At 42.6% G+C, this 115,608-nt stretch overlaps 3 protein-coding genes across 6 annotated transcripts; 1 reads left to right on the forward strand and 2 right to left on the reverse strand.

Annotated features, from left to right (window-relative positions):
• Window positions 1-9,394: 9,394 nt before the first annotated feature.
• Window positions 9,395-13,753, reverse strand: si:ch1073-398f15.1 (uncharacterized). Of its 3 annotated transcripts, none has more exons than XM_021602132.3 (4): window positions 13,025-13,753; window positions 11,857-12,230; window positions 11,488-11,759; window positions 9,395-11,361 (listed from the first exon to the last, which is right to left on the reverse strand). In XM_021602132.3, exons 1-4 carry the CDS (start codon window positions 13,150-13,152, stop codon window positions 9,520-9,522), a joined length of 2,616 nt encoding a protein of 871 aa, XP_021457807.2. In that variant the 5' UTR covers window positions 13,153-13,753; the 3' UTR covers window positions 9,395-9,519. The 3 variants fall into 3 exon arrangements, with proteins under 3 accessions (XP_021457807.2, XP_090090327.1, XP_090090326.1); XM_090234201.1 differs by having other exon boundaries at window positions 11,869-12,230; window positions 13,025-13,737; XM_090234200.1 differs by having other exon boundaries at window positions 11,488-11,754; window positions 11,852-12,230; window positions 13,025-13,737.
• A 6,833-nt stretch (window positions 13,754-20,586) lies between these two features.
• LOC110523445 (homer protein homolog 1) lies at window positions 20,587-51,463 on the forward strand. Of its 2 annotated transcripts, XM_090234204.1 has the most exons (10): window positions 20,606-22,067; window positions 38,349-38,505; window positions 42,435-42,566; window positions 42,673-42,765; window positions 43,204-43,275; window positions 43,901-44,049; window positions 45,208-45,367; window positions 46,789-46,899; window positions 46,987-47,067; window positions 49,509-51,463. In XM_090234204.1, the coding sequence occupies exons 1-10, from the start codon at window positions 22,063-22,065 to the stop codon at window positions 49,701-49,703; spliced, it is 1,155 nt and encodes a 384-aa protein (XP_090090330.1). In that variant the 5' UTR covers window positions 20,606-22,062; the 3' UTR covers window positions 49,704-51,463. The 2 variants fall into 2 exon arrangements, with proteins under 2 accessions (XP_036832959.1, XP_090090330.1); XM_036977064.2 differs by lacking the exon at window positions 43,204-43,275 and having other exon boundaries at window positions 20,587-22,067.
• A 466-nt stretch (window positions 51,464-51,929) lies between these two features.
• jmy (junction mediating and regulatory protein, p53 cofactor) lies at window positions 51,930-113,776 on the reverse strand. Its single transcript, XM_090234202.1, has 10 exons — window positions 112,183-113,776; window positions 80,146-80,319; window positions 60,064-60,214; window positions 58,319-58,488; window positions 57,587-57,752; window positions 56,908-57,095; window positions 56,679-56,762; window positions 54,934-55,029; window positions 54,316-54,823; window positions 51,930-54,214 (listed from the first exon to the last, which is right to left on the reverse strand). Exons 1-10 carry the CDS (start codon window positions 113,083-113,085, stop codon window positions 53,898-53,900), a joined length of 2,757 nt encoding a protein of 918 aa, XP_090090328.1. The 5' UTR covers window positions 113,086-113,776; the 3' UTR covers window positions 51,930-53,897.
• Window positions 113,777-115,608: the final 1,832 nt, after the last annotated feature.

Consider the following 115,608-nt stretch of genomic DNA (forward strand, 5'->3'; position numbering starts at 1 on the left):
TGGCATAGCAGTTAATTTCACATCCAAAATGCACTAAAACTACCAAAATACTTCATACATGTCTCAAATCATCTCATTCTTCCACACTACCAAAGGTTGTCACCCAACAAGCACACTTTGTCACTTATAAAACAATGACCTAAAAAGCTCTAACACTAAAAACAATGTTTTTTTTTGTTAAATTTCTTTGCTGTTTAGAATTCACTGCAGTATATATGTTACGTGTACGAATAAGATATGATGCAATATGCTTCAATATGTTTTGTCATTTTTGGTCATTTTCTTATGTCAGACTGTTGGTAACAATGATTCGGAAGACAGGCTCAGGAATGAGAAATAGTTTAAAAAAAAAAATGATACCCCAAATTACGAAGACCAAACAAACACTTACACAAAACACAGGGTTGAAACCCAAACAAAAGAGTGAGGAGTACCTCAAATAAATACACATGCGCACAATAATTAACACACGGGACGAGACCCATAGTCATCTGCGCAATCCACAAGGGCACGAAAGCCCAAAACATTCAGCACAGGTACTCATGCACACCAAGGGACATTGTAACAATAATGGACAGCACCAAGGTAAACAAAGGGCACATATACAGTGCCTTGCGAAAGTATTCGGCCCCCTTGAACTTTGCGACCTTTTGCCACATTTCAGGCTTCAAACATAAAGATATAAAACTGTATTTTTTTGTGAAGAATCAACAACAAGTGGGACACAATCATGAAGTGGAACAACATTTATTGGATATTTCAAACTTTTTTAACAAATCAAAAACTGAAAAATTGGGCGTGCAAAATTATTCAGCCCCCTTAAGTTAATACTTTGTAGCGCCACCTTTTGCTGCGATTACAGCTGTAAGTCGCTTGGGGTATGTCTCTATCAGTTTTGCACATCAAGAGACTGACATTATTTGCTATTCCTCCTTGCAAAACAGCTCGAGCTCAGTGAGGTTGGATGGAGAGCATTTGTGAACAGCAGTTTTCAGTTCTTTCCACAGATTCTCGATTGGATTCAGGTCTGGACTTTGACTTGGCCATTCTAACACCTGGATATGTTTATTTTTGAACCATTCCATTGTAGATTTTGCTTTATGTTTTGGATCATTGTCTTGTTGGAAGACAAATCTCCGTCCCAGTCTCAGGTCTTTTGCAGACTCCATCAGGTTTTCTTCCAGAATGGTCTTGTATTTGGCTCCATCCATCTTCCCATCAATTTTAACCATCTTCCCTGTCCCTGCTGAAGAAAAGCAGGCCGAAACCATGATGCTGCCACCACCATGTTTTACAGTGGGGATGGTGTGTTCAGCTGTGTTGCTTTTACGCCAAACATAACGTTTTGCATTGTTGCCAAAAAGTTCAATTTTGGTTTCATCTGACCAGAGCACCTTCTTCCACATGTTTGGTGTGTCTCCCAGGTGGCTTGTGGCAAACTTTAAACAACACTTTTTATGGATATCTTTAAGAAATGGCTTTCTTCTTGCCACTCTTCCATAAAGGCCAGATTTGTGCAATATACGACTGATTGTTGTCCTATGGACAGAGTCTCCCACCTCAGCTGTAGATCTCTGCAGTTCATCCAGAGTGATCATGGGCCTCTTGGCTGCATCTCTTATCAGTCTTCTCCTTGTATGAGCTGAAAGTTTAGAGGGACGGCCAAGTCTTGGTAGATTTGCAGTGGTCTGATACTCCTTCCATTTCAATATTATGGCTTGCACAGTGCTCCTTGGGATGTTTAAAGCTTGGGAAATCTTTTTTTTATCCAAATCCGGCTTTAAACTTCTTCACAACAGTATCTCGGACCTGCCTGGTGTGTTCCTTGTTCTTCATGATGCTCTCTGCGCTTTTAACGGACCTCTGAGACTATCACAGTGCAGGTGCATTTATACGGAGACTTGATTACAAACAGGTGGATTGTATTTATCATCATTAGTCATTTAGGTCAACATTGGATCATTCAGAGATCCTCACTGAACTTCTGGAGAGAGTTTGCTGCACTGAAAGTAAAGGGGCTGAATAATTTTGCACGCCCAATTTTTCAGTTTTTGATTTGTTAAAAAAGTTTGAAATATCCAATAAATGTCGTTCCACTTCATGATTGTGTCCCACTTGTTGTTGATTCTTCACAAAAAAATACAGTTTTATATCTTTATGTTTGAAGCTTGAAATGTGGCAAAAGGTCGCAAAGTTCAAGGGGGCCGAATACTTTCGCAAGGCACTGTATACAAATACAAACAGTGGGAATAGGGGCCAGGTGTGCGTAATGAAAGTTCTGGAGCGATCCGTGACAGTTCTGTATATTATAGTCATCTTACCTGGACATATTGGTTCCTGCGTTGCTTGACTCGTGGGTTTGGAGGCTTTGCTCAATTTACTTCTGTAATGTGCAGTTCAGAAAGATGCCCTTGCAGAATGTACATATTACCTGTTGTTTTGCCGGAAATGTCTTACAATAGATGCCACTGTTGAGCGTTGCAGATTCGGCTGCACTCTCAGACCAGCCTCTCTCATTGATAGACCATGATTTATTACATGATCAATTATAGTAGCCCTAATCTCATCTGAGACTACAGCTCTGGATCTTCCTCTCAGTCGTCTTCCACCACTGGTATACTCCTCTCCGTCTCCCAGCCACTCTTCTTCCTCTGTCAGCCACTTCTCTATCTCTGGCTGGGTTCATGTTTATATTACAGTACAGCATTACTCCTAAGAGGTCCCCTTTTGTAAAGACGGTAATGCAATTGAAAGACTAACACCTGGGTAGGTGTTAGGCTACACTTGTTTTGATAGTAAGTTTCTAATTAGCTAAAGTTGTCCAACCTTTGGGTTGCTAGATTTTTGCGTTATAAGACCACCCATCCACCCCAACCAACTGCCATACTAAGTAACCATTTGTCTTATGTAACCATACCAAACATAACATATCATATCATTAGAGTATTGGATTTACATTTACTATGTCACATCTAGTCTATGAGACCAGGCTGGCCTCGGTAACGGCACCTACTCTGAGGCTATGAGGTCAGTGAACTCATGTTGAGTCTAAATCATACTTCTGCACTTTTGTAGTCACTTTAACTCTCTGCTGACTCACACATTCAGGACTATATCTAAATGACAATGCAGACTTTACACATTAAATCAGCCCAAAGTCAGCCTTGCCTGACAAAACATGCATCAGGTCAAGCGTTTTGGCTAGACATATATATATATATATTATCAGTATCGTTACTGGCATATCTGTATGTAAATGTACTAAATTATCCGAATGATGATGAGCAGGCTGCAGACTTTAGACATTTAAATCAGCCCAAGGGCAGCCTTACCTGCTGTCATGACTGTCCTGTAAGGATCTGAGTGGGTCAGATCAGGTTTGCAATGAATAACTCAACCAGACCCCCTTTCACCCACAGAGAGGGGAAGGAGAGAACTGGGCCAGGTTGACAGCTCATGCCCAGTTGTAAAATTAAAGGAGAAGAAGACTCTCTCTCCATTAACAGATTTTTTCCTGACGAAACGAATACTGAAACAATTTTTCTAAAATAAGAAAATGTTATAAAGGAAATAATGTAACTTGGAAAGTATATCCCCTTTATCTGTCAAATCTCCATCCTCTACATTGTATATGAGTAATGAAAAATGATGTTAAGATAGGAATGTGATTTTAGGAACCATAAGAGAATCTATCTCCTATAAACTGTGCCAGGTAAGTAGCCATGCCCCAAGTGTGGCCAGAGAGCGTGTCAGACTGACGGAACCGTCCCTTTCGGCCAGAGTGCATAAAAGGACTGGTATGGAAATTAACATTAGACCAGAAAAGCATTTGAAATGGTTGGCACTTTGAACCTCAACACGAGGTGAAGAAAATAAACCCACCTCCCAGACCAGAGAGGCGTGTAGAGTCCAGAGGGGTTTGAACCTTGAATATCAACATGAGGAAGCAGCGAAAAGCTCACCTTCAGACAATCACTGGTATGGCTGATTATCTAGAAAAGCGAATTTAAGTGCGACCATCCTACTACTCTTCTCAAATCACCGTATTCTACTACTCTCATAACCAATAGGAACCGTCGACACGGCTGGCTGGCTATCTTCCAAGGAGCATCTTCCTGAGTGAACAACAGTAGCAGGCGGGAAAGGGGAGACCCATTTCGGACAATCAGAGCCACACAAGCGTGCCGCTGAAAGGCCAACAACCTTCCTAAGTAGGGCTGGTTCCAACAGCGATAAATGGTAAACGAAGGCAGTCACACGTAAATACATTCATGATTTCTTACTTTGTGTGCAAAGTATATGATTACTGTGAGAATAGTTTCTAAAATGGATCAACAATAAGTGTCTTTCTTTTTCTCTCTCTCTCTCCCTCTCCATGTCATTGTGTAAAAAGCCACCATATTGTGTCAGTCTGCTAGGAACCTTTTTCTCATGTATTAAGTGTGTATGTTTATTCTGTGTTATTATTTAGTTAGCTAGAGAATAAATAATGAAACCAATTTGTGTAGCACTGAATCATAAGTAAGGCTGGGGTTTTTGCAGATCCAAGAAGGTTAGGACTGTTCAGAATGATGATACGATACGAGGTCATGATTTAATACGTTGACTGTTGGATGTGATAGGTCAAGACCTTTAGAGTTTAATTCGGGAGATGGTAACGCTTTAAACAACCGCTCTCAAGGTGCCCCAAATTCCTAATGAGTTAATTGTTACATGATTAATTTAATCGGGTAACAATTAAACATAGTTATTTGATTCGATAAAGAACAGTCATCAGATTAATGAAAGTAAAGCCACAACACTGCCAAAACATGCATTAGGTCAAGCGTTTTTTTTAGACAAATAAAATATAATTTTTTGAAGCTGTGTTCATGCTGCTGGTTAGTATCACCACAATTATGCCTGTAGTCTATCAATGGTTATCACGGAGGTTAACAGCACTTTTCTTCAACCAACCCTAGTCGCAATTCATCAAAAGGTTTGTATCTTGGACTTGGGTTTTTGGATTGAAAGTAGCAGGGATGTGGGTTCTGGTTTTTGTGATTGTGTGACATATTGTTGCCTCGTAAAATAGCTAGGTGCTCACCAGGAAAAGGTAGATTCTAGTGAGTTGGCAGGACCCTGGTTTTGTGGACATACAATCAATTGTTTTGCCTGTACAGTGCAATATTTGTTTCTTATAGTGTCCAGTAGTCCCCTTTTAAGCTGTTTGACCACAGTAAATGTCCAGCAACACTTTCTATGATCTAGCTTTTTCTTCAAACTCACCTGATTTGTATTCTAGGGACTCTCATAAGTAGACTGGACCCGGGTTCTATGGACACACTATCGATAATTTTGCCTGTACAGTGCTATATTTGTACCGTATAGTGTGCAGGCGTTCCATTTTAAGATGTTTGACCACAGTAAAAGTCCTGTAACACATGCTATGTCCTTGCTTTTTGTTCAAACTAGACCCTGGTTTTATGGACACACAATCGATCCTTTTCCCTCTACAGTTCAGTTTGTTTGTGCAATAGAACTAAAATACAGAAATACTTTTTTTAAAACATTACATTTCAAAATATAATCCTTGAACGATAGCACCAATAAATTAACAAGAATCATACAATCAAAATAATTATATATTTTTTACAATTGTTTTTGAATATACTTTCTACCAGTAGGCCATTATTGTTATTTACTATACTTAAGCTCCAACCATTTTTCAATGTGCTTCACCTTATAATATTATTTATCTTATATATAGTAATTATCTTTAGTTTAGATTTTCTCCCATGTAATTATATATTTTGTACATAATTTTTACATTACGCGCTATGCAAAGCTGCAATTTTGGGGGGGGATTTGTATCATCCACACAGCGTTTTACCATGGACTTTTATTTTGAAGGCAAAATACGAAAACCGGAAGTCTTAATGCTGCTGCTAGGACTATAATGTTGCTTTTCAAAAAAATATATATATTATTGTAACATTTCAAATTACAATACAACAAAAAAACATAAGACATCACTGCACGTATATTTTCTCTGAAAAACATAAAATAATATTAAAAGTAGAAAAATTTAATAACAAGAACTGAGTTTCATAAATTAAAGTAAAATAAATACAATAAAGTACAGGGGTTACAGTAGTACAAACCTATGATAGAGTTGTAAGAATATATTAGTCAATAGAAGAAAAAAAAAAAAAGAAGAAAAAAAAAAACAAATGTAAATTATTGACTAATTCTAGATATTTTATTAAATATTGGATTTCAAGTAAAAATATATTTTAAATATGTGTTTTTGTGTATATACAATTTACCAGAGAGAATAATGAAATTAACGACTAATTCGATAGTTTTGTTTTCATTTGATTTGAAAATGTTGCTGCCTTGACATTTGGAATTTCCTGGTGTTAAACTGCAGTTTAGTATTTATTCGTAACTACAGTCATAAACCTCTCCTATTTCTACAATGTATTTTTAAACCTAACCTTAATCTTAACCACACTGCCAACCGTATGCCTAACCCTAACCTAAATTAAGATCAAAAATATATTTTTTTCTCATAAAATTTGGATAATTTTGACTTTGTGTTTGTGGTAACTAGCGCACACCGCACAGTTGGTGCATTACCGTTTCCTGCCGTTCTGGTGCGGGAAAGACCGTACGATTTTCCATTTGGCCAGAAGATGGCACTAAAGCCTTTCAACAAAATGTTAACAAAACGTTACAATCTCACCTGAAACTAAAAATGAAATAAAACACGCTGATGGTGATGTGAATGTGTTATCAAAATCTCTGTTATAGCCCCATATAACACAATACAATGCAAAACCCTTTGAAAACCAGTGAAAAGCACATCAACTCTTCACAGGGGAAGATACACACGATGAATAGGAGAATGACGAGGAATACTGCATGAATACAAGAAAGGGAGCAGGTATGCAGATCTACTTCAGTTCCTCAGATTGAGTTGGCAGCTGCTTCAGTCTTCAGTTAGAGCATCCACAACAACAAGCTGACACACAGGGAACACTTGGATAAACGTGTAAACTTATATTTAATTACCATCCATACTTCACGTGGAATAAGAAACCTGAACATACAGTACATATCCCACTATGTGTTTATGCTGCAAGGTTCTTTGCAGTGGGAGCCAATCCAAGAAGATGGTTACTAGACCAATCTGAGAAGAGAACAGGGTTACAGAGACTCGGTGTCAAGATGGGGGTTGTCAGGCTCAGGCCAAGGATGGTTATTTATAACCCTTTACAGTGAGTGGAGGCAAGGGGTGCACTTAAGACAACACACACACACTCCCTTCCTATAAGGTCATCAATGTGTATAAGAGGCTACTCATTTGACAAACCCCACCTCTCCAATTCCCCCCTCCCCTTCCGTGATTCATACCTCCTATTTCTAACACACACACACAGGTTTTTTTCAACTGGTCACCATCCATCAACACAGAGGAGATTGGATGATCTGGAGCAGCGGCTATACGGTACACTCCTCTCTCTTAGATACAAAAGGAGAGGAACATTTTATTTTACAGTTCAGAAATGATCAGATATTTATTTAGAAATGAAATGGTTAAATGGTAATAACCTAACAATTACCTATGAGTCTGACTGACTGCTTAATAGAGAATCTCAGTTGAAAGTGTTTAGGCTGGGCCCGGGAAACCAGACCAAAAAGTGCTACTGTGCTACGGTTTAAAAATGGTAAAATAAGCAAGGACAATGCCTTGTGAAAGTATTCGGCCCTCTTGAACTTTGCGACCTTTTGCCACATTTCAGGCTTCAAACATAAAGATATAAAACTGTATTTTTTTGTGAAGAATCAACAACAAGTGGGACACAATCATGAAGTGGAACGACATTTATTGGATATTTCAAACTTTTTTAACAAATCAAAAACTGAAAAATTGGGCGTGCAAAATTATTCAGCCCCCTTAAGTTAATACTTTGTAGCGCCACCTTTTGCTGCGATTACAGCTGTAAGTCACTTGGGGTATGTCTCTATCAGTTTTGCACATCGAGAGACTGACATTTTTTCCCATTCCTCCTTGCAAAACAGCTCGAGCTCAGTGAGGTTGGATGGAGAGCATTTGTGAACGGCAGTTTTTAGTTCTTTCCACAGATTCTCGATTGGATTCAGGTCTGGACTTTGACTTGGCCATTCTAACACCTGGATATGTTTATATTTGAACCATTCCATTGTAGATTTTGCTTTATGTTTTGGATCATTGTCTTGTTGGAAGACAAATCTCCGTCCCAGTCTCAGGTCTTTTGCAGACTCCATCAGGTTTTCTTCCAGAATGGTCCTGTATTTGGCTCCATCCATCTTCCCATCAATTTTAACCATCTTCCCTGTCCCTGCTAAAGAAAAGCAGGCCCAAACCATGATGCTGCCACCACCATGTTTGACAGTGGGGATGGTGTGTTCAGTGTAATGAGCTGTGTTGCTTTTACGCCAAACATAACGTTTTGCATTGTTGCCAAACAATGGATATCTTTAAGAAATGGCTTTCTTCTTGCCACTCTTCCATAAAGGCCAGATTTGTGCAATATACGGACTGATTGTTGTCCTATGGACAGAGTCTCCCACCTCAGCTGTAGATCTTTGCAGTTCATCCAGAGTGATCATGGGCCTCTTGGCTGAATCTCTGATCAGTCTTCTCCTTGTATGAGCTGAAAGTTTAGAGGGACGGCCAGGTCTTGGTAGATTTGCAGTGGTCTGATACTCCTTCCATTTCAATATTATCGCTTGCACAGTGCTCCTTGGGATGTTTAAAGCCTGGGAAATCTTTTTGTATCCAAATCCGGCTTTAAACTTCTTCACAACAGTATCTCGGACCTGCCTGGTGTGTTCCTTGTTCTTCATGATGCTCTCTGCGCTTTTAACGGACCTCTGAGACTATCACAGTGCAGGTGCATTTATACGGAGACTTGATTACACACAGGTGGATTGTATTTATCATCATTAGTCATTTAGGTCAACATTGGATCATTCAGAGATCCTCACTGAACTTCTGGAGAGAGTTTGCTGCACTGAAAGTAAAGGGGCTGAATAATTTTGCACGCCCAATTTTTCAGTTTTTGATTTGTTAAAAAAGTTTGAAATATCCAATAAATGTCGTTCCACTTCATGATTGTGTCCCACTTGTTGTTGATTCGTCATAAAAAATACAGTTTTATATCTTTATGTTTGAAGCCTGAAATGTGGCAAAAGGTCGCAAAGTTCAAGGGGGCCGAATACTTTCGCAAGGCACTGTATAATACAAATTGTAATTTGTAACATATCATCCACAAATTAATACATACCATGTGACCCTTAACATATCATACTAAATGCAGTGTTTCGGATTTATGTACAGAATAGTACGAAATACTCTGAGACCAGGTTGAGAAAAAAAGATGAAGTTCTGTAATTTTTACTTCAATTCACCATTTGACCTCTCAATTTCAAATTGCTGCAGCATAAAGCCAATAAGTCTAAAAAGGACATAGTATTTTCCCCCTAATAAGGCTAAAGGATGATGCATCCGCCGCCAACTCTGGCTGGGTCATTCACTGGGGCAGGAACGGAAGGAGTGGTCTGGCTAGGTCCTGTTGTAGGTTCAACTTCTAGCTTGGCTGACTCAGCTGGTTCAGCCTCTCCTTTAGCTGGTTCTGTTTTACTGTCCTGTCCTGTCAATACCAGGTCAGCCTCTGGCTTGGGGCTGTCACTCTCCTCAGCCTGAGGTGGTTCTGTGTTTCCTTCAGCCAATTCAGTCTTTTTATCCTCTGCTTTTACTGGTTCAGTAGCTATACTTGAGAGCAGCGTAATCTGGGATTGGTAAAATGAGGATGAGCCGTCAACTGGTGTTGTCATATCTTTCTCCTCCTCCCTCTGTCCTGTCTCTCCATCCCCCTCTCCTTCATCAGCAGTCTCAGCTGGTGAAGCCTTCTCTTTCTCCTCCTCCCTCTCTTCCTTCCCTCTATCTCCTCCTCCCTCTAGGATCTCAACTGGGGTCTGGGCTCGAGCCAGTGGCGCTAGTTTCAGAGAGCTCTTGTGAGGTGCAGCTGGCTTCCTTCTAGGGGGGGCTACTGGCTTTGGAGCTTCCTGATTTGTGCCACTGTCACTCAGAGGTGGGAGTTTTTGTAGTTCCACTGTGGGAGCATCATGTTTGTATGAGAGGTCTTTATCTGTGGGGGGCTCAGTGACACTCCCCCCACCAGCCCTCTCAGAGAAAGACTCTGGGTCAGAAAGTGGTGGATCATTTAAATCTGTGACAACGCCCTGACTCTTGTTCTCCTCCTCTGTAGTTTTCACTTCTTTAAACACTTGAAGCTGAGGTGCTTCCTGCACCGTCTTTAAAACATTGTCTGCCTTAACATGTTTGTCCTCCTTCACAGGTTCTGCATGGTTCTTTTCTTTATCCAGTGATGGGATGTACCGATCATCAGATGGAGAGGAACTGGCGTTCGTCCGGAAAAAATCTGTCATGTCATGCTCAGACTCCTGGATCTCCCCTTCTATCTCTCTATCATCAGGCTGGGATAGAAAGCTGTCCAGCGTGTACAGTTCCTGTGCCCAAGTTCTGAAGCCTTCCTCTACTGCCGGTTCCCCTTCCAGCTCCACCATGGGAGTCTCGTCCTTCAGGACAAACTTCTCCAGGTACCCCCTGGCCTCCCGGTCTGAGTGTCTGCTGTGGAAGGACCTTTCAGAGGTCATACTCTCAGTGTCTTCCTCCTTCACTCCTTCCCTGCTGCCCACCGCCTCTTCATACAGGTCTGTGTAAAGGAAGGCCATGGCCGTAGGCTCTTCTAGCAGAGTGGGGTTGATGATTTTGGGGGGTCCCGAGGGGAGGAAGATGGGGGTGAGGATGGTTTCCTCGCTGCCGAAGAGGGCCGATCCACTCTCCTTGAGGGGGGACTTGGGTGACTTGTCTACTGTGCCCTCCTCTACTTCCAGATAGTTCTTAGAAGGCATATTGTCCATACCGCCGTAGAACACCTCATCTAGATGGTCACTGGAGATTTCTTCTCCGCTAACGCCTGTGTTGGAACCTCCCAGGTCTTCGGTCACAGGTGCGGTATCTTGGAGCTGTTCCGGCTCCTCACTCACCTGCTGGTTTTCCTCTCCACAGTCTGCTTCCTCCTCCTTCTGTCCTTCTTCAATCATGGTGGGGCCTCCTGGAGCAGGCTCATCCATCTTAGTAAATGTCTCAAAGTAGTCCATGTCACTGGTGGCTCCTCGTCTGGGCTGCTTTGCCACCGGAGCCCCAGGAGGGTCAGTCTGATCAGGCCTGGTGAGTTTGGAGGAGTCAGTGTGTTCCACCGTTTGATCTCCACCCCCCACTGATGGTGTGGTGTCCTCCTCAAACACCTGAATGAATGGATCAGTGAATGAATAAACAAACAAGTGAATGAGCAAATAAATTAATGAATGACTGAATGGATGGATGGATACACAGAGTAAGGTCTACAGATCTAATTATATTGTGTTTGTCACCTCTTCTATGATTTCGTTACTGGGTTTGGTGAAGGTGGATTCCTCCAGGTAAGACAGGTTGTCCACCATGACTTGGCTCTCCTCCTCGTCTATGCTCACCAGCCTGGGAGGAACCATGATGTTCAGGATCTCTGAGCCTTCTGACACCAGGCGGAACAAACTCTGCTTCTTCTCCTCTTTGGGATCTGTCGTTTCCTCCTCCTCCCCATCTCCCTCTGCCCTCACATTGGGCAGGGAGACCTCCACTAGCTCTGGCTTCTCAACCAACTCACCTGAGGAAGGAAAAATATGCAAAAATGTGTCTCAATAGATTACAGTTTGAGCATATCAGAGTTTGAGGCATTACCTAATTTCTTTCAGTGACCTCACCTAAGTCATCACCTGTGGACAGAGGAGTCTGTCCCCGTCTGTCAGCCCGGCTCCTGCGTCCTCCTCCACAACTTATTTTCATCCTTGGCCTCCTCACCATCATTGCCTCATCCATGACAAAGGTTATTTTACCTGCTGTTCCAGATCCTAATCCAGGTGAAACAGACCTTTCATTAATGGGAAAGCAGAATTCCGAGGCGATGGTAGGGGTGGGTTCGGCTTCGGAACCCCAAGGGGTGGAGCAGCGGCTGGAGCTGGTCTCCCATTGGATGCCGCTGTCCTCGCCCTGCACGGTAACCATGGAGAAGGAGGGGTCCATCATTAAGCACTGCATCTTGGGACGCACCGCCTCATCCTGAACCGCCAACCGCAAACTGGAAGAGATGGGATAATACAGATAACATGGTGAGGTACTGGGGCAAATGTACATTTTCCCATTTTGAGGCACATCAAGAAATTATAATAAACAATGACTTGAAATAAAAGCCTTATGTATGTGACGATCCCTCTACCCCTGTCTGTCCGTCCGTCCGTCCGTCCGTCCGTCCGTCCGTCCGTCTCTGTTCGTCTCTGTCCGTCTCTGTCCGTCTCTGTCTGTCTGTCTGTCTCTGTCTGTCTGTCTCTGTCTGTCTGTCTCTGTCTGTCTGTCCATCTGTCTCACTAGGAATGTGAACAAGACATGATTACTATGGAATGAACTCTGATTTATCTCGACAAAGTGGAATTCTCAGAGACAGCAATCATTTATCAAATGATTTAATTATCTCCTTAACTATTCATCCACACTAATGTGATCTCGACGAAGGAGGGGCTAAGGTTTTTTGCGAATGTACACTGCCGGTCAAAAGTTTTAGAACACCTACTCATTCAAGAGTGTGCAAAGCTGTCATCAAGGCAAAGGGTGACCATTTGAAGAATCTAACATCTAAAATATATTTAGATTTGTTTAACACTTCTTTGGTTACTAAATGATTCCATATGTGCTATTTCATAGTTTTGATGTCTTCAGTATTATTCTACAATGTAGAAAATAGTAGAAATAAAGAAGAACCCTTGAATGAGTAGGTGTTCTAAAACTGACCGCCAGTGTACTTTGGAAAAAGACTCAGATTTCACTTCTAGTAGGCTGTACAGAATGTCAGAAATGATGTAGGATACAGGCTGCTACCTGTTGCGGAGATCCTCAACCTCGTCATTGATTTGGCAGACTCCCTCTGTGATGTCCACGTCATCCTCTAGCATTGTCAGAGTATCTGGATCTATCCTGATACATTCCACCGTTTCCATTGTATCCATTGTAGCAGGTTCTTCTCATCTATTTTCAATGGCTTCTTATCGGCACTCCGCAGAGCAACGTTGATGACATTCCAAGTTGGAGAACTTGCTCAGAGATTTTGTGCTCAGCGTAATCTTGAAATAGAAAGAACGGCATCCAGGGTTTCAAAATGTGTCATCCCTTGACAGTTGACACTAATGTTGAAGTACAGGACCAATAACTATAGCTGTAAAACTATTTTTCGTGGGGGAAAAGTGTATCCTGACCCAGGGTGTGTAGGCTACCTATAGACGTCATATTCAGTTGCAGCAGTATCAGCAGAAAAGACGCCCACTTCTTTTTAAATATTTTTTTGGGCAGGTCTAAAAATAATACTTGTCACCAGCCTGCATCCATTGGCACGGTGCTGTCTGCCAGTCTGACGCAACAAGGGTAGATAAGAAGGATTGAAATTGACACATGTAGAATGTCATTTAGCGGTGCATAATTAACAAGGGAGTATCATGCTTATTATCAATTTTCTCAAAGTCCAGCACCATGGACAGCACCAGTGGTCAGAGCCTCTCTCTCTTTCTCTTTCTCTTCTCAGTGTGCAAGAGTAGAGTGAGCCTGTAGTCATGCAAGCCAATCAAATTCAATACATTTATTTCACATTAAAATTAGGATCATATTTCTGCCTACAGGGTCTCTCTCAGGTCTTGGTGAGACTTGAATGTCAAAGTGTCATCTGCTAATGTCCTTCCATTCGCAATGTGAAACAGATACTGGACAGGGAATATAAGACTCAAGGAGAGGGGTGGGGGTTGCTGTTGGAGCACATGACAGGGGTTCTTTCTCAGATATAGTCTCCTACTACAACCGTTAACAATGTACAAACATATCTAGGAAAAGATTACTGTCCTAAAATCCAAACTGTGAAGGCAGGTAGCCTAGTGGTTAGAGTGTTGGGTCAGTAACTTAAAGGTTGCTGGATCAAATCCCAGAGCTGACAAGGTAAAAATCTGTGGTTCTGCTCCTGTGCAAGGCAGTTAACCCACTGTTCCCTGGGTGCTGTGGAGGTTGATTAAAGGCAGCCCCCTGCACCTCTATGATTCAGAGGGGTTGGGTTAAAAGCACAAGACACATTTCAGTTGAATGCATTCAGTTGTAAAAATGACTAGGTATCTCCCTTTCCCAATGCAGATGTTTTTATATCAAATCATTTGGATAACAATTAAGTACTTCATTGTAATATTTTTAATATTAGCTTTTAAAATAATTGTACTATGACTGTCTGAGAGTGGTCTGAGTTGGGGGGAGAAAACTTAAATCTTGCTGTTATTGGCAGAGTTTTGGAACTCTCTTTGTTATTGGTCTATTAACCAATTTACCGCCTGGTGATATCATCAGGGAAGCCGAAACTCCCGCTCATGCAAACAGGCTGATTAGAAGTTCCTGAATTTTAACTGCACTGGGCCTCTAACAATTAGGGGAGGAAACACAAAACTGAACTTAGATCAGTGTCTACGGGTAACTTCATCCTACCCTTTTAAGACCCCTGTGGGTTATGGTTGTAATATTCTCAGTCGCCTAGGAGCATACCAGTTTAGGGAATGTGGGGAAAGGGAGTGTGAAGTATTATGTGAGGGTTTCACCAACTGGGGTGAGGGTTACGGAACACATCAGGCAGGCGTGGTGGTGTTGGAGGCTAAAAACAGACAGGCACTTTTGGCCTGTCCTACAGCGTTCTCAGTTTTGACTCTTCTGAGAGGAAACAGGAGAGGAGAGGAGGTATCTATCTAGTCAGAAGAACCCTATAATGCTATGTCAACATGTTTTGGAACAGTGGAATAATCAAGGGGGGAGGAAGGATAGGAAAGGAAAGGAGGAGAGGAGTAGGAGAAGATGAGAGAAGGGTTGGGATTCTGTGACTCCACTGTGCTGACGGTAGTGATGTCCCTGCCATCCAAACCTTGGCTGTGTGCTAATTCTACACTTAATGAGTGTACAAAACACTACGAACAGCTGCCCTTTCCAGGACATAGACTGATCAGGTGAAAGCTATGATCCCTTATTGATGTAACTTGTAAAATCCTGTGGATCGCTTTCAACACCTTATATAGTCCATGTCCTGGTGGAGTGGGCAGGGCAACTCAATATTAGGAAGATCAGGGTATATCAATGTTCCCTGCTCCCTCTCTTGTCGGGTGGTCAATCAGATGTGAGGGACAGGGCAAGAGGATCTTATGTTTCAGTGAAATACCACCCCCAATATCTGTGATTTATGTGAAGCCATGAACAGCCCAGGAAAATGTAATAACAGTATTTGATAATTAGCATTAACACTGAAAGATTCAACCATTTAAGATTTCAGTTATTGACCTGAGTTGCGTTTTTGACACTGTTAGTCACGCCATGTCCATGCTATCCTCAAAGCTCAAGTCAACACTCCACCTGTATTATATAATGTATTATATAAGATCCACAGTGCATTCTGAAAGTATTCAGACCCCTTCCCTTTTTCCACATTTTGTTATGTTACAGCCTTATTCTAAAATGGATTAAATTATTTTTTCCCTCATCAATCTACACACAAATACCCCATAATGACAAATCAAAAAGAGGTTTTTAGAAATGTTTGCTAATTTATAAAAAACAGAAATACCTTATTTGCATAAGTATTCAGACCCTTTGCTATGGAGACTCGAAATTGAGCTCAGGTGCATCCTGTTTCGATTGATCATCCTTGAGATGTTTCTACAACTTGATTGGAGTCCACCTGTGGTAAATTCAATTGATTGGACATGATTTGGAATGGCACACACCTGTCTATATAAAGTCCCACAGTTGACAGTGCATGTCAGAGCAAAAACCAAGCCATGAGGTCGAAGGAATTGTCCGTAGAGCTCCGAGACAGGATTTTGTCGAGGCACAGATCTAGGAAAGGGTACCAAAACATCTCTGCACCATTGAAGGTCCCCAATAACACCGTGGCCTCCATCATTCTTAAATGGAAGAAGTTTGGAACCTCGCCGCCTGGCCAAACTGAGCAATCTTTGGAGAATAGCCTTGGTCAGGGAGGTGACCAAGAACCCGATGGTCACTCTGACAAAGCTCCAGAGTTCCTCTGTGGAGATGGGAGAACCTTCCAGAAGGACAACCATCTCTGCAGCACTCCAAAAATCAGGCCTTTATGGTAGAGTGGCCAGACAGAAGCCACTCCTCAGTAAAGGGCACATGACAGCCCGCTTGGAGTTTGCACCTGAAGGACTCTCAAACCATGGCAGCATCATGCTGTGGGGATGTTTTTCAGCGGCAGGAACTGAGAGACTAGTCAGGATCGAGGGAAAGATGAACGGAGCAAAGTACAGAGAGATCCTTCCAACAGGACAACGACCCTAAGAGCACAGCCAAGACAACGCAGGTCTGGCTTCAGGACAAGTCTCTGAATGTCCTTGAGTAGCCCAGCCAGAGCCCAGACTTGAACCCGATCGAACATCTCTGGAGAGATCTGAAAATAGCTGTGCAGCGAAGCTCCCCATCCATCCTGACAGAGCTTGAGAGCATTTGCAGAGAAGAATGGGAAAAACTCAGTTCCCTCCTGTACTCCCTATTCACCCACGACTGCGTGGCCAGGCCCGACTCCAACACCATCATTAAGTTTGCAGATGACACAACAAATCATTAAAATCCAGACAGAAAATATTTACACAAGAAGCAATCTAATATCACACAGTCAAACTCTCAGTCGTTTAGTAAGTTCACCATTCTGCGATTCTCGCTGTTAATAACAGTCTGATCACCGACAACGACGAGACAACCTATAGGGAGGAGGTCAGAGACCTGGCCGGGTGGTGCCAGAATAACAACCTATCCCTCAACGTAATCAAAACAAAGGAGATGATTGTGGACGACAGGAAAAAGAGGACCGAGCATGCCCCCATTCTCATCGACGGGGCTGTAGTGGAGCAGGTGAGAGCTTCAAGTTCCTTGGTGTCCACATCACCAACAAACTAGAATGGTCCAAACACACCAAGACAGTCGTGAAGAGGGCACGACAAAGCCTATTCCCCATCAGGAAACTAAAAAGATTTGGCCTGGGTCCTCAGATCCTCAAAAGGTTCAACAGCTGCAACATCGAGAGCATCGCTGCCTGGTATGGCAACTGCTCGGCCTCCGACTGCAAGGCACTACAGAGGGTAGTGCGTACAGGGCAGTACATCACTGGGGATAAGCTGCGTGCCATCCAGGACCTCTACACCAGGCGGTGTCAGAGAAAGGCCCTAAAAATGGTCAAAGACCCCAGCCCCCCCAGTCATAGACTGTTCTCTCTACTACCGCATGGCAAGCGGTACCGTAGCGCCAAGTCTAGGACCAAAAGGCTTCTCAACAGTTTTACCCCCAAGCCATAAGACTCCTGAACAGGTAATCAAATGGCTACCCGGACTATTTGTATTGTGTCCCGCCCCAACCCCTCTTTTACGCTGCTGCTACTCTCTGTTTATCATCTATGCATAGTCACTTTAACTATACCTGCATGTACTGTACATATTACCTCAATTAGCTCAAATAACCGGTGCCAAGCACATTGGCTACCCGGACTATCTGTATTGTGTCCCGCCACCCCCCACCTGCTACTCTCTGTTTATCATTTATGCATAGTCACTTTAACTATACCTACATGTACATATTGTGTCACGACTTCTGCCGAAGTCGGTTCCTCTCATTGTTCGGGCAGTGTTCGGCGGACGACGTCACCGTTCTTCTAGCCATCGCTGATCCATTTTTCATTTTCCATTTGTTTTTCCCACACACCTGGTTTTCATTCCCTCATTACGTGTTGTGTATTTAACCTTCTGTTCCCCCCCATGTCTTTGTGTGGTATTGTTTGTTTGTAAGTGCTTGTGCACATGTTGACTGGTGCGCGTCGGGGTTTGTACCCAAGTTGTTATTTTCTTGATGCTGTTGGTTTTGGAATTAAACTGCTCCGGCAGTTCTGCTCTCCAGCGTCTGACTTCCCTGCCACCAGTTACGCACCCCTTACATATTCCCTCAATTAGCCCGACTAACCGGTGCCTGTATATAGCCTTGCTACTGTTATAGCCCTACTACTGTATATAACCTCCCTAATGTTATTTCCACTCTCTTTTTACTGTTGTTCAGGCTGTAACGTAACAAAATGTGGGAAAAGTCAAGGAGTCTGAATACTTTCCGAATGCACTGTATGAATGCACAATCTCAACTCTGGTCCTGGAAGCCAGTTCCACTGAATTTTTTTCATTGTTCCCCTCTAATCAGGGACTGATTTGGGCTCCCGAGTGGCGCATCTCAGTGCTAGGGTCATCACTACAGACCCTGGATCGATTCCAGGCTGTATCACATTGGGAGTCCCATAGGGCGGCGCACAATTGGCCCAGCACTGTGTCCAGGTTAGGGTTTGGCCGGGGTAGGCCGTCATTGTAAATAAGAATTTGTTCTTAACTGACTTGCCTAGTTAAATAAAGGTTAAATAAAAATGTAACACCAGGTGGGTGCAATTACTGTAATTTATCAGGTAGAACAAAAAACCAGCAGGCTCCGGACTTCGTAGGATAAGAGTTGAATACCTTTCAAGTAGATAGTATCTGAAAACACTGTGCATGTAAAAAGGATCTGCTTTGATGCCAAAGAGAGAATGGCAATCCCCTCCTTGCTAAATAGTATACATTGTATCCCCCTCATCATTGAGTTTATAACATGTCTATCTCAAGCATAGAACAATCCATTAACATATGGGCCCTGATCAAAACTAAATGCCAATATGTCTCTGTTGTCCTGTTTAAAAGAAAACTAGTTGGAGGGCTGGAAAAGGATTTTGATAACAGTAGACCCCATTAACCGCCACATTTGGCACTGTCATCCAATGTCCACAAGGTGGCCACCATCAGTTGCACAATAATGCAACTTGAACAAATCAATGTGTACACTACATCCATTATCATTCTGTGTATGCTTTTAATTTCTAGAAGGTAAATAAATGTTTCCCATTAGAAAAAAACACAGTAGTAGAGTAGTAATAGTGTAGTAATATAGCAGCTATCCATAAACTGGACCTCTAGGTGAATCATAAATATAAAGTTCTAATTATATGAAATACTACACTGAACAAAAATATAAAAGCAACATGCAACAATTTCAAGTATTTTACTGAGTTACAGTTCATATGAGGAAATCAGTCAATAGAAATAAATGCATTAGGCCCTAATCTATGGATTTCACATGACACAGCCATGGGTGGCCTGGGAGTTTACTTTTATTTTTAACTAGGCAAGTCAGTTAAGAACAAATTATTATTTACAATGAATGCCTACCCCAGCCACACCTGGACTATGCTGGGCCAATTGTGCGCCGCCCTATGGGACTCCTAATCACATCCGGATGTGATGCAGCCAGGATTCAAACCAGGAACTACAGTGACGCCTTGTGCACTGAGATGCAGTGCCTTACACCGCTGCGCCACACAGCATTCGCTCACCAACTGGGGATCCAGGCCCACCTACTGGGGAGCCAGGCCCAACCAATCAGAATGAGTTTTTCCTCACTAAAGGGCTTCATTACAGACAGAAATACTCCTCAGTTTCACCAGATGTCCGGGTGGCTGGTCTCAGACGATCCCGCAGGTGAAGAAGCCGGATGTGGATGTCCTGGGCTGGCGTGGTAACACGTGGTCTGCGCTTGTGAGGCTGGTTGGACGTACTGCCAAATTCTCAAAAACAATGTTGGAGGCAGCTTATAGTAGAGAAATTAACAATTCATTTTCTGGCAACAGCTCTGGTGGACATCTCTGCATTCAGCATGCCAATTGCACGCTCCCTCAAAACAGGACACATCTGTGGCATTGTGTAGTGTGACAATCTGCACATATTAGAGTGATCTTTAATTGTCCCCAGCACAAGGTGCACCTGTCTAATGATTATGCTGTTTAATCTTATCTTGGCAACGGAGAAATGCTCATTAACAGGCATGTGCATATAGGATCTCTGTATTTCAGCTGGTAGAGCTGGCAGAGCATGTCTTTTGCAGTTCAAGGATAATGGGTTCAATTCCCGGGACCAGACAGATGTTTAAGTCGCTTTGGATAAAATAGTCTGCTAAATAGCATATAGATAGCTATCTTTTATTTCAGCTCATGAAACATAGGACCAAGACTTTACATGTTGCATTTATATTTTTGTTCAGTATAATTCTAAGGAAATAAAGATCTGTGCAGTGGGCTGAATTAGTACTCTTTTGAAAATCTCATGTCAGCATTTTCATGCGATTCACTCTATCTTCAAAAAACATACCACAGTAAAAGACTTGAATGGAATACTGCATTTCATGTTTATTACAGGTTTATTATGGGTTACATAATAAACTGCAGGTTGGTAGGTGTTGCTACACTATTTGACAGTTGCTAACCGGAAGTGACGGACATATTTATCGCGCATTACGTCAGATTTCGAAGGATACGGTGACTTCTGTGCGAGGACGGCGTGATGACGTAGGCCAATTTAATGCTTGAGGATGGGTAGAGATGGTGCTTTCAGGACAACTTGGAATTCGGAATAAACGGGTCAAATCATGACGTCAGTGGTCTTCAGGTCGAAAAGTCACAGCTCGAGAAAGATACCCGAGTTCCCGACTTAAAATTCTAAGTTGGATGACCGTTGAAAACGATTTTTCCCAGATGGAGCTCGATTTTTTCCGAGTTCCCAGATGTCTTGAACGCACTGAAGTCTGAGATTTACGAGTTCCCATATGTTTTGAACGCGACAAGAGCTGTGATGAATGGGATGAGAGGAGAAATCAGAGACTACACAAACAGACGGCTGAAGAAGGGAGCCGTTCGATGGAGCGAAAAGAGGTCGTGATTTGACATTTGAGATCTCTGTCTGATAAATAATATCAACGAACTGGCAATCGTTCATATTTAAACATAATTTACCATAGCATTTCATATTCGCCCGGCATCTTAGATGCTAGCTGCTTGTCTGATCTGGTACTAGAGATGGTGGAGCCATGAGAATGCACCAAGTCTTTCCGCGAAAACAGATGGGAGATGAAGCCTACTCGACAAAAAAACACATTCCTCTGTAGCTAAAAATGAGTTTATTATTGTTGCAGATGTATTTATGATGTTAGTGCCATGCAATGATGCGTTTGATAAGCTGTAGTAGAATAGCTGCTGGAGGAATTTTGATGGCACTTACGACGCCAGGGAAAGAGGCAACGAGTAAATTGTGCTATTTTGAACAGTCGGGCCTTACAAAGTGACATGCAGGAATGAATGTTCAGCATTTTTCTCGCCCGAGGATAACTGTATGCGGTGCAGGCAGCTGGTCACATTGAAAGCGGCGGTGTCTTTGGAGAGTAGCGAAATACAAGGCAGCGGAGAGGAGCGCCGAGCTGTAATACCTAAGTCCGTCTAGAACCAAGTGGATATTTTAAGATTATTTTAGCAGCCAAGATAAGATTTTGTTCTGCCAATATTAATGCAAGCGGTCCCTATTTACCTGCCTTATAAGTGTAAAATGAGGTTCGCGCTACATGGGAATTAAAAACAGTCTGTCAATCATGTATGTGGTCCTTGGTAGCCAACATTAGCTTAGCTGCTATCGTCGTTGAGCATGATTGAAAAGTGCATATCATTTATCTAACGTCAACACCGATGTTTTCGATCCCCATGCATGCACCGACACGTTTGTTTGGGAGAGCTTTCAACCAACACCCACAGCGTAAAACAGACGAACAGGCTATGTCGGCGTGAAGGGAACCACACTGACTATCTCGAGTACCTCCTCAAGCCATAGCCGTCAACAGCGTTGTGAAGAACCGATTATTGGAGAGGAAAACACAGTAGCTTGTTCATTCCCGCGTTGGAGCCCTCGGCGACCACGGCCTGAATCCCTTCGATTAACCGACCAAGCAAAATGGGGTACGTATCGCGCAATGTAGTGCCATTTTTATCCTGTACTAAAGAATGGTGTTCATGGGAGTTGTTATGATTCATATGAAGCCTGGTTTGTTTCAAGATAAATACGTGTGGGTAGAAGGTTGAGAGCAATATGCTGGCAGGCTACATGGGTTTACCTGAAGTTGGCTTGCATTACTATGCCAGGCTCACCATTAGTCCATGGCCTGAGCTATAGCTTCCAAATGCCTACTGAACAATTTATCAAACACTGGTGAATAGGCTATTCCTCCGTTATTCTAAGATAGGCCACCTAAAGCATGTTATCGGTTTTTATTTCAATACATTAGAGTACGTCAGATGGGTTTAGTATGTGGTGTCATTGGAAAACTATAATCTCGTCCAGTACTGGAGGGATGGCCTTGTGATGGGGTTGCACTGTCTACGTGAACATGTATCAATTATTTCACAAGTTTGTTTAAGATTTGTTCCAGTGCCTAAACAAAAGCTATAATATCTACCATAGAAGTAGATCATACTGTGGCATAATATGCCTGTCATACATTCTGAAGAAATACTGACACCAGAAAGGAACCCAGAAGTCATTAAGTGTATTTACAGTTCAGACTAAACACCTTAATATGGAACCCCCTTCCCAGAGGATCCTGTTATCTTTTCAAGCCTTTGCCTGGCAATCCGACTGTGATACCGCTGGTTGCAGTCTGAGAGTAGTGCCATACATTTGTTTGGGAAGCCAGAAATTGGAATATAATAATAATCTTAAACTTCCTCGACCTGTAGTCTCAGCAGTTTGTTGTTTTGTGGTTGGGAATTTGAGAAAACATATGTACAGGAAAGAATTATTACACAGATGTTTCCAAACGCTGGTACTGCAGTCACCTGGCACATACGCAAAACAATGTAAACCCCTGCAAGACTTGGGTTAGTATGCATGTCCTTCTGTCTTGTGCACATTCTTCAGGTGGTGAGCAAACAAATGGTGATAGCCACACACCGAGAAGTCGGTTTAATTATACATCCCTGTGGATGTTTTGTCTAAAATTTCTGGCCACAAAAGTACTAAATCAGAGGACAACCGGTGAAGTTCAAATATAATTTTATTCAACATTTGCGACAGACGGGGGACATATAGGTTTTTGTCAATACCAACCCCAGCCGATGGGTCTCACCTGATGCTTAGGCATACACCTATACCTACACAACAAACTCACTTTGTTGTTGAATATGGACTAAACCTGACTTTAGACCATCTGAGATTAAATGAGAAGAAAGTTTATTTCGGGGGTGAACGGCGGTGTTAAGCCATACAGCACCTCACTAACCTTAAATTCCTAGTCTATGATCCAGTTAGGACTCCATATCTCGGACAAAAAAATTAGAAGAATGCATCTTTCTTCAAAGTGTGCCCTTATCTTAAATGAAGCCTCTCAGTGTGTTGGCTGTTAAAGTGTTTTAGTGCAGGGATTCTGTTCTGCATAATGTATTAATGTAAACCAGGCTGAAACTTGGCACCTCAGCAGCCTACAGTACTCTCAGGACGTGTCATAAACAGTCTGATATATTGGGCTAATAATCATTAGTGTAGATGGATTGAAATAGGGAGGTTTCAAGAGTGTGTTAGAATAAATGTTATTTGGCATCATTTTAAAACTATTCCCAGGGTTAAATGTTGCACAAATGATTTCACAAATTATGATTAATCTCCCATCAACTGAACCAACTCATTGTCTGCCCTTATCTGGTTCAACAACTTTAACCACAACCTTGACTAGCCTATGTGGTGCATTTACGCTGAAACGCATCCGTTTTTAAAGCGGCAATCTGCAGTTAAAACAACAAAGCCCCACCCGTTTCAGTAAAAAGCTGAGGGATGGGACTGGAAAAATGTAACCACTCAAATTCATGAACAGCACTATGGATGAAAATACTGATCATCTATGATATAAAAATGATAGTTTTAACCACGTTTCGAGGCTATATAGTGTTTGGTTACAGTACATTTACTTTGTTTACAAATATTGGAGTAAAACAGGCTTATATTTTGGGTTCTGATGGAGTACGACAGCTGAACTAAGCTCATGAGGCATAAGTTCTATTCTTCAAGAACCAATGGGTACATATCATTAATTCACAAGTCCAAAAATGGATGAAGCTACTGCAGATTGCAGTAGATTGCTCCTTTAAGGACTGCCTGTCCTGCGCCAACCTTTAAAACTTCCCTCCCTGTCCTCAGACTGAGTAGAAATGATCTTCACAATCATACGAGGTGCCAGTGTTGGACAAGGAAGTTACTGTGAGACTAAAGTGGATGGTCAAAGTCAGGAGCACTTTTGTTTTGGAAGCATCATTGCTGTGTCCTGACTCAAAACCAGACTCTGACTTACCAGAGTCACAGTAGCCCTGCCCTGTTTCAATCTTACTCATGTCTAATGGCAGTGGGAAGCTGAGAATGCAGAATGGTAGCTTATGCACTGGGCATTTCCATCATAAAAGGACCCATGAGCAGTGAGCACCAACATGTGAAGTTCCAAAATGTAGGGATACATAAAGGCTTTGATTTCTGTATGATTTTCTGTGGAATTGCCCCACTTTTAAAACATAAAGTACAGTTTCATTGAGGAAACACGAAAAGATTGCAGTGTGAAGGTATTAAGAAGAACCTACTAGCAGATCCCTCCTGAGTTCTACCCATGGCAGTGTCCCCAGAGTGTCCCCCCTACTCTCTAGTCTGAGTGGATGGACCCAGTAGAACCCCCAACCTGAGAGAGATGGAGCCAGAGAGTTAGCAAGACCGAGGGCGTGGGGAGAGATGGAGAGTGAGGGAAAGAGAAATAAAGAAGGGCATATGGAGAGGTAGAGAGAGTGGGCGATGGCCAGCCCAGTGAGATCCAGAGAGCCAGGAAGAGAGAGGAAGAAGTGGGGGAGTGTGTGTGAAAGAGTGAGAGGTTGGGCTGCTGTGGCCAATGCAGTTAGTAGGGGAAAGCCAGACATCTTCACTGGGCTCCAGCTGTCAATACTTCCCTGGACCCTGAGTTAACAACAGGAGCAATGGAGAGAGAGACGAGGAGAGAGAGAAGTCTATGACAAGAGAGCGAGAGATTTCTCCTTTCTCTAATCACATTACTACTATTCCATTTTTTACAGTTGTTATTATCATTATCTCAATTTGCTTTAGCAAAAGGGGCCTTGTCATTAATGCTAATAAAGCTGATCTGAATCTGAGAGGGGTCAGAAGAGTCCACGCAAACCACAAACCACCCTCCATATGTGTGTCACCAGAACACAAACCAGGCCCTAGCAGATGGGCATTTTAAGCCAGAGGTTGCACCAATAGTCCTGTGTGTATCCACAGACCAGGCCTTAGCCTAGCATATGGGTATTTTAAACCTCAGGCAGCGCCAGGCAAAGACCACACACTCCCTCTGTGAGTAGGTTTAACCCGTATGGGACACGCTGCCTTGTGATTGGCTTAGAGAGCCTGTGGGAGGGAGAGAGGGGGTTAGAGGATGCTCACAGATCCTGACCGGCCCTGAGTCACATGGGTGTTGCCTTGGCAACCAGGCAGCAGCTAAGTTTGTAATGCAGGCAAGCAGGTTTTTTTTATTTTGTGAGTGGTGGCGTTCCAACCTGTCTTTTACACAGTCAATCTGCACTAGGCAGTGTATCACATCTCACAATGCCTGTAGAAGTGTTTTAACAACATCTCAGGAACCACAATCATATTATATAGTAATCGTTTAAACATTATAGTAAAACCTTTCTGAAAACAACTTGGTTCTTAGCCTTCATCTCTATGAAGACTGACTGTGAAAGGGATCCCAGACAGACTGACAGACATGTCAGGTGAGGATGAAAAGGACCTAAGCACAGGTTGGCTCCTCTTGAAGGCTTCTCAATATTCCCTCTAGTCTGGGAAGCAGAGGAATACGAGGAGGAGCACTGTCCTGGAGAGAGAGGTTACTTGAACATGAGTGTTTACTGACCACACACACACACACACACACACACACCGATAAAGGTCCGTAATTGGAGTCTGCACCAGGGTGCTTTCCCCTTTGGCCACAGACAGTACCTGCCTTTGATAACCTCTATGCAAACAGAAATCTCTGTGTATGTGTGGTGGTAAGTGGAGAACTGCTGATTTGATAACATCTGCGATCGGATTCCTCTGGCATAGCACTCGTCATTGAGCCCCGCATGCCACACAACTGTCCATTGTGGGAGGGATTAGAGGCTAACAAACAAACACACACACACACACACACACACCTGGCCACTGATGTACTGATAACAGAGAAACTTTGCTTTAATTAAGCAAATGTTGCTCCAGGAGGAAGTGGGTATAATGGCATTTGATGCCAGTAAGATTAGTCTGAATGAAAATCAGATTGATAGATTGCAGAACTGTCATGTTATTGCAGATGTGTCATGTTACAGGGAGAGACTCCCTAAATGAACAAACCCTCATTTCAACACAACAAGCAGTGGACTTGGAGAGCGTTCAGTGAGGTGAAATTAGGAATAGCGAGAGACATGGTAATGGAAGACTACAAGGAAGGACATGGGTTAGTAAACTCAGCAAAAAAAAGAAACATCCGTTTTTCAGAACTCTGTCTTTCAAAGATAATTTGTAAAAATCCAAATAACTTCAGATCTTCATTGTAAATGGTTTAAACACTGTTTCTCATGCTTGTTCAATGAACCATGAACATGCACCTGTGGAACGGTCGTTAAGACACTAACAGCTTACAGACGGTAAGCAATTAAGGTCACAGTTATGAAAACGCAGGACACTAAAGAGGCCTTTCTACTGACTCTGAAAAACACCAAAGAAAGATGCCCAGGGTCCCTGCTCTTCTGCGTGAACGTGCCTTAGGCATGCTGCAACGAGGCATGAGGACTGCAGATGTGGCCAGGGCAATAAATTGCAATGTCCGTACTGTGAGACGCCTAAGACAGCGCTACAGGGAGACAGGACGGACAGCTGATCGTCCTCGCAGTGGCAGACCACGTGTAACAACACCTGCACAGGATCGGTACATCCGAACATCACATTTGCGGGACTGGTACAGGATGGCAACAACAACTCCCTGAGTTACACCAGGAACACACAATCCCTCCATCAGTGCTCAGACTGTCCACAATAGGCTGAGAGAGGCTGGACAGAGGGCTTGTAGACCTGTTGTAAGGCTTGTAGACCTGTTGCAACAACGTCACCTATGGGCCCAAACCCACCGTCGCTGGACCTGGTAAAAAGTGCTCTTCACTGATGAGTCACGGTTTTGTCTCACAAACAGGGGTGATGGTCGGATTTGCGTTTATCGTCGATGGAATGAGCGTTACACCGAGGTCTGGAGCAGGATCGATTTGGAGGTGGAGGGTCCGTCATGGTCTGGGGCGTTGTGTCACAGCATCATCAGACTGCGCTTGTTGTCATTGTAGGCAATCTCAACGCTGTGCGTTACAGGGAAGACGTCCTCCTCCCTCATGTGGTACCCTTCCTGCAGGCTCATCCTGACATGACCCTCCAGCATGACAATGCCACCAGCCATAGTGCCACGAGCCCGGATCTCAGTCCCGTTGAGCATGTCTGGGACCTGTTGGATCAGAGGGCTAGGGCCATTCCCCCCAGAAATGTCCGGTAACTTGCAGGAACATCTCACCGCAAGAACTGGCAAATCTGGTGCCGTCCATGAGGATGAGATGCACTGCAGTACTTAATGCAGCTGGTGGCCACACCAGATACTGACTGACTTTTGATTTTGACCCCCCCCCTTTTGTTCAGGGACACATGTGACGAACAGAACTGGAATAATGTCTGTGGAACTTGTTCAGTTTATGTCCCAATTGTTGAATCTTGTTATGTTCATACAAATATTTACACACGTTAAGTTTGCTGAAAATAAACACAGTTGACAGTGAGAGGACGTTTCTTTTTTTGCTGAGTTTAGTAGGGATGCACCGATATGACATTTTTGGCCGATACTGATATCCAATATTTTCCCTGCCAAAAAACAAGATACCTATAAACTATATTTAACATTTTAGCTGCCTTTTTAAGAATTCTAGTACAGTTAAATAGTTAGAAACACACACACTGACCAAAAAGCAATAAATGTTGGCATTTACGTATGTCCCAATTACCAGTAAAACACAATCAAATCTTATTTCTTTCACTTACTTGCTGTGCTGTTTCTTTGTTCATTTGTTCAATCGTTTCATTCTCAACCAGGATTTCATCATACATGTCAAGCAGTGAAGTTTCAGCTCTGTCTGTCCGTGGCCTCTCCTCTCGCGGGGCCTCTTCAGTGCGCACTGTCACTGTGTCAGTTTCCATCTTGTCCAGCTGTCTGTCTGTCCGTGGCCTCTCCTCTCGCAGGGCCTCTTCAGTGCGCACTGTCACTGTGTCAGTTTCCATCTTGTCCAGCTCTGTCTGTCCGTGGTCTCTCCTCTCGCGGGGCCTCTTCAGTGCGCACTGTCACTGTGTCAGTTTCCATCTTGTCCAGCTCTGTCTGTCCGTGGTCTCTCTTCCTCGGAGCGCACGGTCACTGTGTCAGTTTCCATCTTGTCCAGCTGTCTGTCTGTCCGTGGCCTCTCCTCTCGCGGGGCCTCTTCAGTGAGCACTGTCACTGTGTCAGTTTCCATCTTGTCCAGCTCTGTCTGTCCGTGGCCTCTCTTCCTCGGAGCGCACTGTCACTGTGTCAGTTTCTATCTTGTCCAGCTGTCTGTCTGTCTGTGGCCTCTCTTCCTCGGAGCGCACTGTCACTGTGTCAGTTTCCATCTTGTCCAGCTCTGTCTGTCCGTGGCCTCTCTTCCTCGGAGCGCACTGTCACTGTGTCAGTTTCCATCTTGTCCAGCTGTCTGTCCGTGGCCTCTCTTCCTCGGAGCGCACGGTCACTGTGTCCATTTCTAGCTTGTCCAGCTCTGTCTGTCCGTGGCCTCTCTTCCTCGGAGCGCACGGTCACTGTGTCCATTTCTAGCTTGTCCAGCTGTCTGTCTGTCTGTGGCCTCTCTTCCTCGGAGCGCACGGTCACTGTGTCCATTTCTAGCTTGTCCAGCTGTCTGTCTGTCTGTGGCCTCTCTTCCTCGGAGCGCACGGTCACTGTGTCCATTTCTAGCTTGTCCAGCTGTCTGTCCGTGGCCTCTCTTCCTCGGAGCGCACTGTCACTGTGTCAGTTTCCATCTTGTCCAGCTCTGTCTGTCCGTGGCCGCTCTTCCTCGGAGCGCACGGTCACTGTGTCAGTTTCCATCTTGTCCAGCTCTGTCTGTCCGTGGCCTCTCTTCCTCGGAGCGCACTGTCACTGTGTCCATTTCGATCTTGTCCAGCTCTGTCTGTCCGTGGCCTCTCTTCCTCGGAGCGCACGGTCACTGTGTCAGTTTCCATCTTGTCCAGCTCTGTCTGTCCGTGGCCTTTCTTCCTCGGAGCGCACGGTCACTGTGTCAGTTTCCATCTTGTCCATCTCTGTCTGTCCGTGGCCTTTCTTCCTCGGAGCACACTGTCACTGTGTCAGTTTCCATCTTGTCCAGCTGTGTCTGTCCGTGGCCTCTCTTCCTCGGAGCGCACGGTCACTGTGTCCATTTCTATCTTGTCCAGTTGTGTATGTAACATTTCACATAAACCCCGTTTCTTGTCTGCATCGAAGTAGCGGTCCTTGTACTTAGCATCGAGCATGGTGGCAACTCAGTAAAGAGGCTCCGGGAGAATGCCGCCGAATCGCTTGTTCACTGCCTCTTGTAGAGTACTTTTGTAAGTTTTAACCCCACGGTCTGTGTCGGCAGTTTTGTTGAGCAGGCGTTTCAATGCCATGACAGAGGGTATCACGTCTGCTGCAGACGCAGTTGATGAGCTTATTTCTCCAGTCAGTTGTTCAAATGGAGCTAGGAGTGTTTCCAAGTTTCTAACATGTTCTCAAATGCAATTGAAATGGCAGCAGCAGTATGAGAATCAGCACATTGTTGAGCAATACGGCTTTCCTCAGTACGAAACGTTTGTCCCCCCACAATGCTGTTAGACTCAGCATGCTCATGGGGCTGATATCGCTGGTCCAAATGTCAGTCGTGAAGCTAATAGCAGTGACGCCCATAGACAGTAGCTCATAGATGTGCTTTTCAACAAACTGTCTCCAGTAGGGCAACATCTGAAAAATAGTGCCTACTTGGTAGTGTGTGCCGGGTGAAAGCCAACATCATCCACGACAGAGGACATTTGTTTGTCAAGGGCAATGAATTCCATTATCTTGGCATTGATTTCGCCTTTGAGTTGTCTCACTGAAATGTTCTTACTCAACTTGAACTTGTTTAGTTGTTGGAATGGGCACTTAGTTATTCTTCTGCTTTTGTTCTGTGTAGTGCTGTATTTGTCATGGCGTCATTACGTAATCTACCTAATCTACCTATGTTTATACAGTGCCTTGCGAAAGTATTCGGCCCCCTTGAACTTTGCAACCTTTTGCCACATTTCAGGCTTCAAACATAAAGATATAAAACTGTATTTTTTGGTGAAGAATCAACAACAAGTGGGACACAATCATGAATTGGAACGACATTTATTGAATATTTCAAACATTTTTAACAAATCAAAAACTGAAAAATTGGGCGTGCAAAATTATTCAGCCCCTTTACTTTCAGTGCAGCAAACTCTCTCCAGAAGTTCAGTGAGGATCTCTGAATGATCCAATGTTGACCTAAATGACTAATGATGATAAATACAATCCACCTGTGTGTAATCAAGTCTCCGTATAAATGCACCTGCACTGTGATAGTCTCAGAGGTCCGTTAAAAGCGCAGAGAGCATCATGAAGAACAAGGAACACACCAGGCAGGTCCGAGATACTGTTGTGAAGAAGTTTAAAGCCGGATTTGGATACAAAAAGATTTCCCAAGCTTTAAACATCCCAAGAAGCACTGTGCAAGCGATAATATTGAAATGGAAGGAGTATCAGACCACTGCAAATCTACCAAGACCTGGCCGCCCCTCTAAACTTTCAGCTCATACAAGGAGAAGACTGATCAGAGATGCAGCCAAGAGGCCCATGATCACTCTGGATGAACTGCAGAGATCTACAGCTGAGGTGGGAGACTCTGTCCATAGGACAACAATCAGTCGTATATTGCACAAATCTGACCTTTATGGAAGAGTGGCAAGAAGAAAGCCATTTCTTAAAGATATCCATAAAAAGTGTTGTTTGAAGTTTGCCACAAGCCACCTGGGAGACACACCAAACATGTGGAAGAAGGTGTTCTGGTCAGATGAAACCAAAATTGAACTTTTTGGCAACAATGCAAAACGTTATGTTTGTAGTAAAAGCAACACAGCTGAACACACCATCCCCACTGTCAAACATGATGGTGGCAGCATCATGGTTTGGGCCTGCTTTTCTTCAGCGGGGACAGGGAAGATGGTTAAAATTGATGGGAAGATGGATGGAGCCAAATACAGGACCATTCTGGAAGAAAACCTGATGGAGTCTGCAAAAGACCTGAGACTGGGACGGAGATTTGTCTTCCAACAAGACAATGATCCAACACTTAAAGCAAAATCTACAATGGAATGGTTCACAAATAAACATATCCAGGTGTTAGAATGGCCAAGTCAAAGTCCAGACCTGAATCCAATCGAGAATCTGTGGAAAGAACTGAAAACTGCTTTTCACAAATGCTCTCCATCCAACCTCACTGAGCTCGAGCTGTTTTGCAAGGAGGATTGGGAAAAAATTTCAGTCTCTCGATGTGCAAAACTGATAGAGACATACCCCAAGTGACTTACAGCTGTAATCGCAGCAAAGTATTAAAGTATTAATACTTACAAAGTATTAACTTAAGGGGGCTGAATAATTTTGCACGCCCAATTTTTCAGTTTTTGATTTGTTAAAAAAGTTTGAAATATCCAATAAATGTCGTTCCACTTCATGATTGTGTCCCACTTGTTGTTGATTCTTCACAAAAAAATACAGTTTTCTATCTTTATGTTTGAAGCCTGAAATGTGGCAAAAGGTCGCAAAGTTCAAGGGGGCTGAATACTTTCGCAAGGCACTGTGTGTGTGTATGTGTATATATATATATATATATATATATATATATATATATATATATATATATATATATATATATATATATATATATATATATTGTGCATCCCTAGTTAGTAGTGTACTGTATAGCACATAACTATTTCCTTTGGCTCTACATTACAGCTCACAACCCCTCATACAGTCTGATTCTACAGTAACTATTATCTGCAGTCAGACAGTCTGTCAATTCTGGTGTGAACCGTACAGTTGCAGTCCACCTTCCCACCTCATCACCACCCTCATCACTCTGACGACACCAGTCTACACTGAGTATACTGAACCCCCCCCAGGGCATGGACTCTACAAGGTGTTGAAAGAGTTCCACAGGGATGTTTTATGTTTTACTCCAATGCTTCCCAGTTAAGTTAGCTGGATGTCCTTTGGGTGTTGGACCATTCCTGATACAAACAGGAAACTTTTGAGCGTGAAAACCTCAGTGTTGCAGTTCTTGCCACAAACCAGTGCGCCTGGGTCACGTCCCAGCTCAAAGCTCATAACAAAAAGGGAGGCGACGTCGAGATAGCGAAGAACCGAAGTAACCTACAATGGTGTAAGTGAGTGGTTGCATGCATAGATGTGATAATGAGGGTTGCTGAAAGGTGCCCAAACAAAAATGCCAATACCAAAATCCAACATTGTCTGCATGGAGAGAGTCTCTTCAATGAATGGGGAAGATGTGTGTTTATCCCGGAACACACCCGGAACCAGGTGTGTCCCATTTGTCTGGCCCATTCACCCTCTGAATGTCACTCCTACACAATCCATTTCTCAATTATCTCAAGCCTTAACAATCCTTCTTTAACCTGTCTCCTCCTCTTCATCTACACTGACTGAAGTGGATTTAAGAAGTGACGTCAATAAAAGATAATTGCTTTCAACTGGATTCACCTGGTCAGTCTGTCATGGAAAGAGCAGGTGTTAATGTTTTTTACCCTCAGTGTATGTGTTAAATAATACCTAGCAAGGCCCCAGACCCACCACTCCACTATGCTAACTTAATTAACTGGTTAAGACCGGGAGGTACTGAAGAAGAATCACAGTAGTAAGAATGAAATGAAACCAGCTCTGAGCCACCGCTGAGCAATTAACTGTGTTTTCCCTTGTGGATCCCTGTCAGAGCCCCGCAGATCGACATCTAGGGACTGAATCTCCATCAAATGAGATCCGTTTAAAGGCACAACACTTGGCTGCCATACTGCAGGCTGCTGTTGTGGGCTTTTTAATGCTGAGGGCAGAAGAATCAGCTATAATAGTGTTTATCTTTGAGGGACCACTGGCTGGATGGTGAGGCCGATCTGTGGGAGAGTTCTGGAGGGGAGCTCACTCTGGCCAGGCCAGAGCCGCACCCCAAGGGCCCGCTCACTCCTGGTTCAGTTAACCCAGTCCAACCAGGGTTTTGTAATGCCAAGTATGTTTTTAATGGCAGTTTCCATTACAGAGGTGTATAACGGAAAAGATAATGATGTTGAGATGGAAACCACAGCCCAACACTCTGAAACCCATCATCTTGTGGTTTTCAATCTCTGGTTTGTGAACCTGCACTAGTCCCTCTAATTGTTGTCTGACACTATGTAGTTATGTCTAATGTCAGCGGGTCTCCAAGAAGAAGAATCATGGCTTTGACGTGACAGTCCAGGCTAATGTGTTGAGTAGCCTACAGTTAAGACTGGCAGATATGGTAAACGGTTTGAGTTACGCTGAGGATGTAGGGATGTCAGTTACTCCACCAGGAAGAGGAAGTGTTTCTGCTTTGTGTTTTGGGATCTTCATCAGCGGGTATCCTAGATGGTAACCAAAGCATGCTGGGACATAACATCATGCCATAAGGACACACAGACCCTGCCCTGGCGTTTCCTGTTATAGTAGGTTGGCAACCAATGAGCTGTTAGCCTGTCAGTAACTTAACATAGCAGGTGTAAATTATTATTATTTAAACCCTGAGCAGGATGCCCACATTCTGGTCCTGATCCCGGGAGGTTTTCTTCTGCACTGTTCAACCAATCCAGTACATGTGGTGGAGGAGTTAAGATAGAGTGTTGTCTTGTTAACGTCCAAAAGCAGAAGACAGAGGCTGTCTTCTATTACCCTGAAAACCAAATGTGCCCTGCCCAAGAAAGTTATGGGCCCACTTAGTTAATGCTAAACTGCTATGGTTCTTTACAGTTCACATCTGTCTTGTTTTTGGTTTAGTGATTTACTTAGTGTTTACTTGGAAAATTACCCACAAATACATCTAACCTAAATGCAATGTTAGCATATGGGCAATTTCACAGTATTGGATTTTTCATTTAAAAGGTATGCCAAACCAAAAACATTAATTTCAAAGTTTAACAAACCACACAACTCTATGCACAATGCACAAAAAACACATTTACTAGTAGAGCTGTTCAGATGCAAATTTTGGTAACAGAATTTCTGTCAAATCTTCCTCAGGTTTTTATTTGATCTTTTATGTGTCCACATTTTCCAAAAACTCTTAAATATCTGTTCTGAATTAAGATTCAAAGATGTCTGCAGAAAGAATGGTGTCAGCTATGACATGACACATTGACTCTGAACCTCATTCTCTTCATGGGGATGTGTCCTGAATAGCTAAAGCTATACTTATGCAATATCCTTCTTTGCATATTTGGGTATTATTCTACACACTGGCCTCATACGAGGGAGCGAAATGTGAAAATATATTTTAAGATATATTGGTTTTTGGTCATGTAATTACAAGGCAATGTTTCTTAAACTTACAGAAGGCAAGTCATTTCTCCAAAACTAAGTAGTGTTAGTATTAGTTGGCAGCAGAGTTGGGGTCAATTCTATTTCAATTCCAGTTGGTTTAGAAAATAGAAAATAATTTCTTCATAGAAAAGCATTACACGATCATTTGGGTTGAAATGTCATTGTATTTCCTGAATTGAAATGGGGTTGACCCCAACCCTGAAGGGGTCTTCAACGTCATTGTATTTCCTGAATTGAAATGGGGTTGACCCCAACCCTGAAGGGGTCTTCAATGTCATTGTATTTCCTGAATTGAAATGGGGTTGACCCCAACCCTGAAGGGGTCTTCAACGTCATTGTATTTCCTGAATTGAAATGGGGTTGACCCCAACCCTGAAGGGGTCTTCAACGTCATTGTATTTCCTGAATTGAAATGGGGTTGACCCCAACCCTGAAGGGGTCTTCAACGTCATTGTGTTTTGATGTATTTATAATACCTTTTATTAAGACTTTCTGGGCAACGTTTTCTAAGACCCCTTTTTCATCTGTTTGACCAGAAATCAAAGCCTTGGTTTATTCCAAAGTTTTTAGATGGAACATGGTTGAAAAATGTATATTTGCCTTAATTTAAAACAATGATACACTCTTAGCTTTTTATTTGGCACGCTCCTTTGAACTTTACATGTTGGTGCTTACGTGCCCTTTTACATGTGTGTGTAGCTGTGGAAATGTGTCCAAATTCATGCTTTCTGAATGGGGCTCCTGCTCCTCCCTGCCATCTCCTATCAGGAAGAATATATTCAAATGGCTTGTGATTGAGGGGCAAATTGCTGTCATAATAACATGTGATTCATAAAAAGCAAAGTAAGCGCTCTACTTCTCCTAACAGAACCAGTTATGAGAACAATGTGCTTGTTCATGTCCTGAGCTTTTCCCCCTAGTTTTATACAGGGGTCTCAAAGAGTGTAGGCACATTATCTAAGGCACTGTTGCTCACGGGTAAATTATCACTCCTCTCCCTCTGTCTCTCTCTCCCCCTGTCTGTCTCTCTGTCTCCCTCTCTGTCTCCCTCTCTGTCTCCCTCTCTGTCTCCCTCTCTGTCTCCCTCTCTGTCTCCCTCTCTGTCTCCCTCTCTGTCTCCCTCTCTGTCTCCCTCTCTGTCTCTCTGTCTCTGTCTCTCTCTTTCTGTCTCTCTCTCTCTGTCTCGCTCTGTCTCTCTCTCTGTCTCTCTGTCTCCATCACACTCAATATATTAAGCCTACACTTATTTATGATATATGGATTTTGAGGAAGTATGAGACATTTAGCAAATTCCCGACAGGAAGACTTCTACCCACCGCTTGTTGTTGAAGATGTGAAGAGGCTTCTAGCCCAGTCAGTCCCAGCCATAGATATGCCGCTGGCTATGCTATTAGCTTGCAGTACTATGTATGCCTTTAATCCAAGACCTTACCTGAGCGCTGCTTTCCTCCATAGTTATGTTTGGAAGCTGGGCCAGGACAGTTGTCTGATCTGTGTATGTGGACCCAGCCCAGGTACTACCAGGTCACCTTTGGCTCATCTGATACAGCACTGCTACTGCAGCCTGACTCTCATGGACATCTGCCCCCTGCTGGACTGTTGGTATAACCACATTCACTCATTTTCTTGGGAAAGATTTAAGAGTTGGTTTGGTAAACCATGCTTGTGTGATTAGTAACCTTGCCTGTCCTGAGGACTTGCATTAGCACCCAGGCCTAATGCCTAGGCTTTAGCTCACCTTGCTAACACTGTCATGCGAGATTCAAACCCAGTTGATCACATACAGTACATTAATGGACTGTATTCTGGATTGTGTACTTTCTCTGTGTAAAAGCTTAGCTCCACTTTCCTTTTAACTTTTACAGAATCAGTGCGCAGTTTTCAAACCTTATTGTTCCTATTTCCCCCTGACTCCTGTGTGTGACATAATGGGTGGATAATGGATATAATGTGTGTGTGCAGGGTTGGGGCTCTCATTGTTCAGCTCTTTGGTGGAAAATTTGCATATCTGCCCTTCCTACTGCTGCTTTTAAAACTCACACTCACACGCAGGCAGGGCGGTTGAAGTTAGACCCACTTCTCTCCAGCTAATTCTCTCTCACTCTAACACACATGCTCTTTCTCTCTCCCATCCTCACCTCCAGCACTTATTCCATCAGTTCCTTTCATTCTTTTATCCCATTTTCCTTTTTTCAAACCTATATTGCCTGACTACCCAGACTCCTTGCTGCGGCCAAATGCTACGCCACGCTCACAGACGTTAGTTTCTTCTCTGCAATGAGTCTGGATCGGAGTACCTCCTTGACCCTTCACTGAATGTGAACACTTTCGGGGCCGTCTGATTGGTCCAGAAAACGATAGGTTGGGCCAGAGCCAGTCACTGATGATTTTGTTTTGTACAACAGCCCTCGTCACCAGAAACCACTTCAGTAATGGCAGTCTCAGACTAAAGTATGTAGCGAACGACATTACAAGAATGTAGTGAGTCGTCAGGCAAATATCACTACTCTCCTATTATCTCCCAAGTAGCACAGTATAGGTTGGCTACTTTAATGCTACCAACCTATACATTGTCAAATAAAATTATGTTGAAGAACCACTTCCTTTTATTTAACCTTTATATAACTAGGCAAGTCAGTTAAGAACAAATTCTTATTTACAATGACGGCCTACACCGGCCAAACCCGGACGATGCTGGGCCAATTGTGCGCCACCCTATGGGACTCCCAATCACTGCCGGTTGCGATACAGCCTGGAATCGAATCAAGGTGTCTGTAGTGACACTTCTAGCACTGAGATGCAGTGCCTTAGACCGCTGCACCACTCGGGAGCCCATACTTTAATATTTTATTAAATTTATCAGGCAGCCCTAACAGTTTAAACGTGCCCTGTGCTGGGGATGCATCATCTTTAATGAACCTCCTCTCTATTGTCTTAGCTAAGGCACGTTAACTGTAATTAATTAATGGACTAGTAGAAAATCGTTTATCCCTGTTGCTCCTGTTTTAGTACCTTAATGTACCCAGCCAGTCAATTTGATTAACTTCAACATTACATCCATTCATTTCTAGTAAGTGATTTCTGTCTGTGGCTAAGTAATGTTTGTCTTTCTAGTGCTGGTATTAAAAATCCTTGTTAATGTTAATGGGCTCCATCTGGATTGAAGATATCACACACAAATACTGGAACTGAAGAGTGTGTGTGTGTGTGTGTGTGTGTGTGTGTGTGCGTGTGTTTCCCCCTCCCAGTCATGGCCAGTGCTGTGTGCTGCAGGTGACAGTGAAGAATGGATGTGTGTAGCAATCTCTGGGAGGCTGTGTGTGTTACCTACCACACACACTCCACACTCTTACCTCAGCCCTCACACACTCCCAGTACTTTTTTTTCCCATGGCGCAGCTGTGCGAACCAACAACTGGGTGGTGAGTTTAATTCCTATATATATGTATATATATACTGACCCCTCCCTGTCTCCCCTACAGAGAGCAGCCCATCTTCAGTACGAGGGCACATGTCTTCCAGATCGACCCCACCACCAAGAAGAACTGGGTTCCCACTAGTAAACACGCCGTCACAGTCTCCTACTTCTACGACAGCACGCGCAACGTCTACCGCATCATCAGTCTGGACGGCTCTAAGGTGTGTGTGTGTGTGTGTGTGTGTGTGTGTGTTTTGGTGTGCGTGTGTGCGCAGCAAAGTTGTGTAAAAGGAGAGGGAAGATATACAGTGTCTTCAGAAAGTCTTCACATCCCTTGACTTTTCCCACATTTTGTTGTATTACAGCCTAAATAAAAAATGATGCTAAAGTGGAATTATGTTTTTCAAAATGTTTACCAATTTAATGAAAAGCTGACATTTATTGAGTCAATAAGAATTCAAGCCTAAAGTTCAGGAGTAAAATTTGGCTTAACAAGTCAAATAGAATGGACTTTGAGTGCAATAATAGTGTTTTACATCATTTTTGAATGACTACCTCGTCCTTGTACCCCAAACATACAATTATCTGTAAGGTCCCTCAGTTGAGAAGTACATTTCAAACACAGACTCGACCACAAAGACCAGGGAGGTTTTCCAATGCATAGCAAAGAAGGGCACCTATTGGATAAAGAAGGGCAGACATTGAAATCCCTTTGAGCTTGGTGAAGTTATTAACTACACTTTGGATGGTGTATCAATACACCCAGTCACTACAAAGATACAGGCCTCCTTCCTTTTTTATTTCATTTATTTCCTTTATTTAACCAGGTGGCCAGTTGAGAACAAGTTCTCATTTACAACTGCGACCTGGCCAAGATAAAGCAAAGCAGTGCGACACAAACAACAACACAGAGTTACACATGGAATAAACAAAACATACTGTCAATAATACAATAGAAAAAGTCTATATACAGTGTGTGCAAATGAGGTAAGTTAAGGAAATAAATAGGCCATGGTGGCGAACTAATTACAATATAGCAATTAAACACTGGAACGGTAGATCGGCAGAAGATGAATGTGCAGGTAGAGATACTGGGGTGCAAAGGAGCAAAATAAATAAATACCAGTATGGGGATGAGGTAGGTAGATAGATGGCTGTTTACAGATAGGCTAAGAACAGGGGTAATGATCTGTAAACTGCTCTGACAGCTGGTGCTTAAAGATAGTGAGGGAGATGTGAGTCTCCAGCTTCAGAGATTTTTGCAATTTGTTCCAGTCATAGGCAGCAGAGAACTGGAAGGAAAGATGAGCAAAGGAGGAATTGGCTTTGGGGGTGACCAATGAGATATATCTGCTGGAGCGCGTGCTACGAGTGGATGCTGCTATGGTGACCAGTGAGCTGAGATAAGGTGGGGCTTTACCTAGCAGAGAGTTGCCAGAGAGGAAGGAAACCACTCAAGGATTTCACCAAAACATTCTAATAATTTAGCAGACGTTCTTATCCAGGACTTACAGGAGCAATTATGGTTAAGTGCCTTGCTCAAGGGCACATCAACAGATTTTTTTTCTCCTAGTTGGCTCAAGGATTTGTTCCAACAACCTTTCAGTTACTGGCCCAATGCTCTTAACCGCTAGGCTACCTGTTGCCCTAAATCTACACTGGAGTTGCTAAACCAAGAAGACCGGTAAATGTTCCTGAGAGGCTGAGTTACAGTTTTGAATTAAATCTACTTGAAAATCTGGCAAGACCTGAAAATGGTTGTCTAGCAATGATCACCAACCAATGTGACAGAGCTTGAAGAATTTAGAAAATAATAATGGGCAAATGTTGCAAAATCCAGGTGTGGGAAGCTCTTAGAGACTTACCCAGAAAGACTCACAGCAGTAATCGCTGCCAAAGATACTTCTACAAAGTATTGACTCAGGGGTGTGAATACTTATGCAAATTAGATGTCTGTATTTCATTTTCAAGAAATATTAGCACATTTTTCTGAAAACATGTTTTTACTTGGTTATTATAGGGTATTGTGTGTAGAATTTGAATTCAGGCTGTAACACACCAAAATGTGCAAGAAGTCAAGGGGTATGAATACTTTCTGAAGGCACTGTATACAGTGCCTGGTTCCCCCTCAGCAAGGGGAATAGGAGTGGCAACAGGAAGGCTCCCTCAGGCTCAGGGCACGCCATGCTATACATCCCTTAGAATCAATCATGGATTGATGTACACAGACTACATACAGCACGTGAAACACACATCTGTACTTGTGTACAGTATTCCCTCTCTTTCCCACAGGCAGACTTGACACATTTGACCGTCCCTACAGACACGGACAGACAGAACCAAAGATTGAAGGAAGTTGTAGTTTCACTCAACACACACACACTACATTTCCCACATGTGTGTGTGTTTCCATGGCCAATGGTAGTAGCAGAGCCCATGGTTGGTAGTGGCATGGGGGCGTTGTGGCCTGTTCTGTCGTAACAAAAATGATTTTAGTCTTCAGAGGGGTGCAGGGGAGGAGCTATTTTAGTACCGCAACGATATGTAAAGCTCTCCACACACACACACACACACTCTCTACACTGCTTTGCATGTGACCCTTGGTGCTGTAAAGCTAGCGAATAGGTGAACTCAACTGTGGTTACTGCTACTGTGCTGAGCTGGAAATAGCAGGGAGAGGGTGGGCTGTGGTGAGGTGCTGCCTGCCTGCCACTCTAGGATACACTCGTCATCAACATCCACACAGCCCGAAGTAACTAAACTCAGCAAAAATAAACCTTTTTCAGGACCCTGTCTTTCAAAGATAATTAGTTAAAATCCCAATAATTTCACAGATCTTCATTGTAAAGGGTTTAAACACTGTTTCCCATGCCTGTTCAATGAACCATGAACAATTAATGAACATGCACCTGTGGAACGGTCATTAAGAGACTAACAGCTTGCAAACAGGTAGGCAATTAAGGTCACAGTTATGAAAACGCAGGACACTAAAGAGGCCTTTCTACTGACTCTGATAAACACCAAAGAAAGATGCCCAGGGTCCCTGCTCATCTGCGTGAACGTGCCTTAGGCATGCTGCAAGGAGGCATGAGGACTGCAGATGTGGCCAGGGCAATAAATTGCAATGTCCATACTGTGAGATGCCTATGACAGCGCTACAGGGAGACGGTGGTGTTTAACAGCATCATCGGACTGAGCTTGTTGTCATTGCAGGCAATCTCAATGCTGTACGTTACAGGGAAGACGTCCTCCTCCCTCATGTGGTACCCTTCCTGCAGGCTCATCTTGACATGACCCTCCAGCATTACAATGCCACCACGCACAAAACGAGCAGTATGGCTGATTTCCTGCAAGACAGGAATGTCAGTGTTCTGCCATGGACAGCGAAGAGCCCGGATCTCAATCCCGTTGAGCACGTCTGGGAGCTGTTGGATTGGAGGGTGAGCGCTAGGGCCATTCCTCCCAGGAATGTCCGAGTACTTGTAGGTGCTTTGGTGGAAGAGTAGGGTAACATCTCACCGCAAGAACTGGCAAATCTGGTGCAGTCCATGAGGAGGAGATGCACTGCAGTACTTAATGCAGCTGGTGGCCACACCAGATACTGACTGTTACTTTTGATTTTGACCCCCCCTTTGTTTAGGGACACATTATTCCAGTTCTGTTAGTCACATGTCTGTGGAACTTGTTCAGTTTATGTCTCAGTTGTTGAATCTTGTTATGTTCATACAAATATTTACACATGTTAAGTTTGCTGAAAATAAACGTAGTTGACAGTGAGAAGACATTTTTTTATAGACACACAGAACTTTACATAGAACTAACAGGCCAACAGTGTGCCTCGCCCACCTTCCTCTCTCCCTCACCCACTGTGGTCGATGCCAGTAGAGTCAATCAGCCTCACTGGGGCCTCTCCTCTCATTGACGGCTTCCTGTTTAATAATCAATAGGGGTGTATCGTGCACACACACAAACACACACATGCATGCGCACACACACACACACACACTTTTCGTCTGACACAAACACAGATAGATAACACAGTTATTGTTGCTGAAGGAAACCGTTCAGAAAACAACAAGCCCACTCATCTTTTAGGCAAATGGGTCAGCATTGCTTTTGTGATTCATACAACTCCTCTCTCCTTCCCCAGGCAATCATCAACAGCACCATCACCCCCAACATGACCTTCACCAAGACCTCCCAGAAGTTTGGCCAGTGGGCTGACAGCCGAGCCAACACCGTCTATGGCCTGGGCTTCTCCTCAGAGAACCACCTGCTCAAGGTACACACACACATCGCCAAAGTTGAGCTCACAAACACACCACATACACACACACACACAAACTAGTTTAGTCAGTGTTGTCTGTGTCATTGTGGTTCTTTCTCAGTTTGCAGAGAAGTTTGCAGAGTTTAAAGAGGCGGCCCGATTAGCCAAGGAGAAATCCCAGGAGAAGATGGAACTCACCAGCACCCCCTCTCAGGTAGTCCCAACAACACACACCCCTACCTCAGATGGGATAGTTCACCAACACCTACTTACTCACCTTAATTAAAAATAAACCTGTTTCCTCACATTAAATGTAGCTTTTGGACCGGTATAGACTGCAAAGCACCTGGTGTTTTTGTACACAACCCACCACTAACATGAACATTCTGTTACCAGAAAACAATGGGAGTGAATGGACCCCAAGTGATTTAGGTATCACAGGAAGTGATTGGAAACACTACCTGCAAAGCACTACTCATGGATGAGATGTTAAACTAATTCCTAATGGGAGTGTCTGAAGCCAGTACTCTCATGGCAAGACTATAGTGTGTTAACTCCACTGTCCTGGCTAAACTCTCAACCTGGCTTAACCATCCCCAGGTTTCAATTGGCTCATTCAACCCATCTCTTCTCCCCTGCAACTCTTCCCCAGGTCACTGCACTAAAAAAGAATGTGCTCTCAGTACCTCACAAAGTACCTCCCAGAGTACCTCTCAGAGTACCTGTAAAAAAGAAGGTAAAATGGAATCCAAATCATTGTCATCTGACCCCAGTCTCCGATAACCCTCCTGCTTTGCCCTCTTACTCCAGTCCAGTGTTGAAATCCCCAACTACCCCAGGCTAACACTCCAGCCCTTCAGGTGGTCTCCCCACAATGTTGTCACTGCTGTAGAAAAATGGACCAAACAATGTCCATTATACAGTATAGTGTATATTTACCCTAGAATTGAGGTGTTGAATGGCACTGTTCCACTCTTTGGGGAGAACCCTGCCCTCCATGGATTAACCAATTTCTCCCTCTCTCCCCCATCCTAATATCAGATTAACACACAGATTAATGAATCCCTTCTCAGTCTCAGATGAACTCTGATCTCCCAGTGTCAGCTATGCTCCCATAAAGCGATGTTTCTTTTTTCAAGTGAGAAAACAACAAGCTCACTTGAAAACACATAGGCCTACTCACTTGAGAGAAACAAAAACTCACTTGAAACATCACTTTCTGTGGAGTGTAACTCATTGTGCAGGTATTCTCTCCACATTACATCAATATTTTATTTACTCAGCAGTTGAGAACATACAGTTCAACTGGTATTTCTGGTCCTTTAACCTTATTGTTTACATCATGCCAGGAGTCGGCCACCGGTGACCTGCAGTCACCTTTGACCCCGGAGAGCATCAACGGCACTGATGACGAGAGGGGCACCACCCCTGAAATGCCGCAGCACCCACCCGAGCCCCGTCCCGAGCCGTCTCAGAACCAGCTGCCCTTCTCCCACAGGTAAGAACAAGGCTCTGAAGCCAAGGGCTGGAGTAGGGTGTCAAGCACAAAGATAGTTCACCTCAGTGGGCAAGGCATGGTTGGTCAGTGGGCAAGGCATGGTTGGTCAGTGGGCGAAGGCATGGTCGGTCAGTGGGCGAAGGCATGGTCGGTCAGTGGGCGAAGGCATGGTCGGTCAGTGGGCGAAGGCATGGTCGGTCAGTGGGCGAAGGCATGGTCGGTCAGTGGGCGAAGGCATGGTCGGTCAGTGGGCGAAGGCATGGTCGGTCAGTGGGCGAAGGCATGGTCGGTCAGTGGGCGAAGGCATGGTCGGTCAGTGGGCGAAGGCATGGTCGGTCAGTGGGCGAAGGCATGGTCGGTCAGTGGGCGAAGGCATGGTCGGTCAGTGGGCGAAGGCATGGTCGGTCAGTGGGCGAAGGCTGAATAAATGAGCACATTCAGTTCTCTTTGGAAATGGTAAGATAATACCAATTGATACAAAACTATCTTCCAATTCCTTCCTTTAAAACTCTCATCTTCCCTTGTACAAGCTGAACATCCACAGTACTCCACTGTGTTCCCATGTTCAGTCTGGTATTGGTGGGGTTTAGCTGTTCACTGGGACCTCTTATTTAAAAGGAAAATGGCACAGCAGCAGCACCGCGTGTGCGTGGTCTGCTCGCACCTGGACGTGTCGAGTCATCCATCTTTTATTCATGTGGTCCCAGAACCCTGGACAGCAGTTAGGCATTATATCAAAACACTGTGTAGTGCTGATTTGAATTATTAATGACTAAATAAATGGAGAATGTATTTCACTCCCCCACCCCTTCGTATTCCCCATACACGGTTCCCACATGAGTTCCACTCTAGCCTCTGAGGTCAGTAATGCTGATGAACATGAAGTCGAACATGTATTTTTACATTGGTGCTGGAATGGTTCAGTCTTTAGTCAAATGACAGCATTGTTATTTTTTGCAATAAACTCAGGAAAACAATGATTGAGTTTATATCAGAGATGGAGTCTTGATCTTGCAGTCTTAAGACCAGTCGTGACCACAAAAAAGCAGTCTTGGTCAGTTGGTCTTGTCATGTCTCAAATACACTGGGTCTGGGTCTTGGCACCTATGTCTGGGTCATGGTCACTGAAACTCTGCTGAAGTGTCTGTCTGTCTCCAGTTCGTCCAGTATTAACAAGCACTGGGAGGCCGAGCTGGCAGCCCTGAAGGGCAACAATGCCAAGCTGACAGCAGCTCTGCTGGAGTCCACAGCCAACGTCAAACAGTGGAAACAACAACTGGCTGCTTACCAGGAGGAGGCTGAGAGACTACACAAACGGGTAAGACTGACTGACTTCATAAAGGGATACTAGAGAGACTACACAAACGGGTAAGACTGACTTTATAAAGGGATACTAGAGAGAGACTACACAAACGGGTAAGACTGACTGACTTTATAAAGGGATACTAGAGAGACTACACAAACAGGTAAGACTGACTTTATAAAGGGATACTAGAGAGAGACTACACAAACAGGTAATACTGACTTTATAAAGGGATACTAGAGAGAGACTACACAAACGGGTAAGACTAACTTTATAAAGGGATACTGGAGAGAGACTATACAAACGGGTAAGACTGACTGACTTTATAAAGGGATACTAGAGAGAGACTACACAAACGGGTAAGACTGACTGACTTTATAAAGGGATACTAGAGAGAGACTACACAAACGGGTAAGACTGACTGACTTTATAAAGGGATACTAGAGAGAGACTATACAAACGGTTAAGACTGACTGACTTTATAAAGGGATACTAGAGAGAGACTACACAAACGGGTAAGACTGACTGACTTTATAAAGGGGTACTAGAGAGAGACTATACAAACGGTTAAGACTGACTGACTTTATAAAGGGATACTAGAGAGAGACTACACAAACGGGTAAGACTGACTTTATAAAGGGATACTAGAGAGAGACTACACAAACGGGTAAGACTGACTGACTTTATAAAGGGATACTAGAGAGACTACACAAACGGGTAAGACTGACTGACTTTATAAAGGGATACTAGAGAGACTACACAAACGGGTAAGACTGACTGACTTCATAAAGGGATACTAGAGAGAGACTACACAAACGGGTAAGACTGACTGACTTTATAAAGGGATACTAGAGAGACTACACAAACGGGTAAGACTGACTTTATAAAGGGATACTAGAGAGAGACTACACAAACGGGTAAGACTGACTGACTTTATAAAGGGGTACTAGAGAGAGACTATACAAACGGTTAAGACTGACTGACTTTATAAAGGGATACTAGAGAGAGACTACACAAACGGGTAAGACTGACTGACTTTATAAAGGGATACTAGAGAGAGACTACACAAACGGGTAAGACTGACTTTATAAAGGGATACTAGAGAGAGACTACACAAACGGGTAAGACTGACTTTATAAAGGGATACTAGAGAGAGACTACACAAACGGGTAAGACTGACTGACTTTATAAAGGGATACTAGAGAGAGACTACACAAATGGGTAAGACTGACTGACTTTATAAAGGGATACTAGAGAGAGACTATACAAACGGGTAAGACTGACTTTATAAAGGGATACGAGAGAGAGACTACACAAACAGGTAAGACTGACTGACTTTATAAAGGGATACTAGAGAGAGGCTACACAAACAGATCAGAATTGTTACACAAAGAACATAAAAACGATATGATTACCAACACTGTGTATGTCCTCAGGTGACAGAGCTGGAGTGTGTTAGTGGTCAGACGCCAGTCATCAAATCCCAGAAGACTGAGCTCAACCAGACGATAGAAGAACTGGAGTCAGCATTAAAAGCCAAGGAGGAGGTGTGTGTGTGTGTGTGTGTGTGTGGGGGGGGGGGGGGGGGGGAATGTAATGTGAGCCCTGTGATTGTATATTTTCCCTCCCTGCAGGAACTAGAGAGGTTGAAAGAGGAAGTGGAGAGTGGTAATGACTTCCAGACTCAGAAGGAGTCGCTAACACATAAACTACAGGTGAGACTAATGAACAACACTACTGTATTGCACTGCACATGACACTGGGCCTCAGATATCTGTTTTCACTGCAGTGTGTACGTTTGTGTTTGTTGGTTTGTGTGTGTTTGTGTTTATAAGTGTGGGTGTGTGTTTTGTCTTTGTGTTTGTCTTTACAGTGCCTTGCAAAGGTATTCAGACCCTTTGGAGTTCTTCATTTTATTGTGTTACAAAGTGGGATTAAAATTATTTTAATTGTCTTTTTTTTGTCAGCAATCTACTCAAAATATTATAATGACAAAGTGGAAGAAAAACTATGTTTAAGATTTATACAAATTTGATTACTTAAGTATAGTCATTGCATAAGTATTAAACCATTTTGATCAGGGAAGTCTAATTTAGTAAAGGAGTAAAAAATCAAATAAGTTACATGGACTCACTCTGTGTGAAATAATAGGGCTTGACATGATTTTTGAATGACTACCTCTTCCTCTGTACCCCATACAACATATGTAAGGTCCCTCAGTCAAGTGTTGAATTGAGGGACCTTACAGTATTGAATTGAGGGACATGTGCTTGAAAGTCAAACCATCTCAATTGGGTTGAGGCCAGGTCATCTGATGCAGCACTCATCACTGTCCTTCTTGGTCACATAGCCCTTACACAGCCTGGAGGTGTGGTGGGTCACTGTCCTGTTGAAAAACAAATGATAGTCCCACTAAGTGCAAACCAGATGGGATGGTGTATCTCTGCAGAATGCTGTGGTAGCCATGCTGGTTAAGTGAGCCTTGAATTCTAAATAAATCACAGACAGTGGCACCAGCAAAAACACCCCCACACCATCGCACCACCTCCTCCATGCTTCACGGTGGGAACCTCACATGCAGAGATCTTTTGTTCACCTACTCTGCGTCTCACAAAGACACTGCGGTTGGAACCAAAAATCTCAAATTTGGACTCATCAGACCAAAGGACAGATCTAATGTCCATCGGTCGTGTTTCTTGGCCCAAGCAAGTCTCTTCTTATTGGTGTCCTTCAGTAGTGGTTTCTTTGCAGCAATTTGACCATGAAGGCCTGATTCCCGCAGTCTCCTCTGAACAGTTGATATTGAGATGTGTCTGTTACTTGAACTGTGTGACACATTTATTTGGGCTGCAATCTGAGGTGCAGTTAACTCTAATGAACTTATCCTCTGCAGCAGAGCTACCTCTGGGTCTTCCTTTCCTGTGGCGGTCCTCATGAGAGACAGTTTCATCATAGCGCTGGATGGTTTTTGCGACTGCACTTGAAGAAACATTCAAATTCAAATTCAAAATGTCCCGCTTTGACTGACCTTCATGTCTTAAAGTAGTGATGGACTGTCATTTCTCTTTGCTTATTTGAGCTGTTCTTGCCATAATATGGACCTCGTCTTTTACCAAATAGGGCTATCTTCTGTATACCACCCTTACCTAGTCATAACACAACTGATTGGCTCACATGCATTAAGAAAGACATTCCACTATTTAACTTATGACAAGGCACACCTGTTAAGTGAAATGCATTCCAGGTGACCTCATGAAGCTGGTTGAGAGAATGCCAAGAGTGTGCAAAGCTGTCATCAAGGCAGAGGGTGGCTGCTTTGAAGAATCTCAATTATATAATATATTTAGATTTATTTAACACTTTTTTTTGGTTACTACATGATTCCATATGTGTTATTTCATAGTTTTGATGTCTTCACTATTTTTATACAATGTAGAAAATAGTCAAAATAAAGAAAAATGAGTGAGTAGTACTTGAATGAGTAGGTGTGTTCAAACTTTTGACTGGTACTGGATATCTCTGAATAAAAATAAAGATTGTGCACTGGGCCTTTAATAGTCCTGTATTAGTGGACTGATATAGCCCTTTAGTGCAGGAAAAACATCTGCAGCCCCAAAAATACTTCTGGCAGCTTGATTTAAAAAATTTAAGAATAATAATGTTAGGACAGACACTTTAACCTTGTTTCTTAGGATTTCAATTTTGGTTGTACTTTTTGCCATTTATGAATGTTAGTCAATGTGTTTCTATGGGCTTTAGAAAATCTATATTTTACCAAGTAACTGATACTTAAAGGGGTCCTACAATTCGAAATCAAATAGCTAAATTATCCATAGTACGACCATTTGAAAACAATTCCATATGTCAGTTTAGGACCCCCCCCCCCCCCCCCCAACGTCTTAGAACGTCTTATCCAGAGCGACATAGTAGTGAGTGAATACATTTGTTATTTGTACTGGTCCCCATGGGAATCCAACCCACAACCGTGACTTTGCAAGCACCATGCTCTCTACCATCTGAGCCACACAGGACCTTTTTAATCACACTTTTTAAGTGAAGATTCCAAGGGGTATGAATATTTTTTCGAGCCACTGTATGAGTATGTTTGCTGTGTGCACACGTTAAAACATCCCCCCCTCCTCTACCCCACCCCCAGGAGACTGAGGAGAGGAACCAGACGTTGGAGGCCCAGCTGGGGCAGTTGGAGCTGCATCTGGAGGGCAGTCAGCTAGAGAGCGAGGCCTTCAGGAAGAGTCTGCGGTCCCTGCTGGAGCTGCTGGACGGGAAGATCTTTGAGCTGACAGAGCTCCGAGACAGCCTAGCCAGACTCATCGAGGACAGCAGCAGCTAGAAGAGACGAGAAGTGCTACGACAGAGCCCCCAAGTGGAGCACCATCGCCACCATAATAACATAGTGACTGGAAAATGAATTGTAGTCAGTGCACGAGGGCACTGTATGAAAATATTCACACACTGCTATTAGTACATACACAGTCATTATTCTTCACTAACATGCACATAATCAAGCATGTGTTGATTATGCCACATGCTTGAACATAATTGTAAATAGATAGACTTGCTCGCTTGGATTCTCTAGTTTTGGCTAATGTTCACTACATATTGCTGGTACACATGTATACTATATGAACATACTCACACACTTTATACACACACACACACTTCAGAGGTCCTGTCGAGGCTTTGCTTGGGCCCTGCCTTCCATCTCTTTGCTCTCCCTGTGGGATGTTCTTTACACATTACAGACTACAAGCTGCTCAAATATCTATTTTCTCTCTGCTTTTTTTTGCCAAGTCTGGCTAGCATTCCATAGGAGAGGATGTTGAATAGGGTGGGTTATTTTGCTTTGGGTTTTTCTTCCATTACAGACACTATTAACAGAAATAGGAAGCCCTCATTTTCTATATTTATTTGGTGCAAAGTTCAGATTAGTTGCTGGTGGATGTTTTTGTTTAATCTTTGCTGTTGTCCGTCATGGGTTCAGGTCTGTTTTCTAACTATTCTGCATATACCACTTTATTATTCAGTTATTACTACAGTACTATTATTGCTCTGGTTGCTATGGAGATATCATTGTCAGCCAAATGGACAGTCCGATTAGATGAGGTCATGGAGATGTAGACAGTTGTACTCACTGATCCTTACAGCGTTTCACTGGACTCTACGGCCGTTTGCTCTGAGGCCCCATCTAACACTGGGCTAGGACTAAGGGTCAGAGGTCAGACAGATGACCTCCCAGTGACCTTTGTTTTTAAATGCTCCTAATGTCCTCCTATCACAACATTTCCATGGAGATTAAAGAAGAATGTGGCATCTTGTCCAAGATTGAGGACCGATCTGGGACAACCTTCTATACTAAATGAGCAATATAAAGAGAGAGCGTCAAGAGTAAAAATACACATTTCAGTCTCGCTTTCAGGTATTTTCCTCCTCTTCTGGGAAATGTAAGGAGAGACGAGGTGGAAACAACGCCAACCCAAGGCCAGAAGCTGGGGTTTGGGTCAGCAGTTACTACAAGTCTTTCCTTTCTATAAACTTTTTTATTACAAATACTAATATAACACATTTATAGTGCACTTGTGAAAATGGAATTGAATGTTTGGGTGAATCCAAAACTATTTTTCTTTATTTTCATTCTCCTTGTTTCTGTTACAACTTGAAGTGCAGTGATTGATTGGTTCCTATGTTTTCCCTTAATTTATTATTCCAGATATATTATAACCACAGATTGAGAATTTTATGAAACAAATTTTTGTTTGAACTTAATGATTTTCATGTCTGGTATGTGGGTGTCAAGGTAGATTTATTATTTTCTTGGTGTAAAAAAAAAAGAAAAACGGGCAATATTTTTGAACTACTTAAAAAGGAAATGGATTTACAGAGACCCTTGTGCATAGCATGTGTGGTTTGCAGAGACATTATTTCCTTTTGCCAAATGTTTTCCTGTACAGAATATGAATTTTGCTGACATTGCCTTTGGTACAAAGATGCATCAATGGTAGCTAACTACGGATCTTTTGTCGGGTTTACTATTGCCAAAAATCTGTGATAATGTATAAAAAATAAAACTATATGTATACCTGAAGAACACTATTTAAGGGCTTGTTGGTTCTGGTATCTTTGAGAGATTTGAATGTGGTTTCTGGGCTGGTTGGCGTTTTCAATTATGATCTGTACTACAATTTGAAAGGGAATAATGTTTGAGTAATAATTTTAAATGATTATACCACATGCTTAAACAATTGTAATTGAGTTTATAGTAAAATGTAAAAAAAAAAAAATGAAGTGTTGTCATTTTTCACTATCTGAATGTTCCTCGTTTTCTCTAATCTGCACTCACTTCAGTTCCTGTCCTGATGCTTCTTGTATAACATCACATCCACTCGCTGCCTTAAAGGAGATTGTTTGGCTGTTTTTTTTTATGAAATACTATTTGTGGTTGACCTCATGTGGATGTGCATGATGTACTAGACCCAACAAAAGGCTGTCTGGTTTGGCCAAAGGCTGAGTTGAGTTCTAATGGCTCTGATGCCAAGTCAAAGAACAGGACAGGAAGACATTTCGGGACTTGGTTTTATTTTGAAGGGAAAAAATATAACTGGGATATATAAAGCAGTTAGGAATGCAATAACAGTAAGACGAGAGTAAAAGGCAAAAGAAAAGATTTAAGCACATATACATTTTGTATGGTATTGCTTTATAAATTCTTACTCCATTTCTTAAATCATGAAGTGTTTTACTCAATAAATACTTAGGATGTTTTTAAGCATGCCAATGTATTCTCAGGATGTACATTACATTATATATTACATTTCAGTTTAATATAATAATATTGCACTTATCTTGTGACGGACTCATCTTCAAATCGGACCAGGCCAGCCACATGCATAAGGTCATACAAGTCAAAGGTTATAGGTCAAACTGTAGTGTTAGCTAAAGACAGAAGAGATGGAAATGAATAATACAAAAGATTTTGCCAATCACGTATAAAATAAACAAAATACATAAAGATCCCAAATACAATGAAGAAAAGTGACAAAAATGAAAGTGATTTTCCAACAGACAGGTTTGTACTGTATATGGACAGGACTAGGAAGGGGGCATCTCAATATAACTAAAATGGCTGCCTCTACACTCCTAAACTTCTCTCCATCCGCACTAAAAAAATATCTGTACAGTGAAAAGCTAATTCCTCTGAGTCAATATACTGTGTTGCTGTCACCTACACACCGTTTATAGATTCAGTGCAGATAAAGGAGAAGAAGTCAGAGATATGCGGACGCTGCAGAAAGTCACATGATTGGGTTTTAACCACTTGCCATGAAGACACAGCATGAAGAATGAGCCCCATATGCTCAGCCTACTGACTCACTGTGGTTAGTTACCAGTACCATACCACTGGTGGATTCAGTGAGGTAAACACAGATAGAAATATAATGAATAGAGCTGACAAGGTCCCTGTTCTACATGACCGACAATCATATCAGTTCTGCACCATACATTTCTATCTGAGCGTTTTTCAAGACCGGAAAAATACAGTACTACCACCTTTGACCTGGCCAAATGTCAACTTGGACAGCAGTTGTACACACAGTCCTTCAGTTCCAAACAGTACATTTTCTCTTCAACATGTCCTTCATACTCAGTGCATGATTTATTACAGTAAACAGAGATTGTTCCTATAGAAATAGTTTCAGTTTTGACAGCTCTTAGATAAAACAGATCAAATAATCAGGCGTAGATAACGTGAAGCGACTCCACGGTAATAGTGGACTCATGAAAAATAATAACAGTGAAAATAAAGCAGTGAAAAAAGAAAAAGAAACACTCCTTAAAAAGAAGGTAAAAGCCCACTTTAAAAACCATCAACAGAAACACGTGTCATGATGGAATTGTAGAGCTGGACAGATCAGCTGACTTTAAAGGGCACTGGTTTTACAGAGAAAAATATCATGACTTCTTGACACCAGGGGTTGCCACGCTCACCCGCAGAGGACTGGACGGTGTGAGTGCAGGCATTTTGTTCCAGCCAAACAATAACACATTTTATTCTATGGGGGGTTGAATTAACATTAAAGAAAACACTCAATCCTGTCAAACGGAAAACCAACTCACCCCAGCAACCTAACCTCTCCAACCTCATAGTTAATTCTATATAAAGGGATCCCAGAACCCTAGCTCTCCAGTCGGTGCACTGACAAGGAGCCTTATTCCCCTGCTTGATCCAGGACAAAGAAGGAATCGAGTGAAGGAATTACTTTTACATAGTGACTTTCATTACTAGCTTCTCAAAGTGCTTGACTATATAGAGCGTGAGGAGTCAGCACAACACAGAAAACCAGGAGCAAAGGCTAGTGGTCCATTACAAAGACCAGAAGAAATAGTAAGAAATAGTTAACATCTCTACTCAGGAAACATCTCAACTCAGTTTTCAGTCTGTCAATGTGGAGCCAGAAATAGTAGATGGTAGTGGCTGAGGTCAAAGGTCAGAGTCCCAGTCGGTGCCGTTGTGTGTGTGTGTGTGTATCTAGTTCTCCCAGTCGGTGCAGGGCAGGCCTTCGTCCTCAGACTCAGACTCAGGCGAAGCCTCCTTGATGCGTCTCAGGGCTTCATGGATGGAGCGGGTCAGAGCGTCGGTAGAGTGGGGGAACAAGCCCTTGGTGTGTCGCTGCTGTTCTGGCCGCGTCCGCACCTTCTTCAACCGGACACCCTGCCGGATCTGGGCCAGAATGTTGTTGCTCTCGTCATCGTCTGGGTCGGGGGCTAGGACTCTCAGCTCAGCCTTACGCAGGTGGAAGCTGCCTCTCTTCAGGGAGTTCAGGACCTCGTCCATGGGAGAACTCGCTGGAGAGATGGGAGAATGGAACAATGTTAAAAATCTAGTCAAGTTATGATTTTGATATATTCGTTTAAAATCCAGGTAACAGTATGTTGTCATGTCTGACCTCTCCTCCATTGTGAAGAGTCCAGCATGGCTGTCTTCTTCAGTTTCTTTCTGGCTGTCTGCAGCTGACTGCTGTCAAAGAAACGTGGGGAGAAGGGAGCCAGGGGGAGAGGCTCTGAATCTGACCCAGCCTTGGACTGCCGGACTGGGCTAGTGGGATGAGCCCACTCAACTCCCTCACTGGAGAGGTCATCTAAGGAGGGGGGGGGTGGGGGAGGAGGAGGGGGAGGAGGTGGAGGGGCAGAGGAGGGAATCGCTGAGAGGGGAAGAGAGGGGGCAGAGAGAGGCCCAGTGGTGCCCCCTAGCGGGGGTAGAGAGACACTCTGATGACCACAGGCATCAGAGGGAGGAGCAAAGAGCTCAGGGAGGTCAACAGTGTCTGTTTGGACACTGGCAGCCAGGGTCTCAGGCCTCCCCGCGGGGGAGAGGGGAGTGGAGGTTTTCCTCCGGGAGTGGCTGTGGGACATACGCAGTCTGCTGGACTTCAGAGTCACCTGACCAGGGAAACGCTGCAACAGACAAAGAACCAACAGTTACATCTAAACACAGCGTCAACCTAAGATGTACTCAACATGAGATGTTTAGACTGTGTTATTCAGAGGTAACTGTGTCCTCTCACCTGTTTGAAGCTGCGTAGTCTGTCCAGAGTTCTCGACCTATCCAGACTCATTCTGGCGTTACTCCTCTCCTCCTCTTCCTCCTGCTCCTCCCCTCGCTATGGAGAAACAGACAGGATGAGGAACTATTCACCATCATTCCCATAACACTGAATCAACTAGAGGCATGGCCGATTAATTAGGGCCGATTTCAAGTTTTCATAACAATCGGTAATCTGCCTTTTTGGACACTGATTATGGACGACTACATTGCATTCCACGAGGAGACTGTGTGGCAGGCTGACCACCTGTTACGGCAGGCTGACCACCTGTTACGGCAGGCTGACCACCTGTTACGGCAGGCTGACCACCTGTTACGGCAGGCTGACCACCTGTTAAGGCAGGCTGACCACCTGTTACGGCAGGCTGACCACCTGTTACGGCAGGCTGACCACCTGTTACGGCAGGCTGACCACCTGTTACGGCAGGCTGACCACCTGTTACGGCAGGCTGACCACCTGTTACGGCAGGCTGACCACCTGTTACGGCAGGCTGACCACCTGTTACGGCAGGCTGACCACCTGTTACGCGAGTGCAGCATCAAAATGACCTGTGGCTGCAAGGAGTCAAGGTAAGTTGTTAGCTAGCATTAAACTAGCTAACTATAAAAAAAAACTATCAAATCTTCACATAATCACTAGTTAACTACACATGGTTGATGATATTACTAGGTTAACTAGCTTGTCCTGTGTTGCATATAATCAATGCGGTGCCTGTTAATTTACCATCGAATCACAGATTACATCAACTTCGCCAAACGGGTGATGATTTAACAAAAGCGCATTCGCGAAAAAAGCACAATCGTTGCACAAATGTACCCAACCATAAACATCAATGCCTTTCTTAAAATCAATACACAGAAGTATATATATATTTTTAAAACTGCATATTTAGTTCAAATAAATTAATGTTAGCAGGCAATATTAACTAGGGAAATTGTGTCACTTCTCTTGCGTTCAGTGTAAGCAGAGTCAGGGTATTTGCAACAGTTTGGCCGCCTGGCTCGTTGCGAACTGTGTGAAGACCATTTCTTCCTAACAAAGGCCATAATTAATTTGCCATCATTTTACATCATTATGACATAACATTGAAGGTTGCGCAACATAACAGCAATATTTAGACTAATGGATGCCACCCATTCGACAAAATATGGAACGGTTCCATATTTCACTGAAAGAATAAACGTTTTGTTTTCGAAATAATAGTTTATGGATTTGACCATATTAATAATGACCTAAGGATCGTATTTCTGTGTGTTTATTATAATTAAGTCTATGATTTGATATTTGATGGCGCAGTCTGACTGAGCGGTGGTAGGCAGCAGCAGGCTCGTAAGCATTTATTCAAACATTATTTTACTGCATTTGCCAGCAGCTCTTAGCAATGCATGAAGCACAGCTCTGTTTATGACTTATCAATTTATCAAGCCTATCAACTCCCGAGATTAGGCTGGCAATACTAAAGTGCCTATTAGAACATCCAATAGTCAAAGGTATATGAAATACAAATGGCATAGAGATAAACAGTCGACGCGTCATAATTCCTTTAATAACTGAAACCTAAAACTTCTTACCTGAGACTATTGAAAGCTCATGTTAAAAGGAACCACCAGCCTTCATATGTTCTCATGTTCGGTATTGGCGTTGAAAAATCATAATCGTTCGACCTCTAGAATCAACACAAACACTAATGAAACATGTCACTGTACCTGTTGCAGTGCTTGATGGGTCTGGTCATCCTTCATACCTTGGCGTTGCTGTATCTTCTGGTTGTGGTTGATGATACAGATCTCCTGGTTACAGATAAACAAGACACATTACAGGAGGATTGAAAGTATTGGTTTTATTTTTCTACATATTGTTGTTTTGGAGGTAGGCTTTCATGGCTTTGATTTGTTAGTAAGTCCAGAGCTAAGCGTGTGATTGGTGGATTATTACCTTTTTGGTTTTAAGGTAGGCCTTCTTGGCGGTGATGCGTCCCCTGCGTGCCTCTAGCTGTCTGGTCCTCTGCTGCAGCTGGCTGAGCTTGTCTCTGAGGGGGGGAAGAGAGGCCGAGGGGTCCTCTACCCTCCGCATGGCATCAGGACTCTCATACGCATCATAGTACACTACCTCGTCCTGCCGCTCTGGGGAGGGAAGGGCACAGAGAGGTACACTGTTAGATAACCTCACTAGTAGTGTTTCTACAGAGGCTCTGGAGCTCAGCAGTTAGAACAGGTCTAGTGGTTCATTAACAGTAACAGGTATAGATGTATAGTAGTCTGGGGAGGCTGGCGAGTTGGGCGTTGAGCAGCAGTTCCTAGTCTGAATGTTACTTAGAAGTAACAGGTATAGATGTATAGTAGTCTGGGGAGGCTGGTGAGTTGGGCGTTGAGCAGCAGTTCCTAGGCTGAATGTTACTTAGAAGTAACAGGTATAGATGTATAGTAGTCTGGGGAGGCTGGTGAGTTGGGCGTTGAGCAGCAGTTCCTAGGCTGAATGTTACTTAGAAGTAACAGGTATAGATGTATAGTATTACCAGTGATCTGTCTGCGGAGGCTGGTGAGTTGGGCGTTGAGCAGCAGTTCCTAGTCTGAATGTTACTTAGAAGTAACAGGTATAAAGTGCATAGTATTACCAGTGATCTGTCTGCGGAGGCTGGTAAGTTGGGCGTTGAGCAGCAGTTCCTCACAGCGCAGCACCTCAGCCTGGATGTCATAGAGCTGCAGCTGGAGCTCATAGTACAGCGCCTCCATCTGGTCCAACCGCTGCATGGCATCCTCTCCCTCCTGCAGGCTCTGCATCTGAGACAAACAGACATAGATGGTCAGAAACACAGACAGAGAGAGAGTCAGAGTATTGTGTTCATTACGGATGGACAACTTTGATGGGAGTGGGGGCCACAAGAAATCTGAACTCATCATGAAGGGCCGCAGTTTCTGGCGGGTCTGCGTACACACATGTGCATTTCGAAATTGCACCTTGGTTATTCTACTATTCTAACTGCAACAGTCATTTGAGATCCGACTGAGTTTTTGTTGTTTTATTGATCTGAGGGCCTTCAGAAGGGGGGCTGCCGCCACTTGCCCATCCCTGGTGTACCTGATGTGTGGTGAGATATCTGTTGTAAAATGGCTGCCGTGGCATCAGGTGATATACATTGGTGGTGGATGAGTCATGATTCCCCAAAACAATGTGCTTTGAGCATCTTGAAAAATGTATAGATTTATCAGTACTTCCCTTCTCAGGCCGTGTTTCCTCTGCTTCAGGCAGATCTCCTTGGCCCTCATCAATTGACTATTTATTACTATAATAACAGTAGTAGTATAGTAATAGTATTAGTTGTAGTACTGTAATATAGGAGTAATACCTCCTCTTTCAGGCCGTGTTTTCTCTGCTCCAGGCAGATCTCCTTGGCCCTCATCAACTGCAGCGTTTCCTTGGAGACGGCGTACTGCAGACGCTCCATGCGGTCCACAGCTGCAGCCCAAGTCGACTTGCCAAACTTCCTCTGGTCCACACGCATCCGCTCATACACCGCTGCAACACACACACACCAACATAACAATTACTGTAAAACTTCAATTAATAGCTTGGGCGTTTATTTGCTTAAACAGAACAGGCACGTGTGTGTTATCATTTGCACACCATGTCACATTTATTTTGTCTTAGTATGCCTCTATATATATTTTTTTTTACAAGATATGTCCTTGACAGAATACTTATTCTCCTCTGTGCATTTTAGTCAGTTCTTACTTTTACCACTAGAGGGCTATCTGCTGATTTCTAGGGGTCTGTACTGCCTAAATTGGAGACAAAAACAAATGATTTACATGTTTGGGAATAGTTATAGACTTTGTAGTCAGTGTGGAGCCAGTGGATAGTTGGGTTATGGTTAGTTTGGGGATTCTGGGAGAGCAGTTTAAAGCCTGGAGATTATGGTCTGACTGAGGGGCTGATCTGCCATCTGGATAATACATGGCTCTGGAGTTTGTCTGTACAGAGTTTGTGTGTTTCTCTGTGTGTTTCTCTATAGGAGAGTTCACACTGCACCTTAGCCCGGGGCTTAGGGAGATTTTAGCCTGGGGCTAAGGGAGATTTTAGCCCAGGGATAAGGGAGTGTTCACACTTGCACATTCTAAAGTGGGCTAGCACCAACCTTAGCCCAGAACTAGCTGGTCCTGCTCCGGAGCAGGGTTAGTACCAACTTTTCGGGGGGATTAGTCCCAGAAACACAGTGCCAAAATAGCAAGTGTGAAACTGTTTCAAGAATAACACCTAGAATGATCACTGTCCAATCACAAAAGCGACACTCAATATGCTTGTGAGGCCTGTAATGCGTTCTGAAGGTTATTTTGATAAGTCAATTCGTACTATTTAATCCTGAGGACAAAAAACAAAATACTTTAAATCAGTGCAAAAACAATGGTTGCTATGCCTAACAAAAATGGTTGCTATGCCTAACAAAAATGGTTGCTATGCAGGCTGGCTAAGGTCTTCTCACTTAGCCAACTAAAGCTACAAACTCTACAGCTGGGAGGGCAGCAAACGATCCATTTCCCTCTGTTTTCATAACTTTTCTATTGACATTTAATTGCATATATCCATGATAATAATATTGTTGCATGATTTCGCCTGGATCAGAAAAGTTGACATCTCGTTCATTCACTGCATTCTCTGTACAGGAGCAAGATAGAATTTCAAAATTGAAACATTGCTGTCTGCCTGACTGACATCGGATACAATGTTTATACAAAGCATCACTGTTGGAAATCAAATGCTAGAAGCAACAGGAAATATTGTGTTAATAAATTGCTTATAATATTGGTTGTGCATCCGAGATGTTGGTCGCATGTTTTGTTTGTCAGTTAGCTCAAGGCTTGGGTATACAAGTGTGAATCCTTAGCCAGGGCTAAAGCTTAGCCCAGGGTTAACAAATATGTATGTGAACACAGGCTAAGCTATCCCAGGCCAGTCTAGCCTGGAGCTAAGATATCCTGGAGCTAAGAACAACGCCAGTGTGAAAAGGCCTTATGTGTGTATGTGTGTATGTGTGTATGTGTGTGTGTGTGTATGTGTGTATGTGTGTGTGTGTGTATGTGTGTATGTGTGTACCTTTCTGAGCCCTGGCGGTGGTCTCAAAGAACTTAACGGTAAGGTCCTGTATGGAGAGGACGGCAGCGTGAGCCTTCCTCGTCCACTCCTCATCCTCCCTCCTCAGCCCCTCCACACGACGAGGCCCCAGACGCTCCGTCTCCAAGGAGATCTGACCGAGGGGACACAGATCAATAGGGGTCATGCAAAGGTCAAATCAACATAAAACAATGACATATTTATAAATATATTATCCCAGAGGGAAATATGGTGTGCCGGTCCAGCAGGATAAAATAAAGGGATTGGATTAATAAATTTAAGTCAAACTCTCGCACATGGATACATTGAGAAATTCAGACCTTACAAATAGTGATTAATTGAGGATTTAAAGTACATGAATTCACCTGGCCTCATGTCATACCAGTCTTAAACAGCAGGTTGTGCTGTGGTGTAGCAGTCAGGGACATAGAGCTTCAAGACTGGACATGTGTTTACTGTACTACTAAACCCAGTGTCCTCCTTTGTTGTAACTTTTGATAACGGTAGGACGTTCTCTAAGGTTAAGACAACCTCATTTAATCAAACATACTGAGGCAACGACAATCGAGTGCTTAAGTGTTACTGACTTCTCAGGCTTAGTTCATTACTTGGAAGTGAGGTCTTTTACACTGTCTTTGTAGCTAGCTAACCAGCCCTGGATATGCCCTGGGTGAGTTAGTAAAACAGTTGATTATTGTTCTCTTCATTGTGTGTTTTAGAGAGCAGCTGGAACATATTGTAGTTAGAGTAGCTGATTTCCTAAGAACAGCCCCCACACAGCCCACTGTTTTGCTCCTGTCTGGACCAGCTTTGATTTCAATGTCCACGGATGTAGATTTTTGGTCCGGTCCAGAACAAATCTGAATCCATCATAGACGTCTATGTTTGGTTCAGATTTGGTCCGATCCGGACTGGCCTTGATTTGGCCCAAACATAGACATTTCATAAGTTTGGACAGCACAATACAGTAAAGAAAGTTGAGTATAGCACAGTACCTTAGAGTATAGTACAGTATAATGTACTGTATTGTACCCTATTTTACTCTAATGTACTCTACTGAATTAAACTGTACTCTACTGAATTAAACGGTCCTGCTGCTCATTGACTACAGCTCAGCGTTCAACACCATAGTGCCCACAAAGCTCATCACTAAGCTAAGGACCCTGGGACTAAACATCTCCCTCTGCAACTTGATCCTAGACTTCCTGACGGGCCACCCCCAGGTGGTGAGGGTAGGAATCAAAAAGTCTGCCATGCTGATCCTCAACACCAGTTCCCCTCAGGGGTGCGTGCTTAGTCCCTCCTGTACTCCCTGTTCACCCACGACTGTGTGGCCAAGCACGACTCCAACACCATCATTTAGTTTGCTGACGACACAACAGTGGTAGGCCTGATCACCGACAACGATGAGACAGCCTATAGGGAGGAGGACAGAGACCTGGCTATGTGGTGCCAGGACAACAACCTCTCCCTCAATGCGAGCAAGACAAAGGAGCCCACTTTACTGCATTACTAAAGTGCCTATAAGAACATCCATTAGTCAAAGGTTAATGAAATACAAATGGTATAGAGGGAAATAGTCCTATAATTCCTATAATAACTACAACCTAAAACTTCTTACCTGGGAATATTGAAGACTCATGTTAAAAGGAACCACCAGCTTTCATATGTTCTCATGTTCTGAGCAAGGAACTCAAAAGTTAGCTTTCTTACATAGCACACATTGCACTTTTACTTTCTTCTCCTTCTCTCTTTGCATTATTTAAACCAAATTGAACATGTTTCATTATTTACTTGAGGCTAAATTGATTTTATTTATGTATTATATTAAGTTAAAATAAGTGTTCATTCAGTATTGTTGTAATTGTCATTATTACAAATAAATAAATCAAATCGGCCGATTAATCGGTATCGGCTTTTTTGGTCCTCCAATAATCGGTATCGGCGTTGAAAAATCATAATCGGTCGACCTCTAATTTAAACATTCACAGTGTAGGTTGGAAAAAGTATGTGAACCCCTAGGCTAATGACTTCTCCAAAAGCTAATTGGAGTCAGGAGTCAGCTAACATGGAGTCCAATCAATGAGACGAGATTAGAGATGTTGGTTACAGCTGCGTAGCCCTATAAAAAACACTCACAAAAGGTGAGTTTGCTATTCACGAGAAGCATTGCCTGATGTGAACCATGCCTCAAACAAAAGAGATCCCAGAAGACCTATGATTAAGAATTGTTGACTTGCATAAAGCTGGAAAGGGTTACAAAAGTATTTCTAAAAGCTGTGATGTTCATCAGTCCACGGTAAGACAAAATGTCTATAAATAGAGAAAGTTCAGCACTGTTGCTACTCTCCCTAGGAGTGGCCATCCTGCAAAGATGACTGCAAGAGCACAGTGCAGAATGCTCAATGAGGTTAACTTCTTGCGACGAGCAAACCCGTATCCGGGAGCGTAATCATAGCCTCAGGTGCATTAGCATAACGCAACGGACATAAATACCCCTAGAAACTTTTCCTATTCATGAAAATCGCATATGAAATGAAATAAATATATTCAAACACAAGCTTAGCCTTTTGTTAACAACACTGTCATCTCAGATTTTCAAAATATGCGTACAGCCAACGCTAGACAAGCATTTGTGTAAGTTTATCATGGCATAATGCTAACATTTTCACAAAAATAAGAAAAGCAACCAAATTAAATCATTTACCTTTGAAGAACTTCGGATGCTTTCACTCAGGAGACTCCCAGTTAGATAGCAAATGTTCCTTTTTTCCAAAAATATTATTTTTGTAGGCGAAAAAGCTCCCGTTTCTTCACCATGCTTGGCTGAGAAATCGACCGAAAAATGCTACAACTATAACGCCAAACTTTTTTCAAAATTAGCTACATAATATCGACAGAAACACGGCAAACGTTGTTTAGGATCCATCCAGGCAGTTGGTTTCTCATAAGAAGCGATTGGAAAAATGGCTACCTCAGTATTTTAAAATCAATCCTCCGGTTGTTTTTGTCATAAATGATCAATAGTATTTCAACCGGACAAAAGCTTCGTCAATAGGAAAGGAGAAACAAGAAAGGCACGTTCTCGATCAGGCGCATGGCTGATGAATGGAAATGTCCACTGGCCACTGATTGAAAGTGCTGTATCTCCCTCATTTTTCAGAGTAAAATAATGAAACCATACCTAAAGACATGCCACATGTAGAGGAAGCTATAGAGACCGTGAACTGGGTCCTAAGTCTCTGTATGGTGGATAGGCTTTCAATGGAAAAACAGCCTTTCAAAATAATAGTACTTCCTGGTTGGATTCTCCTCTGGTTTTTGCCTGCCATATCAGTTCTGTTATATTCACAGACATCATTTTAACAGTTTTGGAAACTTTAGAGTGTTTTCTATCAAAATCTAATAATTATGTGCATATCCTATCTTCTGGGCCAGAGTAGCAGGCAGTTTAATTTGGGCATGCTTTTCATCCAAAATTCCAAATGCTGCCCCCTACCCTAGTGAAGTTAACACTTTTTTTAGCTACTACATGATTCCATATATTATTTTATAGTTTTGATGTCTTCACTATTATTCTACAATGTAGAACATTTTTAAAAAATAAAGAAAAACCCTTGAATGAGAAGGTGTGTCCAAACCTTTGACTGGTACTGTATGTGCAGTTGAAATTCAGCCATAGAATCAATGACCAAAAAATACGTATTTTCAATTTCAAAATCAAATCAAATCAAATCAAATTTTATTTGTCACATACACATGGTTAGCAGATGTTAATGCGAGTGTAGCGAAATGCTTGTGCTTCTAGTTCCGACAATGCAGTAATAACCAACGAGTAATCTAGCTAACAATTCCAAAACTACTACCTTATACACACAAGTGTAAAGGGATAAAGAATATGTACATAAAGATATATGAATGAGTGATGGTACAGAGCGGCATAGGCAAGATGCAGTAGATGGTATCGAGTGCAGTATATACATATGAGATGAGTATGTAAACAAAGTGGCATAGTTTAAAGTGGCTAGTGATACATGTATTACATAAAGATGCAGTAGATGATAGAGTACAGTATATACGTATACATATGAGAAAAATAATGTAGGGTATGTAAACATTATATTAAGTGGCATTGTTTAAAGTGGCTAGTGATATATTTTACATCAATTCCCATCAATTCCCATTATTAAAGTGGCTAGTGATATATTTTACATCAATTCCCATCAATTCCCATTATTAAAGTGGCTAGTGATATATTTTACATCAATTCCCATCAATTCCCATTATTAAAGTGGCTGGAGTTGAGTCAGTGTGTTGGCAGCAGCCACTCAATGTTAGTGGTGGCTGTTTAACAGTCTGATGGCCATGTCAACATTATTAGTGGCATTATTTAAAGTGACTAGTGATACCTTTATTATATCCATTTTTTCAAGTGACCAGAGATTTGAGTTTGTATGTTGGCAGCAGCCTCTCGGTGTTAACAATGGCTGTTTAACAGTCTGATGCCTTGAGATAGAAGCTGTTTTTCAGTCTCTCGGTCCCAGCTTTGATTCACCTGTACTGACCTCGCCTTCTGGATGATAGCGGGGTGAACAGGCAGTGGCTCGGGTGGTTGTTGTCCTTGATGATCTTTATGGCCTTCCTGTGACATTGGGTGGTGTAGGTGTCCTGGAGGGCAGGTAGTTTGCCCCCAGTGATGCGTTGTGCAGACCTCACTACCCTCTGGAGAGCCTTACGGTTGTGGGCGGAGCAGTTGCCGTACCAGGCGGTGATACAGCCCGACAGGATGCTCTCGATTTTGCATCTGTAGAAGTTTGTGAGTGCTTTTGGTGACAAGCCAAATTTCTTCAGCCTCCTGAGGTTGAAGAGGCGCTGCTGCGCCTTCTTCACGATGCTGTCTGTGTGGGTGGACCAATTCAGTTTGTCTGTGATGTGTACGCCGAGGAACTTAAAACTTGCTACCCTCTCCACTACTGTTCCATCGATGTGGATACGGGGGTGTTCCCTCTGCTGTTTCCTGAAGTCCACAATCAACTCCTTAGTTTTGTTGACGTTGAGTGTGAGGTTATTTTCCTGACACCACACTCCAAGGGCCCTCACCTCCTCCCTGTAGGCCGTCTCGTCGTTGTTGGTAATCAAGCCTACCACTGTTGTGTCGTCCGCAAACTTGATGATTGAGTTGGAGGCGTGCGTGGCCACGCAGTCGTGGGTGAACAGGGAGTACAGGAGAGGGCTCAGAACGCACCCTTGTGGGGCCCCAGTGTTGAGGATCAGCGGGGTGGAGATGTTGTTACCTACCCTCACCACCTGGGGGCGGCTCGTCAGGAAGTCCAGTACCCAGTTGCACAGGGCGGGGTCGAGACCCAGGGTCTTGAGCTTGATGACGAGTTTGGAGGGTACTATGGTGTTAAATGCTGAGCTGTAGTCGATGAACAGCATTCTCACATAGGTATTCCTCTTGTCCAGATGGGTTAGGGCAGTGTGCAGTGCGGTTGAGATTGCATCGTCTGTGGACCTATTTGGGCGGTAAGCAAATTGGAGTGGGTCTAGGGTGTCAGGTAGGGTGGAGGTGATATGGTCCTTGACTAGTCTCTCAAAGCACTTCATGATGACGGAAGTGAGTGGTACGGGGCGGTAGTCGTTTAGCTCAGTTACCTTAGCTTTCTTGGGAACAGGAACAATGGTGGCCCTCTTGAAGCATGTGGGAACAGCAGACTGGGAACAGCAGACTGGGTTAACACGTTTAAATGTTTTCGGCTGCAGTGAAGGAGAGTCCGCATGTTTTTGTTGCGGGCCGTGTCAGTGGCACTGTATTGTCCTCAAAGCGGGCAAAAAAGTTATTTAGTCTGCCTGGGAGCAAGGCATCCTGGTCCGTGACTGGGCTGGTTTTCTTTTTGTAATCCGTGATTGACTGTAGACCCTGCCACATACAGTGCCTTGCGAAAGTATTCGGCCCCCTTGAACTTTGCGACCTTTTGCCACATTTCAGGCTTCAAACATAAAGATATAAAACTGTATTTTTTTTGAGAAGAATCAACAACAAGTGGGACACAATCATGAAGTGGAACGACATTTATTGGATATTTCAAACTTTTTTAACAAATCAAAAACTGAAAAATTGGGCGTGCAAAATTATTCAGCCCCTTTACTTTCAGTGCAGCAAACTCTCTCCAGAAGTTCAGTGAGGATCTCTGAATGATCCAATGTTGACCTAAATGACTAATGATGATAAATACAATCCACCTGTGTGTAATCAAGTCTCCGTATAAATGCACCTGCACTGTGATAGTCTCAGAGGTCCGTTAAAAGCGCAGAGAGCATCATGAAGAACAAGGAACACACCAGGCAGGTCCGAGATACTGTTGTGAAGAAGTTTAAAGCAGGATTTGGATAAAAAAAGATTTCCCAAGCTTTAAACATCCCAAGGAGCACTGTGCAAGCGATAATATTGAAATGGAAGGAGTATCAGACCACTGCAAATCTACCAAGACCTGGCCGTCCCTCTAAACTTTCAGCTCATACATGGAGAAGACTGATCAGAGATGCAGCCAAGAGGCCCATGATCACTCTGGATGAACTGCAGAGATCTACAGCTGAGGTGGGAGACTCTGTCCATAGGACAACAATCAGTCGTATATTGCACAAATCTGGCCTTTATGGAAGAGTGGCAAGAAGAAAGACATTTCTTAAAGATATCCATAAAAAGTGTTGTTTAAAGTTTGCCACAAGCCACCTGGGAGACACACCAAACATGTGGAAGAAGGTGCTCTGGTCAGATGAAACCAAAATTGAACTTTTTGGCAACAATGCAAAACGTTATGTTTGGCTTAAAAGCAACACAGCTGAACACACCATCCCCACTGTCAAACATGGTGGTGGCAGCATCATGGTTTGGGCCTGCTTTTCTTCAGCAGGGACAGGGAAGATGGTTAAAATTGATGGGAAGATGGATGGAGCCAAATACAGGACCATTCTGGAAGAAAACCTGATGGAGTCTGCAAAAGACCTGAGACTGGGACGGAGATTTGTCTTCCAACAAGACAATGATCCAAAACATAAAGCAAAATCTACAATGGAATGGTTCAAAAATAAACATATCCAGGTGTTAGAATGGCCAAGTCAAAGTCCAGACCTGAATCCAATCAAGAATCTGTGGAAAGAACTGAAAACTGCTGTTCACAAATGCTCTCCATCCAACCTCACTGAGCTCGAGCTGTTTTGCAAGGAGGAATGGGAAAAAATGTCAGTCTCTCGATGTGCAAAACTGATAGAGACATACCCCAAGCGACTTACAGCTGTAATCGCAGCAAAAGGTGGCGCTACAAAGTATTAACTTAAGGGGGCTGAATAATTTTGCACGCCCAATTTTTCAGTTTTTGATTTGTTAAAAAAGTTTGAAATATCCAATAAATGTCGTTCCACTTCATGATTGTGTCCCACTTGTTGTTGATTCTTCACAAAAAAATACAGTTTTATAGCTTTATCTTTGAAGCCTGAAATGTGGCAAAGGGTCGCAAAGTTCAAGGGGGCCGAATACTTTCGCACGGCACTGTACACTCAATCATATGTTAATATCTCAATGTAAAACAGATGTGTCTGTATTGGCGCTCTCGCTCTCTCACACACACACACAGGCCACATGCATGCATGCACATAGGCAAGCACACACACAGTAATCAACAGCACGCCACACCTGACCTGAGTGGTTCACATCAGCCAACAAACTGTATGCTGAGTGTTTGTGACAGAGGGAGAGAAAGACTTAGATAGAGGGGGGAGAGTAGATAGATAGATAGAGAGAGAGAGAGTGTTTTATAGGGAGAAAAGGCAAGATAAGGGGAGAGTACTCAGTCAGTCCCACAAAATTAGACATGACCTTAGTGCTGGGGTATCCATTCTCCAATAGAGAGGGAATATTAGCCCTCTACAAAAACTATAACATTTAGACTTTGACTAACATCTGGGCCACACATCCTGCTGTGGAACTATGGAAACACCCTAACAATGGGGATGTCCATCTTAAAAGAAATAGGCCTACTGTAAACACTGGCTAGTCACTTCACTGCAGACTTTCCTTCCAAGGGCTATTGACCCCATGTAAAATACACAATTTCTACTATGCCATTGTTCTCCGTTTCCCTGATTTTGTTGTTGACTGTTGTCTGTGTGTGTATGCCTAGGTGGGTTAGGCATGGTTCTGGTTAAATAAGGTGTTCTTGGAGTGAAAGAGCTAAAGACATGAACAAATTAAGTTATCGGGAAATCTAGAATAGAAGTATGAGGATGGAATAATGAGATGCGAATAGAATAGTGGATATGATGTCAGAGAGTCTTTATGTTGTTTTCTGTCCAGTCTGCCACCTGGTCCAGTAAGCCCCTCCCCCTCTCAGCCGTCACTTCCTCGTTGCTGTGTCACTGTGGTGTGGACCATATGGTGTGGGTCTCATCTCAGACACGACACCCTATTTATCCATGACCTAATCCCACACCACTAAATTATACACACACACTGACACTACCTCCAGTAATAGAACTACACTACAATATACCTTCATTCTTCTGCCCATCTTTCCACACGTCCTCTACAGCCCACTATGTAATCTGCAGCTTCAGACAGCTGGTGTCAAAGTGAATGAGGCAGAAATAGCAGTCAGGTCTGTTTCCAGGGCCATAGGCTGAGATAACTACAGATAGACCACAAAGATAAACAACAGATAGACCAGTGTCACGGTGTCATGGTCCTTATCACAGATGCTTAAAACTGCCTTCTATCACTTTGGGAGTGGGGAACGTTAGCACACACACAGAGCACAGACACACAGAGTTTTATCATCCAGAATGTTAATGTTCTTCCTCCTACCTATGCTACATAGCCACCGGTCAATAGGTTACAGAAGCTACATGACTTATTAATGCATGCCTTCTGACCCTGGCTGTAACAGAATACCCACGCTGCATCACTCCAACACGCGATATGGCCTTCCCACAATGCACCATTCATCCTATACCTGCTCTCCTTTGTCCTCGACACTCATTCACATCATGCCTTCATTCATCAGATCCCTCATTCACTTGTTCCACTTGGCATGTTGGCAGGGGCTAGGGTTCAAGGATGGGCAATTCTAGTGCTGATAGACTGCAGTGTGTGCAGGCTTTTGTTCCAACCCAGTTCTAACACAGTAATTAAAATTGGCGATTTGAAAACCACGATAGGTTGATTACTTGAATTGTAGTTATTGCTGGGCTTGAACAAAAGCCTGCCTAACGATACCCATTATCAGTTCAGACCCGAGCCTAAAATTAACTTTTTGGGCCACCAGCCACTGTGGCAGGTAGATAAAAAAAATCAAAAAAATCTACCAGACACTCAGATTTTCTACCAGCCCAAATATTTTTGGGAACTACAATTACACCAACACAACAAAACAAAAAAATAGATGAATATGCTTTGTAATGTTTCTAGTAAGTAAATGTTTCTAATAAGACAAGTAAGAAGTAATAATTATATATCATTATATTTGGCTTGGCACCTAAAACCCTCACAAACTTTTACAGATGCACAATTGAGAGCATCCTGTCGGGCTGTATCACTGCCTGGTACGGCAACTACACCGCCCACAACTGCAGGGCTCTCCAGAGGGTGGAGCAGTCTGCCCAACGCATCACCAGGGGCAAACTACCTGCCCCCCAGGACACCTGCAGGACCCGATGTCACAAGTAGTCCAAAAAGATCATAAAGGACAACAACCATCCAAGCCACTGCCTTTACACCCCGCTATCATCCAGGAGGCAAGGTCAATACAAGTGCATCAAAGCTTAGACCGAGAGACTGAAAAACAGCTTCTATCTCAAGGCCATCAGACTGTTAAATAGCTATCACAAGCTGTGCTAGTGATAGACTTGAAATCACTGGCCACTTTAATAATGGAACACTAGTCATTTTAATGTTTACATATTTTGCATAACTCACCTCATATGTACAGTTGAAGTCAGAAGTTTACATACACCTTAGCCAAACAATTCCTGACATTTAATCCTAGTAAAAAGTACCTGTCTTAGGTCAGTTAGGATCACCGCTTTGTTTTAAGAATGTGACATGTCAGAATAATGGTAGAGAGAATGATTTATTTCAGCTTTTATTTCTTTCATCACATGCCCAGTGGGTCAGAAGTTTACATACACTCAATTAGTATTTGGTAGCACTGCCTTTAAAATGTTTAACTTGGGTCAAACGTTTCGGATAGCCTTCCACAAGCTTCCCACAATAAATTGGGTGAGTTTTGGCCCATTCCTCCTGACAGAGCTTGAGTAACTGAGTCAGGTTTGTCGGCCTCCTTGCTCGCACACGCCTTTTCAGTTCTGCCCACAAATGTTCTATAGGATTGAGGTCAGGGCTTTGTGATGGCCACTCCAATACCTTGACTTTGTTGTCCTTAAGCCATTTTGTCACAACTTTGGAAGTATGCTTGGGGTCAATGTCCATTTGGAAGACCCATTTGCGACCAAGCTTTAACTGATGTCTTGATATGTTGCTTCAATATATTCACAGAATTTCTCTTCCTCATGATGCCCTCTATTTTGTGAAGTGCACCAGTCCCTCGTGCAGCAAAGCACCCACACAATATTATGTGGCGATCCCGTGCTTCACGGTTGGGATGGTGTTCTTTGGCTTGCAAACCTCCCCCTTTTTCCTCCAAATATAATAGTGGTCATTTTGGCCAAACAGTTCTATTTTTGTTTCATCAGAGCAGAGCACAATTCTCCAAAAAGTACGATCTTTGTCCCCATGTGCAGTTGCAAACCGTAGTCAGGCTTTTTTTATGGCGGTTTGGAGCAGTGGCTTCTTCCTTGCTGAGCGGACTTTCAGGTTATATCGATATAGGACTCAATTTACTGTGGATATAGATATTTTTGTACCTGTTTCCTTAAGCATCTTCACAAGGTCCTTTGCTGTTGTTCTGGGATTGATTTGCACGTTTCACACCAAGGTACGTTTATCTCTAGGAGACAGAACGGGTCTCCTTCCTGAGCGGTTTGACGGCTCCGTGGTCCCATGGTGTTTATACTTGTCTACAGTTGTTTGTACATATGAACGAGGTACCTTCAGGCATTTGGAAATTTCTCCCAAGGATGAACCAAACTTGTGGAGGTCTACAATTGTTTTTCTGAGGTCTTGGTTGATTTCTTTGGATTTTTTCATGATGTCAAGCAAACAGGCACTGAGTTTAAATGTAGGCCTTGAAATACATCCACAGGTACACCTCCAATTGACTTAAATTATGTCAATTAGCCTATCAGAAGCATCTAAAGCCATGACATCATTTTTTGGAATTTTCCAAGCTTTTAAAGCTTTTAAAGGCACAGTGAACTTACTGTATGTAAACGTCTGACCCACTGGAATTGTGATACTGTGAATTATAAGTGAAATAATCTGTCTGTAAACAATTGTTGGACTTCAACTGTATGTTCAACTGTATGTACTGTATTCTACCCTATTCTACTGTGTTTTAGTCTATGCCACTGACATTTCTCGCCAAATATTTATACATTCTTAATTCCATTCCTTTACTTTAGACTTGTGTGTATTGTTGTGAAATTGTTAGATATTACTGCACTGTTGGAGCTAGAAACATTGGAGCACTGTTGGAGCTAGCATTTTGCTACAGACGCGATAAAATCTGCTAAACACGTGTATGTGACAACTAAAATGTCATTTGTTTAATTACATTTTTGTGACCTGAGTTCTTTTAACCAAATTATCACAGATGAGACAAATGTTCATCTGCCTCTTTAAGGGCTGGAGATTACTGTGGTAATGTGACTTGGGTCATGTTTGTGCCTGTGAGATTGAGAGTGACTAGTATCTGTGTTGTCTTCTCTTCCCTAGCAGTTGAAACTCAAACATTGTTTTGTTCACAAGCTAGGTTGTTTTACAATGTAAATAGCCAAGAAACACAAGAACAAAGTCTCACTTCAGTAGACTTTTGTTTCAAGTAAATTAGACCAACTTTTATGCCTGTGCGCAGGGCTTCTAAAAATGAATCTTCCACAACTCTTCACGCCAGGCAGTGTCGCAGCGCGATGTGGGATAGGCTATATAGGGTTCATAGGTCTTTGTTGTGTGATTAAGTTACCAGCTATGAAACAAAACATCAGAAATACTTTGAAAGCTGCTACTAGGGCATTTATTTTACTATAAATGTGGTCATACTTGACTATTTTTCTCACAAATGCGAGTGAAATGTTCGCACTGTGGAGCCCTGACCACCCATCAATGTGGCTGGGGAAATAGACATCTTAACCGCCAATGCCAAAATCTACCCTCATTTGGAGGGTGGCGGCTATTCATTTTAGGCCTTTGTTCAGACCATTGCAACTCCTCATCATAAGATAATGTGTCTGGTCAATTGTATTCATTCCCATCTGCAAAGCTTCAAACAGCTAAATATAACTCTTGGCCTTGTCATCCTCTTCCTTTCTAGAGGTGACAGGCTTTATTTACACCTTCGACTAGGACAATAGGCGTCAGCACAGACACTGTGTGTGTGTGTTCACCCTCCCAGAGAAGGTAAGAGGAGGCTGTGACCTTAGCAGGTAGGCTATATCTCTCCCTTGGGACATTGATAGCAGTCTATTGAGACTACCTAACCTACCCTCATCTCTACACATTACATTTCTCACCTCACATTACTTGCAACATTTACCAATTTGAACATCAAGCACAATGCAAAACACATGCAAATACCCTATCCTCCCCTCTTTGTCCTCTCCCACCTGTCTCTCCTCTCCCTCCCCCTGTTCTCTCTCTCTCTTCCTTCCTCTCAGTGATACACAGACTCCTCCTTTAATGAAACAGCCAGCTGTATACAGCAGGGCCGTTCTACTGACTCATCAGTCTGGGAGAAAACACAACATCCAACATCCTCCCAACCAAGAACTGACTGGCCCGTCTGGTATTGGGGTTCATTTGCATACAGCTTTGTTTCCAGCCGTTGGCTCGTTGGTTTCACCTGAGGGCAACAGGTGATTGGACTGAGGCTGAGTCAGCATTAAAGCATCAAATAGTCCTTCTGACTAACTATCCCAGACGGATCTACTTAGCTCATGATATAGCAGAGTTTAGGGATTTACTAATATTTTGTAATTGTCATCACAAATAAGGACTGGTGTGTGGAAACCTTAGACATTAACTAAGATGAACCAACAGTTCTGGGTTTCTATGGTGGATAGAATATACAGTACTGCAGCTCCTCCTATAAATCTAACATTTAACAATGGACTACCAGCAAGCCCACTAAGCACTTTCTCCTTTATTAGAGCCCAGTAGGCTGCAGGGTTTCCGGTAGGAAAATGTGGCGCTGGACATTTAACCGGCAACATTTTAAATTTACCGGACATTTTAGAAATGTACCGGACCCATATGCATGAAGTGCGTAACCTGATTAGGGCGTACACCCACAGCGCTCAGAATGACAGAAATCTATGGTAATTTATCTTAACAGAACAGGCATGTCAAGGATGCAACGATGTGCGGTCATTCTTACCCAATTCTGATGTGCATTTTGAACATGTTAAAATAACTGTCCACATGTACTTTTCCTCGGCCAAAATGAAAAGTAAGGAACAGCAAAATCACTTGCCTATGTCAATCTACTATATTAGAAAAGTTTAGGCTACCTAGTCTATTGGTCAGTTCTTTGAGAAAGACATGTCATATTCCAAACAGACAGTTGTGGGACAATAGATCCCAAATTCAAACAAGCAGTAGGCCTAGGATACAAAAACAAATATGTTAAAAAGCAACAGATCAGAACGTTTAGCTTAAAATGTTGATAAACTATTATTTCTTCACATTATAAGTGTAGCAATGCGCACAAGGCAGTAGACTATGCGGGAATGTGATTTCCATAATACAATTAGCAGGAAAACACAGTTGTCATAAAGGCACTGCACATGCCAACAGTTTCATGTGACAGAGATGAAAATATCCATTTAGAAAGTGAGAAAATCCTCTAGGCTACTTTGAAGCAAGGAAAGACATGCCTCATACTATGTATTATGAGCTCTGACTACAAATGCCTCATACTATGTATTATGAGCTCTGACTACAAATGCCTCATAATATGTATTATGAGCTCTGACTACAAATGCCTCATAATATGTATTATGAGCTCTGACTACAAATGCCTCATAATATGTATTATGAGCTCTGACTACAAATGCCTCATAATATGTATTATGAGCTGACTACAAACATTTATTTGAACAGTCACCCAACTAGGAATTCCAACTCGGGAACTCTTTCTAGAGCTCTGACTTTCCAACCTGAAGATCTCTGACGTCATGATTTCACATCGTATTTTTCAGAGTTCCAAGATGTCTTGAAAGCACCACAAGATGCTGCAGCAGCAGCTCTAGCAGCGTCGACAGATTTTCCACTTAAAGGCTCTGTATCTGTATGCTGTACGAGTGTGATAAAAAAGATGCATAACAAATATACTGTAAACGCGCCAATTTAATTACACTCAATTATGCAAATGAGCCAATAGACCGATAAGCATGACCAGTCAAATGTATTTCCATCGACTGGTATTTCCATCAATTAATTGATTGAGATTCACAATGAGATTTTTGCCAATTTAATTTATCAGCTGTTTCATTTTTTTACCGGACAAAGGCCGGCTACTACCGGCTAACGGAAACCCTGGTAGGCAGGCAGGATTACTGAGACATATCATTGCTCCAGGTTCTGGACATCTGGCAGGTGTACTAGAGGAGAGCAGATCAGTGGAGCTGCTTTGACCACGCTGGTAGGATTATCCAACGAGCCCAGATCCTTCCTGCATATCTCACAGGGTTACCCTACCCTAAACGCTGATTCAAGGTCAGTTCAGCGTTTCTCCTCCAAATGGTTGATGTTAGGATTTGGGGAGGGTAATCCTTCCCAAATGATCCTAGATCTGTACCTACCGGGAAGCAGGTTCTACCCGGATCTAATAATGCTGCATTGTATTCTGAAGGAACTCCCCTTACACATGGCCATGTATGTATGCATGTATGCACGTATGTGTGTGACCAGTGCAGCGCCACAGACAGCCATGCTGGGTGAAGAATGTGATGTGGCCAAAGACAAACAGGGGAAATCACCCCAACCTCCATGACTATAGGCTGAACCCTCACAAGAGATTAGTAAAATAACACACAATCCTCACTAACACAACACCCTCAGAGAGAGAGGGGAGAGGGTAAGGAAAGGAAGGAGAGAGACAGAAAGACAGAAAGAGGGGGAGAGAGGCAGAGAGTAAGGCGAGAGGGGAGTGGGAGAAAGAGACTAAACAGAATGATAAGCAGCTGAAGAGAAGAGAGGAGAGGTGTATGTGAGTGCTGAGCAGTATTCCAGCCTGGTTTGGTTTAGAGCCTGAGTACTGACCACAGCACTAATACTTCTACTGTTGGTTAAGCTGCTCTGGGCAGGAAGGCAGGCGGGCTCAGCTGATCTGATCCCCCCATCACACACACACACACCATCATATTGCGGGTAGAGGTTAGTGTTAACCACATACCTAGGATCAGCTTAGCCTTAACCATTACAGTGGAGTAGGACAACAACAAAACTAGGAGCAATTTCATCCCACCATCTCGTCAGTCCAGTTAGCCACAGAAGCTTACCCTAATGTCAGTAGATAGGACTTAAGAAATCATGTGTATTAGAGTGTATGCTGCTGTCTGTCAAAGAGCTTTTGGCCCACCCTTTAATGGTTCAAACAGCCGACCAATCATCATGTTACAAATGTTTAGTAAACTTTTAGAAATTATGTGTTTAATCAAATACAAAGTTATTTTACAGAAAACAAATTAACATTTAGCACGCTTATAGGGAAAGGCACTCAACGTGCTCGGCACTGACACAATTGACTGATGATTGGCTGAAATAAATTGATAGTAAGAAGATTGTGGGAGCTGTTTTGTTAGACTTTTGTCATTGATCATAACCTTTTGCTGAAAAAACGTAGGTGTTTTGGATTTGCATCCTCTGCCTTATTGTGGATTGAGAGTTACCTATCTAATAGAACACAGAGGATTTTCGTTCACGGAAGCCTCTCTCATGCAAATTCAGTTGAGTGTGGTGTACCGCAGGGCAGCCGGCTAGAGCCCTTATTGTTTTGTTTTTACAAATGACCTTTCACTGACCTTGAAAAAAGCCTGTATGTCTATGTATGCTGACAACTCAACAATATACACATTGGCAGCAAAGGTTTAAAAAAAATGACAGAGACAGTTAACATAGAGCTCCAGTCAGTTTTAGAATGGATAACTATCAATAGACTGGTGCTAAATATAATATAAAATAAAAGCATCATTTTTGGACAAATCATTAGCTCAATGCTATACCTTGTTTAGCTCTAGTATTGAATAATGTGGCTATTGAACAAGTTGAGGAGACTAAACGGCTGGGTGTAACCATAGATAGCAAGCTGTCATGGTCAAAACATAGTGGGGAGAGGTCTGTCCATGATAGGGCGTTGCTCTACCTTCTTGACATCTCAGTCGACAAGACAGGTCCTACAGGCCCGAGTTGTGTCGCACCTGGACTACTGCCCAACTGTGTGGTCATGTGCAGCAAAGAAGGAAATAAGTAAATTCCAGTTGGTCCAGAACAAAGCAGCACGTATCGCACTTATGTACTCGGAGGTAAAGTGTCAGTAACACACATGTCAGTCTCTCCTAGCTCAGAGTTGACTGCGTCACTATTGGTCTTTGATGTGTAGAAGGTCCCAAACTCTCTGTTCAAGCAGTTGGCACACAGTTCGGACACTCATCGGTACAACTTGAGACATGTAACCAGAGGCATCTTCACAGTCCCCAGAACAGAGGCTAGGAAAAGCACAGTATTAAATCGAGCCATGACTACATGGAACTCTCTGCCACCCCAGGTAACTCAAACTAGCAATAAAAACAGTACAAAAAAACCAGACAAAAGAACACTTTACTGCACAAAGGGGACTGTGAAGAGACACAGCCATTGTATACATCTTGTATTGTAATTTGCACTGTACTACAGTACCAGTCAAAAGTTTGGACATCTACTTTTCTTTATTTTTACTCATTTCTACATTGTAGTATAATAGTGAAGACATCAAAACTATGTAATAACACATATAGAATCATGTAGTAATCAAACAAGTGTTAAACAAATCAAAATATATTTTAGATTTTAGATTCTTCAAAGTAGCCACCCTTTGCCTTGAATCTAAAATCCAAACTTTTGACTGTTACTGTATATATACAGTGGGGAGAACAAGTATTTGATACACTGCCGATTTTGCAGGTTTTCCTACTTACAAAGCATGTAGAGGTCTGTAATTTTTATCATACGTACACTTCAACTGTGAGAGACGGAATCTAAAACAAAAATCCAGAAAATCACATTGTATGATTTTTAAGTAATTCATTTGCATTTTATTGCATGACATAAGTATTTGATCACCTACCAACCAGTAAGAATTCCAGCTCTCACAGACCTGTTAGTTTTTCTTTAAGAAGCCCTCCTGTTCTCCACTCGTTACCTGTATAAAAGACACCTGTCCATACACTCAATCAAACAGACTCCAACCTCTCCACAATGGCCAAGACCAGAGCTGTGTAAGGACATCAGGGATAAAATTGTAGACCTGCACAAGGCTGGGATGGGCTACAGGACAATAGGAAAGCAGCTTGGTGAGAAGGCAACAACTGTTGGCGCAATTATTAGAAAATGGAAGAAGTTCAAGATGACGGTCCGTCACCCTCGGTCTGGGGCTCCATGCAAGATCTCACCTCGTGGGGCATTAATGATCATGAGGAAGGTGAGGGATCAGCCCAGAACTACATGGCAGGACCTGGTCAATGACCTAAAGAGAGCTGGGACCACAGTCTCAAAGAAAACCATTAGTAACACACTACGCAGTCATGGATTAAAATCCTGCAGCGCACGCAAGGTCCCCCTGCTCAAGCCAGCGCATGTCCAGGCCCGTCTGAAGTTTGGGGATAGGACGATAGGACAAAGGGGATAGGACGACTGCACCGTATTGAGGGGAGGATGGATGGGGCCATGTATCGCGAGATCTTGGCCAACAACCTCCTTCCCTCAGTAAGAGCATTGAAGATGGGTCGTGGCTGGGTCTTCCAGCATGACCACGACCTGAAACACACAGCCAGGGCAACTAAGGAGTGGCTCCGTAAGAAGCATCTCAAGGTCCTGGAGTGGCCTAGCCAGTCTCCAGACCTGAACCCAATAGAAAATCTTTAGAGGGAGCTGAAAGTCCGTACTGCCCAGCAACAGCCCCGAAACCTGAAGGATCTGGAGAAGGTCTGTATGGAGGAGTGGGCCAAAATCCCTGCTGCAGTGTGTGTAAACCTGGTCAAGAACTACAGGAAACATATGATCTCTGTAATTGCAAACAAAGGTTTCTGTACCAAATATTAAGTTCTGCTTTTCTGATGTATCAAATACTTATGTCATGCAATAAAATGCTAATTGATTACTTAAAAATCATACAATGTGATTCTGAATTCTGGATTTTTATCTAAATAGTTTAACCTACTTTTTTGCAATAATCACTGCCCTTTTTGTTAAAATGTTTACCAGAACCATGCTCAATGCACATCCACTAATAATGACTAACTTCTGGTAGCAGGCAGTATATAACATTAACACAGGTCTCATAAACAATCTCTCAAGCACAAGCACACCTGCTAGTGAGTAGCCAACTAATCTTTATATTTAAAGTCTAGACAAGTTGGATCTATTTGCTTGCTAACAAGGTAGAACACTTGAACTGTTATGAATACATTCTCCTGTCTGACTCAAACTGTTTGAAAAACAGCCTGTTCACTATGTTTAGATGTTGAAATCAAGGATAATAATATGCTTATTTCTCAGAATGAGAACGAGTTGCCAATTCCTTATATAACTGCGTCTTTTTATGCTCATTGCACATTTCTAAAACCCAGACTAGACAGCTAGTATAACAGTTTGTGGCTAAAATGCTGCTAGCGGTACATGGTGCCACTCACAACAGAAACTGACCATTAATTATCCCCAATCATGTTCATTGATACTTCCGTTTTAGTAGAGTCTTCTCTGTTTTACATTTCTGCAGATGAGACATAAAAAGGTTATCATTAGGTTATCCTCTATTACAATAAAATATTGTCTCAATCTGTTTCGGTGTCCATATGACTGATTACATTGGCCCAAACCTCAAATGCAAATAGCAAGTTGAAACTGCTTGTTATCAGAGCAGACGGAGGGGCTTGGTGTCTGTGTGTGAAGGTGCACAGTGCACACAGCACAGAAGGAGCGAAAGAGACAAGCCAAAAAGACAAACTCATAAAATCGGGGAAAAAATAAAAAACCTTGATTCTTGTAATAGTCATTTGGAACATAAACATAAACATAAAATGTTTTATTTATTTTTTGCCTTTTTCAATCTTGTCTCATCACTGCAACTCCCCAACATGCTCGGAACATGTTTCAGAGGACTCATGACTCCACCTTCTCCTCTCCCGAGCATGTTGGGGAGTTGCAGTGATGAGACAAGATTGAAAAAGGCAAAAAATAAATAAAACATTTTATGTTTATGTTTATGTTCCAAATGACTATTACAAGAATCAAGGTTTTTATTTTTTCCCCGAGGACGCCTAACCGCGCTCCTTAACATCCGCCAGCTATACCCGGAAGCCAGCCGCACCAATGTGTCGGCGAAAACGCCATTCAACTGGCGACCGAGGTCAGCCCGCAAGCATCCGGACCCGCCACAAGGAGTCATTATAGCGAGATGAGCCAAGTAAAGCCCTCACCGGCCAAACCCTCCCCTAACCTTGACAACGTTGGGCCAATTGTGCGCAGTCCTATGGGACTCCCGGCCACAGCCAGTTGTGGCACAACCCGGGAATGAACCCAGGTCTGTAGTAATGCCTCTAGCACTGCAATGCAGTACCTTAGACCGCTGCGCCACTCGGGAGGCCCCATAAATTCAAATTAATTTGATATATCGCCCAGCCCTAGTGTGTGTCTGTTACCTTGATCTGCTGTCTGCGCAGCATGGCCAGCTCTCTCATGTCTCTGAAGGGCTGTAGCAGGTAGTGGTAGAGTTGTGTTGTAGCCTCCAGTAACTCTCCATAGGCCTCATCCTCCTCTGGATACACCTGCAGCAGCTCCACCATACTCTCCATGGCCCGGTGCCTCTCCAGCAGCTACACACCCACAAAGAAGATCATTAAACAATTCAGCAAAACATCAAAAATAAAAAGGAACCAAATGAAACATTTTAGCAGCCAGACTGGTTTAGGAGGATTAGAAGAAGAAACAGGAAAAGATGGGGCAAAGTTTGAAGAAGTTTATTCTGTGCCTCTGAATAAGGTGTTATAGGAAAGGCGCTAACAATGGTCAGGAATAGCTCATATTTCAGACTCTGTTGAAACTAGTTCCATTGCTGATTCACAGGAGTAACTGGCACAGCAGTGTGTGGTGGTCTCAGTCCCAGCACCAGCACAGACCATTTCATAATGGCTGTCTAAACAAAGAGCTCTTTCACCAGCTGCACAGAGAGAAAAAAAGTATTTACCAAAAGTTACAGTACTGGTAAAATGAGAAGGATTGAGCGTGTGTGCAGTGCACAAGCATACATGTGTGTGAGCATGTGTAAATGTTTATGTGTCTGTGGCCATTAAGGTTGAGAAATACTTGGGGAGACCTCTTCTACCATATGGTACTTAAATCGGTTTGCTCCGTTAATGACTAGATCATTCCAGACTGTGAATTTTTTTTCCTTTATTTATGATATTATCGTAACATTCTCATTCGATAATCTTAGTACAGCAGAAAAAATAAGGTTTCGTTCATTCATTTAGACTTCATTTTGAACAAACTGATACAGCCTAACTAATAAAACTGCAGAGTTGTGATCTGTAAAGTTCCAATAATGTATAGTCTTGCATTACACTATATATTGTCAATGTCATTTCACAATAGTCAATTTAATCACATATCGGAACAACTAGGGTTGAATATTTTCCCGGTATTTGACAAAATGTTCCATCCCGAGAATAAATCACTTTTCTCCCAAGTAACCAGGTATTTCCTGCCAAAACCGTAAGTGTCATTCAAAAGCATAATAAAGCATTGATTAAAGCTTTGACCGAAAATTCAAGAGTGATGCTACTTCAGCCTGATGAGCCATACATTACATACATTCCTTTCCTTCCAGTTCTCTGCTGCCAATGACTGGAACGAACTGCAAAAATCACTGAAGCTGGAGACTCATATCTCCCTCACTAGCTTTAAGCACCAGCTGTCAGAGCAGCTCATAGATCACTGCACCTGTACATAGCTCATCTGTAAATATCCCATCCAACTACCTCATCCCCATACTGTATTTATTTATTTATCTTGCTCCTTTGCACCCCAGTATCTCTACTTGCACATTCATCTTTGCTAATGTAATTACTTCGCTACCATGGCCTATTTATTGCCTTACCTCTCTTATCCTACCTCATTTGCACACACTGTATACAGTGCCTTGCGAAAGTATTCTGCCCCTTGAACTTTGCGACCTTTTGCCACATTTCAGGCTTCAAACATAAAGATATAAAACTGTATTTTTTTGTGAAGAATCAACAACAAGTGGGACACAATCATGAAGTGGAACGACATTTATTGGATATTTCAAACTTTTTTAACAAATCAAAAACTGAAAAATTGGGCGTGCAAAATTATTCAGCCCCTTTACTTTCAGTGCAGCAAACTCTCTCCAGAAGTTCAGTGAGGATCTCTGAATGATCCAATGTTGACCTAAATGACTAATGATGATAAATACAATCCACCTGTGTGTAATCAAGTCTCCGTATAAATGCACCTGCACTCTGATAGTTTCAGAGGTCCATTAAAAGCGCAGAGAGCATCATGAAGAACAAGGAACACACCAGGCAGGTCCGAGATACTGTTGTGAAGAAGTTTAAAGCCGGATTTGGATACAAAAAGATTTCCCAAGCTTTAAACATCCCAAGGTGCACTGTGCAAGCGATAATATTGAAATGGAAGGAGTATCAGACCACTGCAAATCTACCAAGACCTGGCCGTCCCTCTAAACTTTCAGCTCATACAAGGAGAAGACTGATTAGAGAAGCAGCCAAGAGGCCCATGATCACTCTGGATGAACTGCAGAGATCTACAGCTGAGGTGGGAGACTCTGTCCATAGGACAACAATCAGTCGTATATTGCACAAATCTGGCCTTTATGGAAGAGTGGCAAGAAGAAAGCCATTTCTTAAAGATATCCATAAAAAGTGTTGTTTAAAGTTTGTCACAAGCCACCTGGGAGACACACTAAACATGTGGAAGAAGGTGCTCTGGTCAGATGAAACCAAAATTGAACTTTTTGGCAACAATGCAAAACGTTATGTTTGGCGTAAAAGCAACACAGCTGAACACACCATCCCCACTGTCAAACATGGTGGTGGCGGGGCCTCCAGGGTGGCGCAGTGGTTAAGGGCGCTGTACTGCAGCGCCAGCTGTGCCATCAGAGTCCTGGGTTCGCGCCCAGGCTCTGTCGTAACCGGCCACGACCGGGAGGTCCGTGGGGCGACGCACAATTGGCCTAGCGTCGCCCGGGTTAGGGAGGGCTTGGTCGGTAGGGGTGTCCTTGTCTCATCGCGCACCAGCGACTCCTGTGGCGGGCTGGGCGCAGTGTACGCTAGCCAAGGTGGCCAGGTGCACGGTGTTTCCTCCGGCGCATTGGTGCGGCTGGCTTCCGGGTTGGATGTGCGCTGTGTTAAAGAAGCAGCGGCTTGGTTGGTTGTGAATCGCAGGACGCATGACTTTCAACCTTCGTCTCTCCCGAGCCCGTACGGGAGTTGTAGCGATGAGACAAGATAGTAGCTACTACACAATTGGATACTACGAAATTGGGGAGAAAAAGGGGTAAAATTCAAAAAAACAAAAAACAAAAAAAAACATGGTGGTGGCAGCATGGGACAGGGAAGATGGTTAAAATTGATGGGAAGATGGATGGAGCCAAATACAGGACCATTCTGGAAGAAAACCTGATGGAGTCTGCAAAAGACCTGAGACTGGGACGGAGATTTGTCTTCCAACAAGACAATGATCCAAAACATAAAGCAAAATCTACAATGGAATGGTTCAAACATAAACATATCCAGGTGTTAGAATGGCCAAGTCAAAGTTCAGACCTGAATCCAATCGAGAATCTGTGGAAAGAACTGAAAACTGCTGTTCACAAATGCTCTCCATCCAACCTCACTGAGCTCGAGCTGTTTTGCAAGGAGGAATGGGAAAAAAATTCAGTCTCTCGATGTGCAAAACTGATAGAGACATACCCCAAGCGACTTACAGCTGTAATCGCAGCAAAAGGTGGCGCTACAAAGTATTAACTTAATGGGGCGGAATAATTTTTCAGTTTTTGATTTGTTAAAAAAGTTTGAAATATCCAATAAATGTCGTTCCACTTCATGATTGTGTCCCACTTGTTGTTGATTCTTCACAAAAAAATACAGTTTTATATCTTTATGCTTGAAGCCTGAAATGTGGCAAAAGGTCGCAAAGTTCAAGGGGGCCGAATACTTTCGCAGGGCACTGTATATACTTTTTCTACTGTATTATTGACTGTAAGTTTGTTTATTCCATGTGTAACTCTGTATTGTTGTATGTGTTGAACTGCTTTGCTTTATCTTGGCCAGGTCGCCATGAGAACTGTAAATGAGAACTTGTTCTCAACTAGCCTACCTGGTTAAATAAAGGTGAAATAAATAAATACAATAAAATAAATGTATGAGCCCCACATTAAAGACATTTAATGAGGCCAAGCCCCAAAAAGCCTAAATAATTGTGCAGTTATCCAATACATACAGTACAAGTCAAAAGTTTGGACACACCTACTCATTCCATTCATTTACTATGTTCTACACTGTAAAATAAATACTGAAGACATAAAAACTATGAAATAACACATATGGAATCATGTAGTAACCAAAAACTGTAAACAAATCTAAATATATTTAGATTTTTGATTTTTGAAAGAAGCCTTACATTGCCTTGGCATTCTCTCAACCAGCTTCACCTGGAATGCTTTTCCGACAGTCTTGAAGGAGTTCCCATATATGCTGAGCACTTGTTGGCTGCTTTTCCTTCACTCTGCGGTCCAACTCATCCCAAACCATCTCAATTGGGTTGAGGTCGGGTCATTGTGGAGGCCAGGTCATCTGACGCAGCACTCCATCACTCTCCTTCTTGGTCAAATAGCCCTCACACAGCCTGTAGGTGTTGAAAAACAAATTATAGTCCCACTAAGCGCAAACCAGATGGGATGGTGTATTGCTGCTGAATGCTGTGGTAGCCATGCTGGTTAAGTGTGCCTTGAATTCTGAATAAATCACTGTGTAAGCAGCAAAGCACCCCCACACCTCCTCCTCCATGCTTCACGGTGGGAACCACACATGTGGAGATCATCCATTCACCTAATCTGCATCTCACAAAGACAAGGCAGTTGGAACAAAAACATCTCAAATTTGGACTTATCAGACCAAAAGGACAGATTTCTACCGGTCTAATGTCCATTGCTCATGTTTCTTGGCCCAAGCAAGTCTCTTCTTCTAATTGGTGTCATTTAGTAGTAGTTTATTTGCAGCAATTCGACCATGAAGGCCTGATTCACGCAGTCTCCTCTGAACAGTTGATGTTGTGATGTGTCTGTTACTTGAACTCTGTGAAGCATTTATTTGGGCTGCACTTTCTGAGGCTGGTAACTCTAAATGACACCAATAGGAAGAAGAGACTTGCTTGGGCCAAGAAACACAAGCAATGGACATTAGACCGGTGAGTCCAAATGTGAGATTTTTGGTTCCAACCGCCGTGTCTTTGTGAGATGCAGAGTAGGCGAACAGATGATCTCTGCATGTGTGGTTCCCCCGTGAAGTATGGAGGAGGTGTGATGGTGCTTTGCTGGTGACACAGTTGGTAATTTACTTAGAATTCAAGGCACACTTAACCAGCATGGCTACCACAGCATGCTGAAGCGATATGCCATCCCATCTGGTTTGCGCTTAGGACTATCATTTGTTTTTCAACAGGACAATGACCCAACACACCTCGAAGCTGTGTAAGGGCTATTTAACAAAGGAGAGTGATGAAGTGCTGCGTCAGATTACCTGCCCTCCACAATCACCCGACCTCAACCCAATTGGGATATTTTGGGATGAGTTGGACCGCAGAGTGAAGGAAAATGTAGCCTACCTCTCAGGAGGCTGATTTGCAGCCAAAGACAAATAAATGGGTAATCAATACTTATTGAAAATGAAAAGACGCAATGCTCGCTCACCATAGTAGCCTAACGTATGCTGCCTTTTCCATGATGATTACATTTTTTGATTGGGACCTCGACTCACATTGGTTGAGCGCCCTCCACTTCTTTCCATTATCAATATTTATTCACCAGACACTGTTGTAAACTACAGTCTAATCATGTTAAAGTTCATTTCAGAATTTAAGTTAACTACCACGTGATTCTCCGCCCATGTAGACAGCCTACTCTATTTCAATGAGACCACACATACTAGACACACTTGAACCCAGACACCCAACTAAGAGAGGTAGGCTACTGAAGTTGAAGCAGCAAATTCTGTGTTTGAATAATGCAAAAAGTATACTTTCAATACAATAGGTAGGCTAATGCATACAAAGCAGAAAGATGATTGTTTCCAAATAATCTGCGGGACAACAAAAATATTTTCATCACAAAATTGTCTGTCTGACCGACCCGCAGCATGAAAAATGCTGACCACACCTCAATGATCTCTTTTGGGAACCTCAAGAATGCAGCCCTCTACTAGGAACCACTCGTTTCAATTCATACAGTACAACCCTCCCTCAGTTCTCCCAGGTGTAATATTGAAAGGCTGCTGCTACATCACCAATCTAAGCAGTGAATAGCCTAACAGTACCCTTCTGCTCTGTCTGTCTGGTGTGGCTTGAAAAGAGAGGAGTAGCTGTGGATAGGATGAATAGTGGCTCTTAAGTTGTTAACCCTAGCCAGGTTTTCCATAGCCAGCCACACACACAGGTCCACTCTAGGGATCAGGGGCTAGAGACAGACACTGGTCAATTCAGCTCCAACACTGCTCCTACTGTTTACCTTGGCCAGGCATCTCCAAGGTAACCATAGACAGGCCAGCCCTGCACTTAGCTAAGAGAGTGCTGGCTGAGAGGGAGGGAGGGAGGGAACTACTGTAGCACTAGAACAGTTGCATTAGGAAAGGGAAATGGGGATACCTAGTCACTTGTACAACTGAATGATTTCAACTGAAATGTGTCTTCTGCATTTAACCCAACCCCTCTGAGTCAGAGAAGGTACAAGCTGCCCATAGGCATAAATGTAAACAATCCAGTAGGGGGGGGTCAATGCAACCTTCCAGGCAAGGACGGAATATGTTGTCTGGTGAGTGACATTTTCTGTGACCTCTGACCCAACTGTGGTTAAGGCAGCCCTGGGAGCACAAATTGACGAATGACCGAGTGTGTATGTGTTTATGTTGTAGTTGATTTCTGGCCAGAGCTCACATATAACTACAGGGATTGGCTGGCTCTCTTTATAACAAACATCCCTGATTGGCTGGGAAAGAGAAGCAAAAAACTTCTGATTGGTGGAGAATCCACAAAGTACAGACGACCATCGCAAGGTAAACTTAAAAGCGCAGTGGGAACATGAGTGAGCAATTATGATCACACACACACACACAAAGGGTAATTTATCAAGCCTAACTCCACCAGTCTATCAGTGTGAAATCTGCCTGGTCCTCATAGTGTAATGCCAGTAGGCCTGGTTGGCAGGAAACAGCCTTCCTATGATGTGAACAGCAGTCCTTCCTTTGAAAAATCACTTTGAGTTCACATTAGTCAGTTGTTAGCTATTTATGCGCTACGGAAAATTACAAAATGAATCATGTGGCAAAAGTCTGCAATTCCTCACACTGCGCGTGTGTGTGTGTGTGTGTGTATTTAGCTCGAACAACATACATTGTATTCCATCTGGACAAGAGGCATACCTATGTAAGAATGCTGTTCATCGACGACAGCTTAACATTTAACACCCCCTAAACTCGTCAATAAGCTCTAGACACTGGGTCTCGACCCCACCCTGTGAAACTGGGTCCTGGACTTTGACGGGCCGCCCCCAGGTGGTGAGAGTAGGAAACAACATTTCCACCCCACTGATCATCAACACTGGGGCCCCACAAGGGTGGTTCTCAGCCCCCTACTGTACTCCCTATTCACCCATGACTGCGTGTCCATGCACGCCTCCAACTCAATCATCAAGTTTGCAGACGACATTACAGTGGTAGGCTTGATTACCAACAACAACGAGACGGCCTACAGGGAGGAGGTGAGGGCCCTCGGAGCGTGGTGTCAGGAAAACAACCTCTCACTCAACATCAAACAAAACAAAGGGAGATGATCGTGGACTTCAGGAAACAGCAGTGGGGGCATCCCCCCATCCACATCGAGAGGACAGTAGTGGAGAAGGTAGAAAGTCTTAAGTTCCTCAGCGTACACATCACGGACAGACTGAAATGGTCCACCCAAACAGACAGCGTGGTGAAGAAGGTGCAACAGCACCTCTTCAACCTCAGGAGGCTGAAGAAATTCGGCTTGTCACCTAAAACACTCAAAAACTCTTACAAATAAACAATCGAGAGCATCCTGTCGGGCTGTATCACCGCCTGGTACGGAAACTGCTCCACCCACAACCGTAAGACTCTCCAGAGGGTAGTGTGGTTTGCACAACGCATCACTGGGGGCAAACTACCTGCCCTCCAGGAGACCTACCGCACCCGATGTCACAGGAAGGCCAAAAAGATCATCAAGGACAACAACCACCCGAGCCACTGCCTGTTCACCTCGCTATCATCCAGAAGGCGAGGTCAGTACAGGTGCATCAAAGCTGGGACCGAGAGACTGAAAAACAGCTTCTATCTCAATGTTGACATATCATACATTACTCATCTCATATGTACAGTTGAAGTCAGAACTTTACATACACCTTAGCCAACTACATTTAAACTCTGTTTTTCACAATTCCTGACATTTAATCCTAGTAAAAATTCTCTGTCTTAGGTAAGTTAGGATCACCGCTTTGTTTTAAGAATGTGAAATGTCAGAACAATAGTAGAGAGAATGATTTACTTCAGGTTTTATTTCTTTCATCACATTCCCAGTGGGTCAGAAGTTTACATACACTCAATTAGTATTTGGTAGCATTGACTTTAAATTGTTTAATTTGGGTCAAACGTTTCAGGTACCCTTCCAAAAGCTTCCCACAATAAGTTGGATGAGTTTTGGCCCATTCCTCCTGACAGAGCTTGTGTAGCTGAGTCAGGTTTGTAGGCCTCCTTGATCACACACGCTTTTTCAGTTCTGACAACAATTTTTCTATGGGATTGAGGTCAGGGCTTTGTGATGGCCACTCCAATACCTTGACTTTGTGGCCTTAAGCCATTTTGTCACAACTTTGGAAGTATGCTTTAGGTCATTGTCCATTTGGAAGACCCATTTGCGACCAAGCTTTAACTTCCTGACTGATGTCTTGAGATGTTGCTTCAACATATCCACATAATTTTCCTTTCTTGTGAAGCCATCTATTTTGTGAGGTGCACCAGTCCCTCCTGCAGCAAAGCACACCCACAACATGATGCTGCCAACCCGTGCTTCACGGTTGGGATGTGTGTTCTTCGGCTTGCAAGCCTCCCCCTTTTTCCTCCAAACATTACAATGGTCATTATGGCCAAACAGTTCTATTTTTGTTTCATCAGACCAGAGGACATTTCTCCAAAAAGTACCATCTTTGTCCCCATGTGCAGTTGCAAACCGTAGTCTGGATTTTGTAATTGCGGTTTTGGAGCAGTGGCTTCTTCCTTGCTGAGCGGACTTTCAGGTTATGTCGATATAGGACTCGTTTTACTGTGGATATAGATACTTTTGTACCTGTTTCCTCCAGCATCTTCAGAAGGTCCTTTGCTGTTCTGGAAATGATTTGCACTTTTTGCACCAAAGTACGTTAATCTCTAGGAGGCAGAACGCTTCTCCTTCCTGAGCGGTATGACGGCTGCGTGGTCCCATGGTGTTTATACTTGCATACTATTGTTTGTACAGATGAACGTGGTACCTTCAGGTATTTGGAAATTGCACCCAAGGATGAACCAGACTGGTGGAGGTCTACAAAAACAATTCTGAGGTCGGTTGATTTGTTTTGATTTTCCCATGATGTCAAGCAGAGGCACTGAGTTTGAAGGTAGGCATTGAATTACATCCACAGGTATAAATAATCTGTCTGTAAACAATTGTTGGAAAAATTACTTGTGTCCGTAGGTGTCCTAACCGACTTGCCAAAACTAGAGTTTGTTAGCAAGAAATTTGTGGAGTGGTTGAAAAACAAGTTTTAATGACTCCAACCTAAGTGTAGGTAAACTTCCGACTTCAACTGTATATACTGTATTCTATTCCATGTACTGCATCTTGCCTATTCCGCACGGCCATCTCGCATCCATATATTTATATGTACATATTCTAATTCATCCCTTTACATTTGTGTGTATACGGTAGTCGTTGTGAATTTGTTAGAGTACTTGCTAGATTTACTGCACTGTCGGGAACTAGAAGCACAAGCATTTCACTACACTCGCATTAACATCTGCTAACCATGTGTATGTGACCAATAAAATTTGATTAGTAAATGTGTGCACATTTGAGCGCATGGAACTTTGCATACAATCATCCACACATCAACTGAAACCAGGCAGGTACTGTTCCTGCTATTATAATAGCAAGCCTACCAAGTGAGTTTGCTTATTTTGCTTTGGGTACAAGTTGGCCATAGACACAGACCTAGGATCAGTTTCCCTCCCCCAACCCTTATGTAACCATTAAGGGGGAGTGAGGAACGCAAAACTCACCTTAGATCAGTGTCTAGGAGGAAGCAACATCAAAGCCGCTTAACTTAGCTACAGGTCGTAAAATGTGCAGTTCCGCAGGCCCTCTCACACACTACCTTCAATTACCTTTGACCCAAAGCCTGGGTCCCTGCCCTGAATGGTGGGGGAGATGTGTATGGGCTAATTTGATCTAATCCTCAGTGCTGCAGTTGGAGTCTAACGCCCAGTGTCTGACATGCTAACTCCCCATGACTAACACACACACACACACACACACATTATTAAATCCCTTCAGGAATATAGGGCATACTTGCTTTGACCCTGGCAGGGGGCTAAAACCCAAGGCAATCAACCAGAGCTGTCCCTTTACAGTCATGCCACTCAACTCAGCAACACTCAACAGACAAGCTCTCATATAGCTTACTATTTTACATACAGAATGAAATGAGAATGAAATCCTGTGCAGGGAAGAAAAGATGAAAAGCTATAGATAGCTATTGAAGCTGTATCTTTGGCTGTACAGATATAAAGACTTCTCAGGCGTAATGGGGTGTGGAGGTCTGAGGGAAGGGAGGTCTGAGGAAAACTCACTTAATTACAGGAGCATAGTAGACTTTTACAGAATGGGAGTTTCCATCTTACTGTTAAAGGCCATGCTGCAAGTTACATTTTCCAATATAAATAGAACATACACCCAGTCTCATGGCAAAAAAAATTATTAATATACATACTATTGTTTTTCCGGCCTGCTAAAGAAAAAGATGTGTGAAGCACGTGCGCTAGTAAGCAACGTTCCCTCAAGTGCATGACACAGCCTGTGATTTTGCCTGTGACGGTCGTTCAGGTGAAGATTCTGAAGCTGACTGGGGAAAAATTACAACATTCTAAGTAATACCACTTTGAAGTAACGGAACAACAGAACTTGCGTTATAGATGTGACGGAAATGGACATGCATTTTTGGAAGGACGGACACATCAGCAAATGTCTGTGAATCTCAAAGTCTTACGGTAAAATATTAATACCCACCTTGAAAGTAATGCTTGGCTACACACAAAAACAATGATGAAAAAAATGACAAATCATATATACTTCAGAGAGGAAAATGTACTGCTATGGATGTGACACTGTGCAAAATGAGTGGTTATATACTAAAGATTTATTCACCAAACATCATCATAATACTGTTGTTGTCATCTGAAAATCCAGTGTACCTCAAAAGAGCCAGGAAATCACCAGTATCTTGAATAGTTATTGCGTAGGCTATCAAAGTGGTCCCGTCTTAACCAACCATAAATGTCTATTTTCATTGCGAATTAGAGTGCTGCATACCTCACTGCACTCCATTTTAAATGTATAATGTTTTAATAATTTCATTCTAGATCATTAAATTAAATGTTTTATTTAAAATATTAAATGTTATTATCAATCACCTACGGAGTAACAGAATAAACATACAAAAACTAAATTCAACTTTTTCATTTTTTTTTTTACAAACTCATGCTTTGTATTAATTTCACACCATTCAATCTGCCAGCACATGCTCTATGAAATGGTACCTCCTCTCCGTTGTCCAAAAAGGACACAGGGACTGGACAACTTGACCTGCAGCCACCCAAACCTTGTTGTCCTTGGCTGGCAAGATGTACACAAATCCTGTGTGGTCATTTCTCCTAAAGAACTGCATTTCAACAGCATCAGTCAGTCTTTATCTGTTACCAGTCCCACAAACTGCCTGTATATACACTGAGTTTACCAAACATTAAGAACACCTTCCTAATATTGACTTGCACTACATATGCACTGAGCTTGTCTGATGCTTTAAGCATACTGTTTGATTAAATAATTAAGACACCCAAATGACTCAAGAAAGAACCCGATGGTTACACTGTGTTAAAAAATGACAGCGAGTGCCTGTGTGACTGGCGCACGTTGTCCCACTCTCCTACCGACTGCAGTGAAAAGGCACCACAGCACGGCAAATGTTTATTGCGCTGTCCGTGATAAAGCTGCAACATAATTTTAGCCATTTAGTTTCTTACTTGTTCCTGACTGAAAAGTTCTGTTACCGAAATCCCTAATTTGTTTCTGAAAAATATTCCCTATTCCCTCAACTCTTGCTCTCTTTACGTGAAACAGGTAAGCATCGCATGCATGTGACCAATAGGGCCTAACCTATAGCCTATCGTAATCAAATCGCTAAATTGGTTATAACAAATTCCGAACACAGTAATGTCGACAGGAAAATGAATGCAGAGGACGTGAAAAAGAAACTCGAAACGGGTGAATGTTTACTTGTTGCTCAGGACAGGAGGGAAAGGGTAAGTCAGATCTGTGGAAAACATTTCACTTAGTTGTGGAAACTACTGGATATCAAGAAAAAGGGAGGGTATAGGAGCAAGTCTAGCGTGAGTATTATGTGTGCCAAACAGCTGGCAGATTACAATATTATTATTATTATTATTTCTGACCATGTGGAAGTGTAAACACTCAATCAATAAGTGTACGAGAGATTCTGTATAAAAAAAGATAAAGCCTTTACTACAGCAGACTTAAAAACAGTTGCATGCATTTGTGAATGTATTTATTGTTTAGGCTAATTATTCAAAGCTCCCTTTGTTATTTAATTTTAAAACTAAAATGCTTGATTGCATTTCAAAGCATGAATGTCTCATATGCTGTGTGGTGGCATGAATGAATGAATGAATGATTGATACAGTAGCCTATAAATTGAAATACAGGCCTCAGTAAATGACGGTATTAAGACCAAACAGGACGCGCTCTTAGGCCTACAGCTCGATGGTGGTTATACAAGGCTGCTATACTAAACCTACTAATGATAACGACATTACTTATTATAATGATGATCATAATAATAATTGTAATAACAATAAAGAGATCAAGAAAAAGGAGAGTATAGGAGCGATTACAATATTATTTTCCTGCCTGTTTGGAACAGTGTAAACACTAAATAAATGACTAGTAATAGCAGTCTGTTCTAACAAAAACAATGGTCCAGTCTTTAATACAGCATAGCGAAGATTAACAACACCCGACTCGGTGAAATTGCTTTACCCAACATTTTCCCGTTGCATGAGGCATGGTGCTCACGAAGGCTGTTAAACTAACACTCAAACAGGCAACATCTGTCTTATTTCTGTAGATATATATGGATTACTTATAAAGCCAGGCACATTAAAAGTTAGGCTATTGATTATAGACCTCCATTTTCTTAGACAATTAAGCCAAGGGCTGTTTCCTCCTCTCTGCTGCTGCCTCCGATGCATTCTTCTAATCCCAATATGCTGGTTAATTTTTCCATTATCCACATAGCAACATAGGGAAAGGCACCAATTCTACGGCGCACTGAAGATTATGTTTCAGAACAGTGGACAGTGGCTGTATCCAACGCGGGAGAAAGCGCATGTTATAAAATAATATTTGATTTATTAGTGTTGCACCATTATTTTTAACATAATATGGCCATATACAATTTCAGTATCACGTCTTAAGAGTGATGGACTGTGCCATCCCCGCGGCCTCCGCAATGGATAGGAGTCCACTGAGACAGGCGCAAATCAGGAGTATTGTGCACCATAAAAAATATATATTGTAACTGCTCTATTTAAGAAATCTCGGTCGACCAACAGCCTATCGACCAAACAATCTACCAGTCGACTACATGGGGTCAGCCCTAATGGTGATACACATCTTCTTCAAGCTTCCTGACTGACTACTTCAGTGGTTCCCGGAAGCAAGGGCCCTTACCTGGGAGTACAACAACAGTCTCGCAGTCATTCTGTACCCAAAACGCAGATAGCTAGCTAGCTAACCAACTAGGCAGTTATCAAAAACACTCACTTGTTAACTTACCATGCTTTTCTGACCAACTAGACATTACTTTAGCCAACCTCGGCCGACTGCTTATTGCCTACTCCCTTCTCTAGGTCTTCTTCTAAAAACAATGACTGTAGTCCGTGCTTCATTTTCAAAAGAAACACACTCTCACACTGCCATCTGGTGCAGCCAGGCAATCAATGGCTCAGCGTTCCAAAAATACACCTGAATCTGAAAAAGTACACCTGAAGCATGAACAATGTTCTATTTCATAATTTTATGATCCACGTGCAGCCCAGAAATATACAGTGCCTTCGGAAATTATTCTGACACCTTCACTTTTTCCACATTTTGTTATGTTACAGCCTTATTCTAAAATGGATGAAATACAAAAAAAATCCTAAGCATTCGACACACACTACCCCATAATGACTAAGTGAAAACAGGTTTTTATAAATTTTTGCAAATGTATAAAAGTAAAATAAAAAACAGAAATAACATATTTACATAAGTATTCAGACCCGTTGGTTGCTATGAGACTCAAAATTGAGCTCAGGTGGATCCTGTTTCCATTGATCATCTTTGAGATGTTTCTACAGCTTGATTGGAGTCCACCTGTGGTAAAAATTGATTGGACATGATTTGGAAAGGCACATACACCTGTCTGTATAAAAGGTCCCACAGTTGACAGTGCATGTCAGAGCAAAAACAAAAAAGTTTGGAAGCACCAAGACTCTTCCTAGAGCTGGCCACCTGGCCAAACTGAGCAATCGGGGGAGAAGAACCTTGGTCAGGGAGGTGCCAAGGTACCCGACTGTCACTCTGAGAGAGCTCTAAGGTTCCTCTGTGGAGATGGGAGAACCTTCCAGAAGGACAACCATCTCTGCAGCACTCCACCAATCAGGCCATTATGCTAGAGTGGACAGACGGAAGCCACTCCTCAGTAAAAGGCAGCCCGCATGGAGTTTGCCAAAAGGCACCTAAAGGACCCTCAGACCATGAAAAACAAGATTGAACTCTTTAGCCTGAATGCCAAGGTCTGGAGGAAACCAGGCACCATCTCTACAGTAAAGCATGGTGGTGGCAGCATCATGCTGTGGGGGTGTTTTTCAGCGGGAGGGACTAGTCAGGATTGAGGCAAAGATGAACAGCGCAAAGTACAGAGATCCTTGATGAAAACCTGCTCCAGAGCTCTCAGGACCTTCCAACAGGACAACTTTTTATTTAACTAAGCAAGCCAATTAAGAACAAATTCTTATTTAAAATGACGGCCTACACCGGCCAAAACCGGACTACGCTGGGACAATTGTGCGCCGCCCTAGACTCCCAATCTCGTCCGGTTGTGATACAACCTGGATTCGAACCGGGGTGTCTGTAGTGACGCCTCAAGCACTAAAATGCAGTGTCACTTGGGCGCCCCGACAACGACCCTAAGCACACAGCCAAGACAGCGTAGGAGCAGCGTCGGGACAAGTCTCTGAATACCCTTGAGTGGCCCAGCCAGAGCCTGAACATCTCTGGAGAGACCTGAAAATAGCTGTGAAGAAACGCCCCCCATCCAACCTGACAGGGCATGAGAGGTTCTGCAGAGAGGAATGGGAGAAACTCCCCAAATACAGGTGTGCCAAGCTTGTAGTGTCATACCCAAGAAGACTCGAGGCTGTAATTGCTGCCAAAAGTGCTTCAACAAAGTACTGAGTAAAGGGTATGAATACTTATGTAAATATGATGTTTGTTTAAATCTTAAATAAATTGGCAAAAAAACTTTTTTTTAAACTGTTTTTGCTTTGTCATTATTGTATTGTATTGTATGTATATTGAGAAAAAATAACAATTTAATCAATTTTAGAATAAGGCTGTAACCTAACAAAATGTGAAAAAGTGAAGGGGTCTGAATACTTTCCGGAGCCACCGGATAATTGATTCTCTCTACGATTTACAATGTCGGATAAAAAAAAAGTGACATCAGATTCAAACGTATGTACATTTGAAGTCAGAAGTTTACATACTCCTTAGCCAAATACATTTAAACTCCGTTTTTCACATTTCCTGACATTTAATCCTAGTAAAAATTCCCTGTTTTAGGTCCGTTAGGATCACTACTTTATTTTTTAATTTTACCCCCCTTTTCTCCCCATTTTTGTGGTATCCAATTGTTAGTAGCTACTAACTTGTCTCAGGAGAGGCTCGGGAGAGACAAAGGTTGAAAGTCCTGCGTCCTCCAATACACAAACCAACCAAGCCGAAACACTGTGCACCTGCGCCCAGCCCCCTTTTTCCACGATGAGACAAGGATATCCCTAAAGCCCTCCCTTACCCGGATGACACTACGCCAATTGTACGTCACCCCATGGACCTTCCGGTCGCGGCTGGTTACGGCAGAGCCTGGGCGCGAATCCAGAGTCTCTGGGGGCACAGCTTGTACCAGCGCCCTTAACCACTGCGCCACCCGGGAGGCCCTCCCACTTTATTTTAATAATGTGAAATGTCAGAATAATAGTAGAGAGAATGACTTATTTCAGCATTTCTTTCTTTCTTTCATCACATTCCCAGTGAGTCAGAAGTTTACATACAAACAATTTAAAGGCAATGCTACCAAATACTAATTGTTTAACTTGGGTCAAACGTGTCAGGTAGCCTTCCACAAGCTTCCCACAATAAGTTGGGTGAATTTTGGCCCATTCCTCCTGACAGAACTGGTGTAACTGAGTCAGGTTTGTAGGCCTCCTTGCTCGCACATGCTTTTTCAATTCTGCCCACACATTTTCTATAGGATTGAGGTCAGGGCTTTGTGATGGCCCACTCCAAAACCTTGACTTTGTTGTCCTTAAGCCATTTTGACACAACTTTGCAAGTATGCTTGGGTCATTGTCCATTTGGAAGACCCATTTGCGACCAAACTTTAACTTCCTGACTGATGTCTTGAAATTTTGCTTCAATATATCCACAGAATTTTCTTTCCTCACAAAGCTATCTATTTTGTGAAGTGCATCAGTCCCTCCTGCAGCAAAGCACCCCCACAACATGATGCTGCCAACTAGTGCTTCACAGTTGGGATGGTGTTCTTCGGCTTGCAAGCCTCCCCCTTTTTCCTCCAAACATAACGATGGACATCATGGCCAACAGTTCTATTTTTGTTTCATCAGACCAGAGGACATTTCTCCAAAAAGTACCATCTTTGTCCCCTTGTGCAGTTGCAAACCGTAGTCTGGATTTTTTGTTGCGGTTTTGGAGCAGTGGCTTCTTCCATGCTGAGCGGCCTTTCAGGTTATGTCGATATAGGACTTGTTTTACTGTGGATACAGATACTTTGTACCTGTTTCCTCAAGCATCTTCACAAGGTCCTTTTCTGTTGTTCTGGGATTGATTTGCACTTTTTGCACCAAAGTAGGTTCATCTCTAGGAGACAGAACGCGTCTCCTTCCTGAGCGGTATGACGGCTACGTGGTCCCCATGGTGTTTATACTTACATACAGTTGTTTGTACAGATGAACGTGGTACCTTCAGGCGTTTGGAAATTGCACCCAAGGATGAACCAGACTTTGAAGGTAGGCATTGAATTACATCCACAGGTACACCTCCAATTGACTCAAATGATGTCAATTAGCCTATCAGAAGCTTCTAAAGCCATGACATCATTTTTTTTAAAATTTTCCAAGCTTTTTAAAGGCACAGTCAACTTAGTGTACGTAAACGTCTGACCCACTGAAATTGTGAATTATAAGTGAAATAATCTGTCTGTAAACAATTGTTGGAAAAATTACTTGTGTCATGCACAAAGTTGATGTCCTAACCGACATGCCAAAACTAGTTTAACAAGAAATTTGTGGAGTGGTTGAAAAACGAGTTAATGAGTCCAACCTGGGGATCCCTGAGAAAGTGGCCTATTTTTTTCTTCCCGGTACAGATGACCTCCAGTAATAACCTTCATGGTAATAAAACAATACACTATAAATGCCTTGTGTTATTGACTCATTCTTTTCCATGTTGTAGCCTACTTTGGATGTTCTTGTTGACAAATGATATTGATGTTGTGATGGTTCTGTTTAGGCTATTTAGACTAGATTATTGCTCTATTCCAATCAATTCTACAAATGTTTGGGACAGTGCTGCTATCTCTTCTCAAACAGTGCAGCCCTCAACTGAATCATTTTGAATATTTGCCATTGTTATCAGAGTGCAGGGAGGCAGACACAGACAAACAGGCAGGGCAGATGTTGTGATAAGGACAGAGTGCGTTAACCCAGTAATTCTCTGACTAGTGTCCCTGCTGTTCCCATGATCTTCTCACTATCAGCATGGAGGCCTGTAAAACGTGTCCCTCTGTCTCCCCCCATTGACATGATCACCTACAGAATGACTGACAGAGGTCTGCTTCTGAATGTGAACATTCCACTCAATCCGCTGTGACATTCTCATCATCGCCCACAGCCTCAGGCTACTGTACTGAACAGTCAGAGGGAGCCATTGTGTGTCCATTGAGTTGCTGCTCTCCCTCTCTGGCCCTGGCCTTCACCAACCCACACTACATAATGGCCTCCTCTTCTCCCTTCAAGTCTCCTCCTCCTTCCCTTTCACTGCACTGTATTCAGAGAGGAGTTCTCTCTGTCCTACTCTGTGAGATGTCTGGCTTGCCTGTTGTGAATTAGTATTAGGTAGGGGTGTAACGGTTCACGTGGGTTTGGTACGTATTGTGGTTTTTGGGTCACTGTTCAGTTTTGGTACAGCGGGAAAATGAAATTCCAACAATTACTGTAGCTCATATTAGTTTATTTTACAAAAGACATATAACTAAAAAGCACCCCATTTGTGGCCCAAGTCCAGCTTCTGTGACAAAATTCACAATGTTCCTGGCATTGTCTGTTTTGACAAAAAGTAGGAGCTCTTCACGTGTCCAAAAAGTAGGTCCCGTTCCAAAATTGACCTGGGGATTTCCCACCAGTACCGATGTGCATAAATATTTTTTTTTATATAGAGACCTGTTCCGAATGGACCCGAGGACAACTAGAACAGTTCCGTACAGACCTTGTCGGATCCAGACCCGGTTCGATCCAGATTAAAAGTCCATTTGTAAGTGACTTGATTAACCAGAACTGATAAAGCATGAGGGAGAGCAAGGTGTCAGAGGAGAGGCCTTTTGGTGTGTGTACTGCAGGAGTTCCTAAACCTTTTGGCCGGCAACCCCATTTTGATACCAACATTTGTTTGTGGCCCGACCATGTAAAAGTTATGTAATCAAAGGCTATTGTTTCATTTTTTTAATGAACAGCCTTTCATTAAATTACTATAGCGGCAGCGAACAGCCTTTCATTAAATTACTATAGCGGCAGCGAACAGCCTTTCATTAAATTACTATAGCGGCAGCGAACAGCCTTTCATTAAATTACTATAGCGGCAGCAAACAGCCTTTCATTAAATTACTATAGCGGCAGCGAACAGCCTTTCATTAAATTACTACAGCGGCAGCGAACAGCCTTTCATTAAATTACTACAGCGGCAGCGAACAGCCTTTCATTAAATTACTATAGCGGCAGCGAACAGCCTTTCATTAAATTACTATAGCGGCAGCGAACAGCCTTTCATTAAATTACTATAGCGGCAGCGAACAGCCTTTCATTAAATTACTATAGCGGCAGCGAACAGCCTTTCATTAAATTACTATAGCGGCAGCGAACAGCCTTTCATTAAATTACTATAGCGGCAGCGAACAGCCTTTCATTAAATTACTATAGCGGCAGCGAACAGCCTTTCATTAAATTACTACAGTGGCAGCGAACAGCCTTTCATTAAATTACTATAGCGGCAGCGAACAGCCTTTCATTAAATTACTACAGTGGCAGCGAACAGCCTTTCATTAAATTACTACAGTGGCAGCGAACAGCCTTTCATTAAATTACTATAGCGGCAGCGAACAGCCTTTCATTAAATTACTACAGTGGCAGCGAACAGCCTTTCATTAAATTACTACAGTGGCAGCGAACAGCCTTTCAGTAAATTACTACAGTGGCAGCGAACAGCCTTTCATTAAATTACTACAGTGGCAGCGAACAGCCTTTCATTAAATTACTATAGTGGCAGCGAACAGCCTTTCATTAAATTACTACAGTGGCAGCGAACAGCCTTTCATTAAATTACTACAGTGGCAGCGAACAGCCTTTCATTAAATTACTACAGTGGCAGCGAACAGCCTTTCATTAAATTACTACAGTGGCAGCGAACAGCCTTTCATTAAATTACTATAGCGGCAGCGAACAGCCTTTCATTAAATTACTACAGTGGCAGCGAACAGCCTTTCATTAAATTACTACAGTGGCAGCGAACAGCCTTTCATTAAATTACTACAGTGGCAGCGAACAGCCTTTCATTAAATTACTACAGTGGCAGCGAACAGCCTTTCATTAAATTACTACAGCGGCAGCGAACAGCCTTTCATTAAATTACTATAGCGGCAGCGAACAGCCTTTCATTAAATTACTATAGCGGCAGCGAACAGCCTTTCATTAAATTACTACAGTGGCAGCGAACAGCCTTTCATTAAATTACTACAGTGGCAGCGAACAGCCTTTCATTAAATTACTACAGTGGCAGCGAACAGCCTTTCATTAAATTACTATAGCGGCAGCGAACAGCCTTTCATTAAATTACTACAGTGGCAGCGAACAGCCTTTCATTAAATTACTATAGCGGCAGCGAACAGCCTTTCATTAAATTACTACAGTGGCAGCGAACAGCCTTTCATTAAATTACTATAGTGGCAGCGAACAGCCTTTCATTAAATTACTATAGCGGCAGCGAACAGCCTTTCATTAAATTACTACAGTGGCAGCGAACAGCCTTTCATTAAATTACTACAGTGGCAGCGAACAGCCTTTCATTAAATTACTATAGCGGCAGCGAACTGCCTTGTTTTTCTAACAATAATATCAGTGTTAATAATCACAAAATTGACTTGCAAACAACCGGTTGTCATATTCGTGTGGCTGTTGTTGTCAACCAGAAAAAGGTCATGCTGTCATTTGTCTTTTTTTTCCACTTCATTACCCAAAATGACGGTGCTGAAGTAGGCACGACTTTTCACTGTGAAAGAGGCTGCATTTATGTTGGTTGGTGATAAGGATTCGAACACATACTTGCACAATGAAAAGCGGTGATGTCAAGGTGAGTGAAATATGTAAACAGTAGATATATGCTTGGTGTTGTCGATGTTTGCTGTGAAACTTTGGGTCAGACTAGCACGTCCTGTCATGATCACTTAGTTGGTACAGGCAAGCACATCAGCGGTGGAGCTCAAATGATTGCTCTCGGTCTCATGGAAATAGTTGCAGTGTTTAGCTGTATTTTGTCTTGTTTCTACTGATGTAATTAAAAGATGGAAACGGCCCAAGATGCTTGCTATAGCTTGCTAGCTAGTTAGTCTGTTAGGCAAGTTGTGTGTAGCGGTAAATTTGGGCTGCGCTCATGAATCGTCAACCTCAGCTGTCACTTTCACTAGCTATCCATACAGACATCCAGCGAACTAGCCACCAAAATGAGTAGAGTCATTTGTGTTTGTCTGCTTAGGTTATGGTTTGTCAGGTTTGCTAGGTGCAGATATTCATAGGCTATACATTGCCTTGTTTTCCTATTATTTGACAGCTTAGCTGTTGTGTTAAGGTAGATGCCTATGCAGTGGAGCTCATATGATATTGAGTTGAATATTTAATTACATAGCCAGCTAACAAGGTGCTTGTTTTGTCCTGTTTCTACCGATGCAATTAAATTTGGAAACTGTCCCATCTTCGTAACTAATCAGCTAACATTGGCGAAATCTCTAGTTGAGAGTTGATTGAGGCGAAAGAGAGAGCGGGAAAGTGTGGAATGGGAGGCGTGTAACTGTATCACACAATTTATTATGGGAAACCCTAAGAGGTGATTAATAGGAAGAGAGTCTAAGGTTGAGAGAAAGAAAGAGACCGTGTGAGAGGGAGAGAGAGACTATGTTCCTGACTACAATGGTATCCTATTTGTTGCTCCTCTCCTCTCCCTCTGTTACTCTGTTTCTCTAGGTCAGGGAAAGTGAGGGAAGTGATGTGGAGAATCAGGGCTTAGCAGCAAAAGGCAGGGAGGAAGAGGAGTTAGAGATGACTGGAGTGATAGAGATGTGGAGCGAGGCAGGGGGAATGGAGCAAGAGGAGAGTAGAGGGAGAGAGGAAGAGGAGAGTGAAAAGGATCAGGAAGGGGAACAGGGAGAGGAGGAGGGAGACAGAGAGGAGGGGGGAGTGGAGGAAGCAGAGGGAGGAGAAGAGGGATAGCACACCCGAGAGGGAAGCCTATGTTTCCATGGAGTATGTCTGCCCAAAGTCTCACCATTCACCCTTGTGCCAGACAGCCTGGGACAAAGGTGACAGTAGCAGGGGGTTTGGAGTTGTCTTTAACATCTCTGGGTAGGGGGCAGTATTTAGAATTTTGGATGAATGAGGTGCCCAATGTAAACTGCCTGTTACTTAGGCCCAGAAGCTAGGATATGCATATGCATGGTAGTATTGAATAGAAAACACTCTAAAGTTTCCAAAACTGTTCAAATAAATGTCTGAGTATAACAGAACTGATTTGGCAGGCGAAAATCTGAGGAAAATCCATCCAGGAAGTGGGATATTTTTGATGTGGGAAATTTTCAATTGAATGCCTATACAGTATGTATTGGGATAGGACCAATATTTCAATTCCTATGGCTTCCACTAGATGTCAACAGTCTTTAGACATTGTTTCATGCTTGTATTCTGAAAAATGAGAACGAACGAGACCATTTTCTAAGTGGACTGTAGAATGAACCAGAGCTGTTTTGCGTGACCGATTGCGTGCCGTTCCGTTGTTTTTCCTTTTCTATTGAAGACGCTATTGTCCGGTTAAAAAATTAGCAATTATTTAGACAATAGACAACCTGAGGATTAATTATAAAGATAATTTGACATGTTTCGACAAACTTTACAGGTACAATTAGGGTGTATTCGTCTGCATGTCATGACCACCTTTGAGCCAGTGGATTACTGAACAAAACGCGCCAACAAAACTGAGTTTTTGGGACATAAAGAGGGACTTTATCGAACAAAACAAATATTTATTGTTTACCTGGGACTCTTGTGACTGCAACCGTATGAAGATCATCAAAGGTAAGTGATTAATCTCATCGCTATTTCTGACTTTTGTAATTCCTTTACTTGGTTGTAAAATGTTTGCATGCTTTTATAAGCGGGGCGCTGTCGTCAGATAATCGCATGGTATGCTTTCGCCGTAAAGCCCTTTCGAAATCTGACACAGTGGCTGGATTAACAAGAAGTTCATCTTTAAACCGATGTATAACAATTGTATTTTTATAAATGTTTAATTTGACTATTTCTGTATTTTGAATTTGGCTCTCTGCAATTTCACCGGATGTTGGCCAGCTAGCATCCCACCTACCCATAAGAAGTTAAAAGTGGTTGGAACTTATATCTGTTCCAGAGCTTGTAATGGATTAAAACAAGAAAATGGGCGGGGTTGACCATCTTGACCAACTGAGGAGCTATTACAATGTTGGACGCATAGGCAGAAAATTTTGGAAATATGTGTTTTGGGGGTGCTCAACATTGCCATCATAAATGTGTACATTGTGTGGGGGACCCTGCAAAGGCCCCTTCCCAGAAACCGTAGGTGCTGGTCCATAAAGGCATTCAGAAACCACTGTTAATTACAACCACATCTACCGGATATTGGAGGTTACTGATGTAACCCCGGTTCAATTAGCCAAGTAAAATGTTTATGTTTTCTGAGTTTCTCTCGCGACCGCATTTTCAAATCAGGCGACCCCATTTTAAAATCAGGCAACCCCACATTGGGTCTTAGGGCTGACCCCATTTAGTTGACTGGTCGACCAATATTTTTTTAGTCGAGCAGTCACAAATATATTTTCATTTTTTTATAGCACGAGACACCTGTCGGATTCACACCTGTCTGGTCTGAGTAGACAAATCCATTGTGGAGGCCGCGGGATGGCACAACAGTATCACATTCACCGTTAAATCCCATAATTGTTTATCTACATTGTTTGTTTAGTTACGGTAATTTCTGTTAATGCATTCAATATATGATTATTATTACAGTCTTTTATCGTTCTCATTGTCGGAGTGGACACGTTGTTTGCGGACCACACAACCTAGGCTACATTTCTGAGGAACACGTTTTGGTGTATTTCATTCCATTTACAAGTTGCCAATTTATGAATTGTCTTTTGTTTGAAGCGCTCCTGTCAATGTTGATTAAGGGTGCGCCCCCGATTACACATAGAAGTAGGCCTAGGCAACCGGCACAAAAATATAGGCCTATAAATGTTCCCATATGGGGATCTGATAGTATTTCTGATTGTCTTAACTCACCACCACTGTGGAGCTTCTCAAAGTAATTTCTTATTCACCTCAAACAGCAAGTAAACAAAGTCTGTTTTTACATCCATTGAGAATGACAATAGTTCCTCAACGTAGCCTATTTGAAAAATATTTCCAGTTCTCTTTCGATAACCACTTGTGTGAAAGGAGGAAAAAAATGTAATGCTCTGATCCGGTGGAAACGTCATAAAATCGGCCTACCTGATTACTTCTTATCCCTTGCGCAAATAGCCTACAGCTGTGTCTGTCAGGAGCTCACTGGCACAGGAAACTCTGAAGGCCAAGAATATTTTCTACAATTTTGCAAGTTTGCTAGTGCCAGCTTCTGGCCAGACCAAGTTGATAGTTGATACAATGCTTCAAGTTTCTTGCAGACAGGCCATGAGTAGACAATGTGATTTATAGGATATTTATTTTTTAAATCAGAATATTTTCAACCTGCAGGCTGCAATGTTTTTATTTGTTGGCTTTATGTAGATTATTTTTTACATAGTTGGCCATTAGAATTTTGATTAAACAAATGATAATGATTGAGGTACAAAGACTTTTTTATAAATTGAATAAAATGATTCCACGAAAATGTGCATATGAAAATCATAACTGGATCTCTGGCTCCCTTCAGTAATTTGGCTCCCTTCAGTAATTTGCGTGTCTAATTATTTACATCACAGTGTGCTTAAGGCATCAGACAAGCTCAGTAGCCTAGATATAGTTGATTTTATTAAAACACTTAGGGTTTGTCTATATATGGAAAAATACATCTTTTAACATTTAAAATGGTCACTCTTGGTCGACCAAGATAAAAAAAAATGTTGGGGCCAGTCCTTCATTGATTGAATAATCTCCTAACTTTCTTTGCCACACAGAGGCTCTATGACTGTAGGGCCTCTTTGATGACTTGTGATTGGGCGACAACAACAAGCTAAGCGCCACTCTCATGAAAAGCATACTGTACTGTCTTTGTCCGCAGCATACCATTTCTTCTCTCTATTACAATCAGCTGTGAAGGGCTGCTTGAATACAGAGGGGAGACAATGTTGTGCTGTTGTTTCTTTGCATTTCCGCCTTGCTCGGGTGCTAGGAATACTGTCAGCGTAAATGTGTCAACATGTTTGAGGTGTTGGGAGCTGCATAGGCCATTATTGTTGAGCAGTGGCAACATACTGTCAACATTTTATCCACAACTCTCTGTCCATCGCCATTGTGATCTACTCTGAAGCCAAAATGTTCACAAACTGGAGATTTAAACTATGGAGGATCCTCCAATTCTGGCTTAAAATTCTCACCATCGTACCCCACTGGGCACAGAAGTCAATTCAACGTCTATTCCACGTTGGAAATGACGTCAAAACAACATTGATTCAACCAATGTGTGCCCAGTGGGACAGTTCCCGGCTGCGACTCAAAAGGATAGTTTGAAATGCAGCAGTTAAGATCCAAATTTTTATTACAAAGTGCACATAGGCTCTAGTTGTTTTAACAGAATAGCCTAATAGCTCAGATTTAATTAAGAGTCAATGGCATAGCGTTTACATTTTTGAAATATGTATTCATTTGGGTTCACAGTGTAGACCGAAAGGAGGTCCCTGTACCAAACGGTTTGGTACCAATATGTGTAATGTTACAGAACATCAAACAAATCTACATTTTAAACCATTCAACTGAGTTATATATTGAAAGTCAACAGTGTTTTTTTGCTTCAATAGTGTGACCAGGGGCTTGGAACTAAAGTTTTCCTTCACAGAAAACACATTAGGCAGAAAATACTGTAGCTTAAGTGCAACGCTATTTGGCTAGCAGCCACACAAGCAAATCAGCTTACAATGAAAAAGCAAGGTATTTTGGCCAGAAACTATGCAAGGCCATCAAATTTGCAATGTTTATCATAGAAGGAAAGTGGGCAGAAACTATGCAAGGCCATCATATTTGTAACGTTGATCATAGAAAGAAAGTGGACAGGATATTTCCTAATGTTTTGTTTGAAGTTAATCTTGCATTTTACCAGACAAAAGTAGGCTACACTGAGAAAAGCACCACAAAAAAGTAGCTACACATCAGTCAGAGCACTGTGTGCTGATAGAATGCCCCGTATGTGAATTCTCATCTCGAGTGAAGAAGTGCAAATAAAGCACAAAATTAGCAGAAAGTACAATAAAAAGCATTTTAGATCTACAGTTACAAAATACAAGATATTTCCAATGCATATTATCTTTTCTGTTAATATGACCCCTGGTGGTGCATTCTTTTAGGTCACAAACCACTTTCTTGAGATCTCTTTGATTACTTTTGACTATTTTGAGGAAGTGTATACTGGCTACAGCATCTCAAGATCTCAAGACATTCAGTACTATTGCAGCTTTTTTCTTGCTTTAAAAGGGAGTACGCGAGCACACTCGTTCCGTTCCCTACCCAAGTTTGGATAGGCGCCAGCCGAAACCAAAACATGCAGAAGGCTGCGTTTACACAGGCAGCCCAATTCTGATATTTTGCCCAATTACTGGCAAAAGAGCTGATTTGAATGGTCAAAAGACCAATTAGTCCCCGAAGATAGGATATGCATATAATTAGTAGATTTGGATAGAAAACACTCTAAACGTTTCCAAAACTGTTAAAATAATGTCTGTGAGTATAACAGAACTGATATGTCAGGCAAAAACCAGAGGAAAATCCAACCAGGAAGTACTATTATTTTGAAAGCCTGTTTTTCCATTGAAAGCCTATCAACCATACAAAGACTTAGGACCCAGTTCTGTGGCTTCCTCTACATGTGACCAGTCTTTAGGCATTGTTTCAGGCTTTTACTCTGAAAAATGAGGGAGATACAGCACTTTCAATCAGTGACCAATGGAAATTTCCATTCATCAGCCATGCGCCCTGATCGTGAACTCGCCTTTCTTGTTTCTCCTTTCCTATTGACGAAGCTTTTGTCCGGTTGAAATATTATTTATTATTAATGACAAAAACATCCGGAGGAATGATTTTAAACATCATTTGGCATGTTTCTACTAACTTTTATTGTACTTTTTAAAAACTTTTCGTCCTGGAATTAGTGCCTTCTGCATTCGGATTACTGGACAAAATGCGCAAACAAAAAGGAGGTTTTTGCTCATAAAGAGGGACATTGTTGAACAAAACAAACATTTATTGTCTAACATGGAGACCTGGGAGTGCCACCAGATGAAGATCATCAAAGGTATGTGATTAATTTTAATGCTATTTCTGACTTTTGTGACACTCCTTGGTTGGAAAATGGCTGTATGCGTTTCTATGGCTAGCTAACATAATCACAAAGTGTGCTTTCGCCATAAAGCGTTTTGAAATCTGACACAGCGGTTGCAATAAGGAGAAGTTTATCTATATTTCCATGAAAACACTTGTATAGTTTATCAATGTTTATGATGAGTATTTCTGTCATTTTATGTGGCTCTCTGCACTTTCACCAGATGTTTGTTTGAGACAATGCATATCTGACCACAATGCGCCAATGTAAACTCAGATTTTTGAATATAAATATGAACTTCATCGAACAAAACATACATGTATTGTGTAACATGAAGTCCTATGAGTGTCATCTGATGAAGATCATCAAAGATTAGTGATTCATTTTATCTATATTTCTGCTTTTTGTGAATCCTCTCTTTGGCTGGAAAAATGGCTGTGTTATTCTGTGAATAGGCACTCACCTAACATAATAGTTGGTGTGCTTTCGTCGTAAAGCCTTTTTGAAATCGGACACTGTGGCTGGATTTACAGCAAGTGTATCTTTTAAAATGGTGTAAAATACATGTATGTTTGAGGAATTTTAATTATGGGATTTCTGTTGTTTTGAATATGGTGCCCTGCAGTTTCACTGGCTGTTGACGAGGTGGGACGCTACCCACGTACCCTAGAGAGGTTAACTAGCATGTCCTGCGTCGCATATAATCAATGTGGTGCCTGTACATTTTTTATCGAATCACAGCATACTTCGCCAAATGGGGGAGGATTTAACAAAAGCGCATTCGCGAAAAAAGCACAATTGTTGCACGAATGTACCTAACCATTAACATCAATGCCTTTCTTAAAATCAATACACAGAAGTATATTTTTTTAAACCTGCATATTTAGTTAAAATAAATTCATGTTAGCAGGCGCTCTTTTAATTTTTGGATAAAAAAACGTTCCCGTTTTAAACAAGATATTTTGTCACGAAAAGATGCTCGACTATGCATATAATTGACAGCTTTGGAAAGAAAACACTGACGTTTCCAAAACTGCAAAGATATTATCTGTGAGTGCCACAGAACTGATGCTACAGGCGAAACCAAGATGAAATTTCAAACAGGAAATGCCCAGATTTTGAAGGCGCCGTGTTCCAATGTCTCCTTATATGGCTGTGAATGCGCCAGGAATGAGCTTACACTTTCTGTCGTTTCCCCAAGGTGTCTGCAGCATTGTGACGTATTTGTAGGCATATCATTGGAAGATTGACCATTTTACACTACATCTACCAGGTGCTCGCTTGGTGTCCTCCGTCGCAATTATTGCGTAATCTCCTGCTGCGTGTATTTTTCCATTTGCTTCCGAGGAGAAACCCAACTGCCACAAATGATTTATCATCGAATAGATATGTGAAAAACACCTTGAGTATTGATTCTAAACAACGTTTGCCATGTTTCTGTCGATATTATGGAGTTCATTTGGAAAAAAGTTTGCCGTTGTAATGACTGAATTTTCGGGGGTTTTCTTAGCCAAACGTGATGAACAAAATGGAGCGATTTCTCCTACACAAATAATATTTTTGGAAAAACTGAACATTTGCTATCTAACTGAGTCTCCTCATTGAAAACATCCAAAGTTCTACAAAGGTAAATTATTTTATTTGAATGCTTTTCTTGTTTTTGTGAAAATGTTGCCTGCTGAATTCTAGGCTTAATGCTATGCTAGCTATCAACACTCTTACACAAATGCTTGTGTAGCTATGGTTGAAAAGCATATTTTGAAAATCTGAGATGACAGTGTTGTTAACAAAAGGCTAAGCTTGAGAGTGAATATATTTATTTAATTTCATTTGCGATTTTCATGAATAGTTAACGTTGCGTTATGGTAATGAGCTTGAGGCTATGATTACGTTCCCGGATACGGGATTGCTCGACGCAAGAAGTTAACTAGGGAAATTGTGTCACTTCTTTTGCGTTCATTGAACGCAGAGTCAGGGTATATGCAACAGTTTGGGCCGCCTGGCTCGTTGCAAACTAATTTGCCAGAATTTTACATAATTATGACATAACATTGAAGGTTGTGCAATGTAACAGTAATATTTAGACTTAGGGTTGCCGCCGTTCGATAAAATACGAAACGGTTCCGTACTTCACTGAAAGAATAAACGTTTTGTTTTTGAAATGATAGTTTCTGAATTTGACCATATTAATGGCTCGAATTTCTGTGTTAATTATTTTATAATTAAGTCCACGATTTGATAGAGCAGTCTGACTGAGCGGCAGCAGGCTCGTAAGCATTCATGCAAACTTTACTGCGTTTTCCAGCAGCTCTTAGCAATGCTTGCTCACAGCACTGTTTATGACTTCAAGCCTATCAACTCCTGAGATTAGGCTGGCAATACTAAAGTGCCTATTAGAACATCCAATAGTCAAAGGTATATGAAATACAAATGATATAGAGAGAAATAGTTGACGCGTCATAATTGCTATAATAACTACAACCTAAAACTTCTTAACTGGGAATATTGAACCACCAGCTTTCATATGTTCTCATGTTCTGAGCAAGGAACTTAAAAGTTAGCTTTTTTACATGGCACATATTGCACTTTTACTTTCTTCTCCAACACTGTGTTTTTTTGCATTATTTAAACCAAATTGAGCATGTTTCATTATTTATTTGAGATTAAATTGATTTTATTTATGTATTATATTAAGTTAATATAAAAGTGTTCATTGTTCATTCAGTATTGTTATAATTGTCATTATGTCCCGCCCTGACCGTTGAGTGTTTTATGTGTCTATTTTGGTTTGGTCAGGGTGTGATTTGGGTGGGTAGTCTATGTTCTATGAATTTCTATTTCTATGTGTTTGGCCGGGTGTGGTTCTCAATCAGAGGCAGCTGTCTATCGTTGTCTCTGATTGAGAACCATACTTAGGTACCCTTTTCCCCCACCTGTTTTGTGGGAAGTTAACTTTGTCTTTGTTCAGGGCACATAGCCCAAAGCTTCACGGTTTGGTTTTTGTTCTTCGTTTTGTCGGCGTCATTTTTTAATAAAGAGAAAATGTACGCTTACCATGCTGCACCTTGGTCCAGTCCTTCAGCCAGCCGTAACACATTATTACAAATATATACATTTAAAAAAATTAAAAAATACAAAAAAAATGTAATTTAAAAAATAAAAATAAAAATCGGTCGATTAATCGGTATCAGCTTTTTTTGGGTCCTCCAATAATTGATATCGGTATTGAAAATCCTAATCGGTCGACCTCTAATGTGAAGTCACTTTCAGGCACCTCCACACACACTAGATGAGGCTAGTTGTTTTATGAGCTTCATTTACCTACAATATGAAAACAGTGTTCTGTCTCTCTCTCAGTCCAGACATGAGGAAGTAACACCTTACGGAGTCAAACCAGGTCATCATTGCAATAGGGAATACACAATCTTTCCAGTAATAACCTAATAACCTCCATTGCCATCAACATCCTGCCATCATTCTTACCCAAGTTTTTCCATAAAAACAAAGGACAGTGTACTCTTCACACAGTACAAATCAGTCCACGTTCAGCCAAATGTTTATACATTTGTCATAACATAATTAACATTAGCCTACCCAATAACAATCTAGTCCTCATAATGAGTGAAACACCCTTTTGTAACACCAAGCAATAAATAGCCTGATTGTGAGTAACAACTGAGTCTTATTTGCACCAGTTAGTCCTGCCCTGTCCTAGCCTGATCAGATGTTCTGTGGTCTCTGACTCAAAACACACACACTATGACAGAGAGATTGTGAAGACAGACATATGGGGATGGAGAGATAAGAGAGAGAAGCAGGAGCGGATAGTTTTTATATAAAGCGTGCCCTAGCACTTACAATAACGATGATGATTATAACAGGGTGATAGTAGGAGCTGCCCTAAAGGAGGAGCTTTTACCATCCACCCCCATAGCCACTGGTCTTTGTTACTAAAATGTTGATTGTCCTTTCTTGTCATCATAGTAGCCATTCAAATGATAACATTCAAACTAAGTTTGCTGAACTGCATGACTCAAGTGTGGTGGACCGATACCCCATTATCCAACTATAACCATGGACTCCGCTCCACCTAGCAAGCCAACTGGATTGTCAGGGCAGGATCATATTACAGGCCTGGGACTGTGGAGTTTAGAGCAACAGATGTTTATTTCACTTTTGATCATTATCCATTTCACTTGCTTTGGCAATGCATGTTCCCCATGCCAATAAAACCCTTTGAATTGAGAGAGAGGGGGAGAGACGACCATGTGGTTGGGTGACCCTGACATGCATTTTGGATCTCATCAGCCCATGGACACAGTGTGTGTGTGTGTATACAGTAATGTACAGTAATGCCAGCTTAACACAATTGTAAACACAGTAAAGAGTGTCAGGAATTTCTCCAGGCATTCTCCTTCATGTGAAACACTAACAACTCTTCATTGTGAGACCAGAATGATGATGATAATATGATGGCATGAAATCAATTCTCTTGTGTTATTCAAAATTTATGGCAGCAATTTTCTAGTGTTAGTCATGCAGAACAGTTGAGGATTAATGTAGCTACACTTGTTATTTTTGTCTGGAGACTGGTTGTTCACAACGTTTAGCTTATTCCCCAATAAAACATGGGTGCTGAGAGACAGGAGTGAAGTTTAATTTACCTCTTGGAGACGTTTCTTGGCCCTCTGGAGAGCATCCTCATAACCCTTCTGTCTCAGCTCACTCAAACTCTCATAGTACTCTTCCGAGTCATCACTCTCCGTAAAAAGAACCTGGGCAAGGATCTTCCAGCCACAGGTGTCTAGAGCATGGCCCAGGTACACCTGGAGTTGGTAACACAGGGCATCCGTTTCCCGTTGGGACACCTCCGGGGCCCCGAAAAGCACCGTCCACATGCCCACCGGCTCCTCAGGGAAGGGGGGCAGACAGGGCTCCAGGTCCGAGTTGACCGCGCAGAGTTGAACGTGGGCTGCCCGGACGTCCTGGAAGGAGAATAGCCCGGCCCAGCTGTAGCCCTCTCGGCTGCTGTCCGACTCCTCTCCGTCGCCATCATCCGGGGAGCGAGGCAAACTAGGGACATCCGCTGGTTCCAGGACCTCAATGTCGGTCGCCTTGCAGGACACGATGTCCCACGACCCCAGTGTTTTGATAACACTCTCGGCTGGCCTTGACGAGGAACCCACCGCCGCAGTTCTCTCTCGAATGGGGCTCTTTGTCGTTTTTATTTCTTTCGGGCTGACGTTACATCTAACTTTAACCAATGTGGAGATGTCATCTTTCCTTTTGGTAGGACTTTTTATTGGAGTTTTGTGTTTGTCTGCCTCGGGGGCTAGTTTGACGGTGACGGGGGGGGATACGAGGTCGCAATCGACAGTTTCCAATTGCGAATCCCGAAACGCTGTCCGTTTCTGTACTGTTCTATTGTGGCAGGTTATGGCGAACTTTCCCTCGATCTCGTTCCAAGCGACGATGAAAATGAATTTGTGTCTTTCCTTTTCGTCGAAAACATTTGGTCGAACGGCCACCCAGTCCGACTCTACAGAATCCTCCATCATGAATGACATCTCATCCAGCCAGTAAAAACGGAGCTAGTGAGCTCACACACAAATACCCCTTTTTACAGTTCGCCGTTGAAGCTAAAAAGGCTAGCTAGCTAGCTACGTTTACCAAAAAGATTACAGAAAACCAGCCGCGGCTAGCTTTGTGTACAAGCTTTGAGTTGATTACCCTCTGAACGTTGCGCCGATTTTCCTAAAATCAGACATCAAGTAAAGGAAATATTTCCGTAAAAAGCTTGCCTACATCCATAAGAACAAAACAGACACGAAAAGCGTAAGAGTCGACTTATTATCGTAAATTGGCAGGCTAGTCATCTCTCCACCTGCCTCGCTCACCAGCCTGCGCTACTTGCGCTGGATGGCTCCCTTTGTGAGACTACAGACAACGCACAGCCGCGGTTCCCATCGTCACGTGTGAGGATCTGTTTACAAGCCGTGAAACGGTTGAGAGCTGCTGTGCTGTCAAACCCGGGGGGGATTTTCTGATCAAACCACCTTTCTGAAATGTTCGGAAATACTGTCTTTACTGTTTCTAGATTGTTAATAGTCCAAAGACAACCGGTGGATATTATCCACGAGATGTCCCCCTGTTCCATCCGACAAATTGTTGTTTTGATGTCGCATCTTTACCTCTTTCAAACGTTTTTCTTCCAACTGCGAAGTGTTGTGACGTAGTTCTGCACGAGGACCTAAACATCTGCACGTGGGACACGCAGTGGACGTGGTGACGCAGAAATTAACAACAAAAAATGTCAAATGTAGCCTACAAATCCCAATTTATTTTAATCAAATCACTTTTAATATAAACCTTTATTCATGTGTTATAAATCATGCATAACACAACTAGTACTTGCCCTGGCAAGTAATCATTTGTGCTCATACAATTTTCACTCTGTCAATGTAGCATATAGGCCTGCATTGAACTAATACATAAAATAATAATAAAGGCACCATGGCATAATAGCGTCATAGCAACAAGCATGGTGGTGACAATTTGTTAAATAATCAAATCAAAAGATACATATTTCATTGACTTCAGGCCATTTGTTGCCAGTGACAGAATCAACTGAATGGTTAGGTTACTCTCATTTGATGTTTTGAGGACTCACCATTGAACATCTGTTTTGTTTATTTGGGAGGTGTTTAATTAAATGACAGACGTTTCCACTTTTCTTTTTTCTTTATTTTGTTCTTTATTTAACTAGGAAAGTCAGTTAAGAGCACATTCTTATTTACAATGACGGCCTGTCAAAAGGCTAAAGGCCTCCTGCAGGGACAGGGGCTGGGATTTAAAATAAAAATATAGGACAAAACACACATCACGACAAGACAACACTACATAAAGACCTAATACAACATAGCATGGAAGCAACACATGACAACACAGCATGGTAGCAACACCACATGACAACAAATGGTAGCAGCACAACATGGCAGTAGCACAGCATGGTAGCAAAACAAAACATGGTACAAACAAACTTTTGGCCATTAAGCTACAATATATTTTGTAAATCATGAATTAATTCGTTTTTACTTGCTGCTTTTGCCTTTGATACAGTCATTGTTTGTTATGATGATACTGAAGCCTAATGGGGATGATAGTGGGCCAGATGGTCCAACACTGCCACCTACAGATGATAGTTTATTTCACAGTAGTATACTACAAGGTGATTTCCATTTTGTCCACTTGATGGCATACTTTGTCTCTAAAATGTATGCAGTTAAACTGCTCTAGTCTACTCTAAACCAAGCAGTCACACTATATGGCAGTTAGGTAGAGATAGCCTACCATGTAACAAATTGCATAACAAAAATATATAAATCATTCTGAAAACTAAACTATACATTTCCTGGAGGAATTTTTGCTTTTGTGAACGGGTGGCAGGTAGCCTAGCAGTTAGGAGCTTTGGGCCAGTAACCAAAAGGTTGCTGATTCGAATCACTGACAATACTAGGTAAAAAAAATCTGCCGATGAGCCCTTGAGCAAGGCACTTATCCAGTTTTCCCAAACTCAGTCCTGGATTTTTGGTATTCCTGCAGGATATGGTAATTACTGCAGGAATCAAAATGACCTTAATTCGTCAAGTATATTTACACATACTCAGAATTTTACTTGGTAATATGGTGCTGCTAGTGACAGACAACATTTAGAGACAAGAACTCTAAGGCAGGGTTTCCCAATCTTGGTCCACGTTTTGGTTTTTACCCTAGCACTACACCTCTGATTCAACTAATCATCAAGCTTTTATAATTTGAATCAGCTGTGTAGTGTTAGGGCAAAAAAACAAAACTCGCACCCCTTGGGGTCCCGAGGACCGAGTTTGGGAAACGCTGATCTAAGGACTCTAAGTCTTCATACCACAATGACTACCACCCCATAGCACTCACACCTGTAATCATCAAGTGCTATGAGAGGCTTGTTATGGCACACATCAACTCCATCATCCCAGACCCACTCCAATTTGCATACCACCCCAACAGATCCATAAACGAGGCAATCTCAATTGCACTCCATACCGGCCTCACCC

Source organism: Oncorhynchus mykiss, chromosome 5, assembly GCF_057628025.1.
Source record: "Oncorhynchus mykiss isolate SJ-2025 chromosome 5, ASM5762802v1, whole genome shotgun sequence".
Classification (NCBI taxonomy): Eukaryota; Metazoa; Chordata; class Actinopteri; order Salmoniformes; family Salmonidae; genus Oncorhynchus; species Oncorhynchus mykiss.

Coding starts and splice junctions, on each gene's coding strand:
- si:ch1073-398f15.1 (XM_021602132.3), bottom strand. CDS start 13,152: ATGGATACAATGGAAACGGTGGAATGTATCAGGATAGATCCAGATACT. Junction 11,760..11,856: donor GTCCACAGGTGATGACTTAG/GTGAGGTCACTG, acceptor TTCCTTCCTCAG/GTGAGTTGGTTGAGAAGCCA. Junction 11,362..11,487: donor GTAACGAAATCATAGAAGAG/GTGACAAACACA, acceptor CCATTCATTCAG/GTGTTTGAGGAGGACACCAC.
- LOC110523445 (XM_090234204.1), top strand. Junction 42,567..42,672: donor CAGAGAACCACCTGCTCAAG/GTACACACACAC, acceptor GTTCTTTCTCAG/TTTGCAGAGAAGTTTGCAGA. Junction 46,900..46,986: donor CATTAAAAGCCAAGGAGGAG/GTGTGTGTGTGT, acceptor CCCTCCCTGCAG/GAACTAGAGAGGTTGAAAGA.
- jmy (XM_090234202.1), bottom strand. CDS start 113,085: ATGTCATTCATGATGGAGGATTCTGTAGAGTCGGACTGGGTGGCCGTT. Junction 58,489..60,063: donor CACCGCCAGGGCTCAGAAAG/GTACACACATAC, acceptor TGTGTGTTGCAG/CGGTGTATGAGCGGATGCGT. Junction 55,030..56,678: donor CCCATCAAGCACTGCAACAG/GTACAGTGACAT, acceptor GTTTCTCCATAG/CGAGGGGAGGAGCAGGAGGA.